The sequence below is a fragment of the Meleagris gallopavo genome, chromosome Z (assembly GCF_905368555.1).
Source record: "Meleagris gallopavo chromosome Z, MGAL_WU_HG_1.1, whole genome shotgun sequence".
Lineage (NCBI taxonomy): Eukaryota > Metazoa > Chordata > Aves > Galliformes > Phasianidae > Meleagris > Meleagris gallopavo.
The window spans coordinates 52,843,376-52,987,554 of NC_139435.1; the positions used below are offsets into that span (position 1 = coordinate 52,843,376).

General features: G+C 42.6%; 2 protein-coding genes and 2 long non-coding RNA genes across 7 annotated transcripts; 2 read left to right on the top strand and 2 right to left on the bottom strand.

Moving 5' to 3' along the window:
* Window positions 1–12,521: 12,521 nt before the first annotated feature.
* On the bottom strand, window positions 12,522–43,328 carry LOC146542284 (uncharacterized). Its single transcript, XR_014880425.1, has 5 exons — window positions 43,203–43,328; window positions 36,354–36,460; window positions 30,841–30,965; window positions 26,862–27,260; window positions 12,522–17,486 (listed from the first exon to the last, which is right to left on the bottom strand). It is a non-coding gene; the product is annotated as an uncharacterized LOC146542284 (long non-coding RNA).
* Window positions 43,329–46,516: 3,188 nt separating this feature from the next.
* KLF4 (KLF transcription factor 4) lies at window positions 46,517–51,025 on the top strand. Of its 3 annotated transcripts, none has more exons than XM_085213390.1 (4): window positions 46,517–47,097; window positions 47,231–48,137; window positions 48,210–48,374; window positions 49,921–51,025. In XM_085213390.1, the coding sequence occupies exons 1-4, from the start codon at window positions 46,897–46,899 to the stop codon at window positions 50,094–50,096; spliced, it is 1,449 nt and encodes a 482-aa protein (XP_085069516.1). In that variant the 5' UTR covers window positions 46,517–46,896; the 3' UTR covers window positions 50,097–51,025. The 3 variants fall into 3 exon arrangements, with proteins under 3 accessions (XP_085069516.1, XP_085069517.1, XP_085069515.1); XM_085213391.1 differs by having other exon boundaries at window positions 46,517–46,901; window positions 46,980–47,097; window positions 47,231–48,374; XM_085213389.1 differs by having other exon boundaries at window positions 47,231–48,374.
* A 41,251-nt stretch (window positions 51,026–92,276) lies between these two features.
* On the bottom strand, window positions 92,277–126,581 carry RAD23B (RAD23 nucleotide excision repair protein B). Of its 2 annotated transcripts, none has more exons than XM_085213067.1 (10): window positions 126,309–126,581; window positions 115,852–115,933; window positions 112,281–112,360; window positions 110,093–110,355; window positions 106,699–106,754; window positions 103,286–103,413; window positions 98,357–98,480; window positions 97,265–97,392; window positions 96,709–96,885; window positions 92,277–94,484 (listed from the first exon to the last, which is right to left on the bottom strand). In XM_085213067.1, exons 1-10 carry the CDS (start codon window positions 126,372–126,374, stop codon window positions 94,371–94,373), a joined length of 1,218 nt encoding a protein of 405 aa, XP_085069193.1. In that variant the 5' UTR covers window positions 126,375–126,581; the 3' UTR covers window positions 92,277–94,370. The 2 variants fall into 2 exon arrangements, with proteins under 2 accessions (XP_085069193.1, XP_085069192.1); XM_085213066.1 differs by having other exon boundaries at window positions 115,852–115,948.
* Window positions 126,582–126,642: 61 nt separating this feature from the next.
* LOC146542285 (uncharacterized) lies at window positions 126,643–131,324 on the top strand. Its single transcript, XR_014880563.1, has 2 exons — window positions 126,643–127,174; window positions 130,964–131,324. It is a non-coding gene; the product is annotated as an uncharacterized LOC146542285 (long non-coding RNA).
* The last annotated feature ends 12,855 nt before the right edge of the window (window positions 131,325–144,179 follow it).

Below are 144,179 nucleotides of genomic sequence, written 5' to 3' on the forward strand. Positions count from 1 at the left end.
GGCGGCCACCCCAACACATTACTTTGTACCCTTTGTGCAACCAGGCACGTAATGGCAGGCACTTTCCTAAACAGAAGGCAGGGTTAGGAGGACCAGGGAAGCTTCCAGCTGGTTACCGCAGAGAGGATGGCATCTGAAGTATTTTATAGAATTCTCTTCTACTGGAGAAGTTTTGGGGCTTTAGCCATTTTTCACTGTCTAAGAAAGTGGGTCTGCTGAAATTAACATATTGTTTGGGTATTTATTCCCCGGAAGGAACTGTTTTGAGCTGTGGTCAACAATGGAAAATAGGATAAGAAGGGCTTTGAGTTTTACCAGTCTCATAATTCCTGTCAATATTTCAGTTTGCCACCCATTCTCTTCTTTTCATCCTTAGAAGAGTGCATTTCAGGATTTTTCCATTTTTCCAGCATCCTGCAGGAAAGAGTTCTCATTTGCATATGTAAAGTGACAGGGTGTATCAATCCTGAAATGCTAAAACAGGCCATTCCCTCACCTCCAGTCAGAGATCTTCTCACAGGGACTGTATGACTGTCTGGCTGCAGACCGCAGCATCTGAGTTTTGGGGCTGTTTTTTGGATTCCCATTTTAGCCTGTGGCTGCACCTATGATGAATTTTGGAGTTTTCGAGAACAAAAAAACTGTTTCTCAGAAAACAGTTTTCTCTAAACTCCTATTTTTGTTTGCCGAAGGATATTGGCGCTTCTCGAAGAATTGGATATATAATTAGAAATTAATGTCTACTGGCTTTAATGCATTTTGCCTCTTTTCTGAATCCTGAATTATCCACAAAGCTGTTACAAACAGAATAGAATGTATTTGTTCATCAAAAATGATTCACCAGTTTCTTCAGGGATTAATTCTCAGTTTTGTTCATGAGTGGCTTGTTGCAAATACTCATAAATTCTACCATGTTGGGTTCCAACCCCGGAGTGATCTTTGTCTGGACTTCAATGGAGCTTTGCATGGGGGGGGCCTGGCCACACAGATCTCATTGCAGGATTGGGCAATGATTAGTTACATAAGTCATATGATGTTGTTTCTGTTCTCTGACTGGCTGACTTATGTAACTGCAGAACAATAGCGAGTATTTGAATATAAAGGCAAAGATCGTGCCTCATATTTGTTCTTCGTGAGAATCTGCTTAAAGGCTGAATTGTGCTGTCCGTGCAAGCTACGCGGATACTCTCTTTGACAGTCTCTTGGTTGGTGAGGCCATCTGGAGTAGGTGACACTAGAGAAGCAACTAAGATGCTCTGTGTGAGTTCATCTAAGGACTATTTGCAGACACTGGGCTTACATATTCTCCCCAGAAGCAGATGAAATAATATTTAAAAAAAAAAAAAAACAACACAGAAAACCAATCATGCAAGTGGACAATCCAGTGATCCAGGTCCTTGACTGCAATGCAACAGCACTGATTTACACTTTATAAATATCTAGCCACTGAGTTTACTGTTTCCTTTACTCCACTGTAGGAGTATAAAAAGGCTTAAAAGCACAGCTGAGGATAAAAATGGTCAGCTTAGGGCAAAACACTATGAAATTCATGGGTTTATTTTTCCCACTTGTTATTTTGGTTAAAATCTGAAGATGATTTCTACTCAGAGAGGGAAAATAGGAATCCATGGCTTTTGTTTTCATGTGATGTTCTATTTTTATTCATCTATAAGATTCAGCTCCAGATTTTATCACAGTCTCCAGGAGATTTTATCACAAGTTTCCAGTTCTAGTTTTATTTTGCTTATTTTTTTTTTCTCTTAAGGTCTCAGTTCTTAGAGTCATGTGATTACACAAACATTCCTCCTTCCAGTGTCTTAAAAGTAAGTTTCTAGCCGGCATTGTTGCAGAAAAAACACTGAAAACATAACCCCTCAAGGCTGAAAAAAAGAACACACAGTTTACAATTTTTTTAAACCCATGATTTCTCAATCTTATGTTTTTTGAGGGTAGCCTAACACATTTTCAAAACTCAAGGTTGACAACCTTGAAGCAGAATCAAGGGGAGACAATTGCTTAAGTTTGCATTACATGACCCAGTAGTTCTCCAGATTCTTGTGTGTCATTACATGTAAAGGACAAGTACCACTTCTAAGTCACTTGTGAAAGTATAAGACAATCATAGCCCATTCTAAGTAATTTTCTCATTTATGCATGCTAGCTTTTAGCACAGTCCCATAGAACACATTATTTATGTGGTGAGCTTCAGCAGCTCAGAAAACATCATTGCAATCAAGAGTGTAAATGTCTGTTCTTACACTTTACGGTTTCCACTGTGAACATGGATTTTGACCTGGACATTGACTACAGCAAGGCAAAATTCAAGATGTCACAGCTGAAGCTCACATGCCATCTTATAGCCACAATGAATCAGCTTTATAGTTAATTTCTCACCCAATCAATTCCTACATTTTCATTTTATAACTACAGGCAGAAAGGCATGTGCAGCAGGTTACATCTTGGAATGTGCAGCATAGTTGTGGAAGTGTTTCTCTTCATTTCCTTGAACACATGTTGAAGGCACTCTCATGTTCTGGAACTTGAAATTTTCTGAGAACTTGTTCTTCAGTATCTTTTGTTCAGATGCCACCAATCTACTCAAGCCATTTTGCTGGTGACAGAAAGCACAATTCAGCTAACCAGTGGGCAGCTTCAGCTTAGCTTAAGAGAAGCTTGTGCCAGTCAAAATCAGAGTGAACTGTGTACACTGTGGTGTGAGGACTTTCCTTGCTAAATATTAATAGGGCAAATCCTGAGGATCAGAAATGCTACTGAAAACCTAGATAGAGAAGACACTGTACCATTTGTAGGGTTGAGTGCCTGCCCCTTTGAGGATCTCTTCTGTGTTGCACTTGGTAGAAGTAGTACCTCTGCACTGGAAAAGAATGTAAAGCCTTTGTCAGGTGCCTTAGGCCCTTTGTACTAAAACCACTCTGTGGAGGTCACTGCATCTATGCGTGTTCCAGAATACTGTTATGTGAATAGGTAAAGAAATTACTAACTGTATTTCGTCATTGCTTGGACATGCAGTCAAGATACAGTATCTCTACAAGTTGACTGCATGCACACAAGCACTGCAGAAAATGACAGAAAAAGCACATCAGTTAAAGCCTTCCTTAAAGACCAAGACTGCTTGTGAGGGACTACAAGCATGTTCTGCTGACGTACCATCCTTTGTCAAGTCACGATAACTCATGAAGAGAAAGTCCCAAGGAAAGATACACTGCTGGCACTGTTCAAAGGAGAGTATCATGTGTGATAGATACACTAGTAAGAGTGTTGTTGGCAGGGGAGTCGGTTAGTACATTGCTTCTGGACACCTGCGAGATACTATGCAGAAGAACGAATGGCTTATCCCACCTGAATGCTGTTTTAATAATATTGAAGCATCTTCCTTAGATGTCCCATCATTATTCCTGTAGTTAGAAGCTGATTAATGACATGCCCCTCAAACACATATCTGGACACATGTACAAAGACTTTTTAATAGTCCCTAACAATGGCCAACAGCTGGCCACAAAACCAGATGATTCTCCACCCTCATAAACCCATGCTCGCCAACAATAAAAAATCCTTCTGGCTACTAAAAAGCCTGATGGAACAGATGAATCTTGTTATGAACTGTTTTTTATAAGTAAAAATTAAAAAGAGGAAAACATTTCAACTTGTGCTAGGCTAAGAACAGACAAAGATTTCACATTCTGGAGCAATCAACTGCAGAGGTCTAATTTTCAGAACTAGATTTAATCCTCCAAAGCCTTCTTTAAATACACTGCTGGGTTGGGCTGTAGGGGTTTTTGTTGTTGAGTGTGTATTGCTTTGTTGTTTTTTTTTTCAAATATTGTTGCAGCCGCAGTATAGCACTTTGTCTGTCCTCTGAGACATCAGTAGTGTGTCTGTGTGACTTGCAAACAGAAATCTCAGGAGCAATCTGAGTTTTGTCCTTTTGGCCCTGCTATAGCATCAGGCAAGCTGTCAGGAACATCAGGCTAGTAATGCGTTATGCCCACATCCTGTCAGCAGCATGTGCTTGCCACTGTGAGTGCCGGGGTTTCTCTCCGCCCCTCAGGAAACAGCAAGGTGAGTTTGGAAAGCTGCCCAACTCAATGGCTGAGGAAAAAACGTGCAAAGCAAAAGACGGGATGTCAGGGCAATCCCGTTCTCCCTGCAACTTGCAATAAATTTCTCAGGTGGATCTATTAGCTTTGCATCCATCATGGTTGCATGGTTCCTGGAGCAGAACTGGCCATCCCAGGCTGGCACGAGGAACCTGGCCACACACCTTGAGCCATCTGCATAGACAACTCTGACCGTGGTGGCCCAGCTTCATGCAGGAAGCTGCAGCCATCCCAGGATCAAACACATATCTCCACAAAGAGCACTTTCTCTCACTTTTCTCAAGCGCAGTCCTTCTGTTCTGCTTTCAAAGGACAGAAAGAGAAAGAGATAGAGAGAGAGGCTTCCTTTCCCTTCTTTTTTTCCCACATCTTCAATTTCCTTGTCTTCAGTTGCCTCCCCACCCATTTCTCCTAGAGCTGGCGTGCTGAGCCACAGAGAGGAGCAGTGGCCAACGCATTTCAGAGTGAACAGATCCACACATACACAGCAAAAGAAGTCTGTAAAAGAGCTCTTTTTGTTTGTTGTTAACAACTATTTAACGTCAAAGCTAATTCACAAACTTAATAAAAGCAGGCTTTGTTGAAGATTCAACACCTTCAATTACAGCATTAAGAGCTCACAATAATTACTCCTCAAACCTTTCAGAGATCCTTCATCGGAGCCACTGCGTGAGGAGGGGGAGGCAGCTTTGACATCCTTAATGTCTTAAAGATTAAAAATACAAATAAACAAAGCAAGCAGAAAAACCCTAATTCTAATAGTGATGACGAATACAATGTCGGACTCTCATTAGACAACAAAAAGCAGCAAATGAAAGAGCAGCCTAATTCTCGGTTAGTCACCTTAAATATGACTCCTCTGCTAGTGAATTTCTGTGGGGATAAACACGGGATTTTCACAGCCCAGGTATTCCCAAAATGAGATTTCTGGAAGTAGGAAAGCAAGGAATTTGAAACCTTAGAATAAGCTTTATTCCCTGGTCAAGATTCACAGAAACTTTAGTTTCTGCTTCACCAGTTCCTGGCATAGCTGAGCTCAGCACCTTCACCTCATCACATCATAGATACTTTTTGGTACGAAAATGGGAAAATGGCTGATTATTTGCATTCCTGGAGACCGCATAGGAAGCAGATGATATGGTGAGAAGAGAAGGCAGGGGGAAAAGACTTAGCTCCTATGGAGAGTGTTTCTTCCTACTTTAGATGCTGGCCAAGGTTTTTTAAGGAATAAAAATAAGCAAGGAACAATTCAGCAGAGTTAAGGCATGGGTAAGGGTGAACAGAACCACCCTTACCCATGGAGAGCAAGGGAATTTTATAAACAGTCCTTTATAAACAGAGAGATTAGATTTGGGGTCCCATTCCTCAAGGCTTAATCCAGCTCATGTAGCTTTTTCAGAGGTTGATCCAAGGGCTTAAGCATTTGACAAGAGTTAAGTGAGGGAGTTCCTGCTGCAGTAATAGGACTCTGTAGGTCTAATTTCAGGTGAGCAAGAGACCCTGCAGCACACAATGCCATGGCTCATTACAGCTGCAGTGCCTTCCTGAAAAGCCTTAGCATGAAGTAGGTCTGGATTACTCCGAACTGCAGGAGACATTTCAACCTCTGACCTTTCAACAGTACCAATAAGTATTTAAGATCATATTTGCTCCCTCCTGCAGAGGATCATCACTCCAAAATTTCTTTCAGCTCATGAAATGTACAGCTATGCTCTCTTTTTAAAACTCTAAGGCATCTTGGTGTTTCGCACCGCTCATAAATACCTTTCTCCTTTTTGAGTTCATAACATGTCTAGTTCAGGAGCAGATCAGAGGAGTGACAAACCTCCAGGCCAAATGAAGAGCAAGAGCCAGACTGTCATGTTTCCCTTGAACTTCAACAGCAGTGAAACAAATAGGAGCAGTTGCCTGTCATCAGTGACAATTGCTCTGAAGTTCAGGACGTCTCACTGAACAGATGCAAAAAGCACGCAACTCGAACACTGACAGATCTTCTCAGCAGAAGTGCAAGGGCTGTGTTCAGAGCAGAGGGAAGCCCCACAGCCAGTGCTCACCAGAGCAGGTTCTCCATTCCAGCCACCACTGCTTTTTTTTCCCCCCAAGCAATAATACTCCATTTTGTTCCATGTTCATTTGCTGGCACACGTAGACCTTTTTGTAATACCAGTTCCACACAGTGACAAAGCACCTGTGTGTACAGAGAGGTTTGCAAGGAATAAGGATTTACTCTAAAGCATCCTAGAAGGGGTTTTCCATTTGCTGTGTGTATGCACTGTTGGTACGTAAGGGATGAGCATCAAGTTGGTGATGACAATATCTCTGAGCATGGGTTAAGCAACAAACTTCTGCAGAAGTATGCAGGAGCTCATCAAAGCTGTGCTGTTCACCCAGCAACCTAGCAGACTTCAGTGAAGGACTTGGGTGTCAGCTGCAGAAAGTGAGAACTTTTTCAGTTAAGCACTGAATGTTACCTCCAGGCCTGTGAACTGTTCATCAGGACAGCATCTTCTCCTCTCTGGTGGAATCAGACATCTCATTTTTTGATGATTCAGCACCCTTGCAGGGGTGATTCTCACTTTCATGTGGTTTCAAACAACAAAATGGGGGTGGTAGTACGTTGCTCAGCACTCTCTCGTGTTCTTCAATCATTAGTCATGTTTCCTCCAACTGGAGATTGGAACAGCACTTAGGACATGTTGCTGGGTTGCTCGAAAGGACAGGGAACTTCTGACCTGTGCCAGCTTTGCAGCATTGCAGCTTTGGTGTTGGGGAAGATGCCTCTGATGTCCAAACAAGGAGGAAGTGGCCAGGTAATGCTCTTCTGATACGATCTCACATGAGCTGGTTTACAGTCAAATCATGAGCACCAAAATAAAGAGTCAGCTAGTTGTAGCTGCAGATACCCTTCAAGTTCAGCTCATGCTCATTGTTCGCTTGCATCATTCTCAATTAGGTGTTGATGTGCTTTATTCACACTGAATTAACTTCATGTGCTTGCTTGCTAACTTCCTGCTTATCTGGATACCACGTATGCATATGCCCAATCCAGTTAGGGAGAGAATGAGAAACATAGTGAATGCTACACCTTTTAAGTAAGCATAATGAATGACCAGAGTTGCGGCACATATCTGTGCATGTGAGTGAGAAAAGTGAATTAAATGAAGAAAAAAAAAAAAAGAAAAAAGAAAAAAAAGAAAAAGGAAAAGAAAAAACAAAGAATATTGCTGACTTCCTCCAGCTGTTTAATTAGAAGTAACAGCATCTCTCTTGCAAGACTTGCACAGGGCTTCCAAGGTGAAACTCATCCTTTAACAGCAGCTGGAAATTTCATGTCAGGTTAAATAAGGAAGAGTTGTTTTACACAGGAGCGTGTAGGAATATGGAAATTTGGCAATAAGCAGGCTTCTGCAGGCTGTGCAAAGCATGATGAGTGACTAGCTGAAAGACACGGCACTCTGTAATGAGCAGCTCTAGCTCCCAGGTCTCCCAAAAAACATAGTGGAGAGTTTCATAATTTTCCACCATGTGAATAAAATATTTTGGATTGCAGTGAGGGAACAATACTTGTGCGAGATTGGGAGTGGCACCATACATGTCTCCAGTGAAAGGAACAGGGTCACACTCAGAGGCTTAAACTATTCTGTCTCCAAATGAATCAGAACTTGAGGGATGACAGAAGACAAGTGAAAAAGCTTTGAAACGGGGCCAAGGAAGATGCAGAGGGAATATGAATAAAACAGAAGAGAAATGTTGTTGTAAGCTGTTACTAACAACATTTTTGTTTTAACTACCAGAAACAATCAGAAATACATTTAATGTAATATATATATATGTATTTTGGATATATAATCCAAATGCATAGATTACACATAGCTTGTATAGCATATATTATAAATTTCTGCTCTGTGCATGTGGGCAAAAGCAGAATCTTCATGCGGAGTTTGCCCTCTGCATCTCACCGAGCCCTGCCACGAGGGGTGTGCGCTGGGCAAGGGCTGGCCGTGCAGACCTGGGCATGGTTTCCAGGCTAAGCCGGGCACGCGAGCGAGATTTCCCATGGCCGTGGTGCGCTGCGAGCCAGAATAGGAGGAGCAGCCCAAATCTGCTTGCAGAGAGGAGAGCGAGAGGTTGGTGGAGAAGGATCCCCACCGTTCGTTCGTGTTAATTTCACCTCCTCCGCCCCGCACCTAGATAAACACAAGCAGTGCTGCCAGCCTCTAATTACATTCTTATAATCCTGTCAGGTCGCGAGGATGTGATGAGCTCTAATTGTGGAAGAGCGTTTAGGGAGGCTTGTAATTACACAGTCATTAAGCCGGTTGAGCACACCACGGTTTCTTTTGCAAGGCTGTGTCAGTTGGCTCCCTCCCAGCTGTGGCACAAACGAAGCATTAAGCTGGCAATTAGCAGTCAGCAGGTACCAGGCAGCAGCTCCGCACTCCGCCAGCCAGCGATGCTGCTCCTTCGAGGGGCCAGAGCATGAAGAGAGGCTTTCTTTGTGCTTTCCCAACAGAGGAACCGCCTTTGCCATCATATTTCTGCCCAAAATTTGCGGATGCATAGATTTACTCTTTTTGCCCCTCACAGGCGTAAAATAGGAATTATGAGACAGACCAGCTGAAAAGTTAGCTTCTTGTCACGAAACAGTTTCAGACATCTTGAAGTGGGACGTCTGAAGTTGGGAACTTTCCCGGTGCACCAAGAAGCCCGAAAAGTTTGCCTGAAGAGAAGCAGACAGATGATGGGAAGTAGAAAGCTCTCCATCGGCGCCATGCCAAGGGAGGGACCCAGCACTAAGCCTGGGGAGGAAAGGTCTGCACGGAGCAAGGCAGGGTGCTGCCCCACGTGGCTTCCAGCCTCAACGTTCTGCCACCAAAGCCTTCCTGACGGACTGCTGAAAATTGCTTTGTCCTTAAAAACACTCCAGGTTGGCTTTTTTTTTTTTTTTTTTTTTTTTTCCTTAATAGTCCTTTTGCTTTCTACGAAGAAACACTCCTCGGTCATTTTTTAATCGCTTCATTTACTAAATGAAGTGACTATAGAGCAAACAAAACAAAATTTCTCCTGCCTGTTTGGGAGGAGTAGTGAAGAGAGGTCATTAGAACAAACTCTCCTTCATCTGCATCTCAGAACTCGTGGCAAACTGTAGCCTGTGGGTTTTACTCAGCTCTCTTCCTTACTTTGAAGATGAGTTTCATAACTGTTCACTTCCATAAAGGTCAGTTATGCACACAGGAATCACTGCCCAGATCCAGACTGGGATGGAGGGAGGTCTGCCAGGATGCACATCTCAAGAACTGTACAAGCAGTGTATAGAGAAGCACAGCAACACATAGGTTAGCAGGATTTTCCTAAGTTCCACCTGTCTCCAGGACCAGTCAGGTGATGTCAAATAACACAACTGAGGCACTTGCATAGAGTGGAATCAGATCAGTTTAGATGCCTGAATTAGCCTCAAAGATTTGGTCAGAAGGTGTTCCAAGCAAATTGTTGGCTTTCAGCTCTACATCCTAGAGGAAGGGAATGCCTTGGCAGTTGCTGCATCCAGAGCACATGGTTTACGAGAGCAAACTTAATTCTGAGTCGCTTGCCTTTCTTGCCCCTGCTGAAGCATGATGCCAGCCCTTTGCCTTAGCAGAATGACAAGGAAATGCCACTATAGCAATGTATGGCCAGAGAGGCCAGGGCAGGGGTGAGGTGACAACCCTGGGCGTCCTGCCATCCCATCCATGCCAGCCATCTCCAATCCAGCACGACAACCAGAGAAGGTGAGCAGAGAGCCTGGGATGTGCCCAGGGATGGGACATGCCTTAGAAATCAGCTCTCCCATTCTGCCCAGCAGCAGAGCACTGCTTGCATCCAGCTTCACTGCACATCACCACATCGTCCTGGTGTGTGTGGGCAGCAGGGCACGTGCATGGGAACTGCTGCTGGAGAAGTCAGAAGCAATTCCCTGCCAAAATGGCAGTATGCCTCATGCACCATTCAAAAAACAAACTCAGACAGCCAGTCCTCAGGTAAACCAAAGTTACCCTTTATCCTCACTGTTCCCCATGTTGAAGCTGTACATACGACTTCAACAGCCCTGCAACACAGGAAAAGTGTCACGTCACTTTATTTGTTTACTTTGTTATCACCAGAGCTGCCTCACTGAGCAATGCCAGGAGGAAAGTTCTCTTTTCATGCAAATCTGTTATGAACCAGAACATAAAGCTCATTAAAAAAAAAAAAAAAGAAAAAGACTGCATGCAATCCAAAGTCACAGAACAGAAAGAGAAGATTGCACAGTCTCCTGAATTATTCCTGCATGTGTAAGAGTATTAAATTGACTGGTGACAAACTTTAACCAGAACCACAGAATTACTCAGAGTGGCTTGTCCAAGCATGTAGAAACTGTGGTCAGAGAGTCTCCCAATCAGTGGAGGAGATGCCAAGGAGGACAAGTCTTTTCTGGTCCTGCTTTATGTGAAGGATTCTCTTACGAATGATTTTAATAAAGACTTAATTGATTGTTCTGGAATCCATCAGGGAAATAAACGTTTATGGCCCTGACTCAGTCATCTAGGATATATTCCACAAGGCACTTAGAGGTAACCATGGAAGACAGCCAGACTCATGTCTGTCATATGAGGATGAAGTCCATTAATCTTACACAAACCAAGCACGAGTCAAAGAGAAAGTGGGATCTCCATATTTTTTTTAACCAGCCAGGAGCTGGAATAATCATACTGTGCTTGTAGCACCTGACCAGCATTCAGGAGATGTCAGTTCAGACCCTGGTTCTGCAGCAGGTTTCCACAACTGCCCTGGAGCATATCACTTCAGGATGTCACCACTGCACTGATCAGAGCTTTCAGCTCCCCTGTTTCCCAGGCACTGACAGAAACAGGCAAATACAAGGAAGACATGATCATAAAAATACAAATTAAGATAAAGCCAGATTCCTCTGCTGCTTAATCATGTAAACCTACAAATATAGCTTGATGACAGTGACTCAAACGAAATAATGACCTTATCAACATGCTTAGATAGATCTGAACCATAAACGAAAAGAAATGATTACTGACATTCCATATCATCTCAGAGTCTGCTGGACAACCACTTTTACCTCAGCATATCTGTTTCTTTCAGCACACTCAGCATCAGGAGGCTTTGCTGTTCCCCCAGGGGCTCCCTGGGCCTTGGCATTAGCACGTTGCATGGTTTCAAGCCATGGCACCCACTTTACCTTGGAGGTTAGGGGTAGATATAGATCTGAACATGCAGAGCATGGCCAGCAACTAGGGTCACCTCTCTCTTTACTTTTTGCCTCCTGATCTGTAGCTGTACCTTGGGGAGAAAACAGAAGGGCAATTGTCATTGCTTGGAAGCTCATGTTGAAACGACCTCAGGCTGGAAGGTTACTGGAAGGTCGAGTATTTGGCACTCTCCTTCATATTTACCTGGAGCTACAGCACACACATTATTTAGTTTCCTGAGAAAGAAAATTCTAAACCGTACTACCAAGATTCAGAATATGTCCCTAAAAGAAAAGAATGAACCTCCAGAAATTTTCCAGAATTTTAGATTCCTCTTTTTCTCTCTCTGACCAGGGGACAGCACTGCTGAGAGTCGAGACATTTTTAAAATAATTTCTATTTAAAGAGAAACAAAAATCAACCCTGAACTCCCTTGTGATTAAAATTACTAATAGTGACAAGTGTGACATCATGAAGACTTGCACAGGAATTTTAAAGAGGTACAGAGAAGGGAGTTGCCTGCTTTTTAAATGATAAATCAACACCACCGCCACAAATAAAGCCCTGTTTCTTCCTTGGAAGAAAAATTCAGCAGCAAAAGAGAAAAGGGAGCTGTCTGAAACAAACTAGCCGACCGTGGGTTCGGCTAGACCTGGTCAGACCTGAGCCAGCTGGGCTGCGAGAGCTTCAGCCAGCGCTGTCAGGCTTGCTTTGTGTGACAGAGCTGGGCTGGCCCTGCTGCAGCTCTCATCAGCACAGCCTCTATCACCTGTACTGGGTGACAGCACCCTTCTGAGGCAGGCTGGGTGTCAGGGTTAGGCTGCCCGGGCATTTCAGCATTGATGCCTAGGAGAGCAGGGTGCTGGCAACTCTCCAACCACACGAGACCCTGCTCCAACCATTATCTTTGGCCATGCTTGCATTTCTGAACTTGCATTTTTGTGGTGCCAAAGAGGTGTGTTTTGGCAGTGTTTGGCAACATGGGCAGAGTGTGAGCTGGGACAGAGGGTTGGGAATGAATTTGCTATCATTTTCCCATTTCTTCTCCCTTCCCACCTCTTTCTTCTCACCTTTCCACAAAGGAAAAAATAATGGAAATAACTTTTCTACCATTTGAACAGTGAGGATTTTATTAAATATATATATATATACATACACACTCACACACACACATACACACACATATTTATATATATAACATCCTGTTACAGAAAATAAAATCTATTTCTGTCCAAAATTAGGTTCTGCTAGAAACATTTTTCAGCAGCAGTGGCCCATAACTAACTTCTCCCTCTTACAGCATTTTTAGCCATATTTCCCAGAGATGTGTGTCAGCATAAGAATAATGTTTCGGCAACAGTCTTTCAGGTTGAGCTACCTGTGAGTTGCCCTACTTCCTCAGAGCATTTAATGTGATCCTAATTGGGTTATGGCAACTGTTGACAAGGGAAAGCCTGGTGAGACCTCAGTAATGAGTCTGAAGTTAGAAGAACAAGGGACTCCCATCCAGGCAGGTTTCCTGGTCTTTGCCATGAGCTGTCTTCTGCTTTGCCATATTCACTTACTGTATGCATCTGGCAGAGAGCAGGCAAGACCCCTGACGAATGTTAAATGCTGGGGCTGTTGTTAAATGGATGTTGCTGAGAGCTGAGTAGAAGCTTGCGTTGAGGGTTCAGTTGAGTTGAGAGCTCAGTTTAAAGCCTGAGCTTGAAGTTTTTGTTGGACTGGGTCCAGTGCAACCAGGGAGGCACAGACAAGGACTGCATGCTTCAGCTCTCACTCAAGCACGTGGGGAAGCCATTGCTCTTCTTCCCTCCAGAACCATCTGTCACTCTGCATGCTCGTGCCTGCAGACGAGGACAAGTGTAGATGTCAGGGAGAAAATGAGGCAGAGTAGACATATACAAATAAAAGCCACAGGGAGACAGTAAATGCAGGAAACACCCTGAAGACAGAAGTCTGTGTGTCTACTGCCAGTCATTATAACAATACTGGCCATCAAGTGCAGACACGATTACTCTGCTGTCTCCCGCCTGGCTGCCCACACTGCCAGGACTTTAGTCCCACACATCAGGAGAGAGTCGAAGACATTGAACTTGGGACCTCACTTTTTCTGATAAGGAGAATGTGCGACAGCCAGACCAAGGCTAGAAGCTTGCTACCTTTTACACACTGCAAGTAATCCCAGCTTCATGCTGATATTTAAAAGATCTTTGCCCTTTAGCTTGAACAGGAAATCTTAAAATAGAAAATATGCAGCCTAAAGGAAGGGGTGAGGCTCACTTGAAACATAAGAATGTACATTGGGATAGGAAACAACAGGTTGTTAAGAAACTACAATTCAGTTGTTACCAAAAAAAAAAAAAAAAAAAAAAAAAGTGAGTCCTAAGCAAAAATTATTCAACTTTTTTTTTTTTTCAAGGTTTTGACATAAGCAGAGAGAAAGTAGCTCAAAGGCACAGAGGAAAGAGAGAGGCTGCATGCAGCACTGCATGGACAACGTCTGCCTTCAGGTGATGTCATGTCATGCCACAAGCCCAAGGGCTCTACTAGCTAGGTACAGATCAGTCCCAGCCCTACTGAGGGAGGAATTGAGATTTTCAGATCCTCAATGGCTCCTTGATTCAGGCACCCTACAGCTAAGGCTGGATTTGTTTTCAGTATGGAACAGAGATGAAGCTGTTACCATGCTGACATCTCTGAGCTTTGCTGCCCTGAGGATAAATTGCAGCAAAGCCAGGAGAATCTCCAGCAGCCAGCACTGGGCTGAGACACTATTTTGCCTCCCATGACCTGCCCTGGCATCCAAAGCGTTTATGCCTTTGGAGCTGCTGTCCCAAAGGCAGGTGTTCTCCTGAGAACCTCCAGCATGGTGGTACCAGTCCAAGGCATATGCAGAGCTTGATCCAAAGGGTTGAGCTCCTGACATGCTATGTACAGTGATTGCTCTGCACATCCCAGACGGCACCACTGAAGCTGGGTTAAACTTTTGCCTGCCCCACTTCCTTGCTTAGTAAACATTTTCTCCTTATTATGCTCCAATGTCACATGGCAGGAGAGGAAAAAATTAACTTAGTACTATTAGCAGTATAACAGCCTTTCAGCCTTGCCCTTTCAGTCTAATTAGGGAGAGCTATTGCCAAGACATACTGCATCCACTGCCAGCTGCACTCCCTCTGCACACTGGCATGATGGGCAGCCTCATCGAGGCCTCATCGAGGGTCTCAGGACACAGACAATCTCTCTCTTCCCTCCTATCACTGCCCAAAGCATGAGTTTCAAGGGGAGCAAAGCTGAAGGCTCAAGGCACTTCGGGTGAGCAACAGCAGTGCTGGTACTTAGCAGCCTCTTGCACTCCTTCCTCCTCACTTTCATGACACTGGGAGACTTCCCCTGCTTTCCAAAGAAAATCAGATACTGTGCTAGACTTTCTTTGGGATGCTGAATTTTCACAGCTTCACCACCTTCCAGCAGGAGCCCCAGCCTTAGGCTGACTAATGTGTAATGGCAGTCAGCTCTGACCTTTAAACTGAGACCCAAAATGTCTTCTTTGTGCCACCATGTCTTGTTATATGACCTAACACTATTTCCCAGTGTGTCTGACTCTGATGTAAGATCAGCCTTCTCTTGCTTACCCCAGTGCTATTCCAACAGTATGCAGGGAATGTTTCTCACCAACACTACGGCCAAAAAGTACAGCAGTGAAGTCAATTCTGGGAAAGAACTAAGGAACTGTGCAGAGCCAGCTGCGGGTTCCACAGCAGTGCAAGAAAACTTAGATCTCACTGTTCAGGACCCGCTGCAAGCAGTAAGGTGATGACATATTGGAAGAAATGGCTGATTTTTGGAAGGTTAGACACTCAGCTGCATTTCCCCACCACCACCACAGTCTTTGATTACTGTCTCCATAAGCAGCCTGAAATGAGTGAAGATGAAAGAAAGGGCATCCTTTGGCACCCCAGGCAATTCACAGCCCAGATCTTTTTTCAGCTCTGAAGCTGGAACTGAGTCCTCCAGTCCCGTGCTAAGCTGGATTTACTAGATTTCTCCATTTCCTTGGACTGGACTCTTGGTAATCACAGGGGCTGTTCGCTGCCTCTGCTGTTAATTCAGTGGTGGCTGGAGAAAGAGCAAGGAAAAAGCAATAAAATGCCATCAGTGGGCCTTGGCACCGGCCAATAAAAGCACTGCCAAGGACGCTTTATCAAGAGTTCATTTACATAGGCACAAATTGCAAGATGCTTCTCAGAGTTCATCTCATCCAAGAGAGAAGCAGACTGCCTATCTTGGAAAGGTACTCAGTTAAGGACTGGAAGCAGGTGAATCTTGCTGGAGAAATAACTGTATAGAAAGAGTCAGGTGTTCACCACCCTTTTCTCTCTCTCTTCTACTTCCACCCTCAGCAGCGATTCCTCATCTAGGCCAATGAATAAATAGACCAGGGTACTTTCAGTACATATCTCTTCCATATGTCTTTCCAATCATTTGCTGCTGTTCCTTCACCTATCTAAATGATACACAGGGTCCCCAAGTGCAAGTGCATCCAACAAGGAGAGCATTTAGGAGCATCCTCAGATTGGAAATCCTGTTGTAGGGAAGGCACTGGAACCGATTGCTCAATGGCAGTGGCACTAAGTCCAAGGTTTTAGAGCATGGTTTGTGGTAACAGCTGTTTATGGACAAATCAACCCAGTGCCTGCAAAGAGAGGATATATCAGTGCTGTTGTTCTTTTGCCTTCTTGGTTACAGATGGCATCTCCTCAGGAACATAAAACATACAGGAATGGACAAGAGTGGATGGGATGCTCCATGCTGTCAGCCTTAGACTGGCACCTGTACTCTTAGGAGAAATGGTCACATAGCAGGGATTTCTCACTCAAGTATTGTGGAGTAATTCAAAAGCAGGTGTGCTTTGGCTGCAAGCAGAGATGACTGAAAACATTCCAGCTACCTTGCAGTAATGTGTGTGTGCTCTGCTAGCTTGCACTAAAGCAAGCTCTCAGCCTCTTGTCTGAAGCCAAATATGTTTTTTCCCTCTGAGGGATGAAGTAACCCATCTTATGGCATCATTGCCTTACAGCCTGTAGTGTTCTATTTTATTTTACAAATTGTACAAGACAGCAGTATGTTCTCACCCACATTAATAAAATGTTTGTTCCACATTAGAAAAAAATCCCAAACTCCTTGGTGTGAACACAGACTGCCTTGAGCAAAGCTACTTCTAGACTGCTGGGTGCTTTAAGTAAAAGTTAGGACCTTTCTTCTGCTTGCACAGTGGCTGATTTGCCCTCATCTTTTAGCTTAGTTATCTTCCTTCATCCTGCGGCAGTGACTCTGTCAGTGCCTAGCACTAGCACCTGGTCTTGCCTTAAGCAGGTAATTTAAGCTGCTGTTGTTTGCATAAGGTGCTAGTGACATACTTCCAGAAGCCATTGTTTACACTGGCATACATGTCTCGTTCTTGGGCTTAACTCTCTAGGTGCAAAAAAAAATTGCAACCTGCTGGCCTAAGGACCTGCACTGAGGAGATGGGTCACTGAGGAGCTAATGAGCTGCTGGGAGCAATAAGATATGTACCTACCTCAGGGCAGGCCCCTGTCAGCTGACCCACTGTGTCTATAGTGAGGTTCATTCTTCTAGGCAGCTGACAGAGTGAAGATGCCTCCTGATTAAATGATGGTGTTACTGCATGGCTGGATAATCAGTATGGGGTAGATTATAGTGCTGATCCTCTCCAATTAATTTTATTAAAGACCAGAAATCGCAGACCACCTAACCTCCTGTGGGACACAGGTAGATGGATTTTTCAATGTAACATCCCCTAAGTACTCAGCATGGCTTGAAAATCTGGCAAAGATGTGCTGGTAGCCTCAAATAACCTGTCCTCCTTTGGAAATCCAGCTGGGTGGGTTCTAGAGGCTGTCAGAGTCATGCAATGTAGAAAGGGAGTGTGAAAGTCCCGAAAAGAAGTCACCCTTCAGAAGGCAGAGGTCACCCGGGAGAGAGACATTTCTAGTACCACCACTGAACATCAAAAAGCTGGAGGGAAGACACTCCCAGCACCCAGAGATCTCATTTGGGCTAGGTTGTGCTCTTTCAGATCTTCCAGTGTGGCAGATCCCTGCAGTCCCTGGGAAAAAAAAAAAAAAAAAAAAAAAGAGGACAGTCGAGAGAGATAAGACATGAAGACAATACATTTTGGAGGGACAAGGGACAAGGAAGCTGGCTCTACGCCTGTTTCAGCTGGTGCCGACCTCACACCACACCGTGGGGTTGGTGGTTTCTAGTACCCAAGTGGACATTAGGAAAGCCAGATCAGGCTGATTTACCCACATCTAGCAGTTTCACATGGCTCATTTGCCCGTACAACCTTGAGTGAGGATATGCATCTTGAACAAATGTGATCTCAAATCAGGAGGCTTTCTCCAGAGGATTCATTACCAGATAAGGAGCTGCTCTTGAATGGCCAATTATTAAACCCAAATAAATATCCTATGTTGGGAAGAAAAATACTATTTCCACATAGGGAAGAAAAGGGGAAAAAAAAAAAAAAGGAAAAGGAAGAAAAAAACAATTGGCAATGGGCATATAGCTTTCTGTGAAGGTTGCTTTAGGTGCTGTTTTGTATGTTTCTAGGGAAACAACTATCTTTAAATTAGTCAGATTATCAACATCATTTCTTATAAACCCAATAAAATGCTAAGGTCTGCTGCTGCTTTTAAGTCAGATAAAGAAGAGCAAAATTTTTTTTTCTTAATTTAATGCAAACCTAGCAAACTTTATAAAGATGTTTCAAATTCATTATAAGATGGGTTCATTTTTAAGCCAGCTACATCTTGGGAAGCCATTTTTAAAATTGAATCAAATAGAATACAGAATTCTTAAAACTTTTGATCAAAGGTTTTAAATAAAGCCTTTGGTTTCTTCTAGTCTACCTGATATGATAATTATGATCACAGTAAGTTGGTTGATAGATCCAAAAATGATAGTGATGGCTATTAAAAATACAGCTGAAGTGTTATGCATAAGAGAAAAAGCTTGTAATGCAATCAGTGAATAAAGTAAATGAAATGTAAGAGACATTCAGAACAGGTAACTCTAAAGACAGAATCAAAAAGAAGAAATATACATGCACCACTTTCCTTCAGTCATTCTATAATACAGTTCAACTAATTCCATGTGTTAAAACATAATTTCTCTGAAGGATAACCCTGCTTTTTCCTCGCACACTTTGTTGTCAAATCTACCTATTGCACCAAAGCTACTCAAAACTCCACTATCAGCTGTTTGATTTAAACAGTGCTGGAGCTGTTGACCTACCTTGCTTTCTGTCAGAATGAGTGCTGATTACAATACAATAATAACTGGTTTAATTATCAACCAGCTTTTACAAATGTATCCAGTACACACAGTTTTGATGGGTTTAGCTGTATGAAAAGTATGAAGGGTGCGGTTATTACCACAACTCTTCAGGGCAAGGAAAGACTGCCTTGTGAAACGCAAATGAGATCTAATTGCTTTGGGCTTTGATTTAGCTACATTAAGAAAAATCCTATCAAAGTACTCTCAAAATTTTGGGCAAATTGAAATCAGAAAGAATTCGATTACAACTAACTCCAAAAAAATGTCTCTGCCTTTTAGCTCCAAGGTTATTGAAAGTATTTTTAAAGGAGTTCTACAATAACGTCTATTCAGATAAATGCATCTTCCAGTAACTATAGCTCAACGCAAAGAACTTGATGAAAATGCACTGAAGTCATTAAGTGGTTTAGTTTTGTGTAGTTTGAAGAAAAAAGTCTGCAGCCAGTTTCCTAAAATCTATCAGTTAACTTTGGGATTCTGCTGGTAGGACAGAGCTGTGAATTGTCCATAGTCCTCAATCCGATAGTCATCAACAGCAGGTAAGCAGTACAACATAGTCAATCATACAACAGATCACACTCAACCGCACCTCTGTTTACGGAGCCGGTGTACTCAACAGAAATCTTAGTTCAGTTTGTACAATTCTGACAGCTCTACCATCTGAAACCTTGGCCTACAACATTAATCCACCAACCTTTCCCAACAGATTTGAACAGCAAAGTATTTTTTTGCTGAATCAGTACTGTATCATGTGACCACATCATTCTTTATCTGATATTAAGAAACTTGAAGAGCTGAATTTGCTGTATCAAAACACCACCTTGGAGCTGATCTTATTAATTTAGTAGAATGGAGTCTTCATAATTACATTTCCCTATCTTGCAGAAGTTAAATGCCTGGTTATTTGTCCCCTGGCAGATATCCCCTCTGTTCTACAGGCAATAGCTGACTCATTCCCCTGCTTGTCTAACTAGTTAGTATAATTGAATCAAATCTGTAACAGCAGTTACTTAGCCTCAAGTTTCCTGCTTTTGGCATAAAAATTGGCTTGCGTGCTGATATTTTTTTCAGTTTTTCTAACTTTAGCTAGAAAATAAATAAAGCTTTTGCTTTATTTAGTTCAATAAAATGGATTACCTCTCGCCATAAATCCTTAGACCTGCACAGCTAGTTACTTCCTTGAAATAACAAAGCAGCAGAACCTGTGCTTTTACTGCAAAGCCTCTTGATATAAAATAAGTCTGGTGTCTTTCACTGATGCATATCTTTGTATCATGTCCTTTAGCATACAACACAGCCTGCAGATCTGAGCTGTACAATGCTAGTTTGATGGGCTATTCCAGAAACTTTCAGCCATGGAACACTCACCAAGTGACAACTGTCCCTGAGGGCAACAGGGCCATCATACAGGATTCAGAAGAAACCTTCTGAAAAGTGGAAATAATGATGTAGAAATAACAGTTACGAGTTGGTGCGGGGTTTCTAGTGTCTTTCTAGAGCCTGGTGGCTTGATCCACTCACAGACTGTTATGGAGGAGATGTAAGGCCTTCTGGAAACTCAGCTACAGACTAGATGGGTCAATCTCAGGTACTTCAAATGGCACCAGATATCTCTGTACAAACAGCTGACTTCCCTATCCATCATCCTTGCAGCCCTCAGAGGGTGTGAGCCTGTCATCACTGCTCAGCCTCAGTGCAGGAGATCACTTCCAGTACTTTCTGTTGAGCCATGCACTTCAATTGCCCAGGAGTGACTTGTGTTCATTTCTCACTCTTGGACAGCTGCATGCTAGTTATCATAAAATGACTTGCAAGAGAAGTCTGCATGTGTTTTGCATTGCCTTGTGAGTTACACTGATATGAAATAGGTGAAAACTGTTCTCATGTCATCTCCATCCATTTAGTACCAGTTCACCCAAGCTGAAAGATACAGCAGAGTTTTTTTATTAATAGCTTCTTGTTAGAGTTTTATGGCAACTCCAAATGTCTCTACCTAGCATGGACTAGATCAAACTGCTCCTGTGGACAGCAGGTCAAAGTTTAAGAGCCCGCCAAAGAGTCTTCTGACTACTTCACTGAATGTTTCTGCTTACATATCCTCACTGTGATAATCCTTTCCCTTTTCAGCATGTGATGTCTGTTTACCAAATATCAGTACACCATCTTGCCTTTCAAACTGAAAATGCCAAGAACATTAGGTATTATTTTCAATTTTCCTCACGGAAATGAATAAGGAGCTCCCATCTGTTGCAGTCAAACATGACACATGAAGCACAGCTTCAAGGAGCAATGGCAGAGACTATGTCAGTGCTTTGATATACAAAAATACTTATACTGCAATAAGACATTCCTACTGTGACAATATTGTCTTTTCAGATGTAGAAGAGCAGCTTTGCTTGTGCTGAAGGTGGGTAAGTCAGGTCATCCATGATCACGCAAGCTCAGGCCTCATGTTGCTGGCAGGTGATGTGCTCTTAGCCATGCTTGGGCTCCTAGCCATGTTGTGAAAAAGGAATATTAATGCAATTTAACTAGCTGTTGTCAAAACACCTTGATCCCTATCAGTCTTCTGAGACCAGTCTACTATTAGCTTTGCAAATTGATACCCTGAGAAGCCATATCAGAAGGGGCTTCTGGGGACACCATATTAGACTTGGCCACTCCTATTTCCTGGCAATGGCTGCCACTGTTTAAAGCAGTCCTACTCTCTTGCAGATACCTTATTTCCAGAGAAGAGATTTGTTTCACCAGCTGCTCCCTCTGCTTACTTGCCTGCCCACTCCTGAGAAGCCTTTTCCCTTTAGGTGAGGGAAAAAGACTCCACTAACAGAAGTGTTCCCAGCCAGTTGCAGCGCAGCCATGGCTTCTCAGGGGACAACATTGCCTGCTATTTATTCAGACATTTTGTTCCCAACTTTTATTGCTCTTTTTTTATATAGTAGGCGAGGTCAAAGCCTTTGCAATATAGAACAAGATTTGTCTCCAAAAGAGTCAGCTCTGTGGAGCAGAAGAATCAGGCCAAGAAAAAGAGTGCAGTGTTTTTTACCTGGCCTGCTATTTTAATTGCAGAGAATTAAATAAAACTGAGGGGAGGAGCTAGTACTTTCTTTCTTTTTTTCCCATTCTTTAATTACATACAAAAAAAAAAACATTGTTTTGATCGTAAATCACTGATCCTGAGGCTGCTTTGTGGATTACTACCAATCTCTGGTTTCTCAGAGATTAAAAACACACAAAGCAAATTGAATTAACAGTCATCAACATGAATGATGTTTTTTTCTAAGCTAGGCAGTAAAACAGCCATTTGATTTTAACTCATTTAACCTGCTTCCACTGACACAGCTCCCCCCAGGTAAATACACTTACTTCTCTTTCATCTTCAAATAAACTGGTTTGGCCCAAGCAAGCAAACACACAGATTAAATCCAAGGGTTGAACTACAAGTGCATCCTTCTGCAGAATTTTGTACAGTCTCCTTTTAAAATCCCTTCAGATATGTCATTTAAAGCTGCATACAGACAAGTCCATTAGGAGCCCGTCTTCCTTCTACTCTGAGGGCTTAGATATCAATGAGACATCAGGATGAAGAAGGCATGCAGCAATAGGTTTTTACCACAGACTGAGTGTCTATATGGACCCTGTAAGCTCCTCCAGGTTTCAGCAAATAGGCATCACTGATGGATGCTCAGTGATGATTCTTGGTACTGGAGATGGCCTAAATTCAGAGTTTAATGTCAAATCTACCTTTGTATATTCCCAGGAAAACAGCATCTTGGGTTTGCCACAGAAAACCACCAGATGTCTTTCACCCTGTATGTCTCAGCAGTGGAAGCCATTGAATTTTGGCTGGGACTGCCAGGGAGAATGCTGTCTGCCATTTGGTCTCTGAGAATCTAATCCTAGCCTGCAATCCTGACACATTGCTTTTAATTTAAAACTCTCTCCTGATAAGGTTCTGATAAGACAAGGGAAAAGGAGAGAGGGGGAGAAAAAAAACAAAAAACAAAAAACAAAACAAACAAACAAAAAAAACCCCAGACTTTTTTATTTTGAAAACAGCCCTCCTCTTTCTTCCTCTTTTTCAAATGTTAGCAATTTAGGCCTTCAGAACATTTCAAAGTATGACCTGACCCAGCAAGGTACAGTCCTGAAGTCTTACCTCATCCTGAGATGAAGTACATGACAATATGAATCTCTGAACATCTCTGTTTCCTGATTTTCCTCTAGTAGCATGATAAAATGGCATCAAACTGTTAACTCCAGGAAAATGTGTTTCTATTTTATGAGAGACGATAGATCACTTCTAAGTCTTTATTAGAAGACGAGCCAATCATTTTGCATTGCTTCAGAGTTGCAGAAATGAATGTGTTATCTATTACTGTGTCTTAAAATAATTTACACTATGTACTCTTGATAATACAAGACTATTATACGTGGTAGACAATATTCTACTTATGGCAAAGGTTAATGTACTAATACACAAACTACCTAAAATGCTGTAATCCAAAAAGTCATTTACTAATTAAAGTCACAGAGACAAGACTTGAAATGCACTATAGGAATACTAGGTGTCATGACACACTAGTTTATGAAATCCCTTTTATTTCTCAGAAAAGGGAAATTTAAGAAACAATAGACTTTCTGCCTCCAATACGGGTCATTCTCTACGAAACATTACAACTATGCTATTCTCAAGAACAGCCCTGCAGTAATAAATTAGTTTATTCACAGTAGAAGAAGAAAATAGTTTTACAAAACGTTCATGTTGGAGCCTTTGCTTTTACTCATCTTCAGTGAAAACTGCCAGTGTTTCTAGCCTTTTATTCCAACTTATCAGGCTGTGATTTCCAGCCACCAAGCTCAGACGTGAAGGTTTTTACTGCTGTGAGACTTCCCAAGTTTTGTGCAAGGGGAAGCTGCAGGAACAGGCTTGCAACAGTGTTTTCCTATATTTTCACGTATTAAAAATGACATGCTGTACCTGGCAACGACTCAGGATTTGACTTCAGCTGTGAGCTTTCAGTAATTAACTAGCAACTGTGAGGTGACTTAAGGACAGAACAACAGTTTGTACTTCGACTCCAAGGTATGACCCAAAACCTAACTGTTCTCACCCTATTCACTGGGAGGGAATAGTGTTGAGTATCGTATGTCTTTGCCTCAGGCACAAGTGAAAAAAAGAGATTTCACTACATCTCAGAAGGCCATACAAGTATGGCTGAATTCATCAGTCAGGGTATCATATGTTCAGATGGATTTTCAGGGGATCTGACCCCTACACTTTTGTGTTCAAGGCAAATAAGACACACCTCTTTGTGTTGTTATAAGGCTAAGCAAAACCAAATATATCTTACAAGAGATGTTATAGAAGCATCGTCATGTGCTTTTCCTCCTGAAAGATAACGTTAGAATCACATCATTCCATAGGAATAGAGCTGGCTTATACCAATAAGGAAGCTGTGGGATCCTGTCTTTGTGGCACCTTCCTATTGTCATACAGCTTAAAGATCTACAACGAAAAATCACTGCTGCTGTTGGTGTGCCTATATAATGATGGGGATGCTCTTCGTTCACTGCTCACTATTCATGTGCTGGAGCTCAGTCATAACTTTTGCTTTATAAACGAGAGGCCAGAAAAAACAATGATCTCCGGCTACTTTGTGCCACAGCGGCATCATGAAGCTGCCAGCTCAGCTGGAAGGTTAATGGCTGTTACATTCAATAGCAGCAAGAATATGCCTGGTTTATGGCTGGCAAAGGTTACACTGTGCCAAAAGGGGAAAACAAAATTCAGAGGGTATTTGAGGTGCCATATATATTCTGGTCTGCTTAAGCTCTTCTGTCCCACATACGTAAAGAATAATTATTTTTCTAAAAAATACTTTCAGTGCTGTTGGCAATACTTGGAATGCTAAAGACTCAAAGAATGTGGAATTTCCCATAAAAGCATAGCACTGAGAAAGAGTCTCAGTGGTGGGAGAGAGTGTGAAATTTTGCAAAAGAAACTATTTCTTAGTAAAGGTGAATCGGATTTTTTTATGGCACTTAGAAGGGGAGCATTGAAGTCCTACATTACACTTTTCCATTCAGACACCAAAAATAGAAAGCTAAGTCATTTCGCAGAGAGTCAGCAACCCATTTAGCTAAACCGGTCCCAACCTAACGATGAGTACAAAGGGGAAATCATGTTCAGCCCTGTTTCTGCTGTGTTTGAACATTGTGTTGCAAACGTGGAACCGCCAGTACAGTGCAGTTCGCTTCACAGGATTTTGACTCCTTTGCCCATGAGATGTTTCATTTTACAGGCTTAAGATTCCCTGGGCCATGTCTGGCAATTCTATTTTGTATTTTGGCATCATGCTTTGGCAGCTAATAGACCTAATTCTATCCCTCTGGCAAATGGACAGCTATCCAATCTAATGAGTATTTTTCAGTAAATTATTCCAAATTCAAAATACTTCAGAAGTACTATGATCTTTTCAGTTGCAGTATGCAGAAGAGAAGAAAACATGAACTGGGTCAGACACAGGATCCACCTAGATCTGTATCACATTTCTGAGAACGGGCAGTATGCTGCATGCAGGAGAGAAAACAGCATGCAGCTCCCTGAAATATCCTTCCTATTAGCTTTGAAAGGCCATACTTTCAAAACATACCTTGAAACGATTTCTTGGCAGATGCAAAAATCATCATTAAAAAAAAAGAAGAAACTGAAAGATCAGATCTAAACTGAATAGAATATATACAGTGTCATCCTGAGACAACCAATGGTGTGATGTCCTAACAGAATAAGAAAACTGGAGCAGAAACACTGTTCCCGAGGAAAATTTCAATAGGCAAACCAGCAGTTGATCAGGAAATAAGCCAGGATCTGCCAATAGTCACTAGTCCATACACACTCCTGCACTTTAGCACTTGTGAAGAAGCTCTTTTGGCATCACTGGGCTGGTGTTGGTTACTGTGCGGCAGCGATGTTACCTCTGAGCCTTTGGTGAGTGAATGAAGGAGTTCCCCTACTGTCACACTGCCAAGATGAAAAGGGAGAGCAGGAAGGCTGGGAGGGATAAGGCGGGCAGAGGAGACTCAGAGTTATGGAGAGAACATACTGTAAAATCCAAGGAAACCTTTTCTTTTTCCTCACTGCACTGGCCTGTGCCACCCTGCCCAGGAAGTCCTGTTTGCCAGCACCTGGCATGGCAGAAGGCAGGAGGCTGTGCCATGTGAGACTGCTAGCACCTAGGCACTGGAGGAAATCTGCTGCCCATGGTCATGTTTTCTCCACATCTTTCCCCGACAGGGAATGGCACTCTTCAGTCAAGACCCCTTCTGGGACCTGCACCATCAGCTCCCTGCCCCAAAATCCCTCATTTTGTTTGAGAGAGAGTATTTGGCTTGGCTCAGGCAAAGGTTCTCTATCTTATTTAAACAGTGCATTAAAATCTTCCAGAATGTGGGAATCCAAATGCTGGGCACACAACCGAGCAGGGAGAAACAAACGTGTTTGTTCTTCATGTGAGGGCTGGGTTTCTGCCTTACTTAACAGTCTTGGCAATAGCACATACGGCATCCATATGAGTGGTGGCCAGGGCCCAGCAGCAAGGCTATCTCTCATGGCAGCCAGACAATGGCAAGTGTGACATTGCAACTGCTGGTGGTCATCCCTCCAGCATTTCCCATGAGGGAGTGGGCATAGAGCCCACTGTGCAGGTGGAACACCGAGGCTGTGCTCAGGGGACAAGCAATTCTCCTCTCTCTCCTTCTCTCCTTGTCAGCTCACCTCAGACTCTGAAACTCAGCCTGGTCCCACCTGTGGTGAATCATGCAAAGCAATAAACTTTCTCCTAGAAAGTGTTCTCAGTAAAGGCCTCCAAGTATATCTTCCTTCTAGGCTACATAACACAGGAGATCCTGTTAGGCCTTGCGAGGGAGCTATGGGAGAAAAACAGAGTGGAGCTGACTGATTTCAAACAGACAGGGGAAAGATACCCTCTTATCCTCAAATGATGCCGCTTTCCCAGCACCTCTGACCACAGAAGAACCAGCAGAAGAAAGGAAGTTAAAAAAAAAAATAATAATAAAGCTAAATCTGAAGAAATTAACTTCTCAAATCTAAATACATCAAATATTATAAAAAGAAGCTCACCTCTCTTATCACATTTGGCAGCAGCAACAAGGCTGTGATATTTCATCTCTGGTGCTTAGCATTTTTGGATGAAACTAAGTATTGAAGGGATTCTGAGGCCTTGTCCTGCAGAGTTTTGAAGCAGGTTTGTCTTCACTCCTCCTGAAGCATCTTCGGAAACTAATGCCAGCCAGATTTCTTTGTAGTTTGTTGTTTGTTTGTCTCATTTCTTCAAAGGTAGAGTTTTTTCCAATGTCAGTGAAGCAGAGCAATGGGAGAGTATCTCCACATAGTTAAAGCTGGCTTCCAGAGCACAACAGCACAATGAAGATTAGGATTCGTAAGGCAAATTTGTGGCACTGTTCATCTCCAGCCAATCCAGAATGACAGTGTTGGTGATTGTAGGCTGCTCCGTACCAACTGTTCTAGGAGGTAAATAAGGAATGAAAGACACGTAGCAAAGGAAAACATTGCCACACAGCCAATGGCAAAATCAAGACCTTCACAGGGCCTGACAGGCTGGTGTGGTATAGAGAAAAGACCTTTTGACCACAGGGAGTGAAAAACTGTATTTTCTGCCAAGAAAGTGCCATTCCTGCTCTGAAACTCAGATGTTTTGGTACTATCAGCCTAGAATCACTGGTCTCATCTTGACCTCTTTGATGGGCTTCTCCAGCTTAAGCACCCCATCAATCCCAAGCCAAACGTATCCTGGCATCACTGCTGTCTCACAGCAGAGGATCCCTTAGAAAACAACCAAGCCACCTAAAAATTCACTTTCACCCAGCAGCTTCTGCCAGACTTTAGTGCAATCTGGGCCCTGGAAAACACAGCTTTACTTGTTTTAATTAAAACCAAATCCCTCCACCCAGACTTCCTTCTCTGTCTTTCCCTCTCTCTCTCTCTCTCTCTCTCTTTCCCCAACTATCTGACGCATTTTTGCAGACATGTCATCAGACTCCAGTTCAAGGGAGGGGAACGGCCATCTAGTACAGCATCTTGCATCAGTATCCCACCCTTCTCTAGGGGAACTGACATGATGGACTTGGCAAGCAGTAGAGGGACTTCAGTGTGAGTGATGGAATATGTGTACGTGTCAGCATGTATGCGCCTCAGAGGGAACAGAGAAGGTGCAGAAACATAAACATCCCCATACGAGCCCCAGCTTCACCCACTGCTCCAGAATCAGGCAACTGCTTCCCAAGCACCAGCTGGTACTGATCTTAGAGGCTGACGTGGATATGAGATAACATGCTCCTTACTGATAACATCACCAGCAGCAGCCAGCTCTCTGAGTGCAAACACGTGAATTTCTAATGATGCCATAAATTGCCGTACTTACAGAATAAACTTAACATATTTTGGAGTTAGGAACCAGACCACTTCTTTCCCCAGCCTAAATGCAGCATAAATGCACACAGCCTTCAGACAGCTTGAGTCCCTCCCTGTGCCTCTTTTCTCCATTGAGCCAGCTCAGCACTTTTGACAGCTAGGTGCATCCACAAATGTGGATATTCAGGCTGAGATCTTTGGTGGGAAACTAGATGAAATCAGAGCTGTCTTCCAGTGACAATACAAATGTTAAAACCTACACTGTGCACTCAGCAGGCAGCGTCTGGGTGCTCAGCCTATTAAAAATCACAGTTGTTTATTTAGCTTACTAACAGTGGCTTTAAAAGCTAATTTTAGACTCCTACCTTTGAAAAATCCTCTTGCCAACCTTACCGCATTTAACAAAACACACATTTTGCCATTTGCCTTGTGCTCACATACTTTATTTAAAAACATCACTGTTTTATTTTAAGACGTGGGAAATACCCATTTTTAGGCTACCCATTAATTATCAGAGAGTCATTAGTAGGGAGCTAATCATTATAGCAAATAATTCAAAGGTGTGTAAGTCTAATTAAGCATATGTGTGTGCCTAACAGTTTCCGGGGAATGACACATATGCATGCTTTGCAATTCCATCAGATCTCTGATGCTTGCTGCAGTGCAACCTGAGAGTTTAACTGGGGCCAGAGTCTTAGCAGGGCCAAAATGGCCAAGACCCAGAGGCTTTAGTGGAATAACTGTGTGGACCTCGCCCTACTTTCTTCCTCAAAAGAGTTCTGGGTTTGCATTTTGAAATTAACAAGGAATACAGTTTTTTTCTGCAACTAACTCTATTTCATAACATTATGCTCCTTGCTGTAATTAGTGTTGCCTGTTTCACTGAGTTCATTTTAAGCTGCTGCTACATCTGTGCAGGTTGAACAGCATGGATAAGGTACATCTTGGATTGCAAGGGGTAACTTTCTGGCCAGCCTTAGCTCCAAATCAGAGCACCACAAGCACCCTCATCATTCTTTGCCTGTTTTGTCCAGCTGGCAGGTGTTTGGGGGCAAGAAGAATCTTTTTCCATGTGTTTGACTACCACCTATACAAATGCCAGCCCTCCAGTCATAGCATATTTTATATCTATTTCTCCTCTCATAAGTGGAGACCACCCAGGGATCTCATAAGGGCACCCTGGAACACCATTTCTCATTCAGAAATCATTCTAGATCAAAAGGGCTCAAGCAGTCCACTGTGCTGTCTGGCATTTTGAAGCTTGCCCACTGGTAGGTGTAATAAATTAATATAACTCTGCTTAATAACTCATAAAGAGAAGACCATGTGTCACTGCATCATGGAAATAGCTCACAGCCTTTTGCCAGGCACACAAGAGTAGCTGCATGTCTATGAAAGCCAAGAGCAGGCAGACTAGCAAACCCTCAGTGCTGGCACAGGGAGGGTAAGTTTACACTTAGTAGCAAGGTCATGCTACTCACTAAATAGCCCAGTCTGGTGTTTTGCAAACCAAAACACCAGGTACTGGCACCCTACCAAATGAAAACTCTGTTTGCCAATGCACATCTTCATCATGCCTTTAGAACTCTTACAGAGACACTTTCCTTTGCAAACCAAGCCATGTCTCCATAAGTGGAGGTGATGGCTCAGGAAACTGAGATGCACAGTAGTCTCATTCTCCTGCAGTGCTGCTCTGTACCATATGGCTCTGGTAATGGATACAGTGCAGGACCAGAAGCAGGAAGGCATCTCAAGGCAGGTCATGCACAAAGTGAAAAGCTCTGCCTCAGAGACTGGGAGCATTTTCTTTTTGCCAGATTAAGCTATTATTTGGAGTAGCATCCACCAAGTAAACTGATTTGGAATAAGTGAGCATGCAGCCACAGATTTTAGCACAGACACCTCACCTGTAAGAATTGGGAAGGGGCCTTCAGGAGATATGTCTTAAGGAAGGCTGCACTTCCCAATTCAAGAGGCAGGCAATCTCCCACACAAGTGGGAAGGTTCTTCCACATGGCAACCTTGTCCTGTTCCATGCTACTACAGACACACAGAGTGTCCTTGCTCTGGGTACATGTAGTTCAAACTGTATGACACAGGTATTTTGTGTCAGGGAAGAGCCAGGGGACTGCCTCTCCCATCCTGGCTGAGGTCTTCAGCAGTGTTTGGAGGGAGTCAGGAGTAAGACAGTGTAGCACTGGCAACATAGACCAGGTCGACCAGGTCGAGGCAGAGCCTCGTTCTTCCAAGATGCCAGTCCCCAGGGTTCAGTCCAAAGCTCACTGAAGGGTTTTCCATTTTACAGGTGCTTTTTCCATGTAGTTTAGTAAGAAAATTTGGAAGCAGCTTTCTGACTTGAAACCTCCATTTGTGGAAAACAGAGTGTAAAGGATGAAGGAGAATTTAGGCAAAACACAGACAAAGAAAAAGCACATCAGGAACTTGGGTCTGTCACTTTGGAGAATCTGTCAAAAACCCAGCCAACTTTTTTTCAGAATTAGAAATGCAGACTTCAACTTGCTATTGCTAGAACTAAGGCCAAGTCATCAAACAACATTACTATAGAAGCAGCTCTAGTACTCTCCCAGAGCAACAAAGAAATTAAATCTAAGCTGTGGCAGAGGAATCAAGTGATCTTGCTTCAATGGTGTAATAAAAAACATGGCACCTTGCTTCTGTTATTACAGCTCTGGTCTAGATGCATGTGCAGTGCTTCTTCCCCTCTTCCACTCCAATCTCCATCTCACTGCTCTTTGCCTCTGCTTCTTCTTGTTCAACAGGAGGAAGAGAATCCTACAAAGTGAAAGATTTCATCATCTGAAGTTCTCTAATATCAGCAGATGCATAGAGCTGCAGTAAATCCAGCAACACAATTAAAAACCAAAATGACGCCTGTAACTGAATGTCATGACGAACATAAGCATGCCATTGCGAAAATATAGTTTGCGTGCCAGGTACATAATTACAGACGTGCTCCAGTCTGGGAGCATTTTATGTAGTGTTGATAAGATAGTATAAACCATAAAGTTAACTGTGTCTCCACTAACTGTTAAAAGGCTACTAAGGAAAAAACTGGGTTCTTTGACCCCTGGTACTCCGGATGTCTTTCTAGATTACCAGAACAGTCTCTTCCAGCATTTAAACCTTTGTGTGACCATACAGAACTTCCATGCACAGCAATCACAAGAGTACAGCTTAAAGATCCCTTTTCCTGCTCAAGGAAAGCACTCCCACTTAAAACGCATAGTCACACAACATCAGTATGGCTCAAGCAATGCCTGATTGTAAGTATGCCCTCAAGGGTCTTTCTAAGAAACTATCAAGCCTTTAACCTAAGTAACTTAAGTTTGCTTACCACAGTAACACATAAATGAAACAGCATTGCCCTACACACCGAAAACAAAGCTGTATTTGAAAACCGTGTCAGTAAAAGCCAAGAGGCCAGCACAGACCTGTCAGTGCAGCCCCAGGGCTCGCTTCATGGCTTTCCCTTTGGAGATGAGGTTGGCTGGGCCAATGTAAAAGTGGTACTAAATAAATAAATAAATAAATAAATAAATAAATAAATGCAGAAAAAAAGAAAATAGGAGGAGAAAGCAAAGTAAAACAAAACAAAACACAAGATTAAGAAAGAGGTGAAAGAGAAAGAGAAACAATTAGGAAAAAGTCAGAGGCAGCCAAAGAAGGGTGTTGGCTGAGAAAAAGAAAACAGCTGAGGGAAGTGTATATGGTGCTGTGTCAGGACAAGGAGAAAAAAAAGGCAGATAGGCTGTTCCCTGTTTCAGGAAATGATAAAAGATTGAGGAGATCTCAGTTTATTTCCTGCTTCTCCCAGAAGCTAGATAAATTCACTGACTGTGATTAATGAGCGACTCAAATATTTCATTTACCTGCAAAGCAATTGTGATTTAGAGAATTAAGCATCTGTAAGGCTCTATTAGCCTATTTCCCCACTGAGAAAAGAGGGGAAGAGAGGGAAATGTTTTAGTCTACTGGAGGGATTTTGGGAAGATAAATAAAATGCCTATCTGCCTATAACACAGATAACTTGTAGGCTTGCTGAGTGATGGGGGCAGGCACTGGGGACGTATTCCAGGGGGGAAATCTGGTCAACAGCTAGCTTGACCTGGCACATATGACCTCTGACCAAAGTATCAACACCTGAAGAATCACACACGGTTATGAGTGCAGATGTAGGCACAGAGCAGGGTACAATAATAGGGTGCCCTGGCATCCCCAGCCAACACTCCTTTAATTTGTATAAGGAAATTGAAACACACTTGTAAACATTAAAAAAAAAAAAACATTCAGGGATGTCTTAATGTTTGCTAAAGAACTCCAGTTCTCTTAGTGACTATTTTCTTTCACAGTTAATATCCAGCTGGAGGCTTTTAGTTCTGATGTAATCAAAACTTTCACAAAGTTTATCAAAGAACAGCCTCAATCTCTGCCCAAGACATTCTCAGAAACTAGCAAGAATTTGCAAAGAAAAGCAGGGGAGAATGTGATGATACCCCAGCAGAAAATATTTCTTACTCTTTTCTTGTCATTTTCTAGGTATGTTCTTTATTCAAAGCTGGTCTGCTTATCAGTAAATCGGTACTGCCCTAAGAGAAGGACAGAGGGACAGAAAAGGGTTACTGGTGGTGAAGATCAGGACTTCAGGAGTGGACCCTGACCACTTCACAAGGGATGGGTATGCAGCAGAATGCAGGCAGCAACAGCTAAAGTGATTTTCTTGACAGTGAATAACAGACATTGCCAGACATTCAGAAAACTGTAAATTCCAAGTGCTGTAACATGCCAATCACAACTGAGCTGTTTTTATAGTAAGAAACTTTCCTCAAGGAGATATTGTTTTGTGTTATTTTCTAATTTACTGTGATCATCTTCCATCATGCATATTCCCTCCCTTCTTTCGTATATTCCAGCCCTCTCATCAGTTGTTTTGTTCCCGTCAGAGACTCTGGAGACTTGTGTTTCAGATCAGTGACTGGAGCTTGGACAGATCATGTTTTCTACTTTTTTTTCTCCAGCCTTTCATACGTTTTGTTTTGTTTTGTTTTGTTTTGTGTTTTTTCCAATTTAAACTTCCACTTTCACTGTCGCCGGGACTCTGGTACTTGGCATACCACTCATGCCAGCAAGGTAGTTCTTGCTCTTGAAAGTGTTATCTCCTCACAGTCAGACTTCACAATGTAACAGATGCACCATTTTGGTACCATTCCTCATGGGCTTCGCTGCTACTTTGTTCCGAATGTCCCTTTGAAGTCCAGTGCTTTCAATTACTTTTCCATCACGGTTTGCTAGAGCTAAACTTTCTAATACTTGTATTCTTTTAATCCTCCAAGGCTACTCCAATGTTTCAAGGATCCAATAATTTTAAATTTAATTTTCTTTCTGCCTAGTCCTGTAGTCTGGTGCCCCTTAGGAGCCAGTGAAAAGAATTAAACCCTTACTCACATAACCATCTGGAAGTCTCCCTGTTGACTGCTCTTCAAAAGTAAGCCCCCATATCCACCTACCCTAGACAAAATAGTCCAAATTTCTGCCTCAAGACTGTAGGCAAACTCCTTTTTGTTTTAGAGGCAAAATCCAGCAACATTCAGCATAGCCATGGTTACTTAGCTACAGGAACAATCCCTTACACTGCAGCTTTAGAAGGAGGCTCAGAGTCTTTGAAGTACTCCTGGGTAAAGATTTATCCTAGGAAGCTTCTGAGCCCTATGCCAGTTACATGCAAAACACACTTAAACTAACAGCATGGGAGCACTTGATGACGTCAGTATACTTAACACTAGCATCATGTTTCTTGTATCTGTTGCTCTTGAAGATAGATTTGCCATAAATATTCACCGTGAGGTCCAAGACTGGCTTACTATAAACATTAGCTGTTAAAAAACTTCACATCCCGGCACTGTGGTTATGCTAGGTGACATTGACATTGTTTCCTGAGTTAGACGTAGCATGCTGCAGCACATGAATCAAATGGCACAAAAACATTCCCATCACAATACTGTCATTTAGTGTCACACTTCTAACTGTCCACAAATACTTAAATTTATGTCAATTTTTTTCTTCAAAATTACCTTGGGAGAGAGATTGTTCACAAACTCTAAGCTTTGATGCTTATTCATTAGATTTAGCATTGAGTGCCAGCCTGGATTTAGAGACGTTTGACTATCAGCTCGAGAGGAACAGAAGTTTGCTATTATTAGCAAGACTGATTGCAATGATCTTTGAAAGTAAGGGTGTAAGTCTCTGTTAGATCCAAGTCTGTAACAGTGAGAGAGAAACATAAACTATACAAGGTTTCTACCAAGAGTCTGGAGCAAAACTGCCCCCAAAAAATGGAGTTGCTCAAAACCTGTGCTTAAACCAAACTGTTAACTTTTGAAGCTTGAATATGAAGATTGGTTCCAAAGCCAAAGACCCCCTGTGTCCTGTCACTTTTCAACCCCTGAAAAGTTTGGGGGCAATCATCTCTCCTAGCATAGATGATTTTGGAAAACACAGTTTTAGCCTTTGCTCAGTCCTGCAATTTACAATACAGACTGGCCTTTATCCATCAAATGCACTGCAGCACACTCACGCCCTACATGTCCTAAAGGGGTTTTTCTGAACTAGGACCAAGTAGTGTCTTAGAACTCAAGATGAATGAGACAGCTAATCTGTCTTGCAGATTTTTCCCCCTCATTGCCCTGTGCGCTCCTAAAACTAACAGAATAAGAGTTGTGTGTGTATGTAAGCAGCACTGAATCAGTGCTGTTCTGCTGGGTTCTTATGTTACATTCTTTTGTGCTACATAGAATTTCCACTAGGACATTTTGTCCCCCAGGCTTCATCAGCCAGTCTATTGCATCCACTCCCTGCCCCTCCTCCGCATCGTTCTTGTTGCGTAATGTTAGCCAGGATGTTAAATTAACTCTCTTCCAGATGAGTTTGACATAATTTTATTTGCTTTCATAATGTCTATGCCAGTATGCAAATACATTACTCAGCACTATTGACTTTGCACTTTCACCAAACTATTAGTCTTTGTTTTTTCTAGCAATGGTTCGCTAGATACCAGATAGGAACATTTATCTGCCAAACTGCAGAAGACTCAGGTCTGGCAGGAGAAATCTGGTGACATTAAAAAACTAATCCTAGCTGATATTTGTTAAGGTTTAGGGCCAACTGAGGAAAATATCTTGTTTCCCACCTCCTTCCATATCTTGTTTCCCACCTCCTTCCAGTGGCCTTTCAGTATCTCACTGTTCTCCCTTTAAAGATACCAGATCGTGTATTTGTCTTGCGAGGCAAATCTCAACCACCTTCTACTTATCTCTAGGATATTGGCAGCCACAGTGGCAGTTGTAAGGACAGACTCTGCATTCAGCAATGACAAGATCTCTACATTCAAACCGCTTCAAGGATCCCAGGTTCAACTGCAGCTGTCTCCTGTGTGTCAGGGCAAGACCAGCTCACACATCACTCTCTGTGTTTGTCATGAGAAGGACAACAAGATGCAGAAGTCAAAATAATAGCCAGATATCCAAGAGCCTCACGTCCACATGAAGGTCTGTCTTGTGATCAAAGGACAATGTTACCATGGTGGTAAAGCCAGCCCTCCAAGTGCTGCCCAATGCACAGGCAACAATGAGCAGTGCAGATGTCCATAAGGAGGCAAAGCTAGTCCAGGCATCTATCACATGACAGAGCTAACATTTGGGTGAAACTGGGTAGGCTGCATCCCTGAAACCATGGGCTTATGGCTGGTGTGCCAGTCTACCTGAGGAGCTTGGGCAGATACAAACACATTGCCATACGCACGCTAAACAGGAAAAGTAAATAAGCTCTACCTCTAATGCAAGCTATCAGGATTTGTAATGGTCCAGTGTTACGCATAGTAAAGAAGTACAAAAAAGCTGGAGAAACCTGATCAAAGGAGATTTTTTGTGCCTTGTATCTGCTGTGAAATACACTTTGACCTACTACAAACTTTCAGAGTGCGAAACTGCGCTCAGAGATGCATTTTGTATTTGATCCCAACACAGCTAAATGCATGAAAAGGCACCAGAAGAATTGAACACAGCACTTCCAGAGTGGAAAACAAAGGCACAGCAAGCAAACACAAGGAAGTGAGAAGTACAACTTAAATGTCAGAGAACCAAACTGCACAAGTTGCCTTTTTCTTACTGCTCTGATGGATCTGGGGATGATCACGGTTCTGCTGGGCTGCCCATCTTCTAGCAGGGGCTGACATATGCTCATGGGTTGCTGTCTGCTAGCAGAGTCCAAAGCTCCTGCAAACAAATTGAGACACAAAGCAGTGGGCAGGTGTCCACAGGCTGCCTTCACAGTTCCCCACGCTCAGGCAGCTCTCTGGCTGTGTGAAAGAAGAAAAGCTCATGTTGCCCTTATTTATTCTGCTAACACCTCAACAGGGAATCACCAACATAAGAGAATAGATGAAAGGCTCTTTGGCACAGTGAGAAACAGCACTCCAGCAATTCAGTAAACACTTTGATTTCAACATGGTTGTGTCCTAACTAACCATATCCTACACCAGGCTATTCGTAGCAGAGTTAAAATAACATAAGAACTTTTCACTTGGAATTACCATTTCTAATATTTTTAACTGTTAACAAACTTAGAACTAATACTTCTTTGATGCTGACTTGCTGCATTTCTTCTTCAAATGAAAGAAGTCATCTTATTATTTGTTTTTTTCCTGCAGGCTCCTCTTTTTCTTTGTTTCAAGTACGACTGCATTTAGCATGGATGTTTCTGATACACTAATATGCCAAGAAAAAGTATTATATTCTTTCATCCTTAAAACCATCCATACTCATACTAAACAACTGAAACTTGGCATGCTGATCAGTTTTCAATAAAGACTACATGTGCTTTGCCAAGGAAGTATATTTAACTAGGGATGAACTATCTGTTCTGGAAAAAACTTCAGACTTGTATGGTGTGTCTTTTTCACAAACCAAGAACCTTGGTATCATTTGTCATATGAATGATTTCTGAAAGGGAATTCAGTGGGGGGAAAAAAAAAAAAGGGAAGAAGTGTGGTCCTCCTTTACGCTACTTACCCTGAATTAGTTAATCTAGGATTAAAAAAATATCTCAGTGGAGAAGGGGTGAGAAATACTTCAGATGTAACTGCAGCACAGATGAAATGTCCGCAAGTACTAGGGGACATACCGACACATTGCAAAGGGGGTGATCACTTTCTTTAATAAAGCAAATGTCCATAAAGCAGATTTCAAATGCTGTATATTAAGAGAATCAGGAAACATTTTTATAAAGCACAAAGCTTGAGGAAGAAAAGCAGAGATCATCTGTTCAGCTAACTGCTCTGTAATGGTCTGGAAATTCCAATTCAGCTACAGTTGTTTCAGAAGGGCACTGCCAAGGCATTTAATTTAGCAAAATACTTTATTTCAAGGCTTCTAATTAGTTGCAGTATTGAACTAACAAAAAAAGAAAAGGGGGAGGGGCATGACAAAGGGAAGGGAAGGAAGGGAAAGGGAAGGGAAGGGAAGGGAAGGGAAGGGAAGGGAAGGGAAGGGAAGGGAAGGGAAGGAAGGAAGGGAAGGGAAGGGAAGGGAAGGGAAGGGAAGGGAAGGGAAGGGAAGGGAAGGGAAGGGAAGGGAAGGGAAGGGAAGGGAAGGGAAGGGAAGGGAAGGGAAAGGGAAGGGAAGGGAAGGAAGGGAAGGGAAGGGAAGGAAGGGAAGGGAAGGGAAGGGAAGGGAAGGGAAGGGAAGGGAAGGGAAGGGGAGGGGAAGGGAGGGGAGGGGAGGGGAGGGGAGGGGAGGGGAGGGAGGGGAGGGAGGGGAGGGGAGGGGAGGGGAGGGGAGGGGAGGGGGAGGGGAGGGGGAGGGGAGGGGGGAGGGGAGGGGAGGGGAGGGGAGGGGAGGGGAGGGGAGGGGAGGGGAGGGTTTTGGAAGACTTAACCATCAAAAAACTTACTAATATGTGAATTGTACTCTAACTCCATCAACATGTCAAGGTTTAAAACTGTACTATAAGTTCCACTCAGACTTCAAAATTCAATTCTCAAAATGCCATTTATTGTATATTCATTATTCAGTTCCTAATAAACATGAAGAAATTACTGTGGTGGAGCATCCATCAAAGCAGTGTCTTTATTTCTGTGTAGTCTCACATACATAATCACCTCTAATCACAGTTGCTCCAGTCATTACATTAGAAAAGTAAGGTATGGGAACAAAAGAGTATGAGCTTCACTTTAGCATCAGCTCTGCTAACGCATGGACAGAGCATGGAGGTGTTTACAGGTCTACCATGGTATGGACGACAGAGCTAGGCTTATCTCCAGTTCTTTGCTGCTCAGTTTTTGGCAACTAATAGCACTACCACTAAAGTCAATGACAACCAGCTTTACCGCTGTCTCAAACTCTTCATTATAGCTGTACTTATTTCAAATTATTTCAGCCTAAGGTCTATTAGGCAAAGCACCATCCTATTCATTTCTGGTGCCTTTTGCATAAACAAGTTCCTACGGATTCCCTGTAAAAATCCGAGGAAAAAAACAGAGCAAGGCTGTGATATGAGACAAAAGGCCTTTCGAGTGAGGACAACAGTGGGTGAAGAAAGGTGGACTTCTTAGCCTTTCCCTGCCACTGCTGGAATTTGAGTGTCTGAGTAATTTTACTCCCCACCACAAATGGCTCACTCCTGGGGTGAAGTCATGAATCTATGCTTACTCTACCATCTGTTGACACAGAGATGACTGTGATTCACAGATTCTCAACACTATGACTTGATTGCTGAAAGATATGCTAGAAAGTTCGCCATTTCTTTAGAATTTCAATGAAAAGCACTTATTCCCAATAATACACTAACTGCCTGTTTCAATTTTGTCTATTATATTTAAATTTGCTCAATTTTGTCATGCAATCACTTTCCTGCAACAGTAAAAGCTTTCTTCCTTTCCTCACAACACCACACATGCCACAACAAATCCTAGGAAAATTAAGGTCTAGAAATGGGATCTAAATTAACAAATAAATCAATTAGAGTTTGGTAAATATTCATCTGTCTATCAAGTCATGGTAAGCTGGTGTATGTGGTCTTCAGTTTACCTTAATCGAGAAAGAAAAAAAGAAAGCAATCTCACTTTGACCTAGTCCAGAACTCAGTAAGACTAATAATGCAGGCTGTGATAAATCAGCAGATATTTTATCTCAAAACAGTGGTATATGCGAGTAGGAACTGGGCAGCCCTGCACAGCTGATGGAAAGTACCACAGAGAGCTGCTGAAACCAGATGGCTTTCCCTCATGTGCTGCTCTTTGCTGGCAAACAAATGCCGCAGCAGCAGCATGGATGTTGCTCCCAATGGCAAAATAAATGCCTTTTTAAATAGCATAGCAAACACAAGTTTGGCATGAGCTAACAAACTAAGGAAAAATAGTTAGCACTGATAGAAGCCACATTTTAACCAATGTGGCAACGCTAAAATTATCTTTGATTCCCAAATGATACTACTCACTCAGTCAGTCCTTGCCTTAAATTTACAATGAATAATTAAATATTCCATTACCAGTATTTACATCTGCTGTGTTATGTTTTTAACTACTGAAGCTGCCTGCCTCAGGTGCCTCTGACACGCTATAGCCTTGAGCACTGGCAAATAAAACTAAATAAAATACTGGCCATAAAACTAAACAGATGTCCTTTGGAGTCATGCTTTCAGCCACCTATGTCTTAAGGTGCTCCGCATGACTGCAGGACACAGAAGTTAGATACGTACCTTTCACATTTGCACTGGCTGTGCAGAAGAGTCACAGCAGAAAATCCTCTGCTGAAACAGTGCTGCGTGGAGAGAAGTGAATTAATGACCCTGAGAGCAGCCTGGTGCTGCATAGTTCTGGAAGCAATACATGTCTAAGTCCCTTTGGTAGCTGCTGCATTGAAGGCTCTGAACAGAGCAGTCTTGCTAACTACCAGGAACAAAATGACTAGATAAACACAGTCCCCAAAGGTCTGCAAATACCAAAACTGAGGAGGAGGGGATTTGGAACAATCCAAAGATGTAACACAGCAGCAGAGGGAAACTGAGTCAAGGAAACTGCAGAATGACTGTCTGGAGACATTTCTTTATCATGAAGTTTATGAGGCTAAAGGAAATTCTGGCAAACAACAGATTTTGGGTCACTGTAAAGTAGATTAACTCAAGAACCAGGACAGGAAGGGAGGTTCTTTGTCATGATGCATCTCCTTTCTTCTGCACTCTTTTTGCACATAATACTTCCACTATAACCAAGAAAGCAGTTGACCATGTAATGGCACTCCAGATTGCTCTTAAGAAACATCTTGTGCAGCCTTCACAGCAGATCTATCTTGGTAGTCATAATATAAAACAAACTTCTGGCTTCCAAAACCTTCGGCACAGATGTAGATGTTTCTACTCACATCCTGTGTGCAGTAATCTGATTGTTAAGATTTAAGCCAATCTTTTCCAAAGGGAAGGAACTGTGGGTGAATAAAGCCAACATTACTTGTTGGGGAACTTGTTATAGAGTACCAGAGGTGCTGACAGCCTAACCCACGGATCCATGAGGCAGTCAGAGTGGGTCCTCTCAGACAAAGTTTGAGGAAAAAAGATATGATACGGGGTAAGCACTTCCTTGAAGAGAGACTTATATCTATCAGAAGAGTAGAAACTGGAGAAAAATTGGAGAGGAGAAAGAAGTAAAGTAAACATGGACCTGGGGCAAACTTGAAATGAAACAACCAGGTCAGAGAGGGAATTTTAAGATCAGACTATATCTCTGTGACGTAAATGTGAAGATTCAGATGAAGAGCATGGGACTTACACAGACATCTTTTGTTGGTGAAAGTCACTGGAAAAACAAAGAGCAGAACAGCTTCTTTTCAGGTGATGAAGCAATGTTCCATAGCTACGCACACGCAGATTTGGGCAAAAAGAAAGTGTCACTGGCTGCTTTTAATCACAGCAAAGCCCAACTCACTTTTCAAAATGAGTGCTAGCACTGAAGACAAGAGCTGCCAGCACAATGACACCATGACATGTCCTGAGGGCACAGGCAGTATTCTGGGGAGCAACCACGCTGCTTCATTCAGTCTCCAGCCTATGTCCACCTTAAGCACAGTCTACGGAGTCTGAGGGCAGAATCATTTAGTGCTCTAAAGAGAACTCCAGGCTCCCTCTCCCCTGGAGGAATACAGGCTCCTGGCAGGTGCCAGTTGCCTTACTTGGAGCCCTCACTTCCCTGTGTGTAACATGATGGCCTGCAAGGCTGCATAAGAGGATTTATCAATAGGAACACTCTTTGGCAATTGGATTTCTGAGGGTAAAATCATACATTCAGCTGACAATGAGTGTGTCATGGTTCATGGGATGCTAGCATCTAAAGTTTTTAACTGTATCTTAATTGTTTATGCATTTATTTGTAATCTTGGCTGTACCAGTTCTGCACTACAGTTTCACTAACATATACATGGAAACTTTCAAGAACTTCCTCTTTTTTTTAGATTTAGCTGTATCATTTATTCCCAAATGGACAGTATTAGGCCTCTCCTTAAAAAAAAAAAAAAAAATTATGAGGACATTAATGTTGCATAATCAGGCACACAATATTGTGTGCGAACAAATTTGATGTGACAGAATTGAAGTTGCCCATGCCGCCGTCTCTTGGCCCCTTTCTTGTACTACAAAATTGGCAGCCACTTCCCTCAGTGGCTCAGCTTTCCTGGTTGCTCAAGGCAGATACTGCTCAGTGGCGGAGAGGTTTTGCCCTCACCTAAATTCCACCTAGGGCTTCTCATGCGCTTGCTGTCCCTGCAGGCCCAAAGCCTACCGGTAGGAAACACTTGGCACAGAGACTTAGGTGGAATTCAGACCAGCTGAATCTGGAGCCTAATGAACAGCTATTCCTTATTTTGTTTCTTCCTCATTGTGCAGAGTGTGGCCCCAGGCTTCAGTTACTGCACGCTATTCAATCCCAGCTCAGAATTCAGCATTACTAATTTCCTCATGTTTCCTCATTACTAATTTCCTATGGCACTCCTCATCCTCACATCTTAGTGCCCTGAAAACACATGTGTACTGCGAGGCAGCCTATGAGGCAAGCAGTGGATCCCTCCTGCCCAGCAATGACTGCAGCTCTGGGACTGCTGCTCAGGGACATCCAGGCCAGGTGTCCCTGAGGTGGTTAGCACCAACATACCATGTGCCAGGGAGGGTCCACCCCCGGCTACACCCTGGCAAAACTTCCCTGAAAGCAACAGAGCCACCAACAATTGCCTTCAGCAATACCATCAGAGCAACATTATGCAGAGCCCATGTTAAAAATCTGAGAGTAGTTAACATACTGTTCTTATTATGAGAGCAAGAGACTGTTATCATAGAGTAATGGGCTCCTGCTGGTCCACTAATGTAGAAGCAGTACTGGAGGCATTTATGGAAACAACGTGGAAGCCTGACACTTATTCTCAGAGCGGGCAGCATTGATCCCTTCTCTTAGTGTACTCTTACAGTGTCTTTATTCCTGTTCGAATGCAGAGAATATTGATCTAATCATTTCCTCCACTGGGCGCTGGTGCAGTGGAACAGAAGGCTTTCTTGACTTCAGCACAACAGATCGTCCAGAAAGACACTTCAGGTGAATTAGCCATCCAGGTCAGTGCATCTCTGCACTGCAGGGGAGGAGCCACAGAAAGATGTCAGAGGTATTGTTTACTGCCTTGTGACCTGGAAGCTCATTAGCATAAATACAATTTAAGTACTTCAGGTTAAACTCAGAAGCACTTTACTGCTAATCTACTCTCTCTTACTTTCTCCTCATGCAAATGCAAGTGCATTATGCGCTAGAAGCACATACCTCATATTTTCTCATTTTCTCATATCTTGCACCTTAATGTACATTTTGTGAGGAAGCATCAGCTCAGGTTGGACTCCTTAGAAGCACCATTTTACTCAAACAAAAGAAATTCGGATCTTAACTATGGGAAGAGGGCTTGGAAAATCCAAATAGTACAAGTGCATTACCTTCCCAAATCTATAGGCAAATCTGCCAACATCTTGCTGCTGCTCTGATTGTCACAAGCTCCAGGAAGTTGAAATGAGCACAAAGCTCTCACTTCAGTTAAGTGTCAGTTAAAAGGTGAGGAAGCCTGAAAAAGAAGAGCTTGAGCTTAGGAGTGTGGGAGAGACTTCTTCTGCAGTTCTTTCACAGGGATTGAGGGACTGGGAGACGGCTAGAAGAGAAATACTCCTTCTTGTAGCAGGACAGAGATTCTTCTAGGGAGGTAGATGAGTCAGAAGCTTCCGATCCTTTCCAGAGAGTACTGGACAGCAGTGCCTTAAGTGTTTCAGATAACTAGTAATAGAAAATCTATCGGTCCCAAGAGAGGGCTCAGGAAGGGAGATTAATAGCAATCCCAGTACCTCACTGCTTTTTCAGAGACATCGCCACAGAGGAACTTGAGCTTCTCCCACATACATCTTCCTGTATCTTCTGATATATGTCAAATCTATCACCAACCAATGAGCATCATCTTCTAATTAGGAAACATTCATTTTTCAAGCTTTCTCTATTTTCCCATTTCTCTATTTTTCACTGGCTCTGGGAAAAATCAGCTTCGTGCACACAAAAAGTGGTAAACAAGTAAACAAACAAGAATTACTCCTCTTTGCTATATGCAAAGGACTTTACCTGCAGGGTCTTTAGAAAGGATGCTTTTTGTGGAGTCTCCTTGTTTGCTCTGGTCACACACCTCTGTAAGTCTTCAAGCTTGGGGAACAGCTAAATTCAAAAGCAGGGCAAACCCATTAAAGCAATGACAGATGGAACAAAACTATTAAAGGAAAAAACATAGAGCCCTTGCTTTTCAAAGAACAGTTCAAAGCTTTTTGCCTCCTAAAGAAGGATGGCAACCCGTGGATTGATTGAAAAATGAAGGGCTGCTTCATGCTGCTGTGTCCTCCCGGCCCTGCTCATGTAGAGTAGTAACTCAGTTACCAACAGGAAAACATGGGGCTTTCAAAAAGCAGGTGGGTGCTTCCTTTCATGATCCTATTAGATTCTACCAGCAACAGGTGCAGTGCCGAGCGTGATGGAATTGCTGCTTTTCAGTTCCACAATGAAGAGTGGAAAGTTCATGATGGACTAATCCAGCTTTCTGTTCATCCGTGGTACCCCAGAGCCAGGCCTAGCAGCTCCTGGCCCTGCAGTCTATCTGCTGCAGTGCACTAAGGAGATAACCAAGTGCAACCTGAGATGCCAGGAAACCATCTTCATAGAGTCATACAATCATGTGAGTTGGAAGGACCTGTAAAGTCCATCTAGACCAATTCCCCAGCAGTGTACAGGGACACCTACAGCTAGATCAGGTGCTCAGATTCCCGTCTGGCTGACCTTGAGTGTCTCCAAGGATGGGGCATCCTCCAGCTCTCTGCTCAACCTGTGTCAGAGTCTCACCACTTTTACTGAAAAAAACTTCTTCCTTATATCTCTAAATATTTCTTATATTCCTAAATCTCCCTTCTTTGAGTTTGAAATCATTTCCCCTTGTCCTATCACCACAGATCCTGCTAGAGTCTGTCCCTTTTTCTTTTATAGCTCCCTTTTAGATGCTGAATCTATCATCCCAGAGCCTTCTCCTTTTCAGAACAACCTTGGTTCTCTCAGCCTGTCCTTGTAGGTGAGGTGTTCTACTCTTTCCATCTTCTTGCCTGCCCTATCGTGGTATGTGCAGAAGTCTGCAGAAGTCTTGTAGCCAATCAGAAGGAATACGCTGTGCATCATGGTTCCTGCATTCCAGACTTGGTCTTTAGATGAACAGGTTGGTCTGTGTCCCAGGTACAATCAGCACAACTCCTTCTTCTTGTAAACGTTGTTTAATGACAGATGCCATTCCGTTGCACCTGTCTCTCCAGAAGTCCCTGCTCTTTCACCACCTTGACTTTTCTTCCTCTTGTCAGGCTCATATACCCAGGTGGCCCATCCAGCACCAGTCAGCCCAGCCACCAAGGTCTTGCCATGATCAGCCCCATTAAAAACCCATTTCACTCCACTCAACATTGGCACTGAATTACCACTTGCCGCTGATGCAAGCAGTCAGTCACAGGCACTGGCTGCTCTCAGGCAAGCGTGCAGCACTGCAAGGACAAGGCAAAGGCAGCCCCGGGATGTGCAAGATGCCAACACACACACACAGCGGCAAGCACTGCAGCAGGATGCTTCCTTCTGCTGAGGCACAGCAGCAGGATCTGGAAAATTGTCACTGTGTGTCCCGAGGTGAGGGGGACACAAATCCTGAGTTAAGCAATCCCCGATGTCAACTTTAAACAGCACAGAAACATGCTGTGTTCTAACTTGGAAGTTGCAGAGAATCGGGAGAGTTTGGAGAAAAAAAGGAGGCAGAGACAGCAGTGTTAGAGGAAATCTGCCTTAGGGAAACAACGTTCAGGTCGTTTTGTGGACTGGGGAAGCACTGTCTGTGAGCAGCTGATAATTTAATGCCCATAATTTTCAGAGAAGGCCCTGAGCATCCTCCCAGCACGGCCCTCTGCCTCCCCTCACTCATTCTTTTAGTCAGGTAGTTCCGGGCCCATCTGGACTTTGTGCAGAAAAGTACCCCTATCTTCCAAATGCCAGCGTTATTAATAATTAACATTTATAACGCTGGAAACTGGAAAAACCAGTTGGCTAAAACAAAGCCGGGCACTTCGTTCTTATTTTAGGGCTACACTGAGTCATCCCGAAGCACTCGGCACGCGTGTGCCAACGCCGCAGGGCCGGGACTTCCCCTGTGGGCCAGATCAGCCCCGGGGCGGCTGAGAAACAGCGGTGCCGGAGGGACTGGCGACGGGGACGGGGCCGGGACCGGCTCGCCATTGCCCCCTGCAGGAGGCGAGGGTGGAAAGAAAGGGGGAAAAGCAGACCGAGAAGGCGAAAGGGATAACGAAGGCACCATCGCTGAGACGGCTTTTCATTATCTCCGTGACTCCGGTCTGCAGCAGTTTTTGTACTTTATTCCCAGTCGCGTCATATCGCGCCGCGTGACGTCATATCGCGCCGGCCCACGCCCGGCCCCACCCCACCCCGCCCGGCCCCGCGCGCACGCGGGCATTCCCGAACCTCCCCCCTCCTCCCCCCTCACCCCTCCGCCGCGTTGCCGTCAGCCCTCCGCCTGCGTCACGGGGGCGGGGCGGGGCGCGGGGCGGGGCGAGAGCGGGCTCCCGTCTCCCCTGCCTCCGCCTCCCTCTGCGCCGCGCGTGCCGCCCCCCCGCACGTGTCAGTTTGTTTTCTCCGTCGCTATGGCGACGGCGGGCGGAGCGCGCGTGAAGTGAGGTTATAAAAAGGGCGGCCGTGGCGGACGCACGGCAGTGCCGAGCGGGGCGCGGCGAGGACGGGCGGCGGCGGCAGAGCGCGGGCCGGCCCGGCCCCTCCCTCCCCACCGGCAACACCGTGCCCCGTCCGTCCGTCCCGCCCGGCTACCCCATGGCCGCGGCTCCCCGGGAAGCGCCTCACGCCGCCGCCCTGCCGGTGCCAGAGCCGCGTTGCCGGGCGGCGGCCGCCTCCCCGCGGCTCCGCTAGCGCCCCGCGTCCGCTCTCCGCCTCCAGCCCGGCGGCTCTGCCCGCGGGCGCGCGGCGCGGATCGCCGCTCCCACTCCTCTCTTCCTTACTCTCCTCGGCGGGACGACGGCGGCGGCGGCTCGGCGGGACGCACCGGCGCGGATGCGGTGGGTGCCCGGCGCGGCCCCCGGAGCGATCTCCGTGCCGCCGCCGCCGCCGCCTGACGTGCCGCGCTCTCCCCGCAGGCAGCCCCCCGGCGAGTGCGAGATGGCGCTCAGCGGCACGCTCCTCCCCTCCATCGCCACCTTCGCGGCGGGCGCCGCGGGCCGCGAGAAGGCGCCGCGGCCCGCGGGCCCCGGCAACGTGAGTATCGGCGTCGCGCCGGGGCCGGAGCCGGGGGGGGGCGGCGGAGGAGGTAGCGGCGGCGGAGCGGGGTGGCCGGGACGGGAGCGGCGCGGGCCGGGCCGGGGGCTGAGCCGTGCCCGTGTCTCCGCAGAGGTGGCGGGAGGAGCTGTCGCAGCTGAAGCGGCCGCCACCGGCGCTGACGGCGCGTCCCGCGGAGCCGCCGCCGTCGGACCTGGAGACCGCTCCCGCCCTGGGGCCGCGCCGCGAAACCGAGGAGTTCAACGAGCTGCTGGATTTCGACTTCATCCTCTCTAACTCCCTCATGCACCAGGAACCCGCCGCTGCCGCCGCGGTGGTGGTGTCCCCCGCCGCCGCACCGGCCCCCGCCGCCAGCCCCTGCCCCGCCGGGCCCTTCGCCTACCCGCTGCCCTGCGCCGAGCCCGGCGGACTCCTCTACGGCGGCGGCGGTGGCGGCCGCGACGGGGCTCCTGCCGCCGCTCCCTTCAACCTGGCGGACATCAGCGACGTGTCGCCCTCGGGAGGCTTCGTGGCCGAGCTGATGCGGCCAGACCTGGACCCGGTGTACCTGCCGGCACCCGCCGCCCTACCGCCGTTGGGCAGCCTGCAGGGCAAGTTCGTGGTGAAGGCCGTGGGCGACTACAGCCACCCGGGGCTCAGCCCCAAGAGCGGCCCCCCCCCCGCCGCCGCCCAGCCGCCCGGCTCCGAGGGACCCGGGGCTCCTTACAGCCCTCTCCAACCGCGGATGTGCCCCAAAATTAAGCAGGAAACCAGCTCGCCCTGCACGCTGGCCCCGCCACCGCACGGGAGCGGCCCTCGAGGACCCCCCCCGCAGCACGACTTCTCCATGGGCCGCCTGCTGCCGGCCCGGACTACGCCCTCGCTGGGGCCCGAGGAGATGCTGAGCAGCAGGGACTGCCTTCCCCCCGCGCCGGGGCTCGGCCACCCGCCGCTGCCTCTGCCCCCCGGGTATCCCCCGACCCCCGGCTATCCCGCCTTCCTGCCCGAGCAGTTGCCCCCCGGCACGCTGCAGTACCAAGGTGAGTCCCCCCGCCGGCGTGGCCCCGAGGTAATGGCCGTGGCCGCCTTCACTCCTCCCTCTCTGCCCGCAGAGCTGATGCCGCCGGGGAGCTGCCTGCCAGAGGAGACCAAGCCCAAGAGGGGACGGCGGTCATGGCCTCGAAAAAGAACAGCCACTCACACCTGTGACTACGCAGGCTGCGGCAAGACCTACACCAAGAGCTCTCATCTCAAGGCACACCTAAGAACCCACACAGGTGAAGCCTGCATGGGGTCATCGGGGTGAGCCCCCTTCTGGCAGCAAACAGGCAGGGGGAGTGCTGAAATTACGAGTCCTAGCTCTGCTCTGCTGGGTTTTCCTGGGCACTGTTTCTCTTGCTTTGACCACGTTATGTCCCAAGTAATCTTTGCTTGCTGACTGGGTCTTTTCACTTAATGGTTCACAGTTACTGAGGTGTGGAAGCAGATGGGTTTCCTGAAGAGGCTAAAGTTTGTTGCTCCTCTTCAGTTGTGTGGCTGCCTAATAATCAGATAGCTGAGAATCTGATGGGATTTGTTGCCCTAGATAGTGTTAGCCCACTTCTGAAAAAGGAGTGGACTTCTCTCTAAGGTTCTGCTTTCTTTGTGGTTGGGTGCTTCATGTACACCCGTCTTATTTTGGCTTACTCCAGCATGAGAGATTGTGTGGCTGACATGCCTTCAGCTTTAACAACTCACTGAAGCCTTGACACCTCTGCAAGCTGCTGTCTCACGTCCAAGTGAATGGTGACAGGCTCCGTGCTGATTTAATTGAGGTCTCTAGCTGCGTTGGTTGATGTCACTGATGCTGTGGTGTGCCGCTCCTACGTGGGAAGAACACTTCTTCCCCTGAGCTAGCAGCGATGAGATGGAGCTTAACAGCTCATTGGCAACTGCTAGAATTCAGATAAAATCTGCCAAAGTGCGTATCTGTGCCCAAGTTCAAACTTTAACCTTGCAGCTGAATGCCATATTGCAGTAACTGAGCTTGTGAAAGCAGGTACATCATGCACTGTTTCGCCAGTGCAGGCATTCTGTAACAGTGATTAAATAACCTGGGAATTTGCATAATTTAAATCCCTGGTTTGTGAATTCGATTCACAACTTTCTCTTGACTAGGATACTGGAAAGGGAGAAACGGTAGCTGAGTGGTTAGACTGTGTGTCGGCTAACGGCAGCAGCAGGAAAAATTGGTCAAAGAGTGGTTCCTCCCATCTGCCCGAGACAGTCAGCGTGGTCTTCGGGATGTGTAGGACGGAGCCTGTAATTGTCAGGGAAATTTGTTGTGCAGTCAACAGCAATTTTGCTGTAGTGAAGACAGAAAAATTGAGTTGTTAATCAACCTGAGCTAATGAAAACAGCAGCCGGTTTTTAATTCTCAAGACATACAATTATCTAAATACATTATTTTTCTGCTGAGCTATTTCTGGTTGATATTTGATCGTGTAACATTAGCCAGCAAAAATAAACTCTTATTAAGAGAACTCCTGTATTCTGAAACTTTGTTTGAGACAAAGAGAGCCTCTTAGAGAAGACTTCAGCAGTGTTAATGGCTTGTAATATCTGTAAAGTCTTGACAAGATTGTCTTATTCTGTTAGTCAGCTAGTAGTTCACAACTGCTTCAAGCACTTTGTTGTGTTTTCTTTGACACTTTGATTCTTTCTTCTTAAACGTGTTAAAAGTGGTGTGAAACAGAGGTAACCTCCCCCTCCCCCACACACACTACCACGAAAAAAAAAAAAAAGAAAGCATGACTGACATGTTTTTAATTATTTTTTTTTAAGGTGAGAAACCTTATCACTGTGACTGGGAAGGCTGCGGATGGAAGTTTGCCCGATCTGATGAACTTACTCGTCATTACCGAAAACACACAGGCCACCGCCCTTTCCAGTGCCAGCGGTGTGACAGAGCATTTTCCAGGTCGGATCACCTCGCCTTACACATGAAGAGGCACTTTTAATTGGAAGCAGTGGATCTTTCCCTAACTGCCTTAGAGATTCAGTATTTACAGCACAAGGACTGCTTTCTGCCGGAAGGGGAGAACCCAGTTTAAGCACTACAGAGAATCATGGTGAAGTCTTCCAAAAAGAGTGGAAAGAGGGATAATTGCATATGGACATTGCAACTTTTTTTTAACATACGTTTTAAAGAAAACCAAAAATACTGGGGTCAATGACTGGATCTTCTTCTATCATTCCATTTGTAAATCCAACTTGAATTATTTCCGGACTACAAAATGCCAAGGAGTGACTGGAAGTCACGGATATCAGGGTTAAACAGACTGTGTGTAGTTCGGAGGGTGGGGATATTACATGGGGAAATGACATTCCCTTAAATTTTCTTTCAATGCAATATTAGATGTAAATGTCATCTTGTACTTTCCTTTTTTCTTCCTTCCAAAAGCCATTACAATGTTAGAAGAGGAGGAAAAATTCAGGTACAGAGTTATGTTTTAAAAGCCTATTTCATGGTGCTTAGTGACTGTTGGTTTTAGAGGTACCAAAAACAGGAAGCCAAAGTTCTCAAACTGCTGCATATCTGACAAGGAAATATTTTTGTCTTCCGATCGCCAATTATGACCTAAATCAGGTAAATAATCCTGGTTTATCTTTTTTTTTTCTTAAGAAAATAACTTTATGCAGACAGTCTGTAATGCACTGTGGTTTCGATGTGCAATACTTTGTACAATGGTTTATTCCCAAATATGCCTTAAGCAGAACAAATGTTTTCTATATAGTTCTTTACATAATAGATATGTAATATAAATTTAAGCAAACTTTTATTTTGTATATTTGTAAACTACGAAGCAAAAGGAACATTTTGGAGTTTGTATTTTGCATATTCAAGCGGAAAATAAGTTTTAAATAAACCTATAATATTTTATCTGAATGACTGTTGTAACTTTCTTCTGTGAATGGGTATGTCCACAGAAAGGTTAAATGTTGGTCAGTCGTTGAGTTTCCTAAGGCAGAGGGAGTGATGAAGACTGTGTTCTCAAGACTCTGAGAGGTAGGATGGATAAGCGCAGTGCTTGTCCTTTCAAGGGGAAAAATGTGTACAGATGTTTTTTGTTCTAAATACGAATTACTGAATATTAGGTAATTCAAAAATTTTAAGGTAAATGAATTGCTTGTTAGAAGATGTATGTCTGTTTGTTGCATCAGACTTTGCATGTTCAATTGTAACATTTTCTAACTTTACTTTCCTGAGCTTCTCAGATAGACTAGTGGTAACTTCTGCTTTCATGTGAATGAAGGGGAAATCAGCTGAGTGAACATCGTAAAGACACTAAACTTGAATTAAGAAATAAAGTGCATCATGAAACAGCTTTTAGCAGTGAATTACATGGAAGTTTTACTTAATTCGAAGTCTTCTCTGCCCTGGAAATTTCATAAGCAGCAAAACAGTATCTGAAGAGCCAAAACTACTGTAGGAGTGGTGATACGCATAATGTGAGTTGGGAATGTTGACCATGCAGTTTGCAAATCGTAGCTGTATGCAGAAGATATGTTGTTACAAAGTCTCCAGTGTACCTTCAACTGCAGTCGCTTTTCTGTAATTAATGCAGTGAGCCCATTGTATGCCTTGGGTAGTTAACTGCTTTTGTTGTAGTTGTCCTCAGGGACCTCACTGCTCTATTTTCTCCACAAATATGTAGCAATAAGATGATTTCAACATGAATGCTCATTGAATAGGACCTGTTTTTCTCACTACTGTCCTATAAAGAGAAGGCAGAAATGATTCTTCCACTAAGTTTTAAGTGTCAGTCAGCTAGCAGTTTCGTTTTATATGATGCTTATTTTATATATATTTAATGTTGAATGAAGCTGAGCATGGAAATAAATTACAGGCAAGAGCTATCCCTATTTTTTTTTTTTTTTTCAGCAGTGGAAGCAAGATTTGCGATATCAACTTCTTGTTCCCAAATGCACCATAAAATTCCATACTTCGATGTGCGTTTTATGTGGTGACTGGTACCTTTTTGTTCTAAAGCCCTCCAAGTCACATAATGATGCTGAAAGTACTTCTCACTCCTTATCTCCCAGGCAGGCTTTGTTCAACTGAAATCTATCTTTGTTGGTTTGGTTTATAGGTAGCATGGGGAGTAAGGAATGTCTTGTTTGGTTTGCAAATAGCAAGTATTTAAAACTAATTTAAAGTTATGAGTCATCCTTTATCTGAAGCTTCTTTCATGTGAAAACTTTTTAAAATTAAAACCGTCATTTCTGACCTTTTTTTGTTGCCTTGCCTGTGGATTCTGGAGGAGATATCCAAGGTCAGTGTTGCAACTGACACGCTGCGTGCCTGGGGTGTGTTGTCTCTAGTGTTGGCCAATGCCTGGGTAGCTGTAGGATTGCCTTTGTATGAATGCTGTTCAGGATGTCTTAAAACTGTACGTTTATGTCCTAACACATCCATATATATTGAAATCTGCAGATTTCATTTCAGAAACCTTTTTTCTTTGATTTTTCAAGTGTGCTGTCATTATAAAACCTTAAGAATTTTATGCGATGATCCAGCATGCTGTAATGAGTATCTGTTAAAGCCAACTTCAGTTTCTTTTTGATGGTTTTATAGACCCTAGGTTTATAGTTCCACAAACAATAGCATTCTTGAAATAGGTCTTTGTTCTCTTCTCCCACATGTGTTTTGTTTTTTTTTTCTTGTTCCTAGCTAAGCTGTCTTCATGTATGACTTTCTTTCCAGAGCTGAACAAACACAGTTGAGGCTTGGTATTTAAAAAGAAGTGCTACTGTTACTTTAACCATTTCCAAAATGCTATTCCTATACTTCTGGATCAGGAGCCAAAAGACAATTTTTGCAGCATAGTATGCTTAGGAGAGGCAGTCCTCGTTCTTAAGGAGGTCTCTGGAGAAGTGCTGAAATGAGCAGTCATGGCATGTCAATAGCATGGTGTTTGCCACCTGCTTCATTGTGTCTAGTGTCCTGGACCTGAACTTAGATGCAAGATCATAAGTGGATGCAATGGAGTAACACATATCAAAAAACACACCTAGTAAAACACGTGCAAAAAAACCAAGCAGCCTTGTAAGGTTGTCTTGTTTTTCAAGATCTGTTTAGCACTGCTAAAGCTACTTTAATGTGATCTTTCACTCAGGCTTGGGCACTTGAAAGCTGTGTCTACGTTTATTTGGGGTGGCCTCTCTGATGTAGGGTGAGTACCGCCAGAGCAGCCCCCAAGCATTACTTTAGCTACAGGAGAGAAAATTTCCTGTGGCAGAGAAAGATCTCTGCAGTCAAAATGCAGCCATCCTTAATTCTGCCCCCCCCCAGCCCAAACCTCTCTCCAGCACGTTTAACAAGTGGAGATGGAGCTTTTTCTAAACAAGATGACACATGTCTGCCTACTAGGTGCCAAGTATTCAAAAGTGGCATCAGAATAAAAATCTTCTCTGAGCTGCTGCGCTGCTGTGCACTTGTCTGCTGTATGCCACGGGCTGGGAGTTTGTGCACTTCAAACTTGTAATCTGGCAGAAATGCCTTGAGCTCTCCCCTGTCACATGAAGCTGTTCTTTGAAAAGCACTGCCTCTCCCTTGTGGAGTTTACCAAATCCTGCTGCTGCTGAAGTCAATTGTGAATCTCACCAGGATTTATATTAAGCTGATATGAATCAGTGAATTTCATTCCCCTTCTCTTTAATAAGGGGAGATCTGAGGCTCTTGTGGTTAATCACCTCGAGTGCTAACGGTTCTCTGAATTAGTTTACACAGGTTTTCCTATGGGAGTGTGCTCAACGTTAGAGCTAGCCTGCTTCCACTGAAGTCCCTGGCAAGCGCTTTAACAGCATTTGAGCACCAACACTTCCAAATCAAGCCCATTGCAAACTGTATTCATTCCTTGGGATCGTGTGAGCTTAGTCACACGATAGGTTAGGAATATGTTGCAAATGCACACAGCTTGTGCAGATCAGCGTTTGCACTGCAGGGGTCTGGAAAGTGGTAGGAGCACTTTGAGGAGGTGAGCCTAAGGCACAGCAAACGAAACTCTCTGGGAGAGGAAAAGGAACACTACCACCACCATGAATGACAATGTGTGCTGCCTTGTGCTTGCCAGGAAAGCTCACCAGATGAAGTGCCTGTGTGTAGGCTCAGTGCATTGAGCTCTGGAGACCAAGAAGAGGAGTACGTACATAAAAGAGGGGAAGGCCCATCATTCACCAAAATTTAATTGAGGTCACATTGGCTTCAAGCCACAGGGTAACACACCCACATTCCCTTGTCTGCAGTACACCGGGATGACTCACGTTTCGTTGTCTGCCCTGCTCTCCTTACCAGGGGATGTTTCCATTACCACTAAGGGCCTTGCCACTGAGTGCAGAAGTTGTCTCTGTGGCACAGAGGTGGGCGGTGGTGGTGTTTCCGCAGCCTTATTCTCCACCCTGGCTGCAGATAGGTATCTGTTAGACTCCTTTTCACCTTTGGATGCTTACCTGTGAGCCCTCAGGGTTGGAATCTTAATTGTGTGAAAGGCAGGAGGGGAAAAGCGGGTTGTGCGTTATGAATGCTTCTATATTTAGACCATGCATGCCCTAAGTTTTACAGAAGACAAATGTCCATAGTAGTCACTCCCAGGAGGCACCTAGCAGCGGGACCTTTTCCCTGCAGTGCTGCTTTCTGGACTTGTGAAACTGTGATTCCTTTCTAACAGAGACGGCCATTTTCATATGAGCATGGTCAGCATGGGTCAGCACTGTGACTTTTGTTAATGAGAAGTTTTAGGGAAAACACTGAGCTCCTTTCACTAGGGAGCTTGTATGAGCAGAAGTGTAATCATGTGCTGCTATCACCTCAGCCATCTTGCTGCAACTCTAAAAAGTTTTGCATGGTTTTACTTTGGGTACAACGTGCTTGTTTATCAAGCACAAGCTAAGGCTTGCTTAAATCTTGCCATTCAAGTTCTCTGCTATTAAAGTTTCAGGCTATATTCAACAAAATGATAGAGCTTCCCTGTATTCGTCGCTGAAGACCCTTCATTTTAGAAACAAATATTCAGAAGGATTTCCTCCACTGCTGCAGAAATTAGAGATCATCTGATGGGCTACACCATACTGCCAACACAGGGATTTATTTGCTGGATGCTTTCTCAGTGGTTTTTTGATGTCAGTGCACGTACAGTGCCTTCGTGGCTGGCAGGAGCACTGTGTTTCCAGCTCCTGGGCAGCCAAGGGAAGGCCAATGGATAGCGCTGGCTATATGCTTCCTTCCACACAGAAATACTGCAGAGACAGCTTTGCTCACATGTACAAAAAGCTGTTTTTCGAGGTTAGTGCGTGAGTTCAATTTGTACATTGGGCCCCCGGGAGGGTGTCAATGGGCGTCAGTGCTGTTTGATGTCCAGTTCACAGCTGGAATCTTCCAGCATGAATGATTTCCTTGGGGCCTAGAGTCCATCATCATGTTCCTCTTTTCTGATAAAGTGGATATTATACATTAATATGTTGATAAACTACTGAAGCAACATTGACGATGATTACTGAAGCATGTTGGAATTCACTTTCTAAGCTCTGGATGAGGTTTTATTCTGTGTTTAGGCTCCAAACATACTGAGTCAATAACGCTGTTGGCTACTTGAGGAGGCTACCCAAAGGGATGTGTTTGTCTTTGCACTACGATGTACTAGGTTTGGCTGTCCTTTCTCAATTTCTGAATCACTCTATTTCATCAACAATCTCCCTTTTTCGACAAAGAATGGCTAAATTTGTTGGCTCTGCTGCAGGTTGTTCTTTGTGTCACCAAATATCAAGCAGTTTTCCAGTGGAAAGCAAAATATTTCACTGCTTTCGAGCTTCCTGTCTCCCTAGTAATTGCTCACGCTCTCTTCAGCACTAGAGAATATGATAATGACCCTGTCACCTGTCAGAGATGTTTGACTACCTTCCTTCTATAAACACCTTCTAACCAACATTCACTCTGACAAAGTTCCCATGTTCACAATGTAAAACTTACTGGCAAGGCTCCCTATGCAAAGAGACCAGCGTGCTAATTGTCATGGTTGGGGCAATTGGGTTTCCTCTAGCTCTCTGCTCTCTGAGGAGCAGAGGGGAAGGCAGAGCCCAGCCCAGCCTGGCTGCTGCTGCCCTGCCTCAGTGCTGGCCAGAAGCCTGGCAGTGAGCGTAGACAGACCGACAATGGGCAGAGCTGGGGCAACCCCTCCTCGCTCCCGTCAAAGTTCCCTTCCAGACTCAGATGCTTACAGCTTTGTTTCAGCCCAGAGCACTGTAGGTCCCTGTCCAACTCATGCTGGTTTTATGCTTCTTGCTGTTGCAGCTGCACAGATTCTACTTACTAAATAGTTGATCCTTTTTGGAGCCTTACTGAACTTCTGGCTTCAGAGACACTGTGGCAAGGAGTTTCACAACTATTTATGAGCTAGCCTAAAAATAAAGGTGGGGGAAGAGGAGAAGAAAGTATTTCCTTCCTTTAGTTTCTGAGGCCACCACCTTTCAGATTCCTACTGTTTCCTCTTTTCTACATAGTACATATGAGACAAAGGAAAAGGGTGTAAGTTCCTGCTCTCAATCATCCTCAGTTTTGTCATTTGCTGCCAAAGGCTGGAAAGATTCCACTTCAGTTGTACTTTTTGATGGGAAGAGAAAGTAAATGGAAGAGAATGTAAATACAAACTTTTTACATATGTGCACTTTTACATATGGATGAGTTCTTGTCTACTGTACGCTGGAAGAATGCCAGGAGAAATTAGCCTAATATGATATTTCAGTCAATATTTAAAATATGTCTTGGCTTGTTGTTGTGTTGTTTTTTTTTTTTAATTGTCAGAACATTTAAGAAGCCCTCAGCCATCAGTGGTTTTTTGTTTAAGGATGGTTAATTCTTCATGTTTTATTCAAAACAAAAAAATAACTTTTCATAATTTTCATTATATCCATGCATCTTTGTAAGATGTGACATTGTTAGTTACAGTACATTCCCTGTCATGTAACTAAACATCCAGGTGGGCTTGAATTACTCATTATTTATTTGTTCACATTTATTACTAAGGTGTTGTTAATAATTGTTGGGTTTGGGTATTTGCTTTCATTTATTGTTACGTGGACAGGGAAACTGACCACAGCAGTGTTCTCTTGTACAAATCTAACATTTCCAAGATCAACTCTCACTTTTTCTCTTTGGTTACACTTGCAGAATGCTTTTCCTGAATGTTTTTCTCTCTTGTGTCCCTGTTTTTGAAGATCAAATGTCAAAAAAACTGGAGTCCCTCTGTACTGGGAATTAAAATCCACTCCAGGTGACAGAATCAGCTTTCTAAGAAGTGATCAAGGTGAACCGTAGCTGTCTGGGAATCTGACTGCTTCATTAGCAAACCAAATTCTCATGGTTCCAGGTAAATCCCCTTGGTGGGATGAGGTTAGGGTTTATGCTGATTTGGGGCTAAGCAAATGAACCACATAGGCAAATCCAAAGCATTACAAAAATAGGTAGCACTTTGAAAAAGCTTAAGATCTGAATTTTCATGGTCCAGAATTGGAACCTCTGTGTGAGTACAGAAGGAGAGGTCTGGAGTAAGGAGAGCTGAGGAATGATTGAATTATTGCCCAAACCACTGGGCAAGTCGGAGGTTTTCTCTGGCTGGGCTTTACCTAGCATCTTAATCCATGCAAAAAACAAGATGACAGGGTTTACATTTCATAACTTTGCACAAGTTAGTCATTTAAATAAATCCTGAATGTCCATTGGATGCTTCTGACTAAGGAGTGCAGCAGCAGGAGACAGATCTTCATCTGCAGGTGTGCATCGCATAGAAAACTTGACATATGGATTTCCTCTAGCCTGGGAAAGTCACCCGGCAAATAGCTCTGTCTTCTGTCACAGCTGCTGCTTCACACTGGCTGGCAGCTGGAGGGGAGGTGGCAGTAGAAAAACAAACCTCCCAGGATGAATGCAGCAATGCTATGCCGGTGCTGCCTGCTCTCTTTTCTGAAGCAAGACTGACAGCAAGTACTCGGAGAGATGCTTGTGGCTGGAGGCACGCAGGGTTCCGAGTACAAGGCTCCTGAGAGAAGGATGTGAAAACAGGAGAGAGGTTGGGAGGAAGAGAATTTGCAGACAGCTGAAATGGCTCAGCAATGCTAGAGGGAATAATAGAGCGACAGCTGTTCTGATTTCCTCCCACTTCGTATATAAATGAATCAAAACCAGAGCTGTTTTGAGTTGGAGCAGATGATAATTCTTTGAAGTACACTAGGTCTGCTGCTGTTGTTCCAGCTCTCATCTCTTTCATTCTCTTACAGCCTTGCCAGTTTAATGCAGGAGAACTTCAGTTGTGCTATCAAGCCAAGATAATACTTTGCTGGGGAGATAGTTTTCACTTTGCAGCTGAGTATTTCTCATGAAGATCTAGCTTGTGGAGACCTGCAGGTTAAGTGAAGTGACAAACCACATTGCTGGACAGAGGAATTGAAATGAGGGGCTCAAAAACATGGCCATAGGAATTGGAAATCTGGTAGCAAAGGGGCCTCACTCAGCAACTTGGCAGATGCTCTCCCCATCTCTTGGATGCAATGGAAAAGCAAGACATGCATCACCGTTCTAGCTCTGTAGGGCTTCATCTTGTTTCCTTTTTTGCAGTGAGAAAACCATGTAACACTGACAGGATTTTCAACTTTTTTTTTTTTGCAAAAACTCAATTTTTTCTCTGAATTCAAAAGTTCAAGAGGTTCCCAGCACTCTGGATCCTCATTACTTTGTATGCACAAACAAGTTATCAGGTGATAAGGATTCACAGCAGCAGCAGGAAGGAGAGACTGGGGAATGCAAATAAAGATGCACCCACTTCACAATTCTTGGGGGTGATAGAAGGACCAAGTCTGCATATGAAAACTGGATTCTAAAATCACAGTGTCAAAAAGAGGCTGTGTCGGACTTTTGTTTCTCTAAAGTGAAGGACTGTGAAAAACTGCAGGCATGATTTTTGTACTGTTTGGTTTTGTTGGTTTTTTTTCATTCTCTGTTGCAGATGTCTGGGTTTACTCTGTGTTTTTATTTATTTATAGGCATTTCTATGGCACTCATCACCATAGTATCTGGGCAAATCATCTTTCCTTTCTTGTATCATGTAATTAAATCTATACAAAATACATATGTTCTTGGCAGAGGAAAAAGAAAAAGAAGTTAAGCTCCCCTTTTGGAAGGGATTTGTGCCCTGCAATTAAACACTGCTTTTGCAATGCTGTCTTTCCACATACACATGAGTGAGGAAAAATATGATTTTGCTGAGTCTGTGCCCCACACACCCACTAGCCTGGCACGGGGCTGTGGCAGGCATTGTGGGGACTGTTGGACTTGGCACCTGCATGTGGACCCTGAGGCATGCTGCTGCCTCCTTCCTTTTTGCACTGGAAGTTTGAGCAAAGGCCTGCACATCACACCAACCCACTCAACCCAATAGAAGCATCAACCTGGCAGTGCTGCAGCCAGCCTCCTCCTGCACCGGGGAAGTGAAGCTGCTGCTGTACAAGTGCAAACCCCAGGGACAAGCTGGCTGTACACCAGCAGAGGTGACCAGCCTACAGGTGGGCATTGGCGTGGTAGGGCCTGGTATGGCATGACATCAGTGCCTGGGGCAATAGGGAGGCCCTTAGAGCCTACCTCCCTCCAGTAGGGAAGCTCACTCTCTGGGCCACCAGAACACCACTTTAGTAGACAAATTAAGGAAGTCTGTCAGTGTGAGACCCACACAAGTGCCAACTGTGGCCAATATGAACACATGGCACACTCATGCTGGAGGAAATGAATCTGTCCCTTTCCTTTCTGAGAGCAATTCGTTGCCTGCATTTCAGAAGGAAGTGGTAACGGCTCTGCTTCAATCAGTGAAGGTAGTCTGATAGCCTTTCTAGAGGCAAAGCAATTGGCCACCCTCATAACTGCATATACTGCACATATTTCATAGCATCTTCAGCCTCTAAGACATCCAAAACCATTAGTCACTCGTGAAAACCTTCAGTTGTATTTGTGTTCCTCCCCCCATTCTGATTTTGGCAGGCATGTAAGTAACCCAGGGTTTGTTCATCACTCCTCAGAGACTGCTCATATGTTTTATTACCTGGCTGAATCTGGCCCTACAGAGACGCAGCTGTCCCTACTTTCTGAAGGCCATGTGAGCAGAGCTTGGTCCATCTGAAGAGCCAGCAACAAACGAGGAAGATTTACTGCCCTTCTCCTGGGTGGGAAAACCCATATGTGGATTTTTGGGTGTGAATAACCACAGTGCTAATTGAATGCCGAGAATAATCATTTTTCCAGATGCTTGGGTTGTATGTGTTGCTCGTTTTGTTGCGTTTTTGTTTTTTTTTTTCTTTCCTTTTAATGTTAACGTTTTATGTAAGGAAAAGGACATGAAATATTGCTGCTGGAACATGAAAGAAGGCATTAATATGAGGTATCATTTGCCGGTACTGGGAGGCTGGATGAAAGCATTCTAGCAAGCATTAACAGATCAGACTGCCACTTTGCATTCACATCTGTCTGGCTTGGTAGTACTGCGGTATTCCAGAGGTCGGTTTTAGATGAGGTGCTGACTTCACCCTGGGTCTCTTTTCTCCGGACGGAGTACGGCAGTGCAGCGAGAACATCCGCGGGGCCCGGCGGGCCGGGCTGCGGCCGGGCGCTGATTAACGGCGGCGTGGTGCCCCCGTGAGGACTGATTACGGTGCTCGAGCACCGTTCGCAGCCTAGCAGTACTCTCTAGCCGTGCTGAAGCTTTTTATGGAGATCTACGCTCTTTTCCCTTCGCCACTGCTCGCACATTCAGCACCCGCTGTCCACGGCCTGTTCGTCTGAGGATGGGGGCTTCGTCAGGAGCCTGGGCTCACCCCGTTGTTTTAGGTCGGGATCAATCTGAGTAGAATGAATAGATGCACTGAGCTGGTTACAAGGAGTAGGCAGAGCCGGAGAAGTCCCTCAGTAATCCTGTGCAGATCACAATAGCATAGCGCAGCTGCCCCTTCCAGACTTAGGAAATAAGAAGCTTAATACAGCAGTACTATGCCTGCATAAACTGATGCCACACCATCATTCTTGGCTGTGTGCTTCACCCATGCACAAGATCAGAGACTCTGCACATCACGCTGCAGGATTCCCCGTAAGCTTGCATTCAGGTTTTTGTTTGTTTACATTTCCTTTAGCCATCTCTTGATGGGTAAAATAAAAGTTGTGTTTTCACCTTACCTCTCCAAAACTGGCCAAAACAAGAAGCAGGTTTGCAGAAGGTTGGAGATATCTGGTGTGTAAGCCCAATTATGTTTTGAGAGGAAGTTAAAAACAGGTTAAAGCACTAATATGGGACTCCAGAGACCTGGCATAAGTTCCCAGCTCTGCCACAGACTCCCAGTGTGACCTCAGGCAAGCAGTATTTCCCTCCCAAAACACTTTCATAGGTAGAGAAGGCAAAATCCTGCTTCATGTGAGTTTTGCCTTTGACTGCATGGAGCCAGATCCCACCCACGCATGTCAACTTAAAAATAAAGTACAGGCTTAAGCACCTTGCTGAATTGCTGCCAGAGTTTCCCTGGGTTTCAGTTTCCTATACCTAGAAGAGGAACAAAGATCACTTCCCTATTCCCACTCACTTTGCATGCTTAGGCTGCAGCCTGTTTGGCATAGGACTGACCATAATGACTGGGACCATGCTTACATGTCTGACTGTTGCCTTGGCAGGCTGCAGCTCAAGCAAGAACTAGTGCTGTTTAGAGCTTTGTTTTTGGCCCTGCTTAGTTGATGCTGTCGCACTTTGCTAGCCTCTTTGTGCTCAGAATGGCTTTCTCCTCAGCCATCGTGTGTGACTGGGAACTAATCATTTGCACATCACTCTACTAGAGAATAAATCAGGTGTCCCTGCCTGGAGAAACTGTTACGTTTCTAGTGAGGGGCTCGACTACGTGTAATGGCTCTCCTGTTCTTTTCCCCAAGTGCTTGCTGTGACAGCAGACAGCTAAGTTTATATAACTGGCTCCTTCCAGAGCACCACCAAACAGGATATTCCTGTTGGCGAAGAGCTGCCTGTTTGCTTAAACCAACAGTTGTAGGCTTCTGCAGCCCTTGACAGGCACAAACAAGGAACCACACCGATAGCTGAGGGGAGGAGGGATTACTACACCTAACAAGAAGTAGACTTTGGCATTTACATATATATCACGGATACGTCCTAAAAGGTAAACAAATGCTGCATAAAAGCAAATTTGGCTATTCAAATGACCTGATTGTTCCTATGATGATGATGTCTCCCGGCATGTATTCAGTAACACACTAATTGACTTTTCATGCAACAGGAAGAGAACTTTTCACTATCTGTTTCGGGACAGTTTCTGACGGCACCATCTTTCAAGCTTTGCTTATTTATTTATTTTGGAAACTGCTTGAGTGGAAAACAGATTCCAGTCCTGGCTGAGGCTCAGGACAGCCTGTGCAGGCACTGAGGCTTATAGGACATCACAGTGAGCAGCACTCGGCTGCGGCTGCTCCTGCAGACTCAGGCCCTCCTCGTGCCTGGCAGGGTCGGGCATATGGCAGCCGTATCAGAGTGGCCTCTTCTTACACCCTGAATAGGCAAAGCAGCAACCAAACGAGCCTCAGCAAGACAGGTTCTCGGAGCCTGAGGTACGCATGCACGGCTCCGACCTGACGGTCACAGCCAACACCAAGCCTGTGAGTGTGGCGGAGGCCCTCCAGGACATGCAGCGAACTACTCACCCTCTACACTGAGTTTTTGATTTCACTATTAGATGCATGTTTGTCTTGTTCTCGTGAAGAGGAAGTAAAAAAGGGCAGAAAGAAAATTGGCCATTCAGTGTAGCTGCCCTCCATGCTGCGGACATGCATTAGAAAAGCAAACGAAATTTTTTCAGTCGTTGGACTGATAAAATGGTTATTAATGGTTTCATAGTTGTGAGAATATCTTTGTTCTAGTCATATGTCAACAGTCAGCACTGAATCATAACCAGCAAAATAAATACTTGTGGTAAAATAACCTTTGTCCATACATTTGAGCTAAGTGGGTAAAATGAACCCAATCAGCTAATTTACTTTACACTTGGATGCATTTATGAAATTCCAGGAACTCACGCTGAATTTCTCCCTGTATTAATTTTTTTAATGTGGTTTGAAGGTTATCTTCACGGAGAAAGTCGCACAAGGAGATGATCTGAAGAGATCTAAAAAGAACAGTAACAGTGGACTGTGAGGTGGTAGAAGAGCCATGATGACACTTCTGATCCTTCACTGCTGGCATCATACTCAGGTCTTCAAAAGCTGCCTGGACACGGTCCTTTGCAGCCTGCTCTGGGAGGAGAGGCAGGAGCAGATGAACCCAGAGGTTCCTGTCAGCCTTAACCGTTCTGACAGCACTTCTCTGGCAAGTGGCTACTTGAGCACTACTGCTGAGACGTTTCTCCAGACAGTACCCAGATTCATAGGTAGCTGCGTCTCACATAGTCATGCTCACAGCACACAGTAATGTGGTAATTCACAGATGCAACAAAAGCATGTCAGCAGTGTATGAGCAGAAAACTGGTTTTTGTCTGTCAGTTGTAGGGGTCAGCCAAACTCAACTGAAGGCCCAGAATACTCCAATCAGCATGCAAATGTTTCAGCCCCAGTTTACAGGACTTCAAGTTGGATATTAAGAAAAATGGCATGGTATGGGACAGTCTTCCTAAGGAGGCAGTGGGGTCACCAATCCTGGAGGTGTTGAAGTAAAGGGCAGAAGTCGCACTGAATGACATCATCTAGAGCAGTCACAGGCAGGGGTTTATGATTGGACTGGGTGATCCTATTAGTCTTTCCAACCTTAACAATTCTATGATTCTGTGACTTGTAGGGAAGGTGGCAGTAGCTTGCCTTTTAGAAGCAGATCCAGAGTCTCACAGCTTGTGGAGGCTGAGATAGAGAAGAGCATAACTCATCTCTATCCAAAATCATGGGAGTTTCTTAGAAGTGGAGAAGCCCCACACTGCTGTTGCTTCTTCTGCCATGCCATATAGCTTGGGAAAAACACTGACCAGCAAGGAAAAAGCATTTAGAAAGAAAGGCAAGAAAATAAGAAATGGGAAAAAGGTATGAAGTTTGTCAGTGACTTCTAAAGTCATCCTAAGGGACTGCAGCCAGCAGCCCAGCTTTAAGAGATGCAGTAACATTTTTGAAATCGCAGCCCCAACTGTGTAAATGGCAAGAGCTGTAGTGTGGCTGTAATATTGTTTGGTTGAGGGCACCGCCGCCATAAAAATAATCACTGAACATTTCAAAGCCTTTGAGAACAATTTGTTTTAATTTTACATTTTAACTCCAGGAGTAGGTTACGGTTTAGGTGTGGTGGTTTCACATATTTTTGGAACCTGTTTATCCATCTTTTATTAAGACTCTGAGAAGGCAGCTCAAAATACTTTCAGTGACTTCAACGATGCTGTAATTTCTGCTTCTTTGTTTTCTGAATATGATTAAGCTAAATTCCTGTCTCCATCTCAAGCTGCTTCCTGGAGAGGCACTTGGAGGCCAGCACCACAAGGCTTTGTTCTGTTTGGTTTGATTTCAGATCAACAGCTGAGCTGGCGAGAGAAAAACTGACAACCTAGTTTATATCTGGCATATCTTACATGTGCCCTAGCAACCTGTTTTCCAGATACATTTTGTGTTTCTCTTCTTTTATTTCACAAGTGAATAATCATTAATAAAGTATCTCCTGTTCTCACAGTGCCTGCTGCCCTTACGTTCCTTAACAAACTGGCATACTTCTAGCAGTGGGAAATCAGCAGTGCAAGCTATCAGCCTGCAGGTCATCTCCAGAGCTGAGCCTTCGGAGTGCCTTCTGCTGTCATTGCCCCATCTGAGGCAGCTCAAAGGACTTGGTCTTTTTCCTACTTGGCACATTCCCCTATTGGGCTTGGGCACCTACAAGGTGAGCACCAAAACTGGGCTGAGCAGCAGCATGGAGTAGGGACTGAGGCAAAGAGCTGGAGCCCTTGGGTCTAAACTTTTGCACTGAGAGCTGGCCCACACCCATCAGCAGCAGCTCCTTTCTCATGGAATGGGGCTCCTGTGAGGTGCCCTATGTCCCCCAGTGCTGTGAGTGCTGTAGAGGGACGGGGACCCTCTGCCATCACCACCTTGTTCCCACAGCTACAGGGCGAATGGCTGCAGAGACAGGTCAGACTTCTACTGACATCTGCTGCAAGAGAGTCATCTGGCATTTATTTTAACTGATTGATGGTTTTTTTGGTGGTTTTGTGTGTGTGTGTTTGGGTTTCATTTTTATTTCTATTTGTTTGTTTTTGTTGTTCTGTTTTTTAAAGTGATGTGGGCCTGGAGGAATGTTTAGCTTTGCGTCAACTCTTTGCGTTATTTCTGCTCTGTGCGCAGACACAATAGAGCTTCTGATTGCTTTTGAACCTCCAAATGCAAAATATTTCATTTTGAAGGACTGCAGGCTTAAGATGCTTGCTTTCTTCCTTCCCTATTTCTTCCTCCAGAACAAGCCACGAGTAGCACAAACCCAGCTTTGTCACAGTCTTAGTGTTCACAGGAGCACAGGCTCTGAAAAGATGTTTCTGTCACCCTGGCTCTGACCAGCTACTGCTACTACAGACAACTGTGCACAGTGGGAGACATGTTAAAGCATAAGGACAAGCTTAGTTTACTGCTCAGCACAAGGAAAATTCTATGCGTGTGAAAAGTGCAGCTTAGATCTGGAGTAGTCTTCCTCTACTAAGTTAATTTTCTGCCAATATTAGCACAGAGCATGAGTGTCCAGGTGATCATCTATCATGGAGACAAGCTACTGCCCACATGACAGATCTGGCCCTATTTGTGGCTTCATAACTAGTCACAGACACAAACCACCAACACGTCCTTAGGAGCTTTAGCTGTCCTCTGCCTCATTGTTTGACAGTAAGTTATCCTGGGTCAGCTGCTCCATGGATCCTGTCTCTCATGCCTTCACATCAAAAGCTGTTTTTCATAACATGGTAAATTACCCCAAGTGTCACTGTGGATGTGTTTCAACAAAACACTGCACAGAGGTATTACCAGTTCACTTTGCTCCTGTCAGGCAGAGTACATACAAAACTGAAGCTCTCAAAAGTCAGCTGAAGTACTGCCTTGCTGTGAACATTTGATTCCCTACCTGTCTATAAGTTTGCCAGAAAAGACTCCTATTTTTATCTTAATATGTCATCCAGTACACTAAAAGTGCATGCAGGACTAGTAAGTGCAGGTTGCCCCCCCCATGCTGCTGGACTCAAGGACAGAGCCCCTTGCTCAGACTAAGCAAGCCCCACTATTGGAGATTGTTCTGAACAAAACCTAGCATCTGCAGATGTAGAATGAAGTATAATTCTCTTCTAATTCCCTCCACAACGCATGGTGTTTCTGTCCATACATAAGTCACCATAATGAGAACAGACTGCCTTACTGCAGACTGCCTGAACACTTTGTGCTGCAGATTTATTGTCCAGCAGTTCCCCTTCCTGGAACATCAGCAGCCCAAGTAGAAGGGAGCTATTCTTCCATTCCCTGGAGCAGCAAATCCAGGCATTGACGACGATGGCCTAGGCATCTTTGGGTCTCTCCCTCACTTAGCTTGAAAAGGGCTATACCATTCAAAAACCCTGTGAGGTGAAACTCTCAACACTGCACATCAGTCACTTTTTCACTGAGGAGACCAAGGCAGTCTGCAACTCCTGAAGACACTTCCAGTTAACTCCTGTCAGGGCTTCCCTATATGCATTTTCCTCCTTCCCTCCCACCTTCTCCTCCTCTTTCCCGCAGCAGATGGGTATTCTACATTTCCTTTGCAGTGAGCGTTTGCAGAAGGGAACACTACCACCTTCAGAGAGTTGGTGGTAGAGCATGTAGAAATGCACATGAGCTGTCTCCAAATCTGACTGCTAGAGCTGAAATCAAACACCCAAGGCTGTTGCTAATTCTTGTCCTTGTGGGACAGGGTGTCTTCAGCTAACTCTATGCCAGCATCGGTAGATTGCTCTTCTTTAGTCTCCTTTAAGTCAAAAGCACTGCTAGGTATAATTTTTTAAATAACCAGGCCATTGTTGTTGTTTGGTTTGGCTGGTTGGTTTTTGTTGTTTTAGGTATTTTTTTTTTCTTGATGGTAAATGCATGAATTTGCTTTGAAAGATCTGGCTTTTCTTGACTGAGGTTTCCACAGGGTATCTAGAGCCAGTCATGAAACAAGTCCAAGCTATACCTCCAGCTAACAAAATCAGTTTCCTCCTTGCAGAACTCAAGCTTCAACATAAGCTTCCATGTGCTGTCCTGATATTTATTGCTTGTTTACAAGGGCCAAATCCTGCTTGCATGGTGGTGCTTTGCACAAGAAGGTGCTGATCCATTACGATACTAGTAAGAAAAGCACTCAGACACTGTTGGGGATCATTTTAAATGCTGTTTATTAGAGCCAATATTACAAAGAACAACTCTATTTATCTTTCCAGCTGTCAAGGACAAGACATCCAGACAAGAATTCTGTGCTGCACTTTTAGATGAAGAGACAGCCATGCAGATGCTGTGATCACTCACCCGTGGTCTCTGCATTACCATCCTGCAGCTGAGAAATTTGTGCAGAGCTACATAGCCTGAAAGTCAGACTAGATGTGCAATCCAGTTCTCCTCAGAACTGTGTTTTCCCCTGCTGGGTCATTTTCAGCGCAAAGAAAGCTGGTAAGTTAACCTACCCACTCTGGAGGCCTGCAGCCACCTGCAGCCACCACTGAGGTACCACACCACCTGTCCAGGAGGAAAAAAGCACCTTAGACTAAAGCTTCAAAGTATCCAATAGTCAGGTGATGTGTGCAGGAGCAAAGGAAGGGCTCGAGCAGGGCACAGCTGGCCACAAAGCACCAGGCCCAGTAAGTGCACAATTGTTTCTGAGCACACCTGGCCACTTCAGGTGCCCTGCCAGGCAGGGAGCGATACGCTATAAGCATTGACCAGTGGTCCAAAAGCATCTCCAGAACAGACATGTAGAGCTAATGCATAATATGCCCTAGGCTGAGGTCTTGCCCCAGATTACTTCCTCATGCCTGGTGCGGAGGCTGCTAGAAAGCTTCTGTCCCTTGGAGCAAGCTGGCCCTATCCCTATGGAGCGGCTCCAGCATGCAGCCGTGATGCAGAGCAGCGTGCCAGCAGGGGCAGCCGGTTTTGGATGCCTCTGTGTGTGCAGCACTGGACATGCGTGAGGCAGGCAGGCTCCCAGAGCCCTGGCGAGGCTCACAAATGCACTTAGCACAGGCTATGCCAGGAGGAGACACTGAGAATAAACATCCTGGAAACTTCACTCCTGCAAAATCCTTCTCTGACATGTGACGTGTCCTCCTGGCTGGCCACAAATAGAGAGGAGTGGGCAGCGGAGATCAGCAAAACTCACATTTGCTTCTTAAGAAACGCTTGAAAAAGATCAAGCAAAATACTTCCTAAATCCCATGCCACTAGAAATGCTAGTTTTTGTATTTTGTTGCAAGGAGTAAATGCCCACCAACCCACAGATCATTTTAAGGTGCAGAAAGAAGACTTCACAGCTCCTGAGCAAGACAACTGGATATTGTTCATTGCTAACAGAATGAGCTGCAGCATGGGCTAGCTGTCCAAGAGAGACATGTAAGAGTCCCTAGCTTTCCATCTTCCCATCCCTGCTTGCTCTCAAAAGGCAAGAAATAACTGTGCAGCAGTGATTTATCCTGGGCACTTCTCCCCTAAGGGTAAGCTGGGTGTTCTCATTGCTTTGCCTCAAGTGATAAGATTTATACCTTACAAGAGCAGAAAATGCCTTTACGAATTTCTGTTTTCTGCTTTTATACCAGCCAGAGCACATCCCAAACACATAAACTGCTGCTTGCTCCTTCATAAAACAACCCGAATACTTTGCTCTCCTTTCTTGGAGATGTGCAAGACACACCAGAGTTGAAAAATAAATTTTTCTCTGAAAATCACAGCTGAACTGAAAACATAGTGTCAGTGTGGAAGTCCAGAGTGAAATACTTGCTTTTGTATTGGCTCATATATGAGGTTTATGCTGCAACACTTATTTAAGGAATGTTATAAACCTGTGTTCACAGAGACCCTCTCTCCCTCCCTCCAGTAATAGTGAGTGCTGAGGCTGAAGCACATGATGATGAAAGCAAGCAGATACATACTTCATACAGCATCCGCTACTGCTCATGTCTGATGCAGCAACAAATATGATACTTGGAGAAACCCAAAGAACTCCCAGATAAACAAGCCATCACCAGATGATAAGCCACCTGAAGTACTGCTGAGGTGTGAATTGTGAGCAGGGCTGTGGCTCAAACATTGCCCCTCCTCTGCCCTACAGCTAGTTTCCTGTTCTAGTCCGGCCACACCATTAATGAGGTGAGGCTATGAAGGACTCACTTCACACTGCAGAATGGATGAAAAGAAGCTCTTTCATCCTTGAGCTAATATCAACCATGACAACCCAGTCCATGAAATTCTTTACTCAGAGGGCGGTGAGGCCCTGGCACAGTACCTCCATCACTGGAGGTTGGATTGTGCCCTGGGCAGCCTCAGCTGGTGGGGGGCAGCCCTGCCCATGGCATGGGTTGGGGCTGGGTGGGATTTGAGATCTCTTCCAACTCAAATCATTCAGTGACCTTATGAAATTTGGCCTGGACTATGTGTTGTTGAACAGCAGAGAGACCAAGAATGTACACTGAATGGCTTTGGTGTCTTGGTGCATACCCCAAGTAAAGCAGCTGAGGCCAGCAGGCAAGTACACTTGGATGTAGCCTCATGTTTCAGAACTAGGATATTTCCCATAAAGTCTGAACATGAAAGTGCACTTCACTATATCTCACATTCATTGTCACTGTAATTAATGCACTGCCAAGGAGCAATGTACATCCCCCTGGGTTTAGCGCTGTAGGGTGACTCTGCCACAAACCTGAAGAGCTTACAGTGCAAACAGAAGTGAGAACGGCATGAAATAGAGCACAGCGGATGCCCGGCAGCTCAGTGGAGGAGCTGCGAGCAGACCCCAGCCTTGCTGTTGGTTTCTTTACCAGGCAGGGGGCAGCAGAACTGCGAGCAGGGCACAGACCTCGGGCACCGATCTCGGCTCATTTCAGTGAGACGCTGTGCTGTGTCAGGTGGATTTTCTATCCCAGCTGCAATGCAGCTACATGTGACACGAGGGAGCTGACGATGACGGAAGAGATAGGACCCATTGCTTTTGCTGGCTTTGCTCTCTAAAAAAAAAAAAAAAAGGGAAAAGAAGGGAAAGCAAAGAGGAAGGGGAAGGAGAAGGAGAAGTTGAAAGAAAGGGAAGCAGAAAAGGAAAAGATAAAAGGGAGAAGGAAAGGGAAAGGGAGAGGGAAAGGAAAAGGAAAGGGGAAAGGCTGTATGACTGTGGAATACTTTTCAGTGATCATGGTGAATGGCCTTAGCTCTTTGCTTTCTACTTACCTTACAAGAGTTCAGAATTCAGCATTTTGGATTTAAATTTGATTTCCACTGTCTGCCATGTCTGCCATGTGCTTTCTTCATTTGTGACCAACACCATCTGCTTCAAAAAAAACCAAGGCACATATTGCTATGTGGAGACTTCCCTGAGACCTAGCTTTGCTCATTTGGAGAATTGGCGTACCTGTGAACTCAGACATTTTAAAAAGATGGGCATGTCACATCACTATATGAAGCTCAACTGAAGTTGAATTTTTATTGGCAATGAAACCATGCAACTGTATTACCATTGCTTCTCATGGGGAGCATTACTTCTCATACATTTATGAAGAAAATGAATCCAAATCCTTCACAGAAATCAGTAATGGGACAGTTGCTATCAGGACCAAGTTCCTAGATCCATGCTCCCAGTTGCTATCAACCATTCTGTGCCATTTTTTTCAACTTTATTTTTGACCTATATAGGAATCTAGTCCTTTGGTTTTGTTCTTTAGCTCCCACAGAAAAATACATTTCACAGTCAGGCAACATGATGAGTGGACTTTTTTCTCTGGAATTTAAAGCCCAAATATTCAAGTTACATGCAAAAGTAAAACAGAGAAAAACATTTTTGCTATTGTAGATTCTCTATAATATTTGGAAATAGTTGTTTGCCAGCATTTTCCACCAGTGACTGGTGAGATGATGCAAGAGACTAAGATCCATCTGATGGGACATTCACAGGAGAATCAATGTGTGACTGCATCTTGCAATATGTTCTGTAACTTTTTGACACAGCAACTTTGATTATTTGTCTTTTCCTTTGCGCTGTTTTAATTTGGAAAAGTGAATGATGAGGTTGAATGCTGCGAACAACAAAGTAGTGAGACGGTGGACATTACAGACCCAGAGATAACAACTCAGCTGTGAGATGTGCCACCACCAAGTGAGATGGCATTAACTACAAGATATCAGCTGAATTTGAGGTAAGTGGAACAGTGAGTCTCTGCTGACCTACTGGAGGCATTGCAGTTGTTAGATAACACACAGAAACTGCAGTCAATGATGAGAGGTGCCTTGTGCAAATCACATTGCCTAGTTCCCTTATAATCCTGTGATTTCTGACTCACAGCTCTGTGCAATGGGGGCTGCCTTTGCTATAGCCTGCTCACATAAAGTCCCCTAGCTTGGAAGAACTGTCTCAGGCCAGCTGCTCAAGTGAGTAAGTGAACAATTTGAAAGACACAACCATTCTCCCTTCTCTACGTAAGCTTCTTCCACTACTGTTTTTTAATCTTCCTGTTATATAAAAACCTCATCGTAATTACAGGCCACAAAAACTGGTTTTATTCCACATCATCCCTGCTATTAGTGCAGGAACATTGCTGGCTTCATCCTGGGAGGGCTGCCCCAGCACAAATACAAAGACTGATTGATAGTTTCAAGTGACTTCTCATCACGTGGAGCCCAGTGTGAATGTGCCCACCAGCAGTGTTTTGCTAAACTGCAGAAATATAGATTTGAAGGTGTGACTGTTTGGTAGATAAAGAATTGGCGTGATGATTGCAGCCAGAGAGTGTTGTGGTCAGCGGCTCTGCGACCTGGTGGAGACTGGTCAGGAGTGGTGTTCCCCAGAGTCCATCCTGGGACTTGTCCTCTTTAGTATCTTTATCAATGACACAAACTGTGGGATTAAGTACACCATCGGCAAGTTTCACAGAACGGCCAGGGTTGGAAGGGACCCAAGGATCATGAAACTCCAACCCCCCTGCCACAGGCAGAGCCACCAACCTCCCCATTAGACCCCCACTAGACCAGGCTGCCAGGACCCCATCCAATCTAGCCTTGAACACCTCTAGGGACGGGGCATCCACAGCCTCTCTGGGCAGTCTGTTCCAGCACCTCACCACTCTCTCTGTAAAGAACTTCCCCCTGACATCCAACCTAAATCTTCCCTCCCTCAACTTAAAACCATTTCCCCTTGTCCTGCTGTTATCTATCCTTTCAAAGAATTGATTCCCCTCCTGTCTGTAGGCTCCCTTTAAGTACTGAAAGGCTGCAATGAGGTCACCCTGCAGCCTTCTTTTCTTTTCTCCAAGTGGAACAAGCCCAGCTCCCTCAGCCTGTCTTCGTAGGGGAGGTGCTCCAGTCTCCTCATCATCTTCTAGACCCTCTCCAGTCCCCTGATCCTCCTCTGGACCCTCTCCAACAGCTCTCTGTCTTTCTTGTACTGGGGCTCCAGACCTGGATGCAGTACTCCAGATAGGGGCTCACAAGAGCAGAGTAGAGGGGGCCAGCAGGTGACTCCCTGTCCCTGCTGGCCACCCCTTTTCTGATGGAGAAGTTGCTGAAGACACTAATCCAGATGGCCTTCCAGTCCTTGAATGGAGCTTATTAGAAGAAGGGAGCTGACTTTTTACCCAGTCTGATAGTGATAAGACAAGGTGGAATGGTCTTAAAAAGGAAAAGGGGAGATTTAGGTTAGACTTTAGGCAGAAATTCTTTACTTGGAGGGTGGCGAGGCCCTGGCACAGCTGCCCAGAGAAGCTGAGGCGCCCCATCCCTGGAGGTGCTCAAGGCCAGATTGGATGGGGCCCTGGGCAGCTGAGCTGGGGGGGCCTTGGGCAGCTGAGCCCACAGCACAGGTTGGGGCTGGGTGGGCTTGGAGATCTCTTGCAACCAAAGTCATTCTATGCTTGTTTTGCTTTGCTGAGGATGGTGTTGTTGTACTAGTAACAAGTTGTGTTGACTCCCTTCTTTGGTCTTTCATCATTCACTAAAGGAGAAGTGACAAAAGCATATATTAAGTTACTGGAAGCCAGTTACCTCAGCCAGGGAACAAGGGCTGGAGATGCTGTCCTACTTCCATTCTTGGAGAGGCTCAAGGCTGGAGAAAGCCTGGAACACCCTGCTCTGAACCTAGTGTTGACCGAGCTGTGTGGGAGGCTGGACTGAAGACTTCCTGAGGTCCATACCCATTTGAAGCAATCTTGGATTTTTTCAGGAACAAAAAGTAAGGTAACAATTCACCAGTTTCACTCCTCAGATAAAAAATCAGTTACGATATGGAGCTCATGTTCTTGCTCAAGGGCTCTTCACTGCTGTGTCAACTATGGTCAGCCAGTACATTCAGAAGTTGGTCTGTGGTGAGCCTTTAAAGAAAAATGGTCAGAGAGGAACAAGCAGAGGGAATACCTAATCCCTTATTTCCTTAGGAAACCAGTTTAAAAATAACTCTGTATGTAAATAAGCACTTCGGTTTTCCAAAGTGCTGACTTCCTGTGACAGTCTGGCCCCAGGTGCTGCCTGATGCTGATCTCTGCAGTCAGCCTAAGTGGCAATATTGGAGGTCCTGGAGTATCACCACCTACCTTTGCCCTTAATTACATGCTTTACATCATCTATTTCTTGTTGTAGGGTAATTATGAGGACAGGAAGTCTGCAGAAAGTGCTCATTTACATTATGGAGCCTTCTCCCTCTGTAGTTTCGCTAATTGATGCGTGTCATTTTTAGATATCTCAGAGGACATCTAAAAGGTGTTCAGTAAGCACCAGGTATAACTGCATTTCAACATTTTTCCCCCACACTGGAACTGGAAAGAAAATTACAGTTCCAGGAAACTGCAAAGCAAAACTGCACAAGCAATCCAGTGCACAGAGCATAGCTGTCAGACGCCTGTTTGCCCTGTAAGTTTTCAATATGGCAACACTGATAGCGTTAAGTGCAGCACCTCTTGTCATGTTGCAAACATGCATGCTGACGTAGCTTCCTATGAGAGCACACAGCCTACAAATATCCACCTGCATGTGCCATCCTTCCTACTGCAAACACATCACCCAGGCAGCCCCTGCCGCAGTCCTCAGGACATGCAAGCAACATGTGGCCAGTCAGCCTTTGGGGACTGACAAGGGGATGCACTTCCCCTTTCCTCTCCACTCTATTGTAGTTGATTGGTGGACATTTGCAGCAAAAGGAGGGAAGGAGTGCTTGGCACAGGAATGCTTGATTTTTATTTTTATTTTTGTTTTTATTTTTTGCAATCTTCTAATCATAGAAGATCTGCAGACAGCTGGCACACAAAGCACTGCCTCATTTCTGGCACATGAGCTTCAGACTAATGTCACTTGCAGGGAGCAGAATGAAACTGTTGCTCCTGGGACATACTGACAGAGTCTCATTGACATAATTATTTCCAGTTAGCATGCCTTATGCAATAAACATTTCATTTCAATGAGATTACTGTGTTGACTTGATATACTTGAATTTTCCAAGGTGTCTTACCTTACAGTCTGTTGCAAGATTTTGCATTATGAAGGTTTTATAGAATAGACATGATAGGAGTAAACACCCTCTCCACTGACAGGTATTCAGGTTCTTTGGCTGATAATGAGACCATGAGAACTGTGTGGGCCTGTTTTAGCAACACCCCCACATGCAATCCTTGCTGCAATACTGTTTTGTATTCCCACTCTCTGTTCAGGCAACAATGCCAAATCTTCACTGACAAAGTCAGTGGGTGACAGAGGAGCTGGAGGAAAGTAAAACCTAGGAGGATGGGTCATCCTTACAGAAGGAAGCACTTGGTAAATGGTCACAAGACAACAAGACAACAAAACCACATTTTTGTGGAGCTAACAGAGCTGCTGCCTCTGGGCACAGAGCATATGTCACACTGGGAGGGTGAGAGGCTATCCTTCTTAAAGCCTGTCCAAGTCCAAGCTGAGGAGCTCAAAAGACAAAGATAGGCCCAAGATGGCCATCAGTTTGGAGAGAGCTACCCAAAAAAGGTGCAGAGGGAGAATGGGAGCCACTGCAACTGAGACACAGCTTGTCCAGATACTGGCACTTGGAAGAGCCATCAGATGCTAGGGGACATCTCATGCTTGCCAACAAGAATAGCTTTTGAAGTGGCTAGTAGTTGAAACTGGCCAATTTTTAAGATTTTAGCTATATGTCTGCATGGTATCAACTATAAACATTGGCCTGTTTTCCACCAAAATTCACCAGATTTCTTACTTCCTTTTCCGCCATACTCTTCCTAATTTTTTATCAACAGTTCGGTGCTTGAGTTCAGGTAGGTGAAGCAGAGAGGTCATTAAAACCAGCCAGGATCAGTACTGAGAGGAAACATGTTCTCATTACACTTTCAAAGTCAGACAAAACAAAACAGACTGTTTATAGATCTGAAGAAATTATTCCCCCACAGCAGATCAGGCTGGCACAGACAGAGTGAGTGGGCTGTTTGCCCTCTGCAGTATACTGCATAGATTGCCAGCAAGCATAATGAAGCTAAGTCTCAGAAACCAAGTCCCTAGGACTTCATCTCCTGTGCTTGGCATAATTTAATCTCCTAAAAAGGGTAATAAATTTGTTCAGGCTGAAATTCTTGGCAGGAGAGTAGGAGGAATTTTATTATAATACTGATCAGTTTCCCTTGTTTCCAGTTCTGCAGACCTTGTGGCGGAGAGACAGGACAGCGGGCTGGGCTGGGGACTCAGAGAGACCCAGAAGCTCTGAGAACTCACCCTGGCAAATTAAATGTGTGATTTCAAGGAAGTTGAATACATGAGGCCTCTGCTTTTCTAAAAGTGGGCCTAGTAGCTACTGAAGTCCATTCAAACAGTATTCTGAATTCACTGCTCCACCCTGAAGGTAGGACTCAATACTGTCTTTCCTTCAGACTCACCCTGTATCATAAAACACGATGTTCCCTTTCCCTTCATATATTTTAAACTGCTAGACTTGACTATATACTACAAACTGATGAAGCTAGGATCTGCCTTTTTTGGAGTAGAAAAAAAAAAAGGTTTCAGACTTGCACAGGAAGTGCACAACTCCCAGAAACCTCCATCCAGAAAAGAGGTCTCAGATGCTTAGATTTTTGCGGTCAGGATAACTCATTGTGCTGTTCAGTCTGAGCCCCTGCTTTGCAGCCTATTGAAAAGAAATCTCAGGCTGGCTGGAAATGTTTCCCTGGCTCAGCTCGGAAACACAAGCCACCCGAAGAAGAGGCTTCAATTTCTATTCAGTACTACATGGTTTTGTAATTATTTTGAGACCCTAGTGGCCGCTGGGAAATAAGCTCAGGATTGTTCATTCTTTTAAAGATTATACCTCCCTCACACAACAAAATTAAAATAACAAAGCCTGCCGCTTAAAAAGCATTTGCCCCAGGCTCAGAAACACAATAAGGTAGTTTGACTGCTAAAAAAGGTGAAGAACTCACCCCAGATTGTAGAGAAAGTCAGATGCCAAAGAAAGCATTGATGTTTCTCAAGCACTGAACCAATATCCCGTCTACAGGTCAAGCAGCTCCTTGAACAGTACACTCAGACTAGCTTCAAACCCAATCGATGCTCTAAGAAGTATTGCTTATTGCCTAGTAGTGGCTGAGAGCTGTAAGCCCAGCAGAAAAATCCAAACCAAGAAAAAGCACGCGGGAACGAAATCACACCACTGCTGCCTCCCTGAGTACCATGTTACAGCCATTTTGGTCTTGATTTCATACAGCAACAATATCGTCACTTTCTTGGTGGCCTGCAATAGCAGACAACTATTTCTATGGGTGTCTAATTCGTAGCTTGTTCTCCTCTAGAATTGTTCAAAACTTTGCTTTTTACTTTCTGAACAGTGCCACATCCATATTGCTTAACAAAGGACGTAGAATCATAAAATCACCAAGGTTCGCAAAGACCTCTAAGATTATCCAGTCCAACTGTCCACCTATCAACAATATTTCCTGCTAAACCACGTCCTCGGTACAACATCTAAACATTTCTCGAACACCTCAAGGAACTCCACTACCTCCCTGGCAGCCCTTTCCATTACCTGACCACTCTCTTGAAGAAGTATTTCCTAACGTCCACTCTGAATTTCCCCTGGCACAGCTTGAGGCCATTCCCTCTACTCCTGTCACTAGTTACACAGGAGAAGAGACCAACACTTAGCTCACCACAACCTCCCTTCAGGCTGTTGTAGGGAGTGAATGAGGGCTCCTCCAAGCCTCCTCTTCTCTAGTGGACATGGTGGGATGAGCTGACAGTTGGACTTGGTGATCTTAGAGGTCTTTTATAACCTTAATGAGTACATAATTCTCCAGATTAAACAATCCCAGCTCCCTCAGCTGCTCCCCGTAAGTGCTCCAGATCACTCACAGCTTTGTTGCACTTCTCTGAACACACTCTAGGGCCTCAGTGTTTTTCTCGTAGAGAGGGACTCAAAACTGAACACAGTATTCAAGGTGCAGCCTCACCAGTGCTGAGTACAGAGGAATGATCACTTCACCACTCCTGCTGACAACACTATTTCTGATACAAGCCAGGATAACACTGGTCTTCTTGGCCACACTGCTGGCTCCTGTCAGCTGAGCACTGACCTACACCCCCAGGTCCATTTCCTCTACACATTCTTCCAGCCGCTCTGCCCCAAACCTGTATCATTCCTTGGGGTTGTTGTAGCCAAAGTGCAGGACCTAGCACATGGTCATGTTTAACTTCATCCCATTGGCCTCAGGCCAGACATCCAGCCTGTCCAGACCCTTCTGTAGGGTCTTCCTACCCTTAGGCAACAACGCTTCCTGCTAGCTTGGTGTTATCTGCAAACTTACAGACGGTGCACTTAGTGCCCTCATCATCAATAAAGATACTGGACAGGCCCCACTACTGATTCCTGGGGAGCACCACTCATGACTGGTTACCAGATGGATTTGACTCTATTCACCATCACTCTCTGAGCCCAGTCATCCAGCCAGTTCCTTACCTAGCAAAGAGCCTCTAGTTCTTTTTTGAACCTTCAGATGCTTTTCCCTAACACAGCAGTAATTTCTGGAGGAAAGCTTGGCTCTTCCCATACTTCAGAGATTATCTTGATCTTTTCTCAGCCAAGGTTGCAAGGATATATTTGAATGAACTTTTCATGCAACCCTTCAGCAACAGTTTTGTGGAATGGCTGAACAGTTGTATGCTCACCTCAAAAACCACCACTCCTCCTCTCTGTAATCTTAGTAACTCAGTTATGTTACAGAGTGCCTGAACTGGTGCTGCAATGCTCGTATAACTGGGAATAAATTTTTGGCCAAGGAGAAAGGAACACATTTACTATTAAAAGAACAATGTTTATTATGAAAATGTGCAGTGGGTATCTTCAAACTTAGTCTCTACTTGATGTGGTTATGACACACTCAAGAAGTGTTTATGGGTTTATATATAATCATCATTATTAGACTTTCAACACTCAAAGACTTCAAAGGTTTCAGGTGAAATGCTATGTCTTCACATCTTGGGCCAAGCTTTAATGAGGGACTCAGTTTTTGGAGGTACAACTAATTGCTAGTACCAGTGTTATAGCTTGAACAGCTGAACACATCAGGGAAGCTATAAACCAGGCAAGATCCTCTAGGTAAGCTGTAAGCAAGATTGGAGGATGTTTTTTGTTTTTTTTTTTTGTCCACAATACAACTATAGAGTTCTCTTATTTGTCACATCCCTTTACTCATTTCTGTATGAAAGGAACAAGACAAGGCACTACTTCTCACCTCTGAAAGTTTACTTAATGCTCACTCTGTGAGGCTTGAGCCTTGCAGGAATTAGTCTGCTTACATTTTTCTTAAATCACAGGACTATCCCCCTGAACTGGAGAAGGCACACAAAGAAGAAGAGCACTTGAAATCTTGAACACAGCCACAGACACCGTTTACTTTAGGAAAGTGGCTTTCTCTAAAGGGCTGTGTGCATTTTGCCTCCATTCCGCAGAGAAGCCCATGGCTAAGAGATAACTTTATTTCAGAACAGGGAGAATCCAACCATTCAGAAGCAGATATGCAGCTGGTGCCTCTTCAGCTCTCCTGCATCAAATGTTACACATGACCTCTGCTGAGGTTTATTTTATGCTGAGTCTTTCTCAGGATACTTTTCAGGTTTAAAGGAACAGGGAAAAAATTGTGCTTATTGGGGCACTCAAAAACATTTGAAGAAATTGCAGTGAATGGCCACGCACATCTTGAAAACCTGATCTTTCATCTTTGCCACTCATACCCAGTTAAAGATGGAGACATGTGGGATAATGAAGGTGCTGGTATTTGCCAGACTCATTGTGAAACATAACAAATGTACCAGAACAAGAAAGAGCAACCTACTGCAGATTGAAGTACCTAGACATGATGGGAACAAAGGCCAGGAAAGGAACAAAAACAGTCCTGGGATAACCAGTTCTGAGGAAGAAAAGATTAAAGACTCCCACTGACTTGCATGGAAGTTGGGTGAAAGGCTTGATTGTATATTCCTTGGTGAAGCAATGAAGGCACGGATGCAAGGCTGCAGAAGTGTTAGAATCGGATATAAGAAGATGTCTTCCTTGCAGATCAAGGGGGCAAGGAGAGCAGGATTTCTTATCTGGATAAGAAGCAAAAAGCTAAATGTACAACAGAGCATATGAAATTACTACAAAACTTCAGTTGGAATTAAGGGAAACAACATCCCCGTCACTAATTTGGTAGCATCTAATGCTTCTAACCCAAGCAGGATTACTTACCTGAATTAACTGAGCTGTAATGCTCCTTGGTTAGGTCACATGGACTTGCTCTCAGAGCCAAATCTGCAAACCAAGTCACTTGAGCCTTCTGAATACAGAACACACCAGTAAATACGCTGTAAGAACAACCCTGCACAGGTGCTGAACAGGTTTAGTGGGTTCTCAGCCCACAAGATGTCTGCATGTCCCTTTCTTGCCACTTCCAGTCCCGCATGGCTGACTGAAGCATCACAGAAAGGCAGCAAAGGCAGGGGTAAGTAAAGTCCACCAGCAGTGAGATGGGCCACTTGCTAACACAGCCATAAGCCTGGCCTCCTCCAGACACCTGCTTGGAACCAGGAGTGTCCTTCTGCACAGAGGAGCTGGCCGATTTCACATTGTCATGCCACAGGAGCACAAGATGAGGGATGCATCTGTCATGGCTGTGAGGTCAGACTGGTCAGACTGCATGTTCTAGCAGGTGCATCACCAGCCAGAGGCTGATTTCAGCCCTTCTTCAATGCTCAGGAAGCAATACAGTGCAACCTATTCTATCACGTGAAAAGAAAACAAAATAACGTTATTAGCAGGTAATGGGATTAACACTGGGAATTTCCACAGTATTTCAGAAGGGCACTAGTCTGATCCTCATGGTAAGGCTTCAGAGGTTACACTGGGAAACACCAGCTTAGTAGATGAGAACACAGCAGTGCTGCACATCATTTTCGGTCATGTGAGTAATCACTTTGAAGTCTAGGGACTGAGTTACATGCATACCCAAATCTGCCAGCAAAGGACACTAATTTGCATGTTCCGAACTGTATTTAATTTCTGAAGCCAGTAATTACAAGTACAAACAAAAAGCCTCAAATTTAACAAGACTGCCTGCCTAAACAATCACACAACTGTAGGAAGTCACTGCAAACCAATTCTAAATTCAACATGTAAGCTTTTCTCTTGTTTTAAAGCAGGCCTTTAATACCCCGTATCAATGGATTTCTTCAGTATTGCTTTTTTTGTATCTGTGAAAGCTGGTATATCACTAAATCATCTCTCAGTGGCACATTCCCAGCTGGGATGAAGGGATACGAATCCCCCGACAAGTAGAACTATGGTAATTTACATCAGCAGATGCTCTGGCTGCCGCAGTAGCCTTTGTTGTTCTATTGCGAAAAGAAAATTAATGGCTGTGTTTGTTATCCCTCTGCACTTTAAACAGCGCCTGATTCTTATTTGCACTCAGCCGTCCTTACATCACTCCAGCTTTGGAAGAGGCCTCTGAGAAAGTGGGATTTCCAGAAGGGAACCTCGTGGTTCCTGTTCCTCCTAGAAAAAAAATAAAATCATCTGGAACTCACACAGAAGCTGCCCTGTCACTGTGAAGAGTACTGGATGTGTTTGAAATGAACTTCTATGGGGTGCTGACAACAGCTGCAGAGGGGTTAATGGGAGATATGGAAAAGGTTTTTGAAAGATGTCTGTGCTGTAATTATGCAAACAGATTGTTCCATGTTTTAGAGTGAAGGTCGCTTCATTTTTTCATCAGTCACTTTAAAAATAATAAAGGATTCTTAAAAAAAAAAACTCCTCAGAAGGGCAGTTGATACAACCGCAGAAGGTACTTAGCAAATAGAATAGCTCAATAACAGGTATTCATCCAAAAATTTGCTTATTAAATGCTTAAGCATTTAGTGTGGAGGAAGCTTGTGACAGTTTGCAAAACGGCACACAGGAACTGATAGCAACAAGTACAGATGGCACTGAGAATTTAGGACTCAGCTGTTGGGTTTGGTGTTTTCACTAATATTCTGAAAAGAACTTTTTTTCCTACAGCAGTCACATCAGTGAGATTGACATAATTATTTGCTGTTTTCATATCTATCCATTCGAACAACTCCAATCCTATAAACCCAATCAACAGTTTCAATGTGGGCAGCTGTTTCCAGCCTAAGAAAGAAACATTCATAGTATTTCAGAAAAGCAGAGGTCAGTGCAAACTGGAAATGTTAGTGCTGAGAAACCAAGAGAACAGGGGAGTGAAAGAAAAAATTCTATAAACATCTCAACAGAGAGAGAAAGCTTCTGTGTAAACTTAACGTACACTGAGAGATACAAAACTACAGAGAACCTGGTTTCGTTATTTCTGACACTCACAGTTAATAATCTTATTTATTTCCATTGTTACGATCTGGGTAAAATCTACTTCCCCAGTTTTCCTCCCAGCACTTCAGATGGTTCAGGAGAGCGCTAGCGTGATACAGATTAAAACAGAAGAGGAGCACAAAGGAGTTGTCAGTATTGTATTCTCTACAATACATTTTGTTCTTTGCTCAATTACTAAAACATCCATAAAGCTAGTATGCAGTTACACCCTTTCTAAATCTCTTTCAATGAATGACACAAACAACCCATATACCAAGCACTTAGCACCAATACTCCACATGCTCTAAAAGTCCCATCTGAGAATCTTGTCTTAAAACATCCCCAGGAAGGCTCAGCTGCTGTTTGGGCACCAAAAGCCCTCCACTTCCTAGGAACTATACAAATCACATTCAAGTTGAGATGTAATTCAAGCGCCTAAAACGGAGCCTGATTTTGTTTGTTATCATGTAGGTAAACACCCTCTCAGGCTGGGTGCCTGCCACAGCAAGAACAGCTTTGGGTCAGCTAGCATCCTTGAGAGATGGAGACCTCCACAACGACTACAGGAGGTTGCAGGGACAAGAGAAGATTTAACACAGTGGGGTCCATTACTACACAACAACAGAGTAAAGCTTTGGGCCAACAGAATGTAAACCACATTGCTATTTCTAATTACGAACCACCAGCTTAGGCAAGGACACAGTGCACTAGAGATGATTTGGGGACAATTAGGAGTATTTTGAACAGGAAGGTGAGGGGGAGAACTTTTTAAAGTTGCTAATGAACAATGAAACATATAAAACAAATTGCACCATGCAAACAAGCCTCTGCTTTATAATGCGCAAACCTCTAAAAATCAGATAAGACTATTTCTGGACTCCCAGATTGCCATAAGGGAGCAGCTTACTGGTGTAAATTATTCTTACTGTGTCAGTTACATCTAGAGACCTTCACAGCATCAAGCACATTGTTCACACACATTCAGCAGCATCACTTTTTTCCTTTCAGCAAATGTATGACACTGTTTGGCCAGCAGATGGCTCTTTTTCCTCTTGAATACTCATCTAGTACGTGGCATGTTTCTTTGAGTTACTGCCTCCTCGTCCGTCTGCTCACGCTCAGAATCAGAGAGAGCTTAGACAGGCAGGGGCCGAAAACACAGAGCAGTGGTAGCACTTCACTCAGAAATACAGCCGAGCAGTCCTCTAGCTTGAATTTTTTTCAAATCCACTGTGCAAAGTTCTGTTCATTGGTTTGTCCAGACTCTTCTAGAACTCAGGAATGAGCTCTGATTTACTGGCTTGAGTTAGTTCACATTATGCACATTTGCAAGAAGCAAATGCTTTTCACCATCCTTCCTTTCTGTCAGTGAGAAAGGTGCATGGTAACTCCAGGGCTGATAATGAGAGGGTCCATTGAAGTGAGACAGCAGACAGCTAAGAGCACCCAATTATGTGTACTTTCCTGCTCTGTCATTCCAGCATATGAATTCCTTTTCCCATCACACAGACAGACACTATAAATTGAGAAATCCTCTGAGAAGCTTCCATATGGACATTCATTTTCACATTGTCATTTTTCAGTGGAACAAAAAAAGAATCACCATTGTTTTAGTGGCACAAAGACTAAAGAAATTCAATCTAAAAAAAAGGATCAAGAGACAAGGTGGAAATGTATTATTCTTGTGGCTGAAGCTTTGACCTTCTGGCTCCTAAGAGTTCTGATAAAGTCATGCTGTTTCACTCCTCACAGATTGCCAGATTGATTCAGGATAATGAGATTCTCATTCTTCATTCTTGACAGCTGGAATTTGCACATTTCAGAACATAAAAACCTGAAATAGGACATGACATAGGGAGTCACTGCACAAACAGTTAAAGACTTGTTCTGTTTCTAAATTTTCAGCTTTTGCAAGTAGCCTCCTCTCAACTTCAACTCAAACAGCTTTTTGACAAAGAAAAGTAATTTTGTTAAGAATAATACACCTCCCTCCTCCTCCCCCCCTCCTCCCCCCTTCATCCCAATCATCACTGTTACTGGCTGAACTTAAAGTACACCACAAATTAAGTGAGCCCATCTTGGCAATCCAGTCAGAGAACATTAAAGAAAATGACACTTAGGTAGGAGTCAACCCAGGGCAGAAAAAGGAGACAGCAAGCACCAGCTTGCACATATGCTTCGTTCTACAACCACCAGAATGGTCTAACAACTTCACACAGCCACATGGAAGAAGATTCCATGACAGATAACCCTGATTTTCTAACAGAAGAATTGCATTCATATCATCTGAAGGAGCCTGTACAATTTTATACTAAATAATAATGAGATGCAGAGGACATTTACCTTACATGCTATTCAGATTCTTTCTTTCACTTTACAGCATATGTCACACATTTTTCAATAAGACCTGTCATCCAACTCTTTACATGATTCTGGAATTTGCGATATAGAAACTAAGGATGAACCTTCTTGTAAGTTCTCTCTCCACCACAAAAAGCAAGGCATATGGCAGTTGAGATGCTGGAACAATCAGATTGGAAGGGACTTCTGGAGGTTCTTGGCCCAACTCAGAGCAAGATTAGCATTGAGGTCATACCAGCATGCTTAGGACTTCAACCAGTCACGACCTGAAAAGCTCAAAAGGTGAATGCAGCACAACCTCTATGGGCTGTATGTTCCAATGTTTGATTTAAATGAATTTTATATAATCACTTAAGAATCATGAAGTGGCTTGAATTGGAGGGCATATTTAAAGAACATCTAATACCAAACTCTCCACCGGGGATAGAAATATCTACTGTCAGATCAGGCTGCCCAGGGCCCCATCCAATCAGGCCTTGAACACCTGCAGCTAAGGTGCATCCTTTGCACAACCTGTTGAGTGCCTCATAGTGAAACATTTCCTTCTTATAACCAATCTAGTTCTACTTTCTTTCAGTTTAAAACTATTGTCCTTGTCCACTACATGCTTCGGTGAAAAAAAAAAAAAAACCTGTCTTTCTTATAAGCCAAGCTCCTTTTGTATTCCAGAAGGCCACAGTAAGGTCTCTTTACAGCATTCTCTTCTTCAAGCTATACAAACCCAGCTCTCTCAGGCAATCTGTGTAGCAGAGGTGCCCCAGCCTTCTGGTCATCTTTGTGGCCCTCTTCTGGACCCAATCTAACAGCTCCACATCCTTCTTGTACAGAGGGCCCCAGGTCTGGATACAGTAGTCCAGGTGGGGCTTTCAAAAGAGTAGAACACATACAATTACTTCCCTCACTCTGCTGACTATGAGTCTTTTTTACAGAGTCCTGAGTACCATTGATTTACTGGACTGCAAGCACACATTTCCAGCTCAAATCCAATTTTTCATCCATCATTATCCTTAAGCCATGCTTTGCAAGTCTACCCTCAATCTCCATTAACACTTGGTTCACGAATGGTGATCAAAACCACACAGCCTTTCCACTTCATCTAAAAATTAAGCTTGTAAATGTTATAGAACATTTTCCTTTATGGAAAATAGTAAAGACAGTAAGTTGAGAAACTTTGCTAGGAAGCCTTTACAGATATCTGCAGAGTGCAGATAGTGTTGTGATTCTAAGATGCCATTTCCAAAGCTGAATGTACCATAGCTTGGTGATTCATAGCCTGTGATCCGTATGGTACCTGCAGACAATCCCACAAACTGTTGCCAACCAGAAATGGAACATCTCTAATGCAAATATAAGGAGACAATAGAAGGACAACACAGAAATTAATAAAAGTAACATCAACAGAGAGTTCAAGTTTCACATGCTTGTAAATGTAAGCTATTGTACTGTGACACTGCCCAAACACCAAGCCTACAGATCTCAGGCCCTCCATTTTCTTAGGGCAGTCAATCATCCTTCCATGCCTACCACATACAATCTGTGCACAAATGGTAAAAATAAGAACTGGCCTGCACACAGCAGAAATATTAACGTGTGATGAACAGTCTAAACTTTCAGACTTTTTGTACCACAGGCCATCTATGTGGACACTGAGCATTGGAAGCTAAGGAAAAAACTCAAATTTGTTTTTTCCTCTTCTTGGCCCCAAGTAAACAGGTGAAAAAGAGACCATATCCAAAAACATCTACATATTTAGTACCTCTGCTCAATGAAACAAGCTTGAAATTGGAAAAAAAAAAAGTGTTTCTTTTGCCCCAGCATTGTTTTCTAAAACAACAGAACCATTTTTGTGTGAAATATATCCAAAAAACAGTACAGACTGTGACAAGGAGACATCAACCATGGAAAGTTTCCTTCCAGATTCTTTTCAAATGAAATAAAAAAAAAGAAAAAATAGAACAACAGGAGGATTTCAGAACAGAGAACATAAATCAGTTTTCTTTATTGGCAAGTATCTTCAAAACTCCCATCCCACCTCCTTCCTAATCAAGCTGCATATACTTCCATATGTCTACAAAAACTCTCACATATAAGCTTGCATACTGTTAAATTCTTTAACCTTAAGCTCCAGTCTGAGTAGAGCCTCACAGATTGCTACATAACCTGTATTTTATCTTCTCTTTCTCTACCAAGTGGAGAATCATCCTATCTCTTTTCTCCTCTCTCCTCCGTTACCTCATATGCCAGCTTTATGTAACTTCTGTCTACATATCTGTAACTTCTAATTTAATTTCACAGATAAGCTGCACAATTCTCATCTTCCTAGTGTAGTTTACTCTGCAATTGCAAAATTAATTATTAGCATGAGAACAAGAAATAAAGCTGGTAGGGTCAGAGATGAAGGAAGAGGATAAAGCAAAGCAGCCAAGACTTGAATTTTATTAAAGCTACTGTTATGTCCTTCTTATAAAAGAAGTTTGAGTCCTTTTCCTGGCACTGAATTGTCTACATATACACAGAATTGGGTATTAGCAGAACATAGCAAACAGCAAAAACATATAAAAATGGTTTTTGTCTCACTCCAAATTGTATTCTTTCCATAAAGCAAAACTGCCAAGGAGAAGCTATATAAAGAGACAACATTCTTCCACACCCTTTAAAATACACTAATTGTTCCATGCAGGCTATGAAGATGATGGAACAACCAAGCAGAAATCTTTCTCAGTTGGAAGAAGTAACATGGCAAGCTTGCAGCTTCTCCATCCACAAACCACAATAATGCAAATGAGATCTTACGACCAAAAAAAATTTTAATGTTTAATGTATTTTTAATATAAACAGACTTAAATCACTTGGATACTAATAAGGCATTATTAAAGCACAGTAAGGCTCATTAAGGCATAATAAAGCATTCTAAAGATATCACAAATCCCAGCAATGCTAACCTGAGAAACTACAGCCAGTGTCCTCAATTCAGCCTAACTACAATAAGGTGGAATTCTGCCTATGCACTAGTTAAACATTGTATATATTCATACATACATATACACTATACACACACACACACAAACACACGCACACACACACGGACCCTTGCCACACTAGCTTCCAAGAGGTCCTCCTCTCAATTTTTTGTTTTCCTCAAGGGCACATCAGAAAAAAACATCTGCCATCTGGTCCATCAAGAGATGGAAATTACTAGATTGTATAACTCCACCAACTTGTATTCATAATACTCATGCTTACATAAGGAGAACTCCACATGAACACAAATTTGAGCAAAGGATTTTTCTCCTGGCTGATCTTCTGTGACTGAAGAGGATCCATGCAGTGATTTAGAAGCAATTTGACTTCACTTCCCTTAAATTATGCTCTGCAAACTCATTAAAAACCACTATCTCTCTGCCAATTGATGACATGAGCACTAGATATACTGCATCACATGCAAGATTTCAACTTCAGCATTAATTTACACTACTAGGCTCATGTAATATGTCTCTTAAAAAAAAGGTTGAGTTCTTAACACTTCAGGAAGCCACAAGTGACATCCTCAATTCTCGTCTTTTGCATTCTTAGCTTTCAATTAGAATCTCTTTTAAAAAGTGTAGGATATACAGCTCAAGTGACAAAGCTCACCTTCTTAATCTTGCGAAGCAATAGATCCTTTCCAGCAATTCAGAGGCAACTTTTAGCCTGAATTCAGGAACACAAGGCAAGTTGCATCACTAGCAGAAGCATACAATGCCACCACTAGATATTATGTTCCTATCTCACACACTGTCATACCAGCAACCAAGTCTCTCCGTTCAGCTATCCTGCAAGTGAACATAGTCATCTCTCTTGTCCACGGCAAACTAAAGTTACACATTTCATAAACACCATTTGTCACCTCTATTGAACAGTAACTTAAACACTGCATCAATTCTATGACTCTATGAATACCTTAAATAAGTGTTAAAACTGGTCTTTCATCTATTTTACCTCCTTTGTATTTCTGTACCTGTGAACCAGTTCCTTTAAATTCCAAGAAATGAGAAAGAAATCAATATAGTTATGTCCTTATTTATTGTAAACAAACAAACAAACAAAAAAAGATATTGCTCTGTTGATTTACAATCCAGTTTCATACACCAATAGCTTCTCATCCTGACCTGAGATTATCCTGTTGAGATTAGCTATCTCCAGTTTTTGATGCAGCTTCCTACAGGTCACAGGTCACAGTTTAAGACATGTACTGATGAGCCATGAGTTATATTCCGGGAGAAAAAGAGAATCTACTGCCTGTGGAAAGAGGGACAGGCAACTCAGAATGAATACAAGGAAGTCGTTACGATGTGTAGAGGTGAAATCAGAAAGGCAAAAGCCCAGCTTAAATTTAACCTGGCCGCTGGGGTGAAAAGGAATAAGAAACTCTTTTATAAATACATTAACAGTAAGAGGAGGACAAAGGAGAATATCCACCCTTTGCTGGATGAGGCTGGGAATGTGACCACTGAGGATAAGGAAAAGGCGGAGGTTCTGAATGCCTTCTTTACGTCTGTCTTTAAAAGTCAGACAGGTTATCATCAGGATACTCCTCTCTCTGACCTGGTAATCTCGGCTGGGGAGCACACTAACCCCCCCGTGATTCTGGAAGAAACAGTCAGAGACCTACTACTCCAACTGGACTGCCACAAGTCTATGGGGCCAGATGAGATGCACCCGAGAGTGCTGAGGGAACTGGAGGAGGTGATAGCCCAGCCACTTTCTATCATCTATCAGCGCTCCTTGTTGACTAGTGAGGCCCAGAAGACTGGAGGCTTGCCAATGTGACTCCCATTTACAAGAAAGGTCGTAAGGAGGATCCGGGGAACTACAGGCCTGTTAGCCTGACCTCGGTGCCAGGGAAGGTTATGGAGCAGATTGTCTTGAGGGAGATCATGCGGCATGTGCGGGATGACCGGGGGATCAGGTCTAGCCAGCATGGGTTCATGAAGGGCAGGTCCTGTTTGACCAACCTGATCTCCTTCTATGATCTTGTGACCCATCTGGTGGATGAGGGAAAGGCTGTTGATATGGTCTACCTAGACTTCAGCAAAGCCTTTGACACTGTCTCCCACAGTATTCTCCTGCAGAAGCTGGCAGCCCGAGGCTTGGATGGGTACACTTTTGGCTGGGTAAGGAGCTGGCTGGAGGGCCGGGCTCAGAGAGTGCTGGTGAATGGAGTTAAGTCCAGCTGGTGACCGGTCATGAGTGGTGTTCCCCAGGGGTCAGTGCTGGGGCCTGTCCTCTTCAATGTCTTTATTGATGACCTGGATGAGGGCATTGAATGCACCCTCAGTAAATTCGCAGATGACACCAAGTTGGCTGGAGGTGTGGATCTGCCTGAAGGTAGTGAGGCCATATAGAGGGATCAGGACAGGCTGGAGAGCTGGGCTGAAGCCAACGGGATGAGGTTCAACAAGACCAAATGCTGGGTCCTGCACGTTGGTCACAACCCCAGGCGACGCTACAGGCTTGGGGCGGTGTGGCTGGAGGACTGCACAGAGGAAATGGACCTGGGGGTATTGATTGATGCTCGGCTGAACATGAGCCGACAGTGTGCCTAGGTGGCCAAGAAGGCCAATGGCATCCTGGCTTGCATCAGAAAGTGTTGCCAGCAGGAGCAGAGAGGTGATTGTTCCCCTGTACTCAGCACTAGTGAGGCTGCACCTCGAGTACTGTGTCCAGTTTTGGGCCCCTCACTGCAAGAAAGACATTGAGGCCCTGGAACATGTTCAAATGAGGGCAACAAAGCTGGTGAGGGATCTGGAACACAGGCCATATGAAGAGAGGCTGAAGGAGCTGGAAATGTTCAGCCTGGAGAAGAGGAGGCTCAGGGGAGACCTCATTGCTCTCTATAACTTCCTGAAGGGAGGTTGTAGTGAGCTGGGGGTCGGCCTCTTCTCTTGTGTCATTAGTGGAATGGTCCAAGCTACGGCAGGAGAGATTCAAGCTGGACATTAGGAAGCATTACTTTTCAGAAAGGGTGGTCAGACACTGGAATGGACTGCCCAGGGAGGTGGTGGAGTCGCCGACCCTGTGGGTGTTCAAGGAAAGACTGGATGTTGTGTTGAGGGACATGGTTTAGTGGGAGCTATTGGTAATAGGTGAACAGTTGGACTGGATGATCTTTTAGGTCTTTTCCAACCTTGGTGATTCTATGATTCTACGATATTCACACTTATCCAGCATAATTCCATCAGAATCGGTTCTCTAAATGAAATTTGCAGCACTGGTCTATTGGTACTCTAAATAATTCTGCCCTTTGCCAATGGAAATCTGGTATTTTGCGAAGCTGTTCAAATAAATGAAAAAGCACTGTTACTAAGAAATGCAGTTTAGGTGGACCACCCATTTTTCCAACCTTGAACAGCAGCTTCTGAAGACTTGAAGAGCACTTCAGGTCATAACAATGTGGTATGCAGTTAGAAGTAAAAAAACCACCTGTTTTTGTTTTTTTTTTTTTTAAATCCGGCTTTAAGCAGGAGCACTTCAGTGAGTCTGGACAATCCAAGGCTCTGTTGGCAGAGCTCTTGCAAATAGTGTGTTAACTTCGTCATTTATTTCCCTCTGCAGTCCCCTGGAATGCCAATTCTGTCCATGCTTTCTCTGTTAATAAAAATCTTGTGTATTTATGTGTGCAGTCACACCAACAGTGCACTCATTAGCTGACTCTCCACTCAGTCCTGCGGCACCTTCAACATACTGCTGAACTCTCCCAGGCAGACTCACAAGCACTACTGTCCCTCTTCCACTGCTCCCCCTGAATACCCAGCGTATTCAGCACTCACTATTTTGTTTCATATTCAACCCTGAGATCAACCATTACCCAACACCTCAGTTTCTTAACTCTTCTTTTCTCTAATGTGAGTCGATAGCACTCCATTTTGCAGCTTGCATGCTTTCTCCAAAAGCATGTACAGTACATTTAAAGGATGAAGGGTGTGTAAGGAGTTAGTTTAATTCAAAAGATATCTTTGGCAACAAGAATCTCAAGGATTTTCTTCTTTGCCCTTTGTCATACAGTATTCACATTAATACTTCAAGACTTATCAAAATAAAAAAAAGTACCTATTTTGCAAGTAAAATGAACTTTTCATTTTAAGTCTCTAGACACAGCTGCAGAAGAATATATGAAACAAAAACTGCCCCAAATCCCTAAGAGATCTGCAGAAAACAAGCCAAAAAGCATTGTGTGCAGTCCATTCCTGGTAGCACTTGATAAGTAGGGCACAGCATACCTTTGCAACTTGCTTGGGTCACACTTACCTTCTCACCATGAGTTCTATATATTCTTTCCCTTTGGCCTCAACTAGAAAGGTACTGGTTCCAATACTGAACAGAAACAGTTTTTACTAGCATATAAAATCATACTGCCATTCACCAGAAGTCAAAAGAACACTACTTCACTGGTGAAAATTGGAAACATTAACTACTGCTAGGTCTTCAGCCACAGCAGCCACAAACCTCTCAGTCAGCTTTTTTTTTTTTTTTTTTAAATAGAGACTGAACGGTCTTTAATTCAAATGCATGTACGACACACAAACATTTCAGAATCTTAACCACAGGGAGAAGAGCAAAACATTCACACGCATTCATTTCCACCATCTTCCTGAGAAGGTATAGCTATTTCTGACTGCAAACAAATCAGTACAGAAGACACCCACAAACTAAAGGCTTTTGTTTTTATTTAGATATCAGCTATGTAGTAGAGTACATTCAAGAAGTACTTGCATCAGTTTGGCATTTCTCAAGCACTTGACAGCTGCTCCTTTTACATATAACAATTATCCCCTTTTTTTCGTGCAGAGTGTTACATCATTACAATCAATCTCTCCAAGTCCATAAATATACTGATATTCCTGCTTAGTTAAAACCTACTGGTTGACTCAGGTATCAATGTTAATTTGTGCAAAATTAAACATTATGAAAGATTTATTTTCTGTTTAGCAGTATCACGTCTACTAATACAGTTTTGGTTGCATTCACTGATAACACAAACAATCTGCACCTATGAAATTTGAAAATAATGAAATTTGAGCAACTAACATACACGCTATCTGGAAAAACATCACAGATGTTTAAAGAAAAAGCAGAAGGCCTTTAATTACATTTAATTATTTGATATAGATAATTATTTACAGACTACAACAAAGCAAAGAAGAAACAAAATACAATTGCTTTAGTCTTTCTTGTTCTCTTTTCTCAGGACTTGACTTCTACTCTGAGCATAAGTAGTTGTTGAATCCACTTCTGCACAAACAAAGCAGGAAATCATTCTTTGGTTGTACCACTAAATCATTACTATCATCAATGGCACAACTCACTGCTGTACCACTAGTGATACTAATAACATCTTCGTTATTAAATACAGAGATAAAATTGTAATTCAGTAAATTGGAGTACAACAGTAAAAAGTCAAAATATCCCCAAGTTGTGTTCAGGAAAGGATGCATGAAGTAATTTTAGCCAAAACTTGAATTTACCTTCACCAGTAGCACTGCAAGATTGTCTCTAACAGAGAATGTATGATAAAAGGAAAAACTACATTTTGTTATGACTAAACATAAGTGGTAAGAAGGTACCAGGATCTAAAAAAAAAAAAAAAAAAAAAAATTAAAAAAAAATCAACAATTCTGTAATTGGAATTTATTTTCAATAGAAAGGAAGGTATGCATGCAGATCTTTTTTGGACAGCAGAAACTTGATTGTTTGCTGGATGCAACAAATTCTGAACTCTGTTCCTCAAAGTGAGAGGAAAAAAATCCTTACTTAACAAAAATAGTTTGATTTTTACAATCTGCTCAAGATCAACAGAATGTCAGGATCTTCAGATGCTTACAACTGTATTTTTTCTTTTGCAAAGGTTGGTCCAAGATAAGTACAAAAGTGAAATCTGATTTGATGACTCAGTCTGATTGCAGTGGACAAAACTGAACCTCGTGTTTTGTCTGCTGGCAAAAAAAAGGATATTCAGTTCACTATAAAGCATACAATAAAGTCAAAAATGCAGTCTATTGCTTTTAACACTTTTACTGAAATATAACACCAAAGTGAACAATAATTAGCTATCTATGAATTTTCCCCAAAAGAAAAGAAGTGAACAGGAGAGTATTTTCTTCTTTGTGTATATACCTTCCCAAATCATAGGTGGCATGGGTGGGAGATTTTCTCAATTAATAACCAAGATTAGCTGAAATAGGTTTTCATTTGAATAAATCCAATTTAAATTCAGCATTAAACCAAACTAGTGCTTCTTGCACTAATTTAACAGATTTCAGACAGTAAAATAAGTACCCACATGTTGGCATCCATGTTTATATCTAATCAGATCTTTCAGATGTCATAAGGTTGCTTTCCAGTGTTGCCATGAAATACAGACTACAGAGACTAGTAGTGTATGCTATTTCCAATACCAATAGAAAGGAATATGAAGCAAGGTATTACACTACCTTTCTATAAAAAGTACAGTAGGAATGAAATCCTAGAAAAAAAATGTTAAACTACATTACAGAAGGAGCTAAATGTCTGCAGAAGCTCATTTTTGGTTGTACTTTACACTGTGTGGTTTGCTGCATCTGCTAATTTAAAGCAGAAATGCTTACTGTTTTTTCTACTTGGTTTACCACATTTTCTTCTCCCTCCTCATACACCATGCCCCAAGCATTAAGAATATAAGCTCAAATATCCCAGACAATCCAGTGAACAAAGTTAGTGTAATGCACTGGTGTGAGGTGTAGCATTAAGAAAAAAAAAAAAAGTCTCTCAATCTTCATCGAAGTTCTGTTGTAGAAGAAAATTGGCGGCCAAGTTTTCATTCTTCTCACAAGCAAAATATGCTTGTATCACAAGTCCTTCAGGAAATCCTAATGCCTTTAGCTGAAGAAAAGAAACATATTTAGAATATTTTGTATACTAAGCTGTCTTGTATGTCTAGAAAATATCATCAGATAACATTTAACCAAATGCCTTTTTTTTCTTTAAACAGACACTGCTGCCATTAAAGGGAAGAGAGTAAGAAAATGTTGCCTCTGTCTTTAGAAACCAAAAATTAAGTTTTTAAGTTTGTAACTGAAAAGAGATTTCCATGAATCTAAGCACCATAAATCACAACACTGTTCACTACCATAGCAAGTCACTAAAATAAACCTGTGCCACAGTAAGTAAGTAACCCTTACACAGAAAGTAAGTGCACATTGCACTACTGTTGAAAAAACATTGTTTTAATGTCTTAAAGGTACAAAGCTCATGGCTTCTACCAGACCTTGCTTGCAGTAAGATACCCAGACTCTGATTTGGCTTATCACTGGTAGGTTGCACAACAGACCACATTAAGCCATCCTGGACTTTCAGTAAAATTTCAGCTATGAGTATCCAGTTGAGAGTAATCTTTTTTTCAGAACTCAGTGGACTAATATCTGGGATACATTAATAACTGGGCATTAGAATATTTAAGAGATCTGTTACTATGCCAGGTAAATGGGTTTAGCTTGCATTTAAGATGCTTTCAGCAAATCAAATTTTGTTTTAGCCAAAGTCCAGAGGAGGGCAACAAAAATGACTCAAAGGATGGAACAAGGACAGGCTGAGGCTGTTCACTCTGAAGAAGAGAAGGCTCTGGGGAGACTGTCTCTCAGTATCTAAAAAGGGGAGCAATACAAAGGAAAAGGACAGAATCTTTAGCAGGGTCTGTTGTGGTAGGACAAGGGGAAATGGCTACAAACTAAAAGAGGGTGAGATTTAGACTGCATGTAAGGAAGAATCTTTTATAATAAAGGTGGTGAGGCAGTGTCACAGAGAGGTGGTGGATGCCCCATCCTTGGAGACTTCAAGGTCAGGCATGACAGAGCTCTGAGCAATCTAATGTAGCTGTAAGTGTCCCTGTTCACTGCAGGGGAGTTGGTACAGATAGCCTTTAAGGCTCCCTTCCAACTCAAAAGATTCTACAATATGTTGTCATTTACAGATTTTATTAAAATCCTCACAGCACCTGCAAGGTTTTTTTTTTGTTTGTTTGTTTGTTTTTACATAGGAGAGGTCAAATCTCTGCAAAAAACTACTTCCTACTATCGCCTGTCAGCCATTCTTAGTTTTAATTTCATGCTTACAAATAGCATCACGTGTAGCAGTATGATACCTAAGTTTTCTGTGAATAACAGGAGAAGCTCACAGCCCCAGCCCTCTGTGTTGGGTTTTGCAACAGGCTGTAGAGGTAATGTACCACTGCATAAAATGGCGTTATAAGTAAATGAAGCAGACTGGAGAGGATGAGAAGTATATAAGGAAGTATATAGGCAAACAGTTTTGTTAGCCAATAATTGGCTATTTCCTTGATATCTAGAAAATTGACACATACTAAAGGGCTTTTCTAATAATACTTAGGAACCTTTTGATTTGCCATTAAAAAAATCCATCTCTAATAAACAACAAAAACATTACTACAGTATGACAACTCTTCACTATTTGCTCTTAAAAATAAAAATAAAAAAATCAAAACTTCTCAAGAGGCACCACCATCTAGGTAAATACACACTTTAGCGTTAGATACAGTACCATGAATGCAGTGTAATCTCAGTATATTTGATTGACATGTTTATCTATATATTAAAAGATAAAATTAATTAACTCTTATGATGAACAAATGACAGAGTTAAGGAACAACTTCAACTAATCTACTTAACTACGAGAGCTTTAAATCCCAATGCTTTGCAAAGGATTACATAGACTCCTTTGTACATGGAAATCAATCACAGTTGGCATTATCTTAAATAGTACTCTCCAAGGTTTATGCCAGAGGGACTGTCTAACATCCCTTTCCTCAGGGAAGCTCAATCATCTACTATTTCAGATGGCCTTTGATCACTTAGAGGACTTTGCATCTTTCAAGTAGGACAAACTCAGATTTTAGACTAAATAGCTAAAAGGTATGTGATTTGGAACAAAACTGCTGTGGCTGTGAAATAGCAGAAATAATTCATAAACTACTACAAGCATTTACTAGCAAAAAAAGAAAAAAAAAAGCTTAAGTTAAGGCACATCATAACCATGAAACAGCCAGCATCTTAGAGCAACAGACAAACATTTCAAAAAAGAAAAGTCTCACCCGTTCAATAGCTTCTTTTTCCTGGGGTGTTACTTGAATGTAGCTCATATGACCATTTCCAGCTTCTGCTACTCCTCCAGTGCTGGCACTATCATCACTGCCACTTAAACCTTGTCGAGACTCTATAACTGGCTCATTCAGCATATGAATAAAATGCTCCTGATGTTGGCTTATTTGCTGCAATGTGCAGGACAGTAAAAGAAAGAAATATATTAAAATAAAACATGTTTAGTTCTTCTTCAGTGAATTAAGCAGTCAAAAAATGTGTAAAAAATGTGCAGTGAAAAAAATTATTAAATCTAGCTGTAACAGATGCAATTTCACATTTAAGCTCAGTTACCCTCTCCTCTTCTTGATGCCCTTTGCACTTCTCAGAAAGAAAGTAAGTCTCATTTCTATCATAGCACAATGTTCTATATAGTAAGAGAAGCTGAAAAGTCAAAAATAGTACTATGGAATTCCTATTAACATTTTATCTTAGGTAATGGCAACAGTTCCCTTTCTTGTAAAACCTACATCAGAATTAGCAGCATTATTTTGTTGGTTTAAGATTCACCTGTAGTAGTTGAGGATTTTCTCGTCCAATCTGTTGCAGCAGTGCTGGTAACAGAGAAGGATTTTGCTGAATGATTTGTCTCATCTGCTGGAATTGAGGCTGATTTCGCAAGAACTCAAGAGGATGTCCTGAAAAACAGTAAGATAATGCTTTCAAAATGTTAGCAAGACTGTTGTAAAGTACATATCTAACATTTGAACTGTAGGCAGAAAAAGGATTCCAAATTGGACAATAAACCCTTTACTGAAGAAGAGCTTACTTCCTCACACTAAGTGTAAGCTACTAAGGTTAAAACATGCATTTTCATCTTACTCAGCTTTCCCTGAAAATCCAACAGGTTTCTGTATCTGACCCCCAGCAGTTTGCTCTTTATGTCTCATCTCTGAGTAACATCATTCAGATGCTCACAGCTAGCTACTGCCTTTCCTCTAGACCTACAACTGAGTTCCAATTACTGTAATAGGTCAGTTCTTTCCTTCTCAAGTAAATCTTAAAATACCATATGTTCTGTACTATAGATATTGCAGTGAATTCAGCACAATCAAGAGTGCTCTGAAATATTCAGTTCTCCAATTCTCTCTCCTTACAGATGAAGCCTGTCAGTCCTACCTACATTTAATACTCTGGATGCTAACCAGACTTACAGCTTGGACACTGTCTTTGCCATAAACTAAGAGATATTTTACACTCACTGATTATGCTCCTTTCATACACTTCCTCCACCTTAAGACTAAATTTTCTGCTGTGGGTCCTAACCATTCTGTCCACGTCTTGCACTGCACAGAGAAGAGTCCTAGCTCATAGTGGGTCTAGGTGCTACATCTAGTGCTTTAATTTGTGGTGATCCTGTAACCCTACTGGGGTTATGTGTATGGTCAAGATCACAGCATTATTAGAAATTTCAAGGATTATTCCAGATATATAGACATAAAAAGCTTTTCATTGCAAGCCAATACCACACTCAGCTAATTTTTGTGTTATGGCTCTTATCAATTCACTTTGATCAGTTCACAATTACCAGGAACTCAAATTCACTGAAGCACAGAATGCTTCAATACACGTGTTTATCTCCTCAAGAATAGTCTTTCTTACCTCCAAGTGAAGTAGCAGTTGTAGGTATGGTTGCTACAGCTGCTGCCACTGCTGAAGACTGAGAGGTACCAGTGCTTGCTGCTTGAGCTGGTTCAGCCATAGCCTGATTATCTCCAGGTATACCCTAAAGCCACAGTTGACACTGTTACCTATAGAATACTGCACATATTTAAATTTCAGGACAAAGAAAAATATTACTATTTCCACCGCAAATGCAAAGCAAGATGCTGTGACAGGTGTGCTTTTACAAGTAGAGGAGTATTCAGCGACAGAAATTTCAGTCCATGAACAAATACTTGCTATGAATTATGTTCCAAGATACTTGACATGAATAGAAAAGTTAAAACTACTTACAGTGTTATGTTATGGTGTTTTGCAGACAAAGTTACATTACAGCAACAGGATCATATATTACACAATGCTAACTGAACTTCAATCAAACAGTTGATTAATTTTTGCTGATAAGAAATTAAGAAGTAGCATAGCTCTTTCAACCACTTTCCTCAACAGAACAGTTTGACAGCCAGCATTCACTAAATCTTCTGTGAAAATGCCTGAAAAGTTACAGTTGTACTGTTATTCACAGGGATAACTTTCTTGATTATAGCTGTATGATTCTGTGTCTTGGATTTGTGATGAAAATAGTATTGACAATTCATCAATGCTTTAATTGTTACAGAACCACAGTATTTTCAGATTCTCGTGCTGCCATGCCAGTAAGGAACTGGGGATGCACAATAAACTGTGAGGGGATGCAGCCTGGTCAGCCAACTGCAACAACCAAATGCTGTATGATGTTGTGCTCAGCAATAAAAGTTGGGTAGAAAGAAGGGAGAAAGGGGCAATGTTTTAAGTTACAGAACTTGCTTTCCCGAGCAGTTTTTTTGTTTGTTTTTTGAAGCGTGATGAAAACCTGTTTACCTGGAGATGGTCAAATATCTGCCTGTCAGTGGGAAGCAGTGAACTAATTCCTAATCATGTTTTGCTTTTGCAAGTAGCATTTTTGCTTTATCTATAAAACTGACTCTTATTTCGGAATATTTTTCAAATTCTCAGCCCCGTGTCATTGCAAGGAACTGAGCAAGCAGCCATCTGGTGCTTGGCTGTCTACCACAGACAAACCACTACATCAATCCTACCAGATGAGTAAGATGTTTGGAACACCTACCACAGAAGTCAGTGGTAGGTAATGCAGATTGAAAACCCTGCTGTAACGTGTGCTCTTTACACAACGCATTCATCATTATAGCTGAACTAAAGGGATAAATATACAATGTGAAGACCACATATAAAAACAGAACTGCACAGCAACCCAGGAAAAACTTTGCCCTATCTGAAAGTTAAGAAAAGCATGAAGGTATAAGCTGCCTAAAACATCAAGTCTGTATTTAGGCCACTCAGTGGAATAAATGCAAATGTTCCCACTCATACACTTTATTACAACTTTGACTCCACAAACTGGCTACACATTCTTCCTTCCACCAAGTGGTGAGAAAAGTACATTTGTTACTTAATTCTGTGGTAACTCTTCTACCACTGTTCTACAGAGCACTGCTTAAATAACTTTTTCCCATAAAAATCAGTTAGGTAAATATAAACAGTAGGAAGAGAAGAGTAAGACTTCAGGGCAGAGTTGTACTCTGCTTACACAAACAGTGCCCAGCATCAAAACCTGCTTGAGATCAAGAAGCATTTGGATACCATGCTTGGAAATATGGTTTGATTTTTGGGAAGCCTTGTGTGAAGTCTGGAGCTGGACTCCACAACCCTTATGGTCCCTTCCAACTTGGAATATCCTACAATTCTAAGATTTTTGGGAATTCAATTGTAATACATGAACTAAGGCATGATGTGGAGTGTACCAATATGGCAAAAGGGAATGGTTTTAAATTGAAAGAGGGGCAATTTAGGCTACATGTCAGGAGGGAATTCTTTACTCAGAGGGCAGTGAGGCCCTGGCAGAGCTGCCCAGAGAAGCTGTGGTGCCCCATCCCTGGAGGCACTCAAGGCCAGGTTGGATGGGGCCCTGGGCAGCTGAGCTGGTGGGGGGCAGCCCTGCCCATGACACAGGGTTGGGGCTGTGTGGTTTTTAAGGTATCTTCCAAGCCAATCTGTTCTACGACTCCACAGAATCATAGAATGGCCTGAGTTGAAAAAGACCTCAAACATCACCTAGTCTCAACCTCCCTGCTGTGTGCAGGGTTGCCAACCACCAGACCAGGCCGCTCAGAGCCACATCCAGCCTGGGCTTGAATGCCTCCAGGGATGAGGCATCCACACCTTCTCTGGGCAACCTGTTCCAGTGTGTCACCACCCTCTGTGTGAAAAACTTCCTCCTAATATCTAACCTAAACCTGCCCTGGCTCAGTTTAAAACCATTCCCCCCTTGTCCTATCACTATCCATCCTCGTAAACATCGTACCCCCTCCTGTTTATGCTCCCTTCAAGTACTGGAGCATTATCTTATGAACATGGGTTAACCTTCTTGAATTACTGGTTGACTTCACATATTCTCAGACATGTATTGTCACCGCAATCTGTATCCAGACCTAACAGTGCACGTTTGTTTAAACCTTAAGTCCGTCTTTGAATGGAAACACTATGGAAACCAGCCTAACCAAATTTACTTAGAGATAATTTACAATTTTGAATATTGTCTCAATTCTTAAATACAATGTTGAAGTATCACTATCAAAAAAACAAACAAACCACCATACAAACCAAGATTATATGTGATGGTAATCAGTAAGGTATATGCACCTCCTTTATGCAGCTATACAAGCATAATATCAACTAATGTAAACTTAAATTTGAAATGTAAACATTACTTGAACTGTGAGAAGGGCATTTTTTTTTTTGCCTTACAGTGGGTTAAACGTTTACAGTTTTACCAAACACGAGAGTTGTTTTTTAGCTGACACTGTTCGCCACAGGTGCATGTAATAATCATATCAGGCACAGCCCAAGAAACATACACATTTTTGGACAAGGAGGTTGTAAAAAATTAGATGGTTCAATGACTGACAGAACATCTCTCTAATTAAGGAGTTAAGAAAACTTTTGGTCAAAACCAGATTTGAATCTAAACGCCTCCCAGAGACAAGCCTGAAATATAGAAAAAACATGTGTTTTAGAATCGGAAATCTCCTACAAACACAGCTCAAGGATACAGGACAATATAAGATTAAGAAACAAAGCCATAAAAATTGAATAGCTTGTTATCTGATCCCACTTGCTGTCAGTGGTTCTTCAGTGCTAATCTACACAACAGCTACATTAAGTACTGATACTGCCTTGACCTTTCCTTTCCAACAGTTTATAGACTCTCTTTCGGTACTGATTCTTTAAACCACAATAATTGTATGTGCTTAAGGGCTCCTAAAGCTACCCTGCAAATCATCTGAAAGCTGTTAAATTAGGAGATCAACTAGTTATCAGTGGAATAATACTAACTGAAGAAAACATTTTCCTGTTTTGAATGGTCATGAACATATTTAGTTAGACCAAGAACAGTCTAAAAGATCAACTGCAACAATAGCATTTTTCTAAGTCTGTCTACTAATGCTGTCCAAGAACAAGATTCCTTCTCCTCACTCCTTTCTCCAGCTGACAGAACAAGGAAGCATACTTTTCTGCAGAAAAGGATAACAAAAAGTAGAAGGAAAACCACTTATTTAAGAGAAAAACCCACAGGCCAACTGAACAAGAAATTAACTACTGAGGACAGAATTGATCTGTTTGATAAACAAACATGCTACCTGTTAAACTATACTTCAAGGACACTCTGTTTTTCTTCAGGACTTCCTAAACACAAATAAGCTAAAGCAGAGAAATACTATTCTGACTGCAAAAGCCCTACATGCTGTACGTGACTGGGAAAAGCACAGCAAATGCTTCTAAGGGGCATTGGATTTATGCACAAACTAAATGCACAGTGAGCAGACAGTATAATCAACACTTTCCAAGGCATGAAAAATAAATATCTAAGATTTCTCGATTAACTGCAATCCAGACAGCTGGATTGAAACGACTCCATTTGCCCTCAGGGTATCAACAATTCAAAGCCTTTCTTGGCTCTCTTACCAGATAAGAGTTTAACTTTTACGTTCATGTACTCAAAAGATTTGCTGCCCATTTAAAAACTGCAGGTTACAATGTCTTGGGATCATTCATCTGAGTACCAACCACACCAGTGACTGGTAGTTGTATTTATTAATGAAACATTTCATTTACAAAAGGGAAACTCTGCAGCTGAAGGTCAGTTTTCATAGCAGTCTCTCAGAAATTCTGTTTTCATATTCTGCAGGGACTAGTTCAAGACAGCTGGCTTTAAAATGAGATGTAATTAAAACAGCAACAACAAAGACAGCAACAAAAAACCCAAAAACAACTTACAAGATTTCCATTAAAGTGAAGTTACTGTTATATTACCTCTCAAAGCAATCAAGTTCATTTCACTTTTGAAATTGTGTTTTTGAAGAAGGAAATTGTTTATTGTCCAGAACATTACATAAGTAAAGCACTTGTTAATAAAAACTTACAAGTTCTTCTGTTTGGAAAACACATCAATATGATTGTTGTGCACAACCAGTAGTAATGATGAACTGGAATTTTTTAAGTGCTACCTTGGTGATGCTATATATACTAATAAAAACAATGTTATCACTTGACATCACAACAGCCATGTTTGGGTTGGTCATTGGCAATTTGAGCTACCAATGAAACTGGGCATACCTAACACATGTAACCACAAAAATCCACACAGAATATAAATAAAGAAGAGACAGATGTAGCTAACAACAACTTCAGTATTTCCTATAGCACAAGATTAAAACAATACTCAAAATAACAGGTAAATAAAACAGGAAGTTCTTGAACAAGGACAAAAGAAGAAGCAAAAGAATGGAGTATACACGAGAAACTGCTCACCATTAAAAGGTATTCCACTGCTCTGTCTGGATTGTTGAAGCTGGCTCTCAGTGCTGCAATTACTTGCTCACGTTCATAGCCCATGGACATAATTTCAGTCACCATATTCTCATAGGACTGACCTGTCACTAGAAGTAACATGATGATCATTGTAAGTGAAGGTACCTTACCGAAAAAAATAAGCATAAAAAGCTTCCATGGAGAAATGTCATTTCTATCCAAATTTGAGTCATTCACTAAAGTGTAAACAGTCACATTAACCTTGCCATGGGTCTATCAAAACATGTTCTGGTGGTTTCATTACGCATTTGGTTGGAATACTAGAGTTCTAGGATAACGAACACACTACAAACTTCCATTGAAAAAAGCAGCACATGTAACAATTCTGACTTCATTATTGAGATACTATTCCCTGTCTATGCTTTTCTCTAAGGCTCAAGGACATCATTACAGCTAATATTCAATTCCTAATATAATTAAAAAAAGTCTCCTGCAGCTTAAGTTTGGAAATTAAGCTTTTTAGGCAGAAACCTGCTTGTCAGACTATTAGCCATTGAGGTTTTTCCCTAAGAAAGACTTTACACTAAGCTACGGTTAGAAAGATAAAGTTATCATCAAATTATAATTGTCTATTAACTATGAGCTGGTGACAACAATCGAAGTAATTTAACTGAACCTGGAGCAACTAAATTCAGGCAGAAGGCTAAAGGATAATCTCAAGACCTGAGTGAGGAGTAAATCATCACAAAGTATTTTTGACTAGATATCCATCACACTAAGTTTCCAATCTTTTTGAGTACAGATTGACTAAACCTGGCTCGTGCCTGCAGGTATCAAGACAAAAAGGCACAAACATTGTGGAACAGTTTAAGGACAGCTCATGATGCTACTAGTATAGAAATAAAATCATTTCTTCATAAACTGCTTCATTTACTCTTGTTGAAAACAGAGGAAGGTTTAAAAAACCCTCAGAAACAAAAAGGACAAAAAAAAAATATATTCAAAAGAATAGAACAGCACTAGCACAAAGATACTTGTGCATTATGCATAAATAATGATTTATTGGCTAGTCTGGGTACCCACTGTTTAGACTTCAAAACAGAAAATTTAATCAGTTTAAACAAAGGTACATACATGTCTTTACATATAGCCATTATTTTACATATTCACTTCCTGAAAATAAGCAATCATGCAAACTTTGCCTTAAAAATATATATTGTACATATCTTTAAAAAGTAAAAAAGCGAAACAGTTGTCCCAATTACAACACAGTAATTTTTATCAACTTACTGCTCATATTTTCCTATCCATCAACAGTTTATTCTTACTATTGATCATGAACTAATGAAGATAAAGAGCACACAGAATACCTTTTCATTTAATTAATTACTACTTAAACATTTCTGTAGTGCTTTTTCCAATAAAAGCTTGGTAGAGACCAGAGTGGTATAATATATTTTTTACAGAAAAAAGAAGCAAGAAGGAAACAGAAGTACTGTGAATCTAAGCACATGTACTCCATACACAGCCTACTAACATGAGACCAACAGCAGTAATTCAAGAATTGCACACCAGCAGTATCGTTATACAGCCAGGACGCCAATCTCAATAGAATGTTTGTGAGACTGCAGCTGAGTGTGCTTGCCTGCTGGCCACAGCTGTCATGCTGGGGTATACACCAAGACACCAATGCCGTTCAGTGTACACATTCAGTCTCTCTGCTGTTTAACAACACACAGCCCAGGCCAGATTTCATAGGATCACAGAATGGTTTGAGTTGGAAGAGATGTTAAAGTCCCTCATGAGATGAGGCTGCCCAGGGCCATATCCAACCTGGCCTTGAGTGCCTCCACAGGTGGGGCACCCACAGCTTCTCTGGGCTATCCATTCCAGCACCTCAAAAGCAATTCAGTAGAAAGCAATCTCTGCTTTTAAGTGAAGTCAATAATGTTCAAACAGTGTAACTGAGAAGTCACAGTATGAACATGTCTAGGATCCCGTTTAGGATGCAAAAACATACTACATGAATTCAGGCAAGCAAATTCCCTTTAAAATAATTTCTGAAGGAAACAAGCTCATGCCTACTACTTTTAGAAATGTTTTGGCATATAACTCAGCAGCATGCTTCTCTGGAAAACTGCATTCAGTATCTTGCTTCCAAATGTTAGGGCCATGAGTTTACTATGCTAGAAACCAATCAAAGAATTTCACATAAAATAGATACGCACAGTGGTCCCCTTCTCCTACACTAAAAAGAAAGAAGTCATTCCATCAGCTTCGTAGGTATCTGTATCAAGATAATCAGTTTAATTAAGATAGTTGGTCATTACTATTAACAGGAATATTTATGATGATCACATCTCTGTCATTAAGCAATAGTTAGTATTTAAGGAAGCTTGTAGCACATCTGGTACTTTAAAAACACAACGGAAGTAGACTGTTTCCTAGAGTACCCTGTTAGCTATTTCAGTTTATACGGTTCTTCAGTCTACACCAGCACATCATAATCCAAAACCCTAAGCAGACTATACCTTGTGGTTACTAACAAAGGTTAAATGTTTCTTGCTTTTAGAACACCTAAGGTCATTTAGTCATAACACCTGCTTCCAATGCATATCCAAACACTGTTATACAAAAATATATGTGAAAGATATTTTGGTTTAACATTTTGTTCCAAGATACAGGTTAATGCTTACTGAAAAAGATAATAAAAGTCCACTTCCCTCTTTATTTCTGTGTGCTAACTTGCTACACTCAAAAAATTCCTTCCAAAAATGTACGTAGGAATACTGTTTATCTATTAATTTCCTAAATACGAGAATAAGCACAAGAGAAGAACAGTAATTTCTATTCTTTTTATTCTGTTCATTCCACTGAGAAACAAAGACATTTAAACCATCAAAGAAAAGTAAACTGAACATTAGCGTTTGGAGACATTCACTCCTCAACAGACAGTAGCATATTCACTGCATTCATCCACTCTGACAGAATCAAAGTAGATTCTCTGACGGCACTGTCAAAGTAGAACAGGTGAATAATAAATGCAGCCATTTTGTATGACCTGCTCACCAGGAAGCAAAGGCAAAAAGAAAAGCATATATATATTTCCATCTACTGTATTATTCCCCACCAATTCAAACTGAACAGTTAGAAGAGAAATTAAGGAAAGCATTAAAAAAAACTAGGAATGATAAGGATCTTGCTTTTACACAATAAAAATATATGAAGTGAAATATTCTTCAGTAAAGAATTCTTGATGCTGGTTCTAAGATATTAACTTCAACTCAGTAAAGTGTACTTTGATCATAACTTTACCAATGACAGATATAGAAGAGAATATCAACATCTGCTAATCCGTCATTTGTTTCTGCTGCACCAAAATAATGTCTACATTAAAAAAACACTCCACTTACCAAGTGCACTTATAGCATCCTCAAAAAGATTTGATCGAGATGTATCACCTGTTGTACTGTAAGATGAAGACAAGTGCAATGGTAATTACAAAACTTCGGAAAGCTTCCTATTTTATTTTTTTTTTTTCAAAAAGCAGCAGCAGCTGTAACTCTAAAGTGGCCCCTTTTGCTTTTTTTTTTTTTTTTTTTAAAGGAATAAAAAGGTTTTCCAAAGAACTCTAACTTGGATTTATAGTGAGACCAGATTTTATAAATTTACAATGCTACCACTTTCAACACTGATAGACCAACCACTCCCTCTACCCCCCAGTATTTTGCTCTTGCCCATCTGCTCAGGGATTAGCCATCTGTTTGCTAGAATGTTCTAAAGAGTGGGGGAACTAGGTTTTTCAAAGCAGACAACAGTCTCCTTAATTACCTCCCCTTATTCACTGGTGTAATTTGGTTTGACCTCAGCAAGGACCCAAATAGGTCATTGGGAAACACTTCTTAAAATATCAGTACCTTACTTTTCCAAGTAAAACAGATTGCTGGTGTTTGCAATTATTCTCTCTCAAAGTATCAAAATTATTATGTTACAGGAGAAAAGACTCACCAAGGAGCACAGAGGTACAAAGCAGGCAGATGAACCCCAATAGCCCACTTAGAGCCACAGGAGCCCATCTCAGCTCTTTCTAGGGCTGCAAGCTGAAGCTCATCAGACTGATGAGCTGGGGGTGACACCCTCTGGGTCAACAGGAGATGATCTCTAGGTCACCACCAAGGTCACTACTGCCTACAGGGTGATGGGACTCACCATGTGTGGCCAGAAAAAGCATTTGGAGGTTGTGAAAGCCTTATCATGGCCTATTTAGAGGAAGAATGAAAGGCAGGGAAAGAGAAATATTAAGGCACTCTGTAGATGAAAAGTATGGCGTGAAGAAGAGGGGGAAAAGACAACTCAAAAGGACATAAACAGCACTTGACTGATCATGCCCTGCACCTGATCACCAGGCTGTCCTAGGCATAATCTTAAATAATTTTTCCATTACCAAGAGTGCATCTATTTAATATGCAAGAGTGTATGGAGGTGTAGATGCCAGCAACTGAAGAAAGGATGGACCACATGGGCCCATGTCAAAGTGAAGAAACTGGAGTGCATGCACACTGCATGGGAATGCGTACGTGGGCATGCACTCACCAGTGAATGTCAAGGCTGACCAGCTGTTGAGTAGGATAAGAGGCTTGAGAGCCAGATATGGAATGGCCGGGAATCAGAGTCAGCTGCTGGAAGGACTGTAGCATCTGAGCGTCAGCTACAGATAAGGGCACTGGCCATAGTCAGGTAGCAGAGAGGCCCATTTGTTTGTGTATCCATGCACAAGAGAGCCGAACATTTAGGGACTAGGTACTGGTACAACGCATGCCTATAGCCACAACAGATCCACTGTGTGTCTGCGCATAGGAGTAGGGTACAGAGGGAGTCTGAATACGAATAGCTAGAATGGGTTTGCTGGGCTCAGGAATTTGGCTGTATGTACAAGCACCAATGACTGGAGAGACTGGGAAATCTGGGATTCAGCTACTGAAATAGACTAAGGCCAGCTACTGGATGGATTCATTTTCTGGGTATGCACGTGTGCATTCACTAGTAAGCCTTGCCTTTGAGTAATCAGATATGAATGGCATAAGACCGCTGCTGATGTATGTTTGCTTGAGTACATTATTTTTATTTTATTTTATTTTTTTTGGTCTGTGCTGATCTGTGCAGCCAGCCATACATATAGGTACAGATATAATTATGTACAGGGACCATGTGCTCCATCTCAGTACTTAACAGACCTGGGGACATGAAGCTGCAGCTACCTCACATCTATCAGGCTACATAACTGGCAACTCCTAACAACAGCAAGTGTAATACTGTATACATAATACTGTATCAGTTTTCAGAAGATGACATTAGAAATACGACAGGTAACTACATATATTTCACTATCTATCACTAGTAAGATTTACAACTGCAATTGATTAAAGGCAAAAGAGAAAAATAGTTTGCCAGGCCAAGGGTAAAAAAAAAAAAAAAAACAACAAAAACCAAACATGCTTTATCGGCCTTAGTAATTTAGCTTCTAAAGCAAATCAAAACCAAGAAGTAGTCAGCAAAAAAAAAAAAAATCAACGCAGGTAATAACACATAGTATTTCTCAGGCTCTTCTTTTGCTTCCTCCTTCTGTATTTACACTGAGACTCTCTTACTGCAGATTTTACAACACTGCAGTCTCTACATGAAAAATATGTAAAGTTGTTTTAATACTAAAGATAAAATTTTTATCTTCAAACCCACTGTACAAACTGAGCAGCAAAAAAAGCACTCATTAAAAAATTAAAGTTATTCTACTGACAAGTGAAGATTCATTTGTAACTTGTCATAAACAGATGTAATTTCTCAGATGTAATTTTTTTGCAAAATTAAATCAACAATTAAGGTATTTAGTGCATGAAATCTGTTCTGAGATTTTAAGGACATTAGCCAATTAAAAGTTTTCTTTCCTCAGCAACAAAACAAATCAATATTTGATGGCATTTAAGTACAACCATTTCAAAAATTAATGTCCTATGCACTGGAAATTCACATAAATAATACAGAAATAATTGCAAACCAGTATGAAAAATAAAGACTTGACACTAAGCAGCACTCAAAGGCTATTAAACTATAGTTAACAAGATTCTAATCCCATGCAACACTTATGTAAATTCAGGTGAGCGAAGTCCAGAGTATAGAACAGGGAGGTAACCTCTAACTTTGCACTTGATTTTCCTGAATGTTGAGAATTGAGGTTAAAAGATATCCCAGTTCCCACAGATACCTGGCACATTGGCCAAGTATTAGTCAGAATGACTAAAGTGGATTTAAGTTATTACATGATTAAGAGCAATGTTTTAATTCATGCTTTGGAAAAAAATAAAAAAAAAGCTCTGTCCGAAAGTTAAGGGTAATACAGAGCATGGTTCAAAGCTAACCTGTATGATGAACGATTCAAAACATAACCAGAGTTCTATGAGCAACAGAGGACACACCTCTTTGAAAAGCTTTGGTAACAGCAGTTCTCCACACAGCTGAATATCACCATAACAAATTTTGGGCCACAGTCATTCTGAATCACCCGGAGGCAGAACAACTATTCCTATGACATTAAATTCCCCATCCCACACGTTTTGTCAAAAGACTACATTCCCACATGAAAAAGTACAAAGTGATATTGTAGCTGAGTCAGAGACTGAAGTTACAGACAAGAAGAAAAGTTACACAGAACAGAAAACAGGATTGGACTAATACTGTAATGGAATACTCAAAGCCAGAACTAGAAGCAACTGAAATGGACAAGAGAAGCCATTTTTGGAGGTCCATTCATACCTTTCATTTGATGACAGGCCGACAGCAGTTGGTGCCTCTGGTGGATTTTCTGCTGGCTTTTCTTCTTTAGGAGTACTCACAGGTGCAGATTCACAAGCAACTGCAGCTGGTGCTGGAGTGGTAGGGACCGGAACTGGCACAGGAGCAGCTGCAGGAGTTGGTGCAGAGACTGGTGTGGGAGCTGCAGTTGTTACACTAATGCCAGTAGTGGAATTAGTCTGCTGAGTTGCTGTAGTTGGGCTTGTTGTAGTTGCTGCTTTGGGCTATTGGAGGACAAGAAAATTCAGACACGACACAACAAAGCTATTAACCTAATGCTTCCTATAGTGAATACAATGATTAAGTTCTATTATAACCATTTGTTGTTGAGGCAATAGCATCAAACACAACCATAATATCAATATCTTCCAAGATAATCTACACATTTCATTGTGCTTAAACTGGCAACTGGTAGTGTCACTCAAGTAATTATTCGGACACTTCAGCACTCACACTGTTCACATATGAAGTGAAATGCAAAGGTGAGGTCCAAATATTTACAAACTGCATTTCTAAATGTGAGAACAATCTTGTGTCTTGTAAAAGTGCATTTTTTAGATGAAACAATTGTCAGAAGACATCTGACAAGTACAATAAGCATAAGGTTTTTTCACCACTCATACTTGCAAAGAAGTGATAAAGGCAGAAATCTCTTTTCATTATGAATTTTGTTTTTTGGAAAACAAGATGCTAAAAATTAAGGGTAATAAATATAAGCTTCACCCGTAACAAGCTTAACTTACACACTGTTGACTGATTTACAGCATCACACAAATAACACTTCAGTTTGATAGTAAGTATTAGAGTCCAGCAGAACCAAGCACTATCAGACCAACAGTAAGAAATTCATGTTTGCTGATACACAACTGCGCTTTAATCTTTGTGCCTCACTATTGGAAACATAAATTTCTGATATAGTGTTAAATCCATCAGAAAGAAACCACTTTTGGAATTGAATTTTTGAAAGCTGTATCCCTATAGTCCCTTACCTACATGCATCTTCATGGTCTAGCCATATCCTCACCTTACCACGAGAAACAGCATAACACAACTACTTACTCTAAGTGAATTGCTTTTAGACAATGTGTGTGTGGGGGGGGGAGGGTTTGTTTGTTTGTTTTTAAATTAGGGAAAATGTATTTCCTCCCTTTGTCTGAAAGGAAAGTCCAGGATTGAACAGCTTCCAGCAGGTTCAGTAAAGATGGGTTTAACAGGCATTCACAGAAAAAAAAAAAAAAATGTCAGTAGTTCTGATCATTGGAAAAAGTTTGTAGTTGTGCTTATGCAACAGGCATCTCTTACCCGAATAGACTCACAAGTAGGAAACCTGAACTTGAACAGAAAGTTCTGTGTTTCAGAACTGCCAAACACTGAAATACAAGTTGACGTAAGAGGGTATCGCATTTAGCAATTTTTGTTGGCTCTCTATCTCTTGTACTATAAACAAAATGAAAAGCATACTCTGAAAATCTATCCATATCTGCTTCTACTGATAAATGCCACAAATGGCATACCACAGACTAGAAAATTTCTTTATTCACAAGTGCAGCAACAGCTACATTCAAATGAGGAATCCTAGGAACTAATACTGGACATGTGTGAAGTGCAAATGAACGTAGGTTTTCTTCCTCAAGAGGACATCTAATTCCACAGTTACCCTCATATCTCAAGACATAGATGAAGCCAGTTTAATTCAAACCCCAAGTGCCTGGACAAAGCAGATACTCAGTGGCTTGATTCCCCAACAGCAATCTAACAACTGGTCAAAAGCAGAGACTCATCAAGCACGCATCACAGCCATTTCCTTTAACTTGCCAGTGCAGCCTTTCAAGACTCAGATTTATTGATGGAACTTTTCTGTTAAGCCACCAGATATAAGCTTCTGTGCTTGACAAAAGAAACAGCCATGAGTTCTGAAAAGCAACATGGCAAGATTGGAATAAATTCTGTACAGATAATTGAGTAACAAACTTTCCTAGTTCCCTTTCTTCCTTTTAAGAAAAGCTCTGGAGGGATTAAGTCTATTCAAACAGTTACATTAACGTAGAATAAAACTTTCAGAGAACAAGTTTCCATTGCTTTTATGGTATGTAAAAACAATGAAAAAAAAGTGAAAGGAATTTTCCTTTCAAAAATAAGGATTACTCACTTTTGTCACCATAACCACCACAAAGTTCTTCTCATCTATTTTGTATTCTTTAAGAGCAGTATCATCATTAAGAATTTTACCTGGCAAAGAAAACATGAAAATTTGTAAGAGTCATGTAATGGGTTATTAGATTTGGTATTCCCCCACATAAAAACAGATCCAAAACCACATAAAAGTAAGTCTTTTTCATACTTATGAACTTAGTAATTTTGAAGTGTTTTAGCCATTAAGCTTTGGCAGTACATTTCCAACTGCTTTTCCTCCTATGATGTCCATCATTAGCTGCAACTCTGCATTGGTACAAAGTCTGACACTCACTCTGAGTTTTGAATATGCTTTAAGTCATTTAAAACAGAAGTGTAAAGTCAACAGTAGAATAAGTATATCTGTAAACATAGATACAATCAATGCAGAGAAAAGGTATTAGCATGCAGCAAGCCAAACAGAATAACTTATATCTGTTTACATACACAAGACACAGCAAGAAAACTCCTGTCTGCTCTTTTCTGCTAGCCCTTCAAATTTATTACACTACCTACAGTTGCCTGCCACAGTTTATCTGCATGACACAGATTCGTGACTTTACAACTTCAAAAAATTATTCATAGAAGGCTAAAGCATTAGAAAATTCTAGAACTGCAGCAAATCTGCTACCCTGACAGATGTTTTTTTGTTATACTACCACTTCCTATGTTTCATAAGCAGAGATGGTACTGTGGCTATTTACCTCACTTCTACAAGAACTTAAAAATCAGAATGAGTATACAACAGTGAGTTTTATAGTACTTATTCTACTACAGAATTTTCAATATGTATTTCATGGCTTTAATTGATTCATTTTTTGAAGACATGTCAATGGCCACTTCCCCTTTCAGCATTAAAATACAAATATATAAAATAACCATTCACAGCTGTAGCAGAATACACCATTTAATTGTATCTAGCAAGACATATCCTTACACTGATTGCAAGGAAATTAAGACATACAAATACATTACAGCTCTTAAAACATAAATTAGGTGCAACTGTCCCACTCCTCACAGTTTCCAGCATGGCCTTTCAGGTCAAATGACCAAGAACATGTTATGTGTAAGGTAGTAGCAGTAACGGTAATGCACATAGCAGATGGTGCAGCATCTGACTCAGAACCTATACAGGCTTATTTACACTCTTCCAGCACTTTAGGGAAGGAGCTTGCTTCTCAGGACAGGCTGTTCTCAGGGTTTTTAGATTCTATCCTAGTACAGATGACAACATAAGATCTATCTCACTGCTAATTAGCCTTTTTTTTTTTTTTAATAAGAAAATGATTTAGTTACAAATGAGTGTTTTTTTCATCAGGTTCAGGTGGGATATCAATGTGCTATCACTTGCACTTTCACCAAAATATGGAAAGACTTAAATTCATTTGAATGTAAAAATATCAATACAACCTTGCATCTCTGTCCAAGAAAAAAAAAATTAATCTTTGAGAAGCACCCTCAAGCATGATATGGTTACGCAAATATGAGAGAATCATTACAAAGAGTAAAGTTCCATTCTATGTTATTTTCTACACCTTCTAATGCTTGTGCATCATATAGAATCTTGTGTATCATACAGCAACTTCTCCATTGGAAAAGGGGTGGCCAGCAGGGACAGGGAAGTGATTGTCCCCCTCTATCTGGAGTACTGTGTCCAGGTCTGGAGCCCCCATTACAGGAAAGACAGAGAGCTGTTGGAGAGGGTCCAGAGGAGGACCACTAAGATGATCAGAGGACTGGATCACCTCCCCTACAAAGACAAGCTGAGGGAGCTGGGCTTGTTCAGCCTGGAGAAAAGAAAAGAAGGCTGCAGGGTGACCTCATTGCAGCCTTTCAGTACCTAAAGGGAGCCTACAGACAGGAGGGGAATCAACTCTTTGAAAGGATAGATAACAGCAGGACAAGGGGAAATGGTTTTTAAGTTGAGGGAGGGAAGATTTAGGTTAGATGTCAGGGGGAAGTTCTTTACAGAGTGGTGAGGTGCTGGAACAGGCTGCCCAGAGAGGTTGTGGATGCCCCGTCCCTGGAGGGGTTCAAGGCCAGGCTGGATGGGGTCCTGGGCAGCCTGGTCTAGTATTAAATGGGGAGGTTGGTGGCTCTGTATGTGGCAGGAGGGCTGGAGATTCATGATCCTTGGGTCCCTTCAACCCAGGCCATTCAGTGACTCTGTGATACAGCACATGCAGACAGATTCTCGTTTTTGAAAATATGCAGATGATATTCTATGATGTTATGCAATCCGATTTATTTTTTTTTAAGTCAAATTATTAAAAACTAATACAATAATATGCATTGTACAAAGCCTGTTAAATGCCTTAATTGTATATGGGACTCTCACCTTCACATTCATGTGCTTTTTTTTATTTAAGGACAGGGATGAACTTTGCTAAGAAAGAGTTGTGAGAAGTTCCTTCAAACAAATACAGATTTCTGACTTCTCTTGTGATTATCACCTTTCTATCATAAGTAGCAATAGAAATAGAAGGAATGGCTTCAAGCTATGCCAGGGAAGATTCAGGCTGGACGTTAGGAAATACTACTTCTCTGAAAGAGTGGTCAGGCACTGGAATGGGCTGCCCAGGGAGGTGGTGGAGTCACTGACCCTGGAGGTGTTCAAGGAACGTTTGGATTTTGTGTTGAGGGACATGGTTTAGTGAGAACTATTGGTGATAGGTGGATGGTTGGACTGGATGATCTTGAAGGTCTTTTCCAATCTTGGTGATTCTGTGATTCAGCAATTCAGCTTATTACCACAGAAAAACTTACAAAGTAGTAAGATGGGAAAAAAAAAAAAAACAAAACACCAAAATTTCATTCAGGTACAATCTAAGAGAAAAAAGCAGAACTGCGAGTTTTGTGATGAAATGTTTTGCATTCAGACTTCAAGTGAAAACAAAAACTGGCTCTGTGATTTAATGATCAGTGAGGGAGAAAAACAACAGGAAAATATTACCATAAACCTGTGAACTGTGTTAGTGCAAAAGGAGTAATTTCATATCTTTATCTGACATTAGCTTTTCGCAAATTCGACACATGCTTTTTGCCACCATAGAACACGCACTTTCAAATGACTGCCTGGAAGTACTACAAATTACAAAAACAAGAACACTTGAACCTAAAAAAAAAAAAGTTTTGGTGGTGGTTTTCTTTTGTCAGTCTCAAAGAAAAATACTGTTTCATTGCCTAAGATAAATGGAGAAATGCTTCCGGTAGACACAATATAAGCTGAACAAAAGGTAAGAGTTAACTGTAAATCCCAATTTCTTGTAACAAAAGCCATTTCAATTCCACCTAGTTTGCACCATCCATAACTGAAGTCATTATCATATCACGTTACAAGAGAGATAACAGAAACACATATATACATTAAAACCTGAAAAAATTTTATTTAAAGTTAGAAATTCTCTTTGGCAATGAGATTTATTTTTTTTTTGCTTAAACTTAGTTTATGTTTCAGAACTTATCTTTATAAGACTTAAGATCCAAATCAAAGCATAACAGAAATAATATGGTAAATTCAGATAAAGCATTTTCAAAATCTTCATTACCTGCATAAATTAGTTTTTGACCAGCAACTGGAAAAGCATCTTTCCCCCTTTCTGATTCAATCTTCTCTTTCAGTGCCTTCACCTGAAGCACAGAAGTCTTGTTTTAAAAAAAACATAGGTTTACAATATATACATGTATGTATATGACAATATATATATATACAATATATACATGTACTTTGCTCCATACAACTTTATTACTAAAAAGCAGTTTCCAGTTAAATCTTATGTACTTCACTGATAAAGTACAGCAGTCTTCCAAAGGCATAAGCACAGACACTTTATCAGTGTAAAGTGTACCTTCCACAAATAACTGATTTATCCACAAAAATTCTCCTCTCTCATCTTAACTGCATTAGATTAAGTACAAGCTTACAATACAATGAAAAGTTGAGAAATTTGGACAGAAAATACTCCTATGTACTTCCATTTCCTTTTCGTTGAATGCTGGGGGCGCAGCTGAAACATTTATCATAATGACTCTTCATGGAACATTTGATGGCTTCTTTTATTTGTAGTTGCTTTACTTTTGTTAAGGTCACCATGACATTTGATTTAACTCACTGGAATTACCAGAACCGCTGATAAGCAGCAATTTGTGCAAACTCTCTCGCTGTTCATTTTACAGAAGTAGCTTCCAATTCTTTTTCCTCCCTGGTAATATGAACAGCATTGCATAACAAACTTAAGCCTACAAAATTCATTTTGTGATCATATTCTCCAGAAAGATCGCATTACAATCTACCGAGGAGATAAAACATAAACATTCAGAAACATAAAAATACAGACAAAGGTTGTTCTGTAGAAATGTCTTTACTATCACATTTGCAATCATATTTTAGTGCCTGTATCAAAACATTCTTTCCTGCTTCTTGGCAGATGCTCCCAATATAGATTCAAAAGACAGCCAATTGATTATGAACTGATTAATCCAAACTAATCCCACCTTCTATGTTCCTGTATATTCATAATATTTATTTTTTTTATTTTTAATTAAAAGCTTGATCCTGTTATTAGGTTTCTATCTAGCAATTTAACCAGCTACACATGGGAAAACGCATTTAATCTCCCAGCTGGACTAGATTGACCATTTTTTTGTACCATGGGTACTTGCAAAGCTATCATTTTTGTTGATTTTTAAAGCAGTAGTTCACTGCTAGGGTTACTTAAGTAGTAAATACACTAAAACATTTTAACATGTCAATGTTAAATTTACTGAGACTCAAAAGGGCAACTTTTCAGCCAAATTAAGATCTCTCATCCACTCAACACGCAGCCATACTTCCTAACTTCACATCTTTCTTCTGTAAATGTCTTAGACCTTTGTGTTATCTTTCTCCTTTTCCTTTCCAGCAGCCCCCTTTCTTCTCTCTCTTCCTCTTGGATTTTGTGAGGCTCCTTATCACACTAATCCTTGTCCAACAGGGACTGACGAAACTTGAATACTGACAGAGAAGTTGCATCTTTTCAACAGTAATATAAAAAGAAGCGCTCGTTTTACCATGCTTTATTACCTCACAGAACAGGCCTGCAGAATCAAACCTAATATCTAAGCCTGCACCTGGCATAGGTGATCACATCACTAGCGATACAAGGATACAGAGGACAAGATATGATGCTGTCTGTGGGACAATGCTGAAATAAGAAGCCAACTCTCTTTTCCCCTCAGCAGTTGGACAGAGACACTATTGGTACCCTTACTGTGCGTGTCACTTCAGGACCTGACAAAAGTTTTATGATCCACCTCCAGCTAATCACTTTCTTTTCCACACCAAAACTAATAGCAGCTCACAACTAGGTATTTCTCCAAAACATTAGCTACTTTAATACTACCGATTCACTGATAGCATCACCATTCTCTTGCATTTAGTTGACAAAGGTCCACTCTACCCCTGGATTTATGCTTGTTTAATGGCTTAGTATTGTTTCTCCCAAGAAGTAAAAACTGAAGTTATGAATTCCTACTTCACGCTAACAGTCACTCACAACACAACAGTCTGCCTAGGCCATGGATAAGCAACAAAGCAATTTTTCTGAATTTAACTTTATGTAACAGCATTGACTAAAGTTCTGTACTCCACCAGGGAAAACTGTCAAATCACGTTGAAAGGGCCATGTTCTAGAAGCATACATCTTAACATACTGCTTACCTATTTCACATACTTGTGAACTTCTACTAAAGACCCAAAAATTCTCCTTCCACTTAGTCACTGGGTTTGCCACAGATTAGACAAATAATGTAATGCGATCCTTTCTGACAGTGAAATTTAAGGCTCGTTTCACACCCTCTGCACTCAGTCACGCTATTGTTTTCAGATGTCTCCTGACTTCTATTTTCCTCATGTTTTAGCTCTATTCCAGAATACTACTTTCTTTTTTTTTCCCCCTACAGGAGCAAAACTAAAGTCTGCTCTCTCAAATAGAAGCATCTTAGCAGCTAAACATAAGTTAGGTTCAGACAGACAAAACACACACATTAACTGCTACACAATAACTGAACTCTCATGTAAAGGAGTTCTTACTTTCGTAAAATATTAACAGCAAAATTACAAGGATGCTTTTGCTGTCCAACTCACGTGCAACGATATCAGTGACACACTGCAAGTGACCTAGGGCACTGTCCTCACTCCAAGGTTTTTGTGCAAGCCCATTTCAAAAGACAGGGCTATGCTGTCTTCCTTCTGGCATGTGGCTGGAGGTGTACAACACATCTCTCCAGACACAGAGAAACAGCACTGCCAATAAAATTAAGTTAAATGTGTTAGCTCTGATGATGACCAAATAATAAGCAGTACTCTTTGCTTCACATTCATAGTGTAGTACTAGCACATTTGGAAATGCTGCACTCATGGGTAGTTTTACATCACATTCAGTAAGCAAACCTTAGTCACAACTATTAATCTCAAAAACCCACTGGGGTTCACAAGAGCAGGATGAAGGTGCTGAAGGATGAATGAGTTTAGACAACCACTTTTTGGCTCTTGAGTTCTTTTATATATTGTCTCTGATGTTGTTATCACTGCTCCATCTGACTAGCAGCCAGCAAGATCAACAGTGATGTCTGCTGTTCTACTATCAACATCCCTTCTGAGAGATCAGGCCATCGCCCCAAAGGGTGCAAAGCTCAATGTTTTCATTATAACACCTGTTTCTCCAAAATGTCAATGCTCAAGATGCGAGGGCAAGTACCTTTACAGTTTCCAGTTTCCTTCAGTAACACTAAACTCAGTTTCTATTACATACAGCTCCTGCTGGCTTCAATGGAGTAGGAGTCAGTGCTGACTTCCCCACAAGCTCATTCTACCCAATTGAAACTGTTAACCCACAGCCTCCAGCGGGAGTACTTCCTGCTAGACTTCTACCCTGAGCACAGCTCAGAGCACAGAACAATGTTCACACATACAAGAGACCAGCAGAGGAATCCCTTTTTCATAGTCCAAACACTCCCTATACACCCTACTTCTCACAGCTGGTGTTTTATTGTTGTTTTTTCTTTTTCTAAATGACCTTTTACAATATGATGGACTTAGTTTCCCTAGTCGGTGTCTTGAGGATCAAAGACTTGAACAATGGGATTACTCCTGAAAACAGGCAAAAAATTGTTGAGTACATCAGCCATTTCCCCTGTCAGATGCTGCCAGCCCTCCTCTCTTGTTTATCAAGGTGGGGATTACATATTCTTTAATATTCGTTTTCTGACCAATGTACCTGTAAAAGCCTTTCTTAGTATTTTTCATACTCCTTGGCAAATTCAGTTCCAGCTGTGCTTTAGCTTTCTTGACCCTACCCCTACGAATCTGAGCAATGTCTCCATAGTCTTCCCAGTCTATATGTCTCTGGCTCCACTGCCTATGTATTTTCTTCTTAGACGTTAGTTTTATCAGGATATCCTTATTCAGACATGCTGGTCTCCTGTTTTCCTTGCATGACTTCTTACACATGGGAATTGAGAGCTCTCATGCTCTAACAATGTCCTTACACAGTTGACAGCTATGTTCTGCTCCTTAATCTTTAAGAGCTATCTCTGGAGGTCTCATTTAATAATTCCTCAAACAACTGGAAATCTGCTACAATTCAAGATTGTAACTTTAGTCTTCATCTGACGCATACTCCTCAAGTTCATGAATTCTACTATGGCATGAATTCTACTGAGTCACTAGTAGTGGCTCAGGCAGCTACTAGTCCTGACCCCTCTACTTAAGTCATCCGTGTCGGAAGCAAAAGGTCCAGTAACACCACTTCTTTGGCTGCACTGTCACCTGGATCAAGATATTTTCCTCAAGGCAGTTCAAGCCTCCTGAACTACTCCTTGTTGTGCCATTCTTCTGCACGTAAGTCTGCACAGAAATACAGTTAGCTGCAGATGTCAGCATCCAATTGTTAGAAATAGATGTTCACAAAACACTCACACTAAAGTGTATTTTTCTGTAGAGAAATTGCCTGTTCTTTTGGTTTCAGCCACTATTTAGCCTGGAGGACTGATCCCCTTCACCTGCACAGAACTCAAAGTACCTGCAAAGAATTCAAAATACCAATTCAAAGAATTAAAAAAAAAAGAAGGACATAACTGATACATCCAATTCAACAGTAACATGCTAGTGAAAGATAAAATTTCCTCTTGTAGCTCTAGCTGGAGTGACTTAAGTCTTGGCACTCACTGAGGCTATCATACCCATGCTTCTAGAACATCAGTAGAAAAGAAGCACTCCCAAACCGCCTGAGTTACATCAGACACAGTAGTCTGAACCAGCTTTGTTTAGACTTGAAATATAAATGCTCATTTTCCAAGCAAAAAAAGAGAAGCCTGTCACTACTGTTCAGAAGGGCAGCGGTATCTTCCAACCAAAGGCACAATGAGACACTGAAAATAGTAATAACCTGAACTTTGCCTCTACCACATTGTATCTCCAAGTCTCTAGATTTTCTAGACTCTAACATAATCATCAATGCAGAGTTAAGTAAAAATTACTTTCTGGAAAGAAACAGCAGCAGCAAATTGAGCTGCTAAATAGGTTTTAAGATGCATAGTAAACTTCTACATCTGTAGAATCATGACATTTTTCATGTAAAACATTGTCTGCACAAGCAGCCCATGCTTCAACAGCTTCTCTAAGCGGATCTTATGGGATAGCATCTAGATCTTATGGAAGTCCAAGCAGACAGTATCTAATGCCCCACCCCATCCACCATATCAGTAATTTCATTATAGAAGCTTATACATCCCGCAGGCCACTAAGTACCACACAGCCTCTTGCTCACGCTCCTCAAGCAGGATGGAGGAGAAAATGAGGAAGAGCTCCTGTGTAGAGATAAAGACAGTTTACCACTGTAAAGCAAAAGCAGTGCATGCAACCAAAGCAAAACAAGGAGTTAATTCACTGCTTTCCCATCAACAGGCAAATGTTAGAGGCTTCCTGGAAAGCAGGGCTTATCAAGCTTAACAGTTTCTTGGGAAGACAAACAGCACTACTATAACCTCCTCTTCTTCCTTTTCCCCTGCCTTTATGGCTGAGTACAACACTGTACCCCTAGCTGGCAGGACAGCAAGAGAGGCAGAAAAGTCTCTAGTTTTCTGCAAGTACTGCTTAACAACAACTGAAAACAGCAAGTGTGTTATCACCACTGTTTTCATCAAAAAAACAAAACACAGCACCGTGTGAGATTACGAGTAAAATAAAACCCAGCATGAGAGTCAGGCATGACTGCCTCTTGGTGAATACATGCTTACTGCTCCTGATATTTTTCCTCCCCTTCATGTGGACGGAAACAGCTTCTAGAACTCTCCAAAGACTGTTCCCTCACCTCTCCAAAGACTGACCTGAGGCTGACCAGGTCCTCCTCCTTGCTTTTTTTGAAGACAAGTCAAGGTATCTGCTTTACTCTAGTCATCAGACATTTCTCCTCATTGCCACGATCAAGCAAAAACTGTAGTAAGTGTCTTTGCAATCAGTCTTGTCAGCAATCTCAGCACTTGTGAGTGCACCCCAAGAGGGGTCATAGGCTTAGGAACGCTCAAGTATTTCTCTTCCAACAAAGGTACATCTTTCTCACTCCAGCCTTTCCCTCAGTCTCTGGGACCTGAAGCACAACCTTGCTGGTAAGGACTGATGCAAAAGTGGCATTCAGTACCTCAGCCTTTTTATCATCCCAGGTAACCAGGTCTGTTTTCTTAAGAACAGGGCCTACTTTTTCCTTTCATACTTGTAGAAGTTCTTCCTGTTGTCCTCACTGTCCTTGGCCAGATTTTTATTTTTCTCTGAGCTTATACTTTCCTAACTTGATAACTGCTGCCCAGATGCTTTGCATTTGAGCTTGAAGGAGGTGATCCTTGAATATCAGCCATATTTCCTGTGATCCCCCTCCCTTCAGGGCTTTATCGCACCTTGAAAACCCAACATTTCATAGTTACTGCAGCCAAGGCTGCCTTTAACCTTCACATTCCCCAACAACTCCCTCTTGTTGGCAAGAATAAAGCCCAGTACAGCACCTCCTCTCAGAGGTTCCCTCTATCACATGAAGAAGGAAGTTATTGACAACACATTGCAGCAATATCTTGGATTGGTTATACCATGCTGCGCTCCCCCTCCAACAGATATCAGGCTGTCTTAAGCCTCTCATGAGGGCATGTGAACATGTTCCCATCCTTTTGCGAAGTAACTCATCTGCCCTCTTTCGTTCTTCCCAACAAGGTGGCCTGTAGTAGACCCTCATTACAATGTCACCTAGCCCCATCCTCCCTTAAATCCTAATCCATAAACTGCTGGTCAGCTCCTCATCTGTATCCAGGCAGAGCTCCACACACTCCAGGTAGCCAATAATACAGAACAAAATACTCCCTCTTCATCTCTCCAGTCAGCCATCCCACTACATCTCCTTCATTCTAGTAAGATCAGAGCCCTGCAACTGTACACACACATAACTCATCCTGCTTGTTCCCCATACAGCGTTTGCTGGTGTATAGGAACTTAGAGCCACCCTAGCATGCTAAGTACCCATTTATTCAGGACAATACCCAATTGCTTGGGACACTTTTTCCATAGCGTTACCTTACAAGCACTTCCTTGATAAACCCACAAGCATTGGAAGATCTTTAAATTCTTGGCTGAAGAACTTTCCTGCTTGAAAAGTCACACTCCAGCACAAAATAGAAGAGACTAACTACAGAAGAAAAGCAAATGCAGAAGTAGCTTATACTTAATAAAACAACAAAAAAAAAAACTAGTAGGATAGAGCATAACTTTAAAATGCTATAGTACATACAAGGTGTTAAAATGATGAAAAAACTGAATGTGCTTCCTGACACTTAGTCTAGTTATCATCAAAAATAATGTTTTTTTGCAGAGTCATCTATCAAATCTCAAGCAAAAAATACAAGCCCTCTAAACTCATACCTTCTGCGACCTTTTCCTAATACCCCAGCTGCCCCTCCCCAGACACAGCTCTATGCCATTCCCTCTGGCCCTGTCACAGTCACCAGAAAACAGACTCCAGCGCTGCCCCTCTGCACACCTATAATACCTTGATGCCCTTCCAACTCTGCGGCAGCCAACATGCATGCAGTGCTGGATGTGAGGCCACACAGCACAGAGCAGAGGGGGCAGCCCCTCCTCTCGCCCAGTGGCAGCACTAGGCCTGCTGCACCCCAGGGTATGGTTGGCCTTTTGGGCTCCAGGGCACGCTGCTGCCTCATGTCCTGCTTGCCAGAACCCCCGATCCCTTTCCCTGGGGCTGCTTTTACCCTCCCTCAACCCCCACTCTGTACACACAGACAAGGCTGATTTTTGTTGGAGCACACTCTTGGAATATTCAATACAGCTTAGGCTGTAGGTGGGCTCTATATAAAAGCCCACCATACAAGGATGAGACTAGCAAAGTTTTCTTCACATGGTAAATCGATCTTCCACTTCTCCCCTTTCTGACAGTGAAGATGTTATGGCTAATAGCACAGGGAAACTAATAAAGAATCAGGACAGCCTTGCTTAAAACTAATATTTCACTTTAAAACAGAAGTTAAAAATATTTGTTGATTTTTTTTAAAAAAGCTTATTTCAGACTCACACAGCAATAACTGGCACAAAACTCAGAAGTTTGCAGTGCCAATCCTATCAGTTCAGTTGAGATTTATCTAGACAGGTCTGCATTAGTTTCAGACTAATTATTCCCTTCTAACATGTAGCTTAACGTGTTCTCTTCACAGTTAGTCAATGAACACAATAATCAGCTTGTGTCCATAAATGCACATTCTGATTTGACCTGGTTAAGTCTGAATGCTCAGGTACTGAACTGCTTTGTGCAGAACTAGAATGACTACAGCTAGTAAATCCATCCTCTATAAAAAGCATGATGAGTACAGCATTGATTCTGACGTACTCCTATGGCTTTGTCTCCTCTCCCGCCCTTTCCCCCCCAAAAAAGCCACGCTTGCAAAAATTTCTTCATTTGGTAATAACCCTTCTCAGACAACATGGCTTGAGGCTAAACTTTTTTTTTTTTTTCCAACTTTTATTCAGCTAAAATACTTGACAGTCTTTATCTACTGCTTCCAAAAGCAAGAGTACTTCATACTCTCAGTCTGATTTCTCATCAGTAAAACGGCTCACTGGGCTAGCACTTCACAACATAACAGCACAAAATAAAGTCAGAGTATTAAAAACACATTTTGAACTGCCTGATGAAGCAGAAAATTAATCAACCACTTGTGTAAAAGCTTTAAGAAGCCAACTCAGTTATTTTGAAGCATATTTCTTCATACTCTCCTCAGAAAGTATATTTAAGTGCTTTCCTTACTACTGATGAGAGTTCTCCATTACAAGCATAAACTCTTGCTAGAATGCTATCTTGCATTCTAACATCAAATCTCTTCAGACTGATATTTACTCAGAATGCAGGGAGAAAGTGCTAGAAACAGAAGCCAATTTTAGCGCAACAAGTTTCCCCGGCCTATCACAACTAGATCATTTTTGGCCTTGTCACAGCATAGGGCACAGCTCCAAGTAAACAAGCCTACCTCCAGCAGCAAAACATGCGAGTGTAGTTCAAAGACTAAAAGCAATGTTCCCTGAACTCTCCGAGCAGATACATTTGTTCAAAGATGCCAGAAAATTCCCCTAAGGATTCAGTACCATCTACTAAAATTAGTAGTCTTCAAAATCTGAGAAAACCCCACGGACATGTGGTTAGTACTCTGGCTTTAAAAGTTTCCCCATTCTCTTTATTAATTTCTAATATCCACAGCACTTTCTACAGTCAGTCTGCCCTTAATTTTCTAAAACACTGTCCTAGGAACTTTAAACACATTTTCACCTTGACACCTCGAGGACTGACACAGTCAAGGCCTAACCCTTCACACCTTTATGGAGAATGTTCCCCAAATCCTAATCACATTATATCTGCCCGAGCACCTGTTCTTAGCGAAGGCCATACAGACCACACTCATGAGAAGCATTCCTGTCATCTGCTGCACCTCAGTGGCAACACATCTGCATGCAGACGGTGCAAGCAAGTTTCACATCACACAACTTCTTACTGATGCATTTTGCTGTCTCACAGGCTGGCAACATTCTCCCAGCCCTTCCACTGCCCTCCTTCTTCCAGGACTTTCCTCAACATGGAGAAGAGCATATAAGATTACAAGACAGTTTCTCCCAGCAGTAAGTAAAGAGCAACGTTTTAGATCCTTGGTGGCTTCTAATACATGCTTCAGCGAGCAATTCGCCATCTGCCTGTCACACCACTGGGCCAAACGAGCTCAACCAGATTTTGGCTGTCCTCCTGGATTGTTTTTACAGACGGAGGAGGGCAAGCCAACAGGCCTGGCAGCAGCAGGCACAGCACAAACATAAGGCTGCTGCAGACACCTCCAGAGGCCCAGCTCACAGCTCTGCTCCAAGGAAAGCCCTCGCATAAGTACATAAGTACCTTCCCTGGGACTCCCTTCCCTCAAGGAGCTCCGTGCTTGCCCGAAGGCACCCAGCAACCTGCGGCGTGCCAGCAATCACCTACCCGCACCCCCACTGCAGTAGAGCAGCAGGGGCGGCCCCGCCGCTTGCACTGCTTGTGTTTTTTCGGCGGGAAGCCGCGTGCCGCCGCCCCGCTTCCCCCTCCCCCTCCGGCGCCGTGCACCCACGACGGGCGAGGGCCGGAGTTCCCACCACGCTCCTCGACGGAGCCCACCTGCCCCGCGCCGGAGCGCACGAGCTGCCCGGAGCGGAGCAACCCTCCCGGCCCAGGCCTCCCTGCCCCCCTGCGGGGCCAAAAGGAAGACATTTCCCTTCCCTCCTCCGCGCACCGGTAGCCCCGCGGACCTCACAACCCCTTCCCCCGCAATCCCGGCCCACCCTGCTCCCGTCGCACTCCCCCGCTGCCGCGGTTCGGGCACTGCGCTCGCCCCACCGGAACGGGGAGCGGCCCGCAGCTCGGGAAAAGCAGATGCGTCCACATTCCCCCCGCTCCCGTACCGTCTCCTCGGGGTCGATGTCGATGCGGAACGTCTGCTGCTGCAGCGTCTTCAGGGTGATCTGCATGGCGGCGGCGGCGGGCCGTCCGGCGCCCGGGGTCGTCGCACGGTACGGTACGGTACAGTACAGTACAGTACAGTAGAGCGGGAGGAGCGGAGACGGAGCGGCGGCGCGCTGTTGTCTCGCGGCCCCGTGCGAGCACGACAGCTCCCGGAGCTGAGCAAGCGGAAGGCGGTGGGTGCGAGGTGTAACGGCTGCGGGCCGGGCGGGGGTGGGGCGGGGGGAGGGGCGGGCCGGGCGGAGTGCGCACGCGCTGCCTCGTGGGGGTGGCGCATGCGCTTCAGGGCTTCCCGCCGGCGTCTCGCGCCTGAGGGGCTGCCAATGGTGGTGGTGGGGTGGTGCAGTGGCCGGGTGGGGCTACTGCTCTGGCTGTGGGATCGAGTTCTCAGCGATGCGGTGGGCCGCGAGAGCAACTGAAGAAACAAGTTACTTGCGAGCAACATTAATCGGGCAGCGTGGTGACTGGATCCTGCTGGAGCTGCTGCAGGAAGTGCTGCTGCAGGAGTTACTGCTGTCCTGTGAAGAACTGCTGACCTCCTTTTCCCTCAGTATTCTTCAGGCAGCGAAGAGCAATCCCTGCTGCGCATAGCATTCAACCCACTGTTGAGCCAGCTACTCTGACAAGAGAAATACCTGCCCTTGTTCCTTATAGCCGCTTCCATCTGTAGGTGTGGGACCTTGCACTGCGTTTTCTCGGTCCCCAAGGCAAAGGAGGATGCTAATACTAGGTGAATCCAGGGCATAGACCCTGGATGTCTTGAGATCTTGCCTTGAGAAGTTCTGCTTGGCCACTCCCATAATTTTTGGTAACGGAGGTCACATTTTAATTCATTATTAGGAGTTTGGTTTCATAATAACTTCCTACAGGCAGTGGAGGTGCATCACAGGGCGAAGGGGAAGGGGCAGCCACCTCCCTGCAGCGAGGTATGGGTGCCTGTGAGCTGCACACACAGGTGTGCTGCTTCTGTCCTCACCCCCCGAGGCCGTGGTGCACAGCTGCTGGGCAGCCGGAGCCTCCCAGGGCCTCTGGACCCGAAAGGAAACTGCTGAGTGTTGCTGAGAGGAATCCGGCGTTCTTGGCAGCACACAGTAGCTTGCTTGTGTTGCAGAGAGCCATTCAGAACTAGAGGCTTGAGATAAAATATCACTTGCTATTTTTTGCATGACTGTTTACAACCTGAAATATACTGTTTGCTCACTTTCACTGTGGCTCGATCCCAGATTAAGTTCTGTACATTGCAGATAGAAAGCATTTTTTTTTCTACTTAGCATTTAGCAATCCAACATACATTCTGCTGAATGAATGCAAATGAAAGTACTTTGTGCTGAGCAATTGTATTAGTTTCACTACTCCTTTTTGTTCAGACTGCGTTGAAAGGGAACTACTCATACTCTCATTTTTGTGGTTGCTGGTGGTAGTACAAAACAGCTCTGCCCAGTTTGTGTTGGGGTGAGGGTTCATTTACATGTGGTTGCTTGGTTCTGCCCTGAAATCTTGTAAAAGCCTTAACATAACTGGGAATCAGCTCCAGAAGCTGTGAACCGGTAAGGATGATGTTTTTTTGTGACTGTTTGAGCTTGGAGAAAAAAAAGAGAATGTTAGGGGAAAAACTTAGGGACAGCTCACTTTATGAAGCCCACTTCAAATGAACAGGTTCTTGATGTTTTTTGTAGCTCAAAACCTTCAGCTCCATAAAACGAGTTGTGGCAGGGCTGAAATTCCTTTTTCAGGCTGGTTTCTATCATTTATAGAACTGTGATATTTTTCCAGAATATACTGAATGTAGTTTCATGGTACTTGTTGAGTCAGTGCTTGGTTTTTGTTTTGTTGGTTTTTTTTTTCCATTTTGTGTGGAAGTAAATAAAGCTTTTCATCCAAGAATAACTTTGTTACTTAATCATTGATTTCCTTGGAGCACTAAACAGTTGGAAGAGAAGGAAATAAAAATGACTTAGGTATGACAAGCACCAGTGTTTTTCTCTGAGAACGGTTAGCTGATGTCTGGACCTAGAAGGGCTGTTTTTACAGTAGGAGGATTTTACAGTACTTCAGAGTACAGTCTCGTTGCAAGCTATTTTAATATTTAGACTTATTTTGAGATTCTTTCCTGTCTTTGGTCCTATCTGTGCTGTAGTAACAAGTGCAAATGGAAGCTGAAAGCTGCATGCTGGTCTTCTGTAGCTCAGCAGAGCTGCAGTGGAAAGGCAAGACATCTGAGTATTTCCAAAGCAATACTAATTATTGTGTATGACATTAGAGTGGCAAATAACATAGCGAGCACATTGTTATTATTGCAGTTGGACAGTGTCACACTAAGGGGTCTTCCTAACTTCATGGCTGCACTGAGGAGCTGTTGGATGGATTGCTCTCTGCCATATAAAGAGCTCCTAGGGAAATTACATCAGAAGTTGGCAACAGTTAATCTGGATTATTGAGTCAAGAATAATATTTATCTGGAAAATAGTGGATCAAATCCTGCAGGTCTAACTGGGCCTACTGTGAATAAATTAAAACAGTGTATTTTTGTATGAGTCATAAATCATATTACAATCATCACTGTGGTTAACTAAAAGTATTTTAATTTAATCAAAATACAGTTAAAACTCACTTAAAGAAGTTTGATTTCAAATGTACTGCCTTACACACAGATTAATTCTTTCAATGGTGGTGTAGATCCTGTTAGATGTATATGGGTGTAGATCCCAAAATAGATCCTGTTATATGTATGTGACTATGGATTTATGCATTACTTGCTTCTGAGCATGAGTTTCCAACACTTTGCTTTTTCTACTTGCATTAGGATAAAAGAGAACAATATTCCCATGCTTTTTAGACTTCTGTTACGGCATTCATAGCTTTAACAGGCCATCTGCTTTGGAGTAATATAACTGCTGCAAAGCATTGCTTTCCTGGTATATGCATAACCTGACAGATGGAGAATGTGAGCCCTCTGGATTCATCAGGAAATCACTTTTGTGTGTAGCTGCTCTATACATTTCTAGCCATTTGTAAAACAGTGCTAACTCCTAGGTCACAGGGACTACAAAATCATAGAGTCACTGCTGTTTGCAGGGATATATAGGTTGTCTTTACTCCAGATTTCTTCTCAGAGTGGAGTCAAAAACGAATTCAGACCTGGTGTGCAGAGGTTTGTCCAGCCAGGTTTTGAAAACCTCCAAGGACAGAAATCCCACAGTGTCTGTGACTCTTACCAGAGTGCTTATTCTCACATTCATTTTTTCTTTTCTGTCTGTGCTGAACCTCTCTAGTTTCATCTGTCATTGTGTTGCCCATCTACAAGGCATCACTGGCAAGAACCTGTACCCATCTCCTTGTCCTTGTTCATCCATAGCTATGAGAATGTTGTTTTGTGCCTCAGAACCTCTGTCCATACAGCAGCTGTCACGGAGACTGCAGGGAGAATTTCCACTGCCCTAACTCATGCTATAAGGTTCTGTACACAGACTCCAGAGCTGCTACACAGCACTGCTGTGGATGACTTGCCACCACACCTCTTCCAGGAGCACCCGGGTCTATTCTAGCCCTGGTTGCCCTGGCTGCGCCAGGAACTGGGGCAGGTCTTTGTGCATGATCCTTTGGAAGCAGATGAGGAGAACTGCATCTTGTTCATGTTGGACTTCCTTGGCCCAGATGAGGAGGTGCTGAGCCAGCTTCTGGACTTGCCCCTGCCAGCACATACAGCAGCTCGTTGTTCTTGAGTGGTGTAGTGAGGAGGAGGCCTGCTTCCTGAATGGCTTGAGGGTGTTTCTGCTGATGGGATGGGATCAAGACAGCAGCTCTGCTACCTACCCAGCAGGCTCAGGGACTCCTGTCCCCCAAGTAAACTGCTTCAGGAGATGTTCTCTGTCAAATGCAGGATCTCCATCAGAGCACTTCAGCTGCTGTGTGGGTCCTTGCCATCTCTCTTGCATCTCTGTTCACATCCCCATGGAGCAAGAAGAGACTGAGGAGGCATTAGAAAGGCCCTCAGCTTCCAGCCAGGGCTGTGGGCACTGTGGGCACTCCTCAGTGACTCTCCATTACCAGGAGAGGAGAATGTCCACCTGTCCAGCCTCACTGCCACCTAGCAAGAGGCCACACTACCATCAATAGCAAGAGGGTACCTGAATACCTTGCAAAAACTGCTGGTCCAAAGGAACCACAGTGTCATCAGTCAGCTCACTCAGCACCATCAGAAACATCCCACTGGTGCAAATGGACTCATATGGCTCAAGCTTTTCTGTTGGAGCAAATATATTATGAGTTCCCTGTTTAGTAGTGCCAGTCTCCTGATGATGTTTTTTTTTTTTTTTTCTCGAAAGTGAATTGTTCTTGTTGAAGAGAAGATTGTAGGGCCTGCTAGTCCTTTAGAGCTCCTTTCCAAGTTGGCTCCCATAAGAGCCATTTCCCAGCTATTTCTTAACTGAAAAAGCCAAAGCTGTCACTCTTGAGGTTCAGGGCTTTCAAGTGTTCTGCTACTCTGGCTATTCACCTTCTACACACACCATAGGATCTTGAATTTGTCTGTGTAAGGATCAAAGCAGCTACTGATTATCATGACCCTGACAAGTTCTTCCACATTTTTGTGTTACAGGTACAGGACAGCATCACCCCAAGTTGGTCTATCAGCATCTGTGTTATCCCTGCTCCCTCCAGAAATGTCCGTGATGGCCTTTCCCTTGCAGCTGATGCCAGGGAGATTGAAGATCACCAGAGGAACCAATGGCAGTGACTGAAGAACCCCAGCAACACTGTCATACAACGGAACTGCTCTAGCTCAGGCTTAGCAATTGAGGGTATAAGAAGACAGTGCCAAGAGAGCATTCCTCAGAGATCAGATATACTCTCTGAAAATAAAGTAAGCTGGTGTGTTCTGGTGTTAGGTTCATCGGTTGGGTTTCATTGTTGTCATTATTTTGTACATACAATAAAGTTATGTTGGGTCAGAAACTAAATGTTTGTCTCCTGTGTGAATGTATTTGTGATCAGTTTAAGCCTTTTTGTTCTTGGGCCAGCACAGCCTTTCAGGATTCATACAGGATTCTTGTACTCCAACCTACATGGCTTTCATTTTGTGAGATTCCTCTGATCATTTTAGTTGACCTTCTCTGCACCTGCTCCAAATTGATTTAATCTTACTTGGACTTGAACTGAAGCCCACACAAATCTCACTGTACAATTTGTGCCTATATTTTGTGCTTTGCACATGCCCTGCAAAACACTTCCCCTTCTCACAGCACTATCTTACAGGTAGATGCCGTAGGACCAGCTGTACACACTTGACTGCTTGATACTTTCTCAACAGTTGTCAGCCACCAATCTCCAGAGCTGAAATTTTTGCTATTGTTTTTGAAGCAATACTACTTCAGTTGACTTTGGGATCTGGGTTGTGGGGGCTTCACCATGGTGGGCAGCTGAACAGCAACATGTCCTCTTACCTTCCCTCTTCAAAGGAAGAGGGGGATGGAATACAATAAAAAACAGTTTAAAGTTTCAGAGAAGGACAGGGAGATTGTTCAACAGTTAGTGCCAGAGGCAAAAGCTCAGCATAGGGAGGTTAATTGACTTTACTACCTCTTAATAACAGATTGGAGCAGTGAGAACTAACAGTAAACCTACCTATCCACCCACTCCCTCTTCTGCCTCTTCCCCAAGCTGTGCAGTGGAACAGAGAGTGGGGGCTGCAGTGACTCCATAATGTTCCATCTCTGACACTCCTCCATGGTCCTTCTCTACTCTTGCTTCTATGGATGCCATCTGCTCTGAATTGATCCTGAGTGGACTTCCTATGGGCTGCAGCCCTCCAAGCACTGCCCCAAGACGGCTCTGTATCACAGGGCCCACTGTTCAGGCACTGCTCCACACGGGTCTCCATGGTCAGCAATTCCCCCAGCCCTCCTGTCCCAGACCAGCCACTCCCCACAGGCTGCAGCTCCGGCCCCCAGTCCCCTCCACTACTGCACTACAACATCTTTCATGGCTGCACAGGGCAGTGTCTACAGGCTGCAGGAGACAGCCTGCTCCTCTAAGGGCCTCTCCTGAGCTCCAGGGAGCTTCTGTTGCATGCCAGGAGCACCTCCCACACTGCTCCTGCACTGATCTGGGTGCCTGCAGGACTGCTTCTCTCCCATTTATCACTCCTTTTTCCCAGCTGCTGTCATACTGCAGTTTCTCCCTTTCATCTGCTATCCTAGAGCACATCCAGTGTTGCTCATGGCTTAGCTCTGGCAGTGGTGTGTCCTGTTGGAGCAGCTGGATCTGACTATGCTCTAACATGGGGCAGTGTTGGGCTGTGAGCAGAGGACAGCCCCGCAGACCACTCCATTACACAAACTTCGCCAGGTAATCCCAATAGCTCACATTTATTTACTTTATTCCTGTTATCAAAATCATATCCTTTTCTGTGTGGACAACATCTGTAAACTTACAGCTAATCACAGTGCACTTTCTTGCCGCACAGTTATTTAAGGAAGTTTTCAGTAAGGTGGGTCTGAGCAGCAGCCCCTGAACTGTGTAATAACCCCTGAACTGTGTAATAACTCTGAACGAATTCTGAACGAATTATGCCCTGTAGCTACATATCTTTCTCCACTCCTTCTTCCTATAGTCAGATTCTTAACTGCTATAACACAGGCATACTACTATTTTCTCAGTCACCCAGTGTTTCTAAAATGACACCAGTCAAATGGATACTATTTCTGCTGTGCTAAGGGGGCTTATGACAACATCCATTAGCTTGTGGTGGTCTCCCAGCTCTCAGGACTGTTTTTACGTGATTGTAATGGAAGGTGATACATCCTAGACTGTGCTAGTAACACAGATTTTAGATTCCTTCATATAACTTGGGCTTAATGATGCTGTTGTCTCCAGACACTTTCTTACATGCAGATGAGTGCACAGACACGTGGTTGCATGTTGCATTATCCACATATAAACTGCCACAGCAAGTGTCTGAACGCTGATGGGTCAGCAGGCTCACTTGGGAGTGTGCCCTGCTTCATTAGGTGGCTGAGAAGTGTGCTTGGTGCTTAATTTTTTTAGAAGAGAACTGTATGGCTTCTTAGCTGGCTGTGGTGCACATTCCAGTTGAGCATTTCTTACAATTTCAAGGTTCAGCAAGCAATTCAGCTGGGGCAGAAGAAGTAATTACAGAGTTGTGAAAGGCTGAAATGTAAAACAGATGGATGGATTGTTCCTTCCCCCTGCCAACCATAGAGAAAATATAATTCAGATTCTCGACAAAAGTGAATTCTCTTAGTTTGAGGATATCTTCTCTCCCTCCCAAAGAGAAGAATGACACTGCACACTTGAGCATCAAATTCTGATACTCAGTTTAGGATTCCTGGCGTCATTGTGGTCAACACAGGTACTAGGTAGCTGTGCCCACTGGAGTACTGCTGTCCACTGAGCTCTCCTGATGGATGCCTATTCAGCTGACACTCTGGTGGGTGACTACTGAACTCCTCAGGCAAAGCCTTTTCTGGTTCAAATGAAAGTGGGGATATGTAGCATTTAATTCATGTACCCCTTCCCATGGCAGCCTTCTTGTCTCTGTCCTCTGCAGTGTGGAGTTGCAGTGTATGTGAGATGCCTTGGCTCTAATTTTGCATGACTACCATTAAAAACAAATACAGAGGAAAAAACAAACAAACAAAAAAAAAAAAACCCACCATTTCTTGGGACTTAACAGCATGTTTTCCCTTGTTAACTTGGAAACAATTGGTTTCTCACTGGCATTTCATTGGCAGTACCGGAGATAGTTCAGACCATGGGCAGGGTGTCATAGCAGGCATCCAGCAGCCTGCTGCTGGTTCTGCCCAGCACAGCCCATCAGGGACTGATTGTGATTTGAGTTCTCTGTGGTATTGTGGTGAAAGCTCAATAGATCTTCAAAGTTGCAGTGACTTAAAAATTAACTTCAAAATATATATTTTTTTAATTACATAGAAGAAGCAAATTAAATTACTAACACTGAGAACAAGAAATAACAATCATCCACTAATGGTCTGTCAGAAGACAAGTTCAGTGAAGAGGAAAATCAAATCAGGTGCTGCTGGATTTGTCTCTGCTTTCTTGCTTAAATGGTATTTTCTAAGATCAAGAAGAGGATAGATCAAGCCACTATCCCATTTCAGGATCTCTGTGATTCTCACTTGCATGTCTAGTTACAGATACTGGTGGTTACAGCAAAACTTGCTGTGGCAAGAGTCACAAATAAGATTGTTAGGAGTGTGAGAGGACTGAAAGGGTTAATTGGTTTGCTCGGAGAGAGGATGATGAGAAAGACTTCAGAGCTGTAAAGCTGACCAGAAACATGTTGACATCAGTGGCAAACTTGAAATAAGGAAAAGCAAGCAGAGCTAAACCAAGTAAAAAGCAGTGGAGAGATCATGCTGTCCAGGTGAGCTTACACTGAAGAGAGAAGCTGAAAGTTCAGGAGGTATCAGTAGTTATGAATTATTTTTTCTCCTTCTCACTGTTGTTGCATGGCTGCTGTAAGAGCACAAAGGGAGAGAATTCACTTACATGAGGGAGCAGTGGTGAGTGGATTGGTGTACATGGGGTGAAGCTGGTAGAGCAACTATACTAATGCACAATCAATGGCATTTCATACTGAGAGGCAAAAGAGCAAGACTAGCAATAATCCTCAGCAGTGTGCTTCTTACAAGAGACAGGGCTTTGTATTTCCAGCTGAGGCATCACTGACGGTACATGTAAATTATACACTTCAGCATGTACAAAGGCCACCTGATGCACTCAAGATGCAGTAAATCACTTACATCTGAAAAGACAGGGCAGTGTGTGCCCTGATCACGGAAGCACAAGAGTTTTTAGTGGTAGCTGTTCAGCACAGTAGCCACGCAGAGCAGCTACAGCTGGTTGCCATTGCTCAAGCAATGCTGTGGTCTCATCAGAGATTTCCAGCAGGACAAATGCTCTCTTAATTTCCAACTGGAAAAAAAAAGAGGAAAGGGCAATCCAGAGAAGTGTTGGTCACCTATGCAGTAAGAATGTAATTTTAATATGATAAGTGATTATTTTGTCCAGTTTAATAAGCAAATGTTTACTGTGGTTGGTTTAGAAAAATAGTTAGGTCATGCCTAAGGGCACATTTCTCAGGTATCTGATTGCTGCTTTAGTAAGAAAACTCCTAAATCTCTCTGTTCACTTACTGCCGACTCATTTTTCTCCTCCAGGTGACCATTTACTGTTGGAAGTGGCAGTATCCCAAAATGCTTATTGTTTTTGCACAGGTTGCCGTATTTAAAGCTTGTCAGCATGTAAACTCAAACTTGGAGGCAGCAGAAATCTGGAGTCCAGTTAAGCTAAAAATCTTGTTCTTTTGTGCCTTCAAAGGATATAAACTTCTGTAATTTTTTTTATCTCCAACAACTGATTTGTCAGTACTTTACAATTAAAAAATAAATTATCTTGTCCTTGTAGTTACGATCAAGTTTCTTCTTTATGTCTCTCACTTTCAAGAGCTGAGTATTCTTGCATAAAACAAGACTTAAGTGCTAGGTTTAGAGACCACACTGAAAGACAGCTGCCTTGAAATACGTTTTCTGGAGAAAGCGTTTTTTCAAAATATGTGAATTTGGTGTGCCTTTTCGTCATTTCTGAAATGGATGTTCCCTTTCTGAATAGAAGCAAGCTGTCACTTTGCAGTTTTACATCTTCTTTTATTCCTCATTCTTCTGTTTCTGGTGATCTGTCCAGTTCCAAGAAGGGTGTTTTGTTGGTTTTTTTTTGTTTGTTTGTTTGTTTTTTCTTTCCCTAAATCTGATGTTATCTTTTAGATACCAGCAATTTAGGGGACAGTCCATCCTCAGATTTCCATGAGACAGAATTATCACTTAGATGCGTCAGGCCCATTGCGTTCTTTTTACCCATCCAGCAGATGGCATCTAAGCTTTAGAAAAGGTCATCTTCCTTCATACTCTGAGACTCCGCACACATTCTTTTTTTGTTTGATATTTTCAATTAAAAAAGATGCGAACAGGATTATTTTAGAAAGCTAAAATAATCTCTTATTAATTTAGAAGTTTATGAGCCTAACAATATGTGAATTTTAAATTTCTTCTTCAGTCTATATATAGTAAATATAAAAAGAATTTATCTTATACTGCTTTCATGGAAGGCTAAGTTTTATTCATCAATTTGAATCTTATTTCTCAAGTTCGTTATCAAATGAACATCGTTACTTCAATTATATTCAGTGCTACAGCTGTTATGGATGCTGACGTAGGTAACATAGCAGCTGTTAATCACGCTTTTTGAAACTTGTGACTTCTTGTTCCCTGATGTTAGGTTTCCCAGTGGTGGTTCGGTTCACATACATATAGAATACAATAACTTATGAATGCTCAGATCAAAACTACTGCTTATAAATCAATATAAATAAAATAAATGTAAATGAAATAAAGTTGCTAATATGAAAGCCTATTTTGATTGTGTAAGCTGTAAGACATTCATGTATTTCTTCTTATCTTTATTTTAGTTGAATTTCTATCCTTTGTTATGGGAAAGGAATTGTAATTTTCACTTCAGCGCTTACTGAAATCCATTTGCACTTTCATTTCCAGGATGGCAAAAGACAGCTGGCTGGCTTTGTCTAATCCTGCAGACACCGATCTTCACAGAAGGATGCTTGTGCCAGTTCCCTTAGGAGGAACATTTATAACAGGTGTCAAATACAACAAGGAGTACTAAATTACATTCTTTCCTCTTCTTCTCCTCCTTCTCCTTCTCCTCTTTTTTATTACTTTAGCCTCTAACCAAAGGAATGCAAAGTTGCGTGTTACGTGAGGGGGCCCAAAATTCTTTCAGTTTCACAGAACTCATTTTTGATAGAGGGCATTTTTTAATGCAGTTGTAATAGTCCTCAAGCAAAGGAGTATTGAGGTATACATCCTCTTGTACCACAATTTCAAGTTAGAACATTCAAAAGTAAAATATCTTCAGATTTTATTTGAGTCAACCTTCAGTCAACCATGCTATTCTAACAAGTCTGTTTGTGGTACTCAAATGCCTGTTTTGTGACATCTCAACAGTAACAATGGGCAATTAATTAGATATCAGAAGTTTAAAAAGTGAAATCCATAAAACACATATCAAGCTAACTTTTCTGACAATGGGAATCTCCCTGACTTTCTTAATCATAAATTTATTGAGCTGGACCTAGATATTTGGTATGTAATTTTCATTTGTTCTCTGATTACATATATTGCAAACAGTGTTACCTATCAGATTAGTCAGGTTGCTATACTAAAGTTTCCTTACCACTTGCAAAATCCCTGGTTCAAGCACAGGAAGAGACTGGCTGAGTATTTTAGACTTAAAGCTATTAGTAGGACTTTCACACTACAATCCCACTTGCAAGGCAAGAGTGAGCTGAAGTAGCAGACACCAGTGGTGATTTCACCCACCTAGAAAGTAAAAATCAGTATGTCTGCCAGTTATTAAGCAACCTGCTACAGACCTTTCCTAGCAAAGAGCTTCACTAAAAAAAAAAAAAAAAGGATTATGTGATGCTGATCAAGCAGTTCCATTTGCATCACAAATTCGGATATTTTTGTTTCAAAGACTTTGAATTTTCTCCAAGGGATAAAAGTGCCAGAAGATGTTGATCGAGCAGCTTTGGGTGGAATGATTGTCTAAAACAGCATATCAAAGGATGAGAATCTAAGTGGTACAGTGCTAAAGTTTTTGAGTTTTGTTTTTTTTTTTAAGGTTATCTTTTCACACACTCATCTTCTTTCAGGGCTTTTCTAATTAGAGCTACAAAATCTCTCAGGAAATTGACTGTAAAGAATGACCATGAAGATTTGTCCCTCTATGGAAATATGCTTTGGTGAATCTACTGACTGTAAACTTCAGTATCATTTCTTTTTGCTTATGTCAGCTCAATTTTGCTTCAAAATATGGAAGGAAATTTTTTGCATACATTAATCAGTGGCATATATTCTCACTAAGCATTTCTTGAAGTATTGCTTAGGTTCTGGACAGAACTTATGTATCCCCATCTTTAATTCAAGCACTCCTCTTTGATTGTTTTTAACATTGTTAAAAATTACACCTAATAGAAATTCTAATTCTCTTTTTTTCTTAACTCCTTGCTTACACTCGTTGTAATTATTCTAATTCTTTATACATAATTCTCTTTCACTAAGGTTTCCATGTTGGTTAACAGCAGGTTTTCAGAAGTGTAGAATATGAAATTTATTGCATTCTTAGTAAAAAAATATTTAATATATTGGTTATTAATAATATACCATTACTGCATATCTACACTGTTGCATGTTTTCATAACTTTCCAAGAACACAAACAATACTCATTCTTGAAAGACATTTCTAAAATCTTTGTTTTTTTTAATTACTCATTTCACTGACATTTCATGGTTACTCCATCACTGAGGTAAATAAAACCAACAACTGTGGAAAAAATAAAGTTTACTACTCCTTTGATATCCAGAATGTTCCAAAATTCCCAGTTTATATGACTGGAAGCCAGTGGTCCATCCAAACCTTTCCAAGTGCAAGAATCCTTGGGGAGGGCTTGCCGTCTCTTGTTGCTGGCCAGCTCTTTGGGACAGGAGTTTAACCACCTAAGAGCAGGCGGATGTCTCCCTCTGTGCTGTCTCTCCCTGCTGCAGGGCAGATAACATTTCCTTTTGCTCAGGCAGAATTCCTGTTTGGATGAACCTCCTGCAGCTCACATTTCTGTGAGCTGGAGGGTTGTAATACCCAGATTGCCAATTCTGCTGCAGTTTCCTAGCACATTTCATCTGTGGGCTCTTTCTTTGCCTTCATCAAAGTCAGCAAAATGGTAGGGAGGGTCAAACAGAGGTGAGACTTGCTTGCAACCAAATTGTACTTTAGTCCCCGACTTCTTTCTTTGTCATGGAGGCAGTGCAGCCTGGCTATGACTCAGCTTAGAAGGCCAGGTTCAGTCAGTTTTTACTGTCTCTTGCAGTGTCAGCAGTGCAAAGTAAATGGCAATTAAAAGACATTCTCTATTCCTTCAGCTAGTAGCTTTAGTTCTGAGTCCTCCTATTCTCCTACATTAATTTTAAGTGAAAATAATCTTTTTCTCCTGCACATTTCCAGGTCCTGAGTGCTCACCTGCTGCCATAGTTCTGTATTGGATCTATTTTATGTGCTAATGATCGGCTCTCAACTTTGCCTCCTTACTTCAGCTTTCTCCAGGAATAGCATGCAGACTTGCAGCAAATCCTGCGCAGGCATCCAAGGCAGGATCTGCTCCTATGCCTTTTGTGAGAAAACTATCCCTCTGTAAGAAGATGCTTCATATCATAATCAGCAGTTGTAGCATGTGGCACATGCAAGCAGGTGCACAGCCTTCAGTTGTCCTGATACTTGCTGGGAAAGCAATTCGGTATTTCACAAGGAGCTCAGGAGTGTGAAAAGGTTGTCAGAGATAGCCTTTGCAAGTCATTGGAGGGGTCCACGCCCCTAATCAGAAGAAAAGAACAGTTGTAACAAGAAAACAACCTCCTCAGCAGTGAGCTACTGGGAGAACTTCTGTGCAGAAAAGGAGTATGAAAAATATACCAAAGACAAGGCTCACGCAAATAAATACAGAAATACCACATAGATGCGGTTAGGAATGTGAAAGATCAGATGAAGCTTGATCTAGCAAAAGGTATCAAACATAGCAAGAAAGACTCCTATGCATATGTAGCAAGTACAAGGAAGCTGTAGATCTATGAAGCTGTTATGTGGGACTGGAAGGTTAATTTAAATGCTCACAGTAAAAAAAAGAGTACTCAGTGTCAGTGCCTTCCTCAGTGCAGTCCTGAGTAAGACCAGCCCCCAGCTATGCTGAGCAGTAATGACAAATACAGAACTACCAATAGAGGACAAGGATTGAATTAGGGACCAAAAATTGAACACCTATAGACACTTCCTCAGGTCATTCTGTTTCCTTAAGGGGAAACTAACCATAAATAATCAAAAATATAAAAATATAAAATAAAAAAATTGCTATGAGAACAGTTAGACATGGGAGCCCAGAAAAGTCATGGACTTCACTTTGAAAATACTCAAGAGTCAGTTTGATAGGGCTTAGATAACTTAATCCAAGGAACAGCCTTCCACAGAAGGTTGAACAGGGCGATCTCTAGAGTCATCGTCCAACCTGGACGTTTCTGTAACTTCCTATGATCCTCTTAGTTTCCTGAGGCAGGATTACAATGAAAATTGTAAAATAATTGTAATTGTAATGGAAAAATTTGGAGAAGCAAGCAATCTGATTGCAAAGCTCTCTGTTATCACTAGGGAACACTTGGGCCAACACAAATACATACTCATCCCTTTGGTTTCAACTGTATTTCATGCCTTGCGTCTCTCTCAGTCTTGTGTCCCTCTGCTACAAACCACATTAGGTGCTCAAGAGAAAGAGTTCCTTGTTCATCAAAACACTGACATGCCTATTCTGAATGATCTGCTCATAACGTTCGAACTTTGGCTTCTGGCAATAACTACAGTTCCAAAGATGGTGAAAAAGCACCTTAATGATAAAGATTTTGTTGTTTCTGGTATTTGCAGCTACTCAGCTTATGCCTTATAGGATGCGATGTAGTGACCTCCTCATAGCTCCCAGTTGAATAATTTCTGTTTTTTAACTTTTGATACATCTGTCTCTGTATTTCTGAAAGCTTTTGTGCTACCACACAGAAAGAGCTAGGCAAGCATCTGTAACTCAGTTCTGGGAAATTCAGTCCTCAAAACTCTCTCCCTCATACCTTTTGGTAGGTATTCTGATTTTAAGGTCTTAGTGAGGAGCATGTGAGTTTCCAACTTGAATTATAATAATATCCAGGTAACTTCTATTATTACTATTATTTTGCATAAGTGAATAACATTTGCTTATTTGAGATGCAGTGGAGCCAGTTGAGAGGGTTCACCTGACAGCACTAGTGTATTTATCTTATATATAGGAAAAGACTGTGCTGTCAAAAAAATTGCAGACGCTTACCCAGCCACTGCCTTTAGTCACAGTAGGCTGTGTCAGTGTAAAATGCAAGGTTCACCTAGGCTGGGGCAATCCCAAGCACAAAGGCTGGGAAGAGAATAGACTGAGAGCTGCTCTGCAGAAAAGGAGTTAGGTGTTCTGGTGGATGAATAAGAACATGAGCCGCTGTGTGCACTTGCAGCCTGGAAGACCAACAATATCCTGGGCTGCATCAAAGGAGGGGTGGTAGCAGGGAGAGGGAGGAGATCGTCCCCTGTGCTCTGCCCTCATGAGGCCCTTCCTGGAGTTTTGCATCCACACCTGGGACCCCCGTCACAGTGAAGGTGTGGAAATGCTGGAGCAGGTCCAGAGGAAGCCACAAAGATTACCAGAGGGTTGGAACATTTCTCTCCGTGAAGAAAGGCTGAGGGAGCTTAGTTTGTTCACTCTGGAGAAGAGAAGGCTCCAGGGAGACATGCATCCTTCCAGTAGCTAAGGAAGGCCTGCAGGGAAGCTGCAGAGGCACTTTTTAAAAGATCTTAAAGAAACAGGAAAAGGAGTAACAGTTTTGAACTGAAACAGGGTAATTTAGACTACACAAAAGGAAAAAGTCTTTAGTCAGAAGGATCAACTGGCTGGGACTGGGTGGGCTTTGAGGCCCCCTCTAGCACAAATTGCTGTAAGATTTTTTGATCCACATGGAATGTCATTCCAGGCTCTGCTTCTGCCTCTTGGAAATACCTCACCATTGAAACTTTTGTGGCAAAAAAGCCTCAGAGGCCAGCATCCAGTATCCAGGGCTGATTGTACGTCCAGCCAACTCATCTTCCCACAGCTCCAAGCACAGGAGCTCTCTGAGCTGTCTGTGCAGGATCTCCCAGGACACACACTAGTTCCAATAAGCCTAATTACTTTTTGGCTGATGCAAGAAATACAGAGAAAATAAAACAGTGACAACAAAAGCAGTCTGTATGCATTGGCCTACCTCTTTACCCTGGTTGCACAAGAAACTTTAGGTTTATGTTAGAGGCTTCTAAAGAGTCCTATCTTTCTCCTCTCCCCTCCTGAAAGTAACTTTTCCCTCTCCTTCCTCAAGACATTTTTCTGCCTCCAGCATTTTCACGTCTTTTGATGTGACTGAAGAGAGAACCCTTCCTGGATTGCCATCGGGCATCTTGTCAAAAGTCCCCCAGATCAGATCTTTTAGATGTTCAAAATCCGTCACCACCTCATTCGTAGCTCCCTTGTTGTCCTGCTGAGTTTCAGATTGGAACAATTAGTTTGCCTTGAGTTGTTGCCAATTATTTTGCTGCTGTATGATTAAATGGGCTGTAAATGAATAGCTGATCACCAGGATTTAATGACCTCCGCTGTTAAATCTAGCCAAGTTAAAGATTTTTTTTTCCTTCTGTCACCTCCCAGGGGACTCTAGCTGAATCCAGAGGCAAAAGGTCACAGAGGAGACAAGCAAACACAATAATGAGAACAGAATTTGCAATGTGATATAAAATAGCATCAAGAGTCCCTAATGTTAAACAATTTATAAGCAGAGTGACTCACAGGTTGTTTTTGTATGACACAGACATATGCATACACTGATACAAGGACAATGAACCTGTTTGTAAGAACCATGTTTTTTTTTCCCAATCAAGAAAACCTTATTATTTAGTATATAATACAGTTAGATTAAAGCATACAGTTAAATATATGATTATATATTTAGAAAAATGGACTCCTCATTTATGACTAGGATCCTCATACTAATAAGAAAAAAGCGTCTCTTTCCCTTTGTCCATCTCCTAGAATTTAGACAATTGTTATCTGTTTGCAAGTTAAAAAAAAAAAAAAAGCCTCAGTAAGACAGAACATAGTTTTGTTTTGTTTTGAATTTGTCTATAACAGGTTTTATTTAATGTACATGTAGCTCAGATGTTGGAACTGTTAGAAAATCAGTGATTTTTTTGAAAGCTTTGGCCTGAAACATGGGTAACTATCCTACAGTCTGAGCTACAGCAGCTGAGCGTATCAGGAACATATGTTAATGGCCCAGTGTTGTGTTTAGAAAAGAAATCATGATGCCTCCACAGTACATTCTGCTAAGCAAAGCTTTCAGCAAATGTTTGTGCATGCTCAGCATCAGCACTAATTTGATTGTCTTTTACAGTTTTTGGGTAGAACTGATAAATCAATCATATGCATGCCAAGCAGCCTCCTTTACACTCTTTGATACTGCCAACAGCCATTCAGTGATTCATCACACTGAAGATCTCTTTATGATAAAACTGAGTCACTGGAGGCATTCTGTGCTTTAATGAAGAAAAAGATTATATAGTTCACTCACATCCTTCCTGCGTCCTTCATCTGTAGGTGCCATTCACACATGTAATGGCACATTGTTTGCTATGAATTATTCCTGGCTCAAAAGACAGATTTTTCATAGTGCATTCATGTTGATTACACTGCAAAGGCCCTGGACTAGCAAGGTTAGTTCAAGTTGTATTTTTGGGAATATTACTGATGTTTGTTGTTTCTTAACTGTTTTTACCAGTGTTGTCAAGACTGCCAGGATTTTGTTTTTTCTGAAGACTTCAGTATAAGATGCTAACAAGAAAATAACTGAAAAAGAAAAAAATGTCATAGCCAAAGCACAAATATTAAAACCAAATTTGATGTAGCCAGTGTTAAATCCTATTGACCTTGACAAGAATGAAGCTAGGTAAGGAAGCATTGAAACAAGGTGCACTGGGTGAATTTGCAGACAAGTCATTCCATTATCAAATGAAATAGAACAGTGTTTGCTACATGGAATCTCCAGTATCCAGTGGGATAGTGG

Coding starts and splice junctions, on each gene's coding strand:
- KLF4 (XM_085213389.1), top strand. CDS start 46,897: ATGCGGTGGGTGCCCGGCGCGGCCCCCGGAGCGATCTCCGTGCCGCCG. Junction 47,098..47,230: donor GGCCCGCGGGCCCCGGCAAC/GTGAGTATCGGC, acceptor GTGTCTCCGCAG/AGGTGGCGGGAGGAGCTGTC. Junction 48,375..49,920: donor ACACCTAAGAACCCACACAG/GTGAAGCCTGCA, acceptor TTTTTTTTTAAG/GTGAGAAACCTTATCACTGT.
- RAD23B (XM_085213066.1), bottom strand. CDS start 126,374: ATGCAGATCACCCTGAAGACGCTGCAGCAGCAGACGTTCCGCATCGAC. Junction 115,949..126,308: donor ACATCGACCCCGAGGAGACG/GTACGGGAGCGG, acceptor TTTTAAAACAAG/ACTTCTGTGCTTCAGGTGAA. Junction 103,414..106,698: donor GGATGCTATAAGTGCACTTG/GTAAGTGGAGTG, acceptor TGTTACTTCTAG/TGACAGGTCAGTCCTATGAG.